A 121896-nucleotide genomic window follows, 5' to 3' on the forward strand; every position below is an offset into this window, starting at 1 on the left:
AACATGTGTGTTCAAGGGAGGGGAGTGTCACACAACATGTGTGTTCAAGGGAGGGGAGTGTCACACAACATGTGTGTTCAAGGGAGGGGAGTGTCACACAACATGTGTGTTCAAGGGAGGGGAGTGTCACACAGCATGTGTGTTCAAGGGAAGTGAGTGTCACACAATATGTTTGTTCAAGGGAGGGGAGTGTCACACAACATGTGTGTTCAAGGGAGGGGAGTGTCACACAACATGTGTGTTCAAGGGAGGGGAGTGTCACACAACATGTGTGTTCAAGGGAGGGGAGTGTCACACAACATGTGTGTTCAAGGGAGGGGAGTGTCACACAACATGTGTGTTCAAGGGAGGGGAGTGTCACACAACATGTGTGTTCAAGGGAAGTGAGTGTCACACAACATGTGTGTTCAAGGGAGGGAAGTGTCACACAACATGTGTGTTCAAGGGAAGTGAGTGTCACACAATATGTTTGTTCAAGGGAGGGGAGTGTCACACAACATGTGTGTTCAAGGGAGGGGAGTGTCACACAACATGTGTGTTCAAGGGAAGGGAGTGTCACACAACATGTGTGTTCAAGGGAGGGGAGTGTCACACAACATGTGTGTTCAAGGGAAGTGAGTGTCACACAACATGTGTGTTCAAGGGAAGTGAGTGTCACACAACATGTGTGCTCAAGTGTGTTCGAGGGAAGGGAGTGTCACACAACATGTGTGTTCAAGGGAAGGGAGTGTCACACAACATGTGTGTTCAAGGGAGGGGAGTGTCACACAACATGTGTGTTCAAGGGAGGGGAGTGTCACACAACATGTGTGTTCAAGGGAGGGGAGTGTCACACAACATGTGTGCTCAAGGGAGGGGAGTGTCACACAACATGTGTGTTCACGGGAAGTGAGTGTCACACAACATGTGTGTTCAAGGGAGGGGAGTGTCACACAACATGTGTGTTCAAGGGAAGGGAGTGTCACACAACATGTGTGCTCAAGGGACGTGAGTGTCACACAACATGTGTGTTCAAGGGAGGGGAGTGTCACACAACATGTGTGTTCAAGGGAAGGGAGTGTCACACAACATGTGTGTTCAAGGGAGGGGGGTGTCACACAACATGTGTGTTCAAGGGAGGGGAGTGTCACACAACATGTGTGTTCAAGGGAAGGGAGTGTCACACAACATGTATGTTCAAGGGAGGGGAGTGTCACACAACATGTGTGTTCAAGGGAAGGGAGTGTCACACAACATCTGTGCTCAAGGGAGGGGAGTGTCACACAACATGTGTGTTCAAGAGAGGGGTGTGTCACACAACATGTGTGTTCAAGAGAAGTGAGTGTCACACAACATGTGTGTTCAAGGGAAGGGAGTGTCACACAACATGTGTGTCCAAGGGAAGTGAGTGTCACACAACATGTGTGCTCAAGGGAAGGGAGTGTCACACAACATGTGTGTTCAAGGGAAGGGAGTGTCACACAACATCTGTGCTCAAGGGAGGGGAGTGTCACACAACATGTGTGTTCAAGGGAGTGGCGTGTCACACAACATGTGTGTTCAAGAGAAGTGAGTGTCACACAACATGTGTGTTCAAGGGAGGGGAGTGTCACACAACATGTGTGTTCAAGGGAAGTGAGTGTCACACAACATGTGTGTTCAAGGGAAGGGAGTGTCACACAACATGTGTGTCCAAGGGAAGTGAGTGTCACACAACATGTGTGCTCAAGGGAAGGGAGTGTCACACAACATGTGTGTTCAAGGGAAGGGAGTGTCACACAACATCTGTGCTCAAGGGAGGGGAGTGTCACACAACATGTGTGTTCAAGGGAGTGGCGTGTCACACAACATGTGTGTTCAAGAGAAGTGAGTGTCACACAACATGTGTGTTCAAGGGAGGGGAGTGTCACACAACATGTGTGTTCAAGGGAAGTGAGTGTCACACAACATGTGTGTTCAAGGGAGGGGAGTGTCACACAACATGTGTGTTCAAGGGAAGTGAGTCTCACACAACATGTGTGTTCAAGGGAGGGGAGTGTCACACAACATGTGTGTTCAAGGGAAGTGAGTGCCACATCTTTGCGGTGACCCACCAACCCCTCGCTGCTGCTGCTGCTGCCCCCATCAGTGCTGGGCGTTTAGAGGCAGCCGCTAGTCGCGAGCCATCGCACGGGCGCGTGCCCTGCATCAACAACAGCGCGCACTGGTGGACGCAAGTGTTCACCACAGCTCCCGTTACTCGACACGTTCCTTAAGTTGGGGGGGGGGAGGGGGGAGGAGGCCCCCCTCCCCCAGGGCTGGTGGGGGGGGGGGCCCGTGAGCCTCAAGGCCTGCGGGCACGTGAGGCACACGGCGTGCTTATCGGGCCCGCGACACGGGACGCATCAGTCGCTGTGAGCATCTCAAGCGCGCACGAATCGGGTGCTCGAGGGCGGGGGGGGGGTATTGACCGCGTAGTGATTTTGAGCAGAAAACACCCAAATAGTTGTGATGTTTACACCTTTGGAACCTCATTTGCCAGTAAAAAAATATGATAATTGTTTTTTTACCCTTCTATCTGGCAACAAAACTGACACCTTTTTTACAAGGAGTCATGTTTGCATAGACCACAATACCTGTAGTCATAATGCAAACAAAAAACATAACTCTGATAATGTATGCAAAACTGACACCTTATAAAAAAAGGTGTCAGTTTTGTTGCCAGATAGAAGGGTAAAAAAGCAATTATCAGTTGTGATGTTATTTATTTATTTCCGTCTTTCTGCTTTCATGACCTGAGATTCGCTTGACGCGGCTTCAAGCGAAGCGTCACGTGTCTTTGAGCGTGAGATGCGCTCACCCAGTGAGTGTTTGACGATGTCGGGTGGCTGGAGGGTCACACGGCAGCAAACAACAAAAAAACAATCTGGCTCGATCATTACGTGGCCTTGCCAAACAACAAAAAAAGCCCCAATCATCTTCAATGACAAAACAAATGGGCAAAAAACACTTTCCCGAGTCTCAAGACACCGTTCAGCGATTGTATTGCTTGGATTTTTGTTGTTTAAATTCTATTCGCGTCATTTCAGTTTCGAGTGGGCAGAAAACCCAAGGGCTCGCCTAAACCCTCAAAGGCAAATATCCCTCGTATAACCTCAACAGGCTGTTGTGGTGGCCAGCACCACGCCCGGCCGCCTTTGTCTCCCCAGTGGCGATGTTTACACACCACATCGTATTCTCTGTAGTATATGACAGTGTTTTTTTATGGAAGACTTTGCTGTTTTTTCCTGTATTTTTCTGTTGCGTGTAGTCACTTTAAGATTTTTTTCGATTTAAAGCTTTCGTGACTGCAGGGATTCATCTTCTTGTTTTTTTCGGTAAAGTCACGTAGAAGGGAAGTAATAAAATAATGAAAATAAAACATAATAAAATAATTATTTTATTATGTTTCATTTTTAATAATAATAAAACATAATAAAATAATAAATTATTATGTTTCTTTAAATAAAAATAAAACATAATAAAATAATTATTTTTTATGTTTATTTTTATTATTTTATTACTTCCCTTCTACGTGACTACCGAAAAAAACCAACAAGATCACTTTAAGATGTTTCATGTTTTTGTTTGTTGCAGTTGCACCCGAGTCAAGAGCCGCATGGCTCACAGGGCTATACCTAATACATGAAACTGAAATATCCCACACGGGAGGCGCAGACGTCATCCATGCGCTACACATTTTGGCTGTACCGCATTTCTCCTGGCGAGCCAGGGACGCGCGCGGGTGAGTTTGACGCAACATCTGTGAGCGACCCACCTACCCCCGCGGTCTCCACACGGTGCTGGATCAGACGCCGACCACGTGGCATAACCACCACTGCCCGACAATGAGAGAGACTCCCCCACGCCATGCGGACCGCGAATCATATTTTGACCATACTTCACCGCGCTGGTCACTCGGGCTTTGCGATGGCGAGAGGGGCACAGATGGATTTGATGCGTTTTTCTACACTGCCCTCTAGTGCCCGCGGCACTCACGAATTATAATGAGCCCGGTAGCAACGGAGGAAGGGAACGTGTCTGAACGTGTCCACCACTCCTCCGTGGAGATGGAACAATGAAACGAGAGCGTGTGCGGGTGCCCAGTGGATTGGTACATCGCAGGATCGCGGGCGTTTGATTTGTTCCGGCAGTGTTTTGACCATAGCCGATGATGATGAGGATGTCAACTAAACTATCAACTATTTTTATTCTATCGAGTAAGGAGGCTCACCGCGGTGTACAGCTCTTGTTCGGTAGCAGCCCTGGCCACAGATGAGAGCCCGATTAAGTGGCTTATCGTGTGGAAATGCACAGCCGTCAAATACTTTAGATGCATGACCCCGAGGAAAATCCACGCGACCACGGAGAGAGAGAGACACGCAAACTACAAATATACAGCAGGCGTCAGGGTCGGGATCGAAACGACGACCTCCTGCGTACCAGGCGAGGTTGTTAACATCTCGCCACCGCGGCTCCCATTTGCATGGTGGTGGCCCATCCCAGGACAATCCAGGCTCAAAACCTGCTGAGCTGTCAACATCATACCACGAACCCAGCCTCGCATACAGACACACATACACAATACAAACATACACGCGTACACAATGCGCTTGCCCCTCCCCCCTCCCCCAAGTTCGCACCACTGAGTTCGACTCCGGAATAAACATCCTGGGATGACATCCACAAGTCAACCGGACGTCTAACTGCTGGTAACGCCACTGGAACCCGTTGCCGTGGGAGGAATTATTGGTAAAAAAACACGTGTTTGGTCTCCACACATATATAAAAACATGTTATACTGGTAGGAACCTCCTGGTTACACCAGCCCACAGGAGATTATTGTGTCCGTCCGTCGTGCAGGGAGGGGCTGGGTGGGGAGGGAGGGGCTGGGTGGGGAGGGGAGAGTGGGGAGGGGCTGGGTGGGGAGGGGAGGGTGGGGAGGGGCTGGGTGGGGAGGGTGGGGAGGGGCTGAGTGGGGAGGGTGGGGAGGAGCTGGGTGGGGAGGGTGGGGCTGGGTGGGGAGGGTGGGGAGGAGCTGGGTGGGGAGGGTGGGGCTGGGTGGGAGGTGGGAGGGGTGGGGCTGGGTGGAGAGGGGCTGGTCACCCCGTGGTGCCCTTATATAACTCAACGTTTAACCTACTCACACCGGCTTGTGTCCGCCCTCACAGTCGGGCATATTTGCGGAATACACCACGCCACCGTTGACCCTGGCCAATGACCGAGTAACCCAACGTTCCTACCAGCTCCCTCCGCAGGACAATGTGTTTGCCAGCACCTACGCTGAATTGTGGTTCCACGCAGCAGCGGCCATCGCCCCCTACTGGAAGAAGAATCACACGCTCGCACGCCGACGCCAATTCAGCCACTGGGGGATACCCTTCGATGTCTGAGATGAGTGAGATGCGATGTGACGCCAGGCGCTTTGAGTTGCTCAGATATTTGAGCAACGCCATATGAATACAGATATAAGTATTGTTATTATCGAGTTGCAGTCCATCAAACTATTGGCTTACCAGATCAATGTTATCATGCAGAAAGATGCCCTTCCCAATAACATCTCATAATCCAGCAGCATTTTATTAACAAGCCTGATTCTGATGATGAGACCCAGAAGTTTGAAACCGGTCCAGAGTTGGTCCAAGCGCAGATCGTTGAGATGGCACTGCTGAGCTCCTGGGCTCGAATCCAGGCAGCTGCCAGGTGATGAAACGGGGCCCCCAAGTGTCGTGAGTTGATGGTCTCTGTCCGGTCACCAAGAACTCACACAAACAAACAAACCCCCATCACATTCAACTTGGTTCTGCTGGCTAAAGTCCGTCTCTTAGAAGGACAATTTCAGTTTCACTGTCATGCGACGAACGTCACGCTCACGTGGGAAGTGCTACCCCGTGCTGTGTGCGTGGAATCGAGTTCACTCTGTGGGATCTCGGTGACAGCTCTGTGATATCCGCTTCTGCGGGACGTTCTCGGGCGCGAAGGGCTTTGCACTGCTCCGGCTTCCCCGGCTCGTGATACGATTCCGAGAGCGCGTGCGCACACACACACGGGTAAACACAAGGGCAAATATTACCAAATATATTTATAGTATCTGGAAACTCAGCAGACCGATGGACTCAAGCGCGTCTAAACATTTACGCGCGCGTGGGAGACACGGCGGAGACCTGTGATGTGTGCTCCTAGGGCAAGAGATCTTTTACTTTTTCTTTCGGTGTGAACTCGAAACCGAATTCTCCTCGGGGGGTCCCCGCGCGCGCGCGCGTGGCGCAGAGCCGCCGACGTTGATCGATGGACACGAGGCGGCAGCGACCCGCGCCTTGCCTCGGGACGAGCGCCGGTTAGCGAGCGCCTATTGAGTCCGGCACGGCGTGCCGACATCGAGCATCCGACCGTCTCCCTCCCCCCGCCGCCCCGGATAGCTGCGGCTGAAATGATTATTTTTTCATCATCAGCAGCAGTATCACATTTCGATTTAAAGCTTTCGTGACTGCAGGGATTCATCTTCTTGGTTCTTTCGGCAAAGTCACGTAGAAGGGAAATAATAAAATAATAAAAATAAAACATCATAAAATAATTCTCATATCGGAAAGACATCGTCTGGAATTCAGACGTTGTCTTTCCGACAAACCTGGTCTTCACCTGAGGACGGCTGCTTGCGTTGTGGCCGAAACGTCGTGAGAATTATTTTATTGTGTTTTATTTTTATTATGTTATTATTTCCCTTCTACGTGACTTTACCAAAAGAACCAAGAAGATCATCAGCATCATTACGATGATCTCTTCATCATCATCATCACGACGATATTTTCATCATCGTCTTTGCTTTTCATCGTCGTATTTCTCGTCGTCGTCCCCCCCCCGCACCTACGTACGGTGCCAAAGAAGATCAACGCGCATACAGTGAACACGTTACACACCTACGACTGCCATCCACCTCCACCTCCTCCTCCTCGTCATCGTCCACTCATCGAGGAACGTCGTTCATATCATCATGGCCACAGCAGTTCCACCATCACCATCATCACCGTCCTCGCGTGCACTCACCACCACGCAGCTCCACACACGACAAATCAACGTGGACCTGGATCGGATCATTTCACAGAAACGTGGGCGTCATCTCCCCCCCCCCCCCCATCTGTTGTGCTCTTCCTTTTCGTGCCCCCCCCCCCCAATCTCCCATCAAAGTTCCTCTGGAGGGGGTGGGTTAAGAGGAGGTTCTTAGGGGATGAGATGAGGGGTAGGGTTAAGGTCACAGCGGTAGCAGTAGGAACGGAGACGCCCTGATTGGGGATGGGCTGGGGGACAGGGAGAGTCACATTCGTCGGCGTAGAGGGGAGCGAGATTCCCGGCAGGGGATGGATTCGGGGCTTGATTGTGGGGTAGGGCATGAGTTAAAGGGAATGGGGTTCAGGGTTGGGTTTGGGGGTGCGATGCCGGGTAAGGGATAGGTTGAGGGATGGGTGAAGGAGTGGGGTTATAGGGAGTGGGTAGGCGCGTGTGACAATGCCTTTCCCGTAACCCCGCGGGGCGAAGTCAAACCTGGGTGTTTGCCTCCACCGGCTGGCAACGCTCCGAGTTTCATAGCACAAGCGGCAAAATAACAGCGGCATTGTAACAACGCCCTGGATTGAACACGAACAGACCCTTGGCAATCCGCTGCCGGATGGATGCCTCCCCGCCACCGCGTCTGTCCATGGGGATATTTGAGCATACTTCACCACGCTGGTCAGTACGGGAGTGATAAAGAAAGCGGGACCCCCCCACCCAATCAGAATACTTATTTATATTTGAGAACTTCAATGAGATGTGAAGTTCTTTATCACAGATGCTCAGTAGAGCGCTGGTCAGCGAGCTGCATCAGCAAACAACACGCGCCCAGCTGATGGTGCTGATGCTATAACAAGTCCTGCCCATCACCTCCCGTACAGCGGCACACGTGATTCGTTAAATAATCGAACCAATGTTCGGTGGAGTAATCGATTACTTAAATAATGGGAGGTCTCAACTCTCATCCTAAGTTGTAATGGAACTCTAAACACCGCTCCTCCTATACAAAAAAACAAAGATACCCCGTGTTGCCTTAACATACTTTGGGGCAAGTGCTGTTAGCGAGCATCGGTTAAGGGCGATACGGCACACAAGGGGGTGGGTGGCCAGCACCACGCCCGGCCGCCTTTGTCTCCCAACTGGCGATGTTTACACACCGCACCGGGTACTCATTTGAGGCTGAGTCGACCTCGGGTAGGCCTAGGACCGGTTCCGATAATCGTCACTGGTGGTGTTGGCCGTGAGCAGGAGTCGAAGTCGGGTCGTCGGGTTCGTAGCGCAGCGTAGCGCTAACCACTGCGCCACCGCTCCCCTCCACACTCAGACACGCACACACAACTGCCGTGTCCCACTCAGTGGCGGTGACGTCACCACGGCGCTTGTGCTAGGCTAGGTGCACATGCAAACACAATCACGTTCACACACACACACTCGACATGTTTTATGAAAATAATATATGGTGAGGCGACGTTTCGGGCAATGGCCCTTCATAGGACAACAATGTCCTTTTTGTGTTATGAAAGAGGGCCGTTGCTTGAAACGTCACCAATTTTATATAATGTTTTAAGTCACGGTGCTTTTCATTTAGTTTGTTGATACGTAGGCTTAAGCAACCAATATGATTTAAAATAAATACATTTGGGTCAGAGCGAGCAGGTGTAATGTAATTTTTTTGTTTGCGATAAGCCTCCACCACCCGACAGAACCACTCAAGTCAGGCTGTCACGTGATGGGCAAATATGCAAAAAAGATTGTTTGTTTAGCAGAAGTGAAAATTAAAACTGGAGGAATGTTGAAAAGCCAGCGACTGTTGCCAATTTTCCGTAACACTTTGCGCTGGATATTTGCATTCAGCATCATTAGTTGCGGAACAAAAAAAAACTAAGCTCAGCTAAAAGAGTTCGTCGTTGACAGTGTGCGTATGTTGAACTTCTTTTGCACCGTACGCAGCCAAAGGTGACATTACGGTGCCATACCTGCACGTACGACCCCCCCCCCCAAAAAAAAAACGAACTAAAATCGTGTTGAGTTTATTTTCTGTTCGTTAGCCGTGTTTGTGCATCACTGCCAACGAAAGCTACATCAGCACATCATTCATAGATCATGGCACCTACTTTTTTGTTGTTGCTGCTGCCTGTATGAATGTATGACAAACAATAATAGGTGGTGTACCCTTGTCTGGAAAAAAAAAAAACTGGCGCTGAGATGCTCAAACACACAAATAAGATTCATTTTGCAAGAAATCCAGTGATGCATGCACCACAAACAATTTAATTCCCCACTCCCCGAACTGTCCAAAGAAAAGGGGGATTACTCACAACTCTTCCCACTTGAAGATGGGTGCAGGAGGGCCTTGAATTTAAGAGAAATATATTTAAATAAACAACAACTACATTTCGTGGAGAGCGCCAGAACGCAACGAGAGGGGGGGGGGGAGTGGTCGGTTTGCAGGCGAGTGACGGAGCCGGGGCTAGTTGCGAGGGAGTTGTGAAAGTCGCCTCCCTCCGCTGTAGTTGCTCCTCGAGGGCGTGGGTGCGCGGGGGCGAACAGAGTTCGAGTACATGTGTACCCCCCCCCCCACTCCGCCCCCGCCGCACCTGCGGTAGGAACCGCCGCGAGGCGTCGAATCGGAAGTGCTTTCCCGATTTCCAAAATGTTTTTTTTGGGTTGTTACTCGATTTCGGTTTCGGTGAAAGACGAAGACTGCGGCCGTGGGTCGCCAGAGAGTTCCTTTAAAAAGGGAGGCACCGGCTGATGCAGACAGTCATTCACCTGCAGCTCTCACCTGCCTGCCTGCACACCTGAGCTCTCACCTGCAGCTCCAGACAGCTTCACCTGAGGATCTCACCTGCAGATCCAGCCGGCTTCACCTGCAGCACTCACCTGCCTGCACACCTGAGCTCTCACCTGCCTGCACACCTGAGCTCTCACCTGCAGGTCCAGACAGCTTCACCTGCAGCTCTCACCTGCCTGCACACCTGAGCTCTCACCTGCAGCTCCAGACAGCTTCACCTGAGGATCTCACCTGCAGATCTAGCCGGCTTCACCTGCAGCACTCACCTGCCTGCACACCTGAGCTCTCACCTGCAGATCCAGACAGCTTCACCTGCAGCTCTCGCCTGCCTGCACACCTGAGCTCTCACCTGCAGATCCAGCCGGCTTCACCTGCAGCTCTCACCTGCCTGCACACCTGAGCTCTCACCTGCAGCTCCAGACAGCTTCACCTGCAGATCTCACCTGCAGATCCAGCCGGCTTCACCTGAGCTCTCACCTGCCTACACACCTGAGCTCTCACCTGCAGCTCCAGACATCTGCACCTGAGCTCTTACCTGAGCTCTCTTCTCAAGAAGTCCAACCGTTCTCCTCTCACCCCAAGTGCAACGAGAACGGTGAGCGTGCACGTGCGTGTCTTTGTGTGTGTGTTTGTGTGTGCACGCGTGTGTCTGTGCGTGTGTCTTTGTGTGTGCACGTGTGTGTCTGTGCGTGTGTCTGTGCGTGTGTCTTTGACTGTGAACATGTGTGTCTGTGCACATGTGTCTGTGCGTGTGTCTTTGTGTGTGTGTGTTTGTGGTGAGCGCGAGTGTGGTGTTAGGGCACACCGCACTACGCACACAAAAGGCCCCGAGTTCGATTTCCAGCCACGGTCAATATCGGTGGCGAAGTGATAACCCATCATTTGTCACGGGCTTCCTCTAAGCTCGACTCGGCCTTAAAGTTGCTTCGGGCAGCGGAGACACATCAGCAACCGGACGTGGTGTTGGCCACACCACCCCTTCGTGCGCGATTCCTGTCATAATAGGTGCTCACTAAAAGCTATTGGCCCATCAGTCCATTCATTGCAAGCTATACGGGTGATATTTGAACGCGTTCATGCCTTAGCTGAGCAGCCAGCTCGCCCGTAACAACCGTGTCTGTCCTGTGCACTCCACGTGGCCTCGGAACGCACCTAGCCTGGCACCGGCGCTCTGTGGGCACGCCACCGCCACCTGGGTGGCACAGGGAGGCCTGTCGGCTGTTGTCGCTGTGACCGCGTTCCGCACACGCGCGCCGTGCTCGAAAATCGGACTACAGTGCATTGATACGAAACGTCTAATTTTGTTGTTGCTGCTGTTGTCGTTGCGAAGTTGGTTCGCAAGACTCATGTCGATTACGTCATTTGTCCAGAGTTTCACGACTCGTTTTTCAAGAGGGACCATGCCTCGATTCCATTGCCTGTATCGGCCAATATGAGCAGTCGACACATTTGCCCACCACGTGACGAGCACGAGGGTTCTGATGAAACTCGCAAAGTGTCGCACGGCTCAATCTCATCTCATGTTCGCGCTCGCTCTGCCCGCGACAGATGCGCGCCCTGCGTCTGCTGCTGGCTGTGGCCGTGAGCTGCTGCTGCTGCTGCTGGCTCCTGCCGAGCCCCGTGGCGTCGGCTCGCGTCCCAGCGGAGGTGGAGACGCGACGAGGAGGAGGAGGAGACGAGTGTGGTCGCGTCTGTCCAACTTACAGCAACTTTCGCGTCATTGACATCATCAGACTCCTCAATCACTGCGCAAAAGTACGTGCCACCCCTCCCCCCAACGCGACACCCCCCACACCCCCCACCCCACCTATCTCGCGGTGGCTCGGAGATGTTAACTACCTCGCCTGGTATACAGGAGGTCGTGGATTCAATCCCGACGTGTGTATATTTTGGAGTTCGCGTGTCTCTCTCCCTGTGCTGGCGTGGATTTCTCTCCGGGTCCTCCGGTTTTCCCCTCCACATTTAGAATTGTTTCGAGGATTTGGCTGCAATACATTTCCACGCGATAAGCCACTTCGTTGAACTATCATTTGTGGCCAGGTCGCTTATGGTAAAGAACTCAATGGGCCTTACCCAGAATCATAACATGTATATTTATACTGGAGGAATCTGATAAGCTATAAAGCTTTTTTATTCCAGATGTCCACCCCGTATTTAAAAAAGCTGAAAATTTCTGGACTCTCCGCCTTTCGTCGTGGGAAGTTCCTAGCTCCATCTCTGTATCACTCCGGCGTCGTTGTGGATACACTCGCACCATCGCCCGCCATAGGAATGTGGAATTTGCACTTACCGGGGTCAGAGTTGTGAGTAAGCAGGAGATGATTACCGATGCCCCAATGCTCGATTGAGCTTGGTCTCGCCCTCGACTTATCGAGATACTTCGCTTTGTCCACCACGCAACCATTCTGGCTCACGAATCGATGCCAAGGACTCTGCGAGATGCCAATGGCTGGGACGAGGGGGTGTGTCGGGTTCGTACAGCAGTGGACAGATCATGGCTGATGACGATTGACGTTGATGATGCCAACGACGACGACGATGATGGTGATATTAAGATGAAGCGGTGTCTGTGTGTGTGTGTGCGTGTGAAGGAGGTGCAACAAAAGCACGGGAGATCTGCTCGCTCGGACGTGTCGCTCGTCGCTGCTCGCAAACTCGACTCGGTAAGCCTCCACGTGTGCGACACCTGAGCTCAGCAGCAGCAGCATCTGCACCTCCGATTAGCGCGGCTGCCTAAGCACGGTGCGAAGGGAGCTCAACGTGCACGAATAATCACGCAGCGGCAGAAGCAGAGGCAGGGAAGGTCGTTATCAGAAACGCTTCGTGAAACATCATTAGCGTCTTTCGCTTTAAAGCGTTCGTGACTGCAGGGAGTCATATTCTTGGTTCTTTCGGTAAGCAGTCGTCTGCTTGCGTTGTGGCCGAAACGTCGTGAGAATTTTATGTTTTATTATTATTTTATTATTTCCCTTCTACGTGACTTTACCGAAAGAGCCAAGAATATCATTAGCATCATCGGCATCATCGTGATCAGTCGTAGCCCCACCATATCGTCGTCATCATCTGTAGCACCATCAATATTTTTTTATCAGTACCATAATCATCAGGAGTATCGCCTCCATCATTGGTACCATCATCAGTATCATCATTATCATCCTTCGTCAAATCGACACGACGGATACTCAGTGCTCATCCCCTGAGGCTTTCCCGTGTTAACATCTGTGTTGTCGTCTACCCCTCGCTCTGCCTGCCTGCCACCTGCTGCTGTAGAACGAGGAGCTGCTGAGTGACATCCTGCGGGAGCTGGCCAAGTTCTGGAAGCTGCTGTCGTGTGTTGGAGAGGGCGAAGAGAAGCCCTGCAGCTTTGAGTTGTGCGGGCTCCTCAAGCCGATGCGAGACAACGCGTGCACCCACCTCGCCTGCATCGGAGTCGCCTCGGTGAGTGAGCTCACACACACTCACCTGGCATTCACTCACCTGGCACACACTCACCTATCACTCACTCACCTGGCACTCACTCACCTAGCACTCACCTGGCACTCACTCACCTGGCACACAATCACCTATCACTCACTCACCTGGCACTCACCTGGCACACACTCACCTGGCACACACTCACCTATCACTCACTCACCTAGCACTCACCTGGCACTCACTCACCTGGAACTCACTCACCTATCACTCACTCACCTGGCACTCACCTGGCACTCACTCACCTGGCACACACTCACCTATCACTCACTCACCTAGCACTCACCTGGCACTCACTCACCTGGCACTCACTCACCTGGCACTCACTCACCTGGCACACACTCACCTATCACTCACTCACCTAGCACTCACCTAGCACTCACCTGGAACTCACTCACCTGGCTACTACTGACCACGATGGTGGGTGAACAGTGTGGTGGTTGTGGTTGTGGTGGTTGAACACAGTGTGGTGGTGGTGGAGCACAGTGTGGTGGTTGTGGTGGTGGTTGAACACAGTGTGGTGGTGGTGGTGGTTGAACACAGTAGTGGTGGTGGTTGTGGTGGTGGTGGTTGAACACAGTGTGGTGGTGGTGGTTGTGGTGGTGGTGGTTGAACACAGTGTAGTGGTGGTGGTGGTTGAACACAGTGTGGTGGTGGTTTAACACAATGTGGTGGATGAGACGACACAGTCGGCGTCTGGTCAACAGGCGTGGAGGAATCAACGAGTGAACTCAGCAGGAGCAGCGAGCATGCCAACAGTGACAGAGGAGTGACAATTTGTCAAATACTTTCAGGAAGACAAACAACGCATGGTTTTTTTTGTTCGCTGACCTTTCAAAAAAAATGTTTTAACTCACAGCCGTTCTGCGGAGACCATGCCGAAAGTGACCATGCGGAGCTCCACAATAATCACCGTCATCATCGTCACCACCACCACCACGTAAGAATACATCACAGCTGCAACAACAACAACAACCACCGCAATTCGCCACTAAGTGGCGGTGACGTCACCACGACGCTTGTGCCAGGCCATGTGCACCTTGAGGCCACGAGAAGTGTCGAACGCCCGCTGGCAGGAGGTCACGGGGCAGACCCAGGTGCCACGGGTCGACTGACTGAGATGATTGGCTGATGCACCACCTGTGCCCCCTACTGTGCCAACTTTCTGCACACACGCAACCACACACACAACTACAACAACAACCGCCATTCGCCACTCAGTGGCGGTGACGTCACCACGACGCTTGTGCCAGGCCATGTGCACCTTGAGGCCACGTGAAGTGTCGAACGCCCGCTGGCAGGAGGTCACGGGGCAGACCCAGGTGCCACGGGTCGACTGACTGAGATGACCGAGATGACTGGCTGATGCACCACCTGTGCACCCTACTGTGCCAACTTGCTGCACACACACAACCACACACACAAGCCACTGGGAGCTATGCTCCTTTGAATCATCGTCGAGATTGACAAACTCATTTCTTTAGAACTGCGTTTTGTGTTTAGTTTGTTGGCTTCGTACAGTGCGAAAGAGGTTCAACATACATACCGCATGCACAGTGTGTATTAAGGATATTTCCTATTTTCAGATTTTTCTAAAATAAAACCCTGCGAATTGGGCACAGAAACTGCATTCTTCGTGATCCGCAATCACATGAATTTCGGATGTGTATCCGAAGAGGTGACAGCACAGGAAGTGATGTCACTTTCCACCACCCTGTCTCACCGGTGATGCCCGTGTGCGCGATTGTTCCACAGGGAGAGCTGAGTTGGAACATGCAGAGCATGGATGCCCTTCGCAAGCTCGCCAAGCGCTACGATGCTCTCAAGAAGACCTGCCCCTTGCCCTGAACACCCTCACCATCCCTCTCTTCATCCTTCTCTTCATTCACCATTCTCTCTCCATTCATCCCTCTCTCTCCATTCATCCATCTCTCCATTCACCATTCTCTCTCCATTCATCCATCTCTCCATTCATCCCTCTCTCCATGCATTCCTCTCTCCATCCATCTCCCCCATTGCTCATCGCTCTCCCCATCCACCCGAGCCATCCGCTCCAACATTTGGACAGATGGGTTCAAGCCACGTGCTGTGCACCCTCCCCCTCCCCCCCCCAATTGACAATCGACAAGACATGGGTCCCCATTATTCTTGTGCCCCTCTACCAAATCTCAACATCGGTAGCGTGTGCCTGAGTCGTACTTGAGTCTAGTGCGGTGCGGTTGGAGGCGGGGGGGTAGAGGCGGCTTTGTGATGGGGGGGGGGGGGCTCTGGGAAATATTCCTCGAGCAATGAAACTCGCGACTCCTTTTTTCGGAGGATCTTCGTGGTGATCGTGGGTCACTGTTGTGCACCAGCGTCCTGTTGTTATTGGGACATTCGGTCAATTTCGTGACGTTGCATGTTGGATAAGACAATGGGGTTGTTTATAGTTTGTAATATGTTGGCAAGTAAGGTCAGTAGTATCGCTTTGGTAGATGCTGCAGTTTTATTTATATGTTGCTAACAAAAAAATGATCACACGTTTACGATATTTATTACGCTTGCCAATTTTTGTATATGAACACTACATTTTAATGGGCTACATTTTACGAACACAGACGGTCAGAGATGTGATGCTGTATAGGCGGGTGAACCGGTGATATCGTGGCTAACGCTCTGCCCTAGGAAGCCAGCGCGCTTTTAGTTCAATTCCTGGCCATAGCTGTCCCACACTGGTGAAGTATGGTTAAAAAATAAATCCTCCATAACCAAACACTGCATGGGCAGCCTTCATCCAGAAGTGGATTGATAAAATGGTTCTAAGTTATGACTAATTATATTTTATTACTGTAAATACACGTCTGATTATGATATGGATTTTGTTTAAATGGGACTGGCATTACGCTGGACAGAGCACATTTAACTTATTTATTTATAATTTGTTGCACACCAAGAAGATGTTTAAGTTATGATTTAGAGCCAGCGTACGTGACACGTGGGCTCTAGTTTACACGTGGTGTGTTTCAATTTTACACCAGCAGTAAGCTATTGCTCAGCTCATCCTAACTGACTTTAAGCTTCCGTGGGTTATGCTATGCATTGTATGTCCATGATTTCTGCAGCAATAAAAAAATTCTGTTGATTTAAATTCCATTTTTCTTGATTTTTTTTAAGGGAGCCCATACTGTATGCGCCGTATTAATGTGTTCGGGAATGTCTGTCCATCCGTCGAAAAACATGCCGCAATTTGGCAATGTTTGTTTCACGGAAACCCCTGACCCCCCCTCACACACAACTCCTCGAACAAATCTCTACAAATCTCGCCAGACACAACTCACACCAACACCGGTGCCAACATCTGGGCAGTGTTGAAGGGCAATTCATGTCTTTACAAACGTTGGTTTATTTGGGGGGAAAGGTGACACGGCGATTAGCGCGCGACAAAAAGAACCGTTCAACTTGAATTCCCGGCCACAGCTAACATCAGCGTCGTACTAAACTAAACAAAAATTGTTTTATTTCATCAGGTAAAGTCCACTCAGCTGTAAAGCTGTTTTTCAGAAACGACCTGGCCACAAATGATAACCCAACGAAGTGACTTATCACGTGCAAATGTATAGCAACCAAATACTCTAAACGCATGCTTCTAAGTGTGGAGGGAAAAAATGAAAAAATCAAAGCACCCAGAGAAAATTCCACGCGACCACAGGGAGAACATGCAAAGACCAAATATACACATGATACTTCCCAGGAAAACCTGAACAGGTGGCAACTGGGCCGATATGATGTAGTGAGTTCCTAATCCAGCAGTGGATTGAATCCGGCATAATCGTCAGGATGGCCTTCAAATATTTTTGTAATTCATGCTGCCAATGTATTGTCCCTTTAAAGTCACGTAGAAGGGAAGTAATAAAATACTAAAAATAAAACATAATTAAATAATATAATATAATAATATCATATACTAATACATTTCTTGTTATTATTTTATTACTCCCTTCTACGTGACTTTACCGAAAGAACCAAGAAGATGAATCCCTGCAGTCACGAAAGCTTTAAATCGAAATATAAGATATTTGTTTTAAATGCGGTACAACTCCCAAACACATCAACTACAACGTGAGTGCAGTGCACATCAATTTGTGGGATACTCAATAGACACAGTGGACCAAAGCGTGAAGACATCGTTCCGGCACAGTAAAGACAAAGATCCCCCGTATAGCCTTAACAGACTGTAGGGGCAAGTGCTGTTAGCGAGCACCTATGAAGGCCGGAACGGTACACGAACGAGAGGGTGGGTGGCCAGCACCACACCCGACCGCCTTTATCTTCCCAGTGAGCGATGTTTACACACCGCACCAGGTACTCGTTTAAGGCTGAGTCGACCTAGGAGAGGCCCAGGACCGGTTCAGATAATCGTCACTGGTGTTAGCCGTGAGCGGGAATCGAACCCGGATCGCCAGGTTCATAGCGCAGCACGCTAACCGCTACACTACCACTCCCCACTAAAGAACACCCCCCCCCCCCACACAAACACACAAACACATGGGAGAGCTGAACAGCAGCACAACCGCGAACAACCACGGAGTAGTATCCACAAATTGACTCGACGTGCGGGCAGGATTGGATGTGACGTGTGGGATTGCTGCTAATTCGTGTTATAAACTTGCCCTCGTATCAATCACCCATACTGCCTGGTGGAGGGATTGAACGGTGGTTGAAGCCGTGAAGCGTCAATTAAGGCAAGCAACTCAGCACTAAAGCCACGGGACCTCACTTTAATCTTGGTGAAAGGCTTTCATTTTCTTCCTTGATGTTTAGATAGAAAGGCCGCTCATTTCTCTTTCAAAAAGCTCCAGGCAATTTTTTTTTACCTTAAAAAAATCACGTTCCGCTATATATTTTTTAATCCGGTGTTTTTTTTTATTCTAGCAATGCCTAGATGAAGTTACGAAATAGAAGCTAACCAATGACATTCACGTGGCTCAGCGGTAGATAGCGAGCGGCTTTGCAATCGGAAAGGTTGAGAGTTCAAATCCTGGTCGAGGAGTTGATTCAGCCCATCATCCGTCCGAAGACGAAAAAAATAGGTTCCACTTTGTAGGGATATCAACAATGGGTGTCCTATGGACAAATTCGCCCCGGCAATAGGAACGTAGAATTTCTACCGCTGGCTGAGGGGCTGTTAACGGGAGATGGGCACCACTTCGATGCTCATTTGAGCAAGACGTCCTTTGGCCTTCGCTTTGACCACCTCATTCACGTGGGCACAGAAACCGGGGGAGGGGAGGGAGAAGCTGAGAGCAAACCCACAGTCTCTGGGATTTTTTTTGTACCTCGCACTCAAAAGGCATTTTAAAAAAAACTCACTGTGATTGCCATTTCTCCGATTGAAAAATACAGTGTCACCGAATGGAATTCGCCTTGCCGCTGTTTTGCACGTTTTTTTGTATGCTGCGATGTTTCGGTTTGGTTGCATCGATGCAAACGAGATGCTCTTGTTGACGCTTTTGGTTCTGTTTTGCTCCTTTGGTTATTGGTTGTCGCCCGAGGGCTTTTCTGTACACAGATCTGCGCTGCGGCCCTCTTCAGCAATGCGGTAACAGGTGACGCTTAGAGGACACACCCTGACATTGAGCGCCGAAACGAGCCGTCACTTCCTAAAAAGGTGACACTCCGCGCGATGTACGTAAGCACGTTCGAGCCAGGAGTGGGGAACCTATAGACGGTGACATCACTTCATAGAGCCCTCGGCCACGTGAGGCCTACCACTACAGTATAAATATAGTTTGACTATTTTATTTTTTTATTTTTACCAGGTAAGGCCCACTGAGCGATATACCCTAGCTCTTTTTCAGAAGTGACCTGGCCACAAATGATAGCGCAACAAAGCGGCTTATGTGGAAATGCATAGGAGTTAAATACTCTAAACGCATGTCCATGTGGAGGGAAAAACCGGAGGACCCGGAGGAAAATCCATTAGAACACGGGGAGAGCACGCACACTCCAACTATCCATGCGTTAGGATCGAGATCGAACCAACGACCTCCTGCATACCAGCCGAGGGAGTTAGTATCTCGCTCCCCATATTTATCCTTTACTTTAAGGATCTTAGCCACACGAATTGGGTACTAGAGTGGGGTTACTAAAATATGTTTTAGCGTTACTGATAGCGTGAAAAAAACGGTCAAAACCGGGTTACCGGTTTTCTGCAATGTATAGAAACGTCTAGATCAATAATTGTAAGTTTTACCATTTTGAAGTGATCAATTAAGGTAGTGACTAATGCCACCATGATGCGTGTTCGTTCACGCGTGCCAATCAGTGCATGCATGACCACAATTCCACTGTAAACAATTGCCGGTTCCTGACTTTTGGAGCCAATAACATGAGTTTTATTTCCACCTGGAAACAGCACTGTGTTGTAGCTGTAGCGAGCTCAGTCACTACTGCCACTGCAAGGGCCCTCTTGCACTGAATCAGAGTCTTCATGAAGGCTGGATGAATCCGATGAGCCATGAAGCTCTTTTTCACAGAGGTCCAGTATGGGCGGGTCAGCAAGTTACAAGAGCGCTGACAGAAGTGACTGCAGATCACACTCATGTGTGAGCCACACAAGTTGTTTGGAAGTTCTATTGGGCCCTCAGCAAGCCAGGTAGGTCCCCACGCCTGGTGTATAGGCGGTGAGAGTCACTATTCAGCAATTATGATAGGCGACCGCCATGCATAACAGGCGTTTCGATTTAAAGCTTTCGTGACTGCAGGGATTCATCTTCTTGGTTCTTTCGGTAAAGTCACGTAGAATGGAAATAATAAAATAATGAAAATAAAACATAATAAAATAATTCTCACGACGTTTTAGACTCTGCCTCCTCGACATACCTGTTCTCCACCTGAGGACGGCTGCTTGCGCTGTGGCCGAAACGTCGTGAGAATTATTTTATTATGTTTTATTTTTATTATTTTATTATTTCCATTCTACGTGACTTTACCGAAAGAACAATAAGATAACAGGCGTTTTCGGCGGCGGGAGCTATTTTTTGGGTAACAGAGGACAGTACAGAAAACGACATTATTGTGCTGTAATTCTATGGTCCCGCGTCTATGCTCGCTGCCTTCACCACCAACCCGCATTGACTGGCGTGGTATAATTTGATCAAATAACCCGTGTGACCTGTACAGTCACGGGAGACCTTCATCCAGCAGTGGATTAACAAAGCGTTGTGCCACTCCTACTAAACACCATGGCATGAAGGCCGCGTGTCCGTAATCTGTCTTCCTGTCCAATCAATTCCACCAGACTACTATATATTTGCTCGCGGGCATTTATTTTCATCGCTTTCATTTTTTTTGAGTTGTGACAGCAACCCACTCACTAATCTCTTGCTCATCCATATTGGACATACTGAGCCAGTGGTGGAAATGACACATTCCTATGCAGGCAGCGGACCGTAGGGCAATTGCCACTACATTTTTTTGTGGTATTTATGACACCTTCGATAGTGCTGTTTGTTACTGGCCACTTAGCGTTTTGGGCCTGAGCTCAGGAACTATGATAAAAAATACAAGTGTTTGCAACCCAGGGCGATCCATTTATAGACAACCCACCGATTCCTAATGCTCCGTTTCTGTCTTCTGCATAGCTTATTGGATTTTATAATAGCCATGGCTCCATAGCTGACAGACCAGAGTGCTAAAATATTTCGCGAGTATATTGAGCTTGGCGGGAGACGCACATAGGCTTCGAAAGCCAATGTTTTCTCGATAATTTCCTCCCCCAATTATTTTTTCGGGGTACGTGAGCGTCGCTCTGAAAAAAGTGGAAATTCTCTCATGTCTACTTCTGGGCAATCGTTAATATGTCAGTTCAAACCGTTGATTGTCGGAGTTTTCACCTGTCCTGGTGGTCACAGGACCATTCGTCGAGGAAGGTGTCCTGGGAATTATGTAAATCTTCCTAGCACAGGAATAGTCCCAATTCTTGCATGGTTGCTATGACTCAAGCCCCACTGAGTCTCAATAATTTTCAGGAGGGTCCTGCCAAAGCTTTATTTGCATTAAGGGGCAATAATTTACTGTATTTCCCAGTTAAGTAATTTGCGAGTAATGTTCTTGATTGGTTGTGGTTGTTGTTGTTTAAATTTTGGGATCATAACGCCAGCACATAGCAGCCGAGTCTTCTTCAAATCATGTCACGGGATGTCTCACATCCACCGCGTGGTTAATACACCCACAGTGTCAATCAGGGCCTCCTGCCAGTGTTTGAACCGCAAACCTCCACAGTCGGTACGGTAATATTAAACCACCAACTCAAGACGATGCATTTACATGTAGATCGCTCAAGATGTCTCCCGATTTTATTGTCAGAGGTGGCAACCAGAAGTTAATTCATCAACTGCCTTAACATTTCCAGTTATATCGTGGTGCCCCGCCGTGTAAAAGTGAAAGTGACCAAGTCAAACCCTCTGACCTTTGTCATCCTCTTCATGGCTTTCTGTTCCGTTGTAAAACAGATGCGTGCTTAACAACAAATGTGGTGGTTTTCTAATTTGTGCTTGGTGGTATAGCGACCTCTAGTGGCTGCAGGGGTCTCACGTCATTTGCGTTACATAAACTTGTTTAGCCAGGAAAGCTTTGCCGGGTCTCAAGACTCATGGCACCTGAGTCTGTCCCGTGACCTCCTGCACCTAGCCTGGCACAGAAATCAACTCATGGCACCTGAGTCTGTCCCGTGACCTCCTCCTGCATCTAGCCTGACACAGCAGTCAACCCATGGCACCTGGGTCTGCATACCTGTCAACCCCTTATCAGTGCCCTACCGTATTACAGACCAATTCAGACCTTATTGGTCACCATGTACCCTTATAAATATCAACATTCATCCTACAAAGTCCCATCACAAGGGAGAAACACAAACAAAAAGACACGTTTTTAAATCATTTATATTAAGTTCGCTTGCTTGCTTACGACCGTACAAATCTTTCGGTCGTTTTTTAACCCACTTCCCGTGATCCAATCGAGCTGACATTTTCCACACAGACTCGTTGTGCGTGACAATTAATGTTCGTGAAAACAAATTCCAAAATTTGACACTTTTTAGGACAAAAATATTATATTTAATTACCAATTGCTTAATGGTGCAATGCAATCATCTGACCTCGGGATAGACAAATAAATAAATAATCAGAGAGAGAGGGGGGGGCGGTAATCTCCGAGCATCGGAACCGGTTCCTCAAGCGAACTCCGCTACCCGGGATCCGGTTCCCATTGAATGTAACGGTGGAACCGGTTCCACGGCATCCTCAGCTGCACAGCGCGGTTGGGAATTTCTATTTAAAAAATCGTCTTTTTTTGTCGCTAAGCGTCGTTTCACGAACGAATCCCGCGTGTCGAAACCGTCTTTGTGTGTTTTAAGTTGCAGAGTGCTCGTTTTTATTCCTGTTAAAAAAATTTTTTTTTAATATCTGCCAAGACCTGGAGGCTGGAACCGTCGCGGTCAAGCGAAGCCGGCGGGGTCACCTCGCCTCTCTCCCGGTAGGGCTTCTAGGAAAGACGGGAGGCTTCGGCCGAGTGTGCGTACTCGAACTCCAGACGACTTCAGACACGCGCCAAGCGCATTAAACCGCATTCGCTGCCTACTCTTGTGGGCAGTGCAGAAGCATCATCATACTTCACCAGCCCGCACTAACCAGCGTGGTGAAGTATGGTCATATAACCCCTACGACCTGCACCGCATGTGGGAGATTTTCATCCAGCAGCGCCTTGACAAACGCTGTGCGGTGGTTTGTGTGCGCGCGTGTTGCAGATGTCATGGGCAGCTGTTCGCAATATAGAGACAGTGCTGGAGTGTGGCCACGAGGTGGAGTGAGGTGGAGTGAGGTGGAGTGTGGTGGAGTGAGGTGGAGTGTGGTGGAGTGAGGTGGAGTGTGGTGGAGTGTGGTTGACTCGTGGTGGAGTGAGGTGGAGTGTGGTGGAGGGAGGTTGACTCGTGGTGGAGTGAGGTGGAGTGTGGTGGAGTGAGGTGGAGTGTGGTGGAGGGAGGTTGATTCGAGGTGGAGTGTGGTGGAGTGTGGTTGACTCGTGGTGGAGTGTGGTGGAGTGAGGTGGAGTGTGGTGGAGGGAGGTTGATTCGAGGTGGAGTGTGGTTGACTCGTGGTGGAGTGTGGTGGAGTGAGGTTGATTCGTGGTGGAGTGCGGTGGAGTGTGGTGGAATAAGGTGGAGTGTGGTGGAGGGAGGTTGATTAGAGGTGGAGTGAGGTGGAGTGTGGTTGACTCGTGGTGGAGTGAGGTGGACTCGTGGTGGAGTGAGGTTGACTCGTGGTGGACTCGAGGTGGAGTGAGGAGGAGGGAGGTGGACTCGTGGTGGAGTGAGGTGGAGGGAGGTTGACTCGTGGTGGAGTGAGGTTGATTCGTGGTGGAGTCGAGGTGGAGGGAGGTTGACTCGTAGTGAGGTTGACTCGTGGTGGAGTGAGGTGGAGTGAGGTGGAGTGTGGTGGAGTGAGGTGGAGTGTGGTGGAGTGTGGTTGACTCGTGGTGGAGTGAGGTGGAGTGTGGTGGAGGGAGGTTGACTCGTGGTGGAGTGAGGTGGAGTGTGGTGGAGTGAGGTGGAGTGTGGTGGAGGGAGGTTGATTCGAGGTGGAGTGTGGTGGAGTGTGGTTGACTCGTGGTGGAGTGTGGTGGAGTGAGGTGGAGTGTGGTGGAGGGAGGTTGATTCGAGGTGGAGTGTGGTTGACTCGTGGTGGAGTGTGGTGGAGTGAGGTTGATTCGTGGTGGAGTGCGGTGGAGTGTGGTGGAATAAGGTGGAGTGTGGTGGAGGGAGGTTGATTAGAGGTGGAGTGAGGTGGAGTGTGGTTGACTCGTGGTGGAGTGAGGTGGAGGGAGGTTGACTCGTGGTGGAGTGAGGTGGACTCGTGGTGGAGTGAGGTTGACTCGTGGTGGAGTGAGGTTGACTCGTGGTGGACTCGAGGTGGAGTGAGGAGGAGGGAGGTGGACTCGTGGTGGAGTGAGGTGGAGGGAGGTTGACTCGTGGTGGAGTGAGGTTGATTCGTGGTGGAGTCGAGGTGGAGGGAGGTTGACTCGTAGTGAGGTTGACTCGTGGTGGAGTGAGGTGGAGTGAGGTGGAGTGTGGTGGAGTGAGGTGGAGTGTGGTGGAGTGTGGTTGACTCGTGGTGGAGTGAGGTGGAGTGTGGTGGAGGGAGGTTGACTCGTGGTGGAGTGAGGTGGAGTGTGGTGGAGTGAGGTGGAGTGTGGTGGAGGGAGGTTGATTCGAGGTGGAGTGTGGTGGAGTGTGGTTGACTCGTGGTGGAGTGTGGTGGAGTGAGGTGGAGTGTGGTGGAGGGAGGTTGATTCGAGGTGGAGTGTGGTTGACTCGTGGTGGAGTGTGGTGGAGTGAGGTTGATTCGTGGTGGAGTGCGGTGGAGTGTGGTGGAATAAGGTGGAGTGTGGTGGAGGGAGGTTGATTAGAGGTGGAGTGAGGTGGAGTGTGGTTGACTCGTGGTGGAGTGAGGTGGACTCGTGGTGGAGTGAGGTTGACTCGTGGTGGACTCGAGGTGGAGTGAGGAGGAGGGAGGTGGACTCGTGGTGGAGTGAGGTGGAGGGAGGTTGACTCGTGGTGGAGTGAGGTTGATTCGTGGTGGAGTCGAGGTGGAGGGAGGTTGACTCGTAGTGAGGTTGACTCGTGGTGGAGTGAGGTGGAGTGAGGTGGAGTGTGGTGGAGTGAGGTGGAGTGTGGTGGAGTGTGGTTGACTCGTGGTGGAGTGAGGTGGAGTGTGGTGGAGGGAGGTTGACTCGTGGTGGAGTGAGGTGGAGTGTGGTGGAGTGAGGTGGAGTGTGGTGGAGGGAGGTTGATTCGAGGTGGAGTGTGGTGGAGTGTGGTTGACTCGTGGTGGAGTGTGGTGGAGTGAGGTGGAGTGTGGTGGAGGGAGGTTGATTCGAGGTGGAGTGTGGTTGACTCGTGGTGGAGTGTGGTGGAGTGAGGTTGATTCGTGGTGGAGTGCGGTGGAGTGTGGTGGAATAAGGTGGAGTGTGGTGGAGGGAGGTTGATTAGAGGTGGAGTGAGGTGGAGTGTGGTTGACTCGTGGTGGAGTGAGGTGGACTCGTGGTGGAGTGAGGTTGACTCGTGGTGGACTCGAGGTGGAGTGAGGAGGGAGGTGGACTCGTGGTGGAGTGAGGTGGAGGGAGGTTGACTCGTGGTGGAGTGAGGTTGATTCGTGGTGGAGTCGAGGTGGAGGGAGGTTGACTCGTAGTGAGGTTGACTCGTGGTGGAGTGAGAACTGCGGAGTTCGTCGTGGCAATTAACCACTTCGCATTTGCATCTCTCATACATCTGGCTCCAGTGCACCAGCTTGCTATACATCACAGGACCGTGCTGGACATGGCGATGCCTTGCAGAGGCCTTCATCCAGCAGTGGATTGATCATGGCTGACAATGATGTCTTCCGATATAAGGAAGCTGCTAAGGGCTATGCCATTTTTTTAAAATCTACATTGAAAACTCATTTCATTAGAACCGCTTTTTGTGTTAATTTTGTCGTCCTTCCCCAGAACCTCCGATTAGCACGGTCGTCTGCGTACGGTATGAAAAAGAAGTTCAACATGGATATACATAACACGCCACTTCTCCCTCTGCGTGTTCCCACAGTTCAACTTCTCTCGGCGGGCTGCTGCTGGAAAAACACACGACGTACGTGCAGCTAGACCTACGACGTATAACAACAACAACCGCCATTCACCACTAAGTGGCGGTGACGTCACCACGACGCTTGTGCCAGGCCATGTGCACCTTGAGGCCACGTGAAGTGTCGAACGCCCGCCGGCAGGAGGTCACGGGGCAGACCCAGGTGCCACGGGTCGACTGACCGACGTACGTACACATACACACACACACACCAGCAAGTCGGCGGGCATGAGCTGGTCCCCGCGTCTAGCCGGCAAGCGGCAGCGGCGCGCCGTGCGCCTCTGCCTGGCGTTGGCGCTGCTGGTCGTGGCGCTGCTGGCCCTCGCCCCGGCGCTGCTGCCTCCGTCGCTGGCTCTGCCGCTGCTGCTGGGCAACCCCTTGAAGGAGCGGCGCTTCGTGGGCGCCGACGCGTGCCCTGCATGCTTCGGCGTCAGCTGGTGCCGCAAGTTCTCGGCCGGGCAGCTCGTGCTCGACTCGTGGCACCGTCTGCGCTTCTTGGATTTTGTCAACGTCAAGCAGGTCGGTTTGTGTGGAGCGTGCCCCGTGCCGGTGGTTTTAGGTAGAATTTTTAGGACCAGGGGTGAGGACCCTGTGATGTATACTCTTAGGTTTTTTCGGTACGTGACTTTACCGAAAAAACCTAAGAGTATGAATCCTTGCAGTCACGAAAGCTTCAAATCTAGAATTAGGACCCTGTATTGGCTCGCGACTTCATTTCGTCGTCATGTGGTGGAAAAAGAAAAAATGTAGTTGGCAGTATAACCCTTTTCACCCTTTTATCGCCACTGACATGGTAAATTTTTTTCGTGACTTCTCTCATCGATTCCTCTGCCCGTGTTGTGCGTATTCCCTCCCGTCGTCTGTTTCCCCAAGCTCTTACAATAACCTTGCTCAATTCAAGAAAGGAGTTCATTATAATCGCATTACAAGCTTAGGAATGCAGTTCATTACCGGTCGCTTTATGTTTTGGGACTCTGGGCCTGTGCTCAACATCCGTGTTATATATTGTAAAGGATTGGCAATGAATGAAGCCGTGAAATTGGAAGACGACTGACCGCCATGGAGGGACTTTCTTCATCATCGCTTCTGAGTAGACAGACGGTACCTAAAGAGGAAGACATTGTAAAGTTAAAATTTTGAAAAGATATATGGTACACTCGTGTTGAGCAAGCTGCATTTAAGAACTTGTAAGTAATGTTCATTTTTACCGGAAGTACAGAAAAGCACAACCACAATACACTAACAATGTCAAGTACAATTACTAAATTACACAATACTTACATTGTAATAATCTTGATACCGTGAAATTTGATATCGTAGGGTATTGTATTGTGAAACTTATATCGCGACAACACGTGCTCCTGGATAACATTGATCCAGCTCAAGTAGAGGATCTTGACGGATTGTTGTCTAGTGAGACCGTGAAGGAGGCCTTAATCCAGCAGTGGACAGTTCGTGGTTGATGACGATGCTCATGACGACCAAGCAAAGCCGTCAGATGGTAACCACGTGATCGTTGCCCCCAATCCCCAGGTGTACTTTGGCCACTATGACGACCCGCGAGAAGGCCGCAAGGCTGTGGTACTGAAACGCTTGGGCAGCGCCTCGGAGCTGGCGGCCTTGGACCACGACATCTGTCGGGATGCTGCGATGGGCAGCGGCGGCAGTGACGCAGTGACACCTTGCCACCCAGCTTTGGCCATGCTGCACTGGGAGCCTTTCCACCAGGCCATGCTGGGGGGCGACAGCCACTCGGGTCCACGGCAGGTGCAGCACTCGAGCCCCAACGATCAACACCGGCCGGGGCAGAATCTAATTGACAACCCGGTACAGAATAAAATAGAGCAGCTGACGCAACTTGAACAGCAGCAGCTGCTGAATCAGAACTTAATACAAGTTCAACAGGCAGGTCCACCTCTCCAACAGCAGCAGCAGCAGGCGGTGGTGCCGCGACTGCTGACGCCGGCGATGGTGGCGGGCTGGTCGGACATGGTGCGCTGCCCGTCCCAGCGCCTGCTGGACCGCGTGGTGCGTCGCTACGCGGAGGCTCGCGACTCGGGCAGCGTGCTGCTGAGCCACCTGCACGAGGGCGAGCAGGCGCAGCTGCTGCTGACGCTGCGCTTCAACCCCGAGCCGCTCGTGCTGCAGGCGAGTGGCGTCACATGCCGGCAATCCCTCCCCTCCAGTGCAGCAAAATATATTGAACTGGTTATTCTCTAGATTTGAAGCTTTCGTGACTGCAAGGATTCATATTCTTAGGTTTTTTCGGTAAAGTCACGTAGGTAAAAAATTAAAATTAATAAAAGTAAAATAAAAAAAATAAAAAAATAAAGCAAAATAATAATAATATTTTTATTTAATTTTTCTTTTTTCTTTTACTTTTATTAATTTTTCTTTTTTATCTACGTGACTTTACCGAAAAAACCTAAGAATATGGTTATTCTCTCGTGTCTGTGAGCCATGCCTTCAGCAACTCGCACTGAGCATGGGAAGTCCTTCATCCCTGCATATACACATGCCATGTGTCATGTCGTGAGATGAAGAATCCATTCAAATCTCTCGGAGAAAATGTATAACCCTCGGAATAAGGTAGAATGACTGTGATCCCTTCAAGTGATCTGTAATCTCTTTTCCTATCATTTAATAAATATTATTTTGTATCTTGCTTGTTTTTATGTTATCGGGGTCATCCATGTCCCCTCCCCATCACCCTAGACATTTGATTTTGATTGTATTTGCATATTTAAATACCCTTCCCGACTTTGTTTTACACTCGCCAACTAAGGCTGGTTACGATAGCTCACAATGATGATCCAGTATAAATTAAACTTGCGTATAAATCTGTTTTGCTATTAGGGACTTATTCTGCAGAAAACTGGTAAAAATGTTTCAAATGGTTGCTCGCGGCTTACTGACAGGGCCACTGTCCGATCCCCGTTGTCTCATTGTGGACTACGGACAAAGTGCATCCTGTGCGCCTGATGGAAGCGCTCTCGTTTTTATCTCCAACTGAAGCATTTCCAAGGAACGAACGCATTTTGGAAAGCGATACAGAATCCACTCGTATCCATGATTTTCCTCGTTTTTTTATTCTCTCTCTCAGAGCTTCCCGGCGGACGAGGGCTGGCCCTTCCCCAAATACCACGGCGCATGCGGCCGTCTCGTGGTCGAGGCCCTGGTGGGGCCCACGCTCTGGGAGCTGTGGGACGCGCCGTGGCGACGCCGTGCCGATCTGGCCGCGCAGCTCCTGGACCTCGCCTCGCAGCTCAGCGACAACGACCTGGACTACGCGCTCTACCCCCTCGACGTCACGCCCGACAACTTCGCAGTGGGCGAGCGCGACGGCCGCGTCGTGCTGGTGGACGCCGAGAACGTGCTCGTGGTGGACAAGCGAGCCTTGCGGCAGGGTGAGCACCGTCTGCCGGGGGTGCAGGGTCAGGGCGTGGGCCCTGGTTGTTGAGATCTGACGGGGGCTCGGATGCAGCAAGATTTCTAGAGGTGGCTAAATGGTGGGAGATGTCTAGCAGGTGGAGGGCAGGGCTTGTATACATTACTAAGTTTGTGCATGCGATGTAACTCTAGGGGCGACATGGTGGCGACCTCGCCTTGTATACAGGATGTCAGAGGTTCGATCCCAACCCTGACGCCTGTATATTATTATGGATGTATTTGGATGTATATTTAGAGTTTGCATGTTTTCCTCGTGGTCGCGTGGATTTTTCCCTCCACATTTATAAACATGCGCTTAGAGTATTTGGCTGCTATGCATTTCCACATCACCCGCTTTGTTGAGCTATCATGTGTGGCCGGTCACTTTTGACCAAGCGCCAGATAGCTAAAATAATATAGTAACTCAAAGTTCAAAAACAAAGATCTCCCGTATAGCCTTAACAGACTGTAGGGGCAAGTGCTGTTAGCGAGCACCTATGAAGGCCGGAACGGTACACGAGGGGGTGGGTGTCCAGCACCACGCTCGACCGCCTTTGTTTCCCTAGCGGCGATGTTTACACACCGCACCAGGTACTCATTTGAGGCTGAGTCGACCTAGGGGAGTCCCAGGACCAGTTCAGATAATCGTCACTGGTGTTTGCCGTGAGTGGGAATCGAACCCGGGTCGCCAGGTTCGTAGTGCAGCGCGCTGACCGCTACACCACCGCTCCCCATATAGTAACTCATACACACACACACGTATCCACGGTGTGCAGAAAAACCCGACGGCTGGGACAAGTGGTACGAGAGCGGCAGCGAGGACAGCGACGACGGCGAAGTCGGCGGCGCCGGCGGCGGCCCCAACCTTGTCGCCATGGACTCGTCCCCGCCGGACGGCGCCTGCGAGGGCTGCCTGTCGTTCTCGCGCGACGCGCTATGCACGCGCGCGCACCACGACCACAACTTCTACGCCGTGTGCCGCAGCCTGCTGTCGCCACGCTCGCTCTGGCGTGGCCGCCGCGGCGGGCTCCTCCACTCGGCCCCGCGCGCCGTCGCCTCCAACGGCCGCCTGGTCCGGCTCGTGGAACGCTGCGCTGACCCGAGGGGCCGTCCCGGCCTCAGGGCCGCAGAGAGGCCCGGCGAGAGGAGGGTGCAGGCGGCCCGGGAGCTCCGCGCGTACCTGGCGGAGCTGCTGGCTGGGAATAACGACGGCGACGGTAAATGGGAGGAGCCGGTGGTGCCTTTTGGCTGAGCCTGGCACGGCTGTCTCCTCGGTGAATTTGGCTAAAGGCTTTTGTGGGAAACCAGAGGCCCCAAGGGCCAGAACCGACCCATGACAGCCCCGCGACCACTTGAGGCCTACAAACGATACTTATTCTCGTGGCAGATCATCATGGGCTAAAACTACAGGGACTCATCATGCGAGCAAATATGAAGGTCGTTTCTGCGACACGGTGGTAGCTGTCCTTTCAGACATTTTGCGAGCTGCATTTTAAAACACTTAAAGCATCCAGTGTGTTGAGAGGCCAACCAAAATAGGTGGCCAGGTGTGAAGAGGATGTTGCTGTAGGTGGTGATAACGTGAAGATTTGATCACCTGCCTCGACTCCAGCGGATTGATGTTCATCGATGGTGTCACAACACAGTCTGAATGTGAACAAATTTTACAAAACGGACGACCTAAAGTTGCAGTGTTATATTTACATTTTTGTGTGAAGCTCAGAACAATGAACTATTAAAAAAAATAACTTTCATCTTCTGTCAATTTTCCTACGACTACAGTTTACAATTTACGTTTTAACTATTCATTTTTGATAGTGGATCAGGGTGAATGGCTGAACATTTGCAATATGGAAAAACCTAGCAATATGTATATATATTTACATCAAGCAATGCCCAGCCATTGTAAGTGCACTCCTTGTGAAAACCATGGTTTAGACCACTGGTCACATTGCAATGCAGTACAAATAACTCATGGATGAAAAAATTAACAAGGGATATTGTTTTATAGCTAGAATATAATAACATCTAAGACCTGTCAGACCAACATTTTCCAGTACTGGTTTTGACTTGCTCTTGATATCACCAGCAGGATGTGTGGCCCCATAAAACACTCTCACGGATGAAGACTTTCCTTGAAATACTGGCCATGTCAGTTAAATTTTGATTTAAAGCTTTCGTGACTGCAGGGATTCATGTTCTTGGTTCTTTCGGTAAAGTCACGTAGAATGGAAATAATAAAATAATAATAATAAAACATAATAAAATTCTCACGACGTTTCAGCCACAACGCAAGCAGCCGACCTGTTCTCCACCTGAGGACGGCTGCTTGCGTTGTGACTGAAACGTCGTGAGAATTATTTTATTATGTTTTATTTTTATTATTTTATTATTTCCATTCTACGTGACTTTACCGAAAGAACCAAGAAGATGACTGGCCCATGTCCTTAACCATAATTCACGTGTTTCCATGCAGCTTCACAACACCAGGTTGCAGTGTCCACTTGTGATGAAAGACATATGTATCCCTGCCGCAAGTCCATGATCCCAGCCGGTGGGGCATCTCACCTGTCGGTACTACCTGAGGTGGCATCACTTTCGCGGTTACAATTTCTGTATGTGGCCAAAAGCAGTGGATTACACTGGTCAACACACTTTTTCTGGCATAAGGTATTCCAACGGTTTTAAGGTAATTTTGGGGTGCCGATTCAAAATCTGGCATCAGTATTTGTTTATCACTAGATTTGAAGCTTTCGTGACTGCAAGGATTCATATTCTTAGGTTTTTTCGGTAAAGTCACGTAGGTAAAACATCAAAATTAATAAAAATAAAATAAAGATCACGACGTTTCGGAGGCAACACAAGTCTCCGTCATCAGGTGGGACCGTCACAGCCAGATTAGCTGCATCAAGATCAGCTAATCTGGCTGTGACGGTCCCACCTGATGACGGAGACTTGTGTTGCCTCCGAAACGTGATCTTTATTTTATTTAATTTTTATTAATTTTGATGTTTTACCTACGTGACTTTACCGAAAAAACCTAAGAATATTTGTTTATCACGTTTTTTGAGATATCAAATATTGCATTTTCAATAAAAACTGCAAAAGAAAAATATTAAATAAATGTGGATATCTACATAAAATGATATTATAGACACACTAACCTAAAAATACAGCACCATATTTTAACACTAAAGCAGTCACTGACTCGCAACAACTTGCAATCATAAGTGACAGTTAATTTCGGGTAAAATCAATGAAAATAGGGTATGCCGATAGCATAAAAATGAGATGTGATGGAGCAAATCTGAGATCACATTTGGAATCAGCACCCTGAAATTAGTCTAAAACAGCTGCAAAAGTCCAGGCCAGAATTTTTTTTTTCTTTTGTTGACCAGCGTTATACATGATCACCATTTGAAATGAGTGGGGGTTATCAAATAATTCACTCTTATTAGCCATGTAACTACACCGGTGCTACTCAGATTGCGCTACCTTCGGTGGTACCAATTTCAGCTGTGGCCCATGGACGATGCGGGGCAAGCCAGCAAAAGCAGCGAAGTGCAGAAACGCAAAGGTGGCTGGGTAACTCAGGGGGCCCAACACCACTCAGAGTGCTGGACCGGTAGCGCCGCAATTCTGGGTTCAACTGCGTTCTCAAGTGAATTGAGTTGATGGTCTTAGTCTTGTCAGCAGACTGCACGAAAGAAAAAACATGATTACATTTGGTTTGGTCACGTTGCCTTATACCAGCACCAAGGCCTAAAAACTAATTTTCCGTGTGATTAACACCTATAGCAGAAGCATGTGAGGTGCATTGCCTCTGAATGTATTGTGGTGTCATCTTCCAGAAGCTGTTCTCGTGCAGGGAGGTGCACTGCTGTCTGTGGAATTGTGAATGTAAGTTTTGTCATCTCGTGACGTGTCCCCGTTGACTTACGCCCTGAGTGGGCACAGCCAGCATTGCCGCTGGTGCATACGCAATAAGTACGTAACGATTCTTCAGTTAAGGTTGATTATGGATCGATTGTGCGCGTAAGAACCTGCGAAGAAATGAATGCGCGATGTGGAACAATCGCGACAGAATAACAAGGAACTCGAGACAAAATACAAATGAGAAGATACAAATTGGGGCAACAAAAAAAATTGTTCCTTGAATCAAATCGTGACCCTGAATTGTGACAGTACCTGAATTTGGGGAAAGGAGTGAACAATGAATATGCATCGTATATATGAACAGGATGACAGTGATAATGCATAGTGTCAAACAGCAAGGACCTAGGTTCGATTTCTGGCTCAGCTGCCTTTCGATATGGAGTATGTTCTTCCCCTGTTCTGCATGAATTTTCACCGGTCTCTCCGGTTTCCTCTCGTACATAAACACAATCCTGCTGCGGAGGGAGCTGGTAGGAACGTTGGGTTGCTCGGTCAATGGCCAGGGTCAACGGCGGCGTGGTGTATTCCGCAAATATGCCCGACTGTGAGGGTGGGCACAAGCCGGCGTGAGTAGGTTAAACGTTGATATAAGGGCACCACGGGGTGACCAGCCCCTCCCCACCCAGCCCCACCCCCCACCCCTCCCACCCCTCCCACCCCCCACCCAGCCCCACCCTCCACTCCCCAGCCCCTCCCCACCCAGCCCCACCCAGCCCCTCCCCACCCTCCCCTCTCCACCCAGCCTCACCCCTCCCATTTTTGGATGCATGACGGACGGACACAATAGTCCCCTGTGGGCTGGTGGAACCAGGAGGTTCCTACCAGTAAAAAGGGCGTACACTATAACTTGAATTGGCCAAAAATCCCAAAGCTGGAAAATCACCTGCAAATTACTCAATTTGAATTGTATATAGCAACTTGGCTCCAACAGCAAATACTTGGTCGGACTGTTGAAAGAGTTTTGAGACTCAAAGGGTCCTGGGTAAACGTGCGTAATAAAAAATACTGCATAATTCATGCAACACACGTGTTATGGGGTGTCTTTATTTGAGTTCTATGTTTCATTGCAAGTTGTTACAATTTGTGAAAAAAATTGGCAGCCCATCTTTAAAGAGTATCAGTGGTTAGGATACAATCACGTATAAAATGTACGGCGTTACAGATATTTCTTATTCAGTTTTAATGTTGTAACTGCTTACATGGCCAAAGAGTAATGTTACATACTCATACTGCGTGTGAATTTGTATAATTTACATGATTTGATATGGAACTTTTCAAGTCAATAGCAATCCCTACGTTGCAATGCCCTGCTACTTCGAAGAATTTGAATATTTACAGTGAATGTAAATTAGGTGGAAATTCTTAATAAAAATACAATAAAAGGCAATGTAAACGGAACAGTTCAAATACTTCGAGACCTGCATGTCGGTATTGCGTATTGTAGTTTTGAACACACAGGCAGCTAATGTAACTTTAAACAAGGTCCTCTATGATAAAATAACGACTGATAAATCAAGGCTAAGTTTCACAACGACAACAAAAATACACAAATACAAGCGATTGTAAACTTAACAAGACATTGAGTTGCAGAGTCAACTGCATTGTTTCAAAACGCCACACACGATCACACTCGCGTCAGACTCCGTGCGGGCGTGCAAGGCAAGAGATAAAAAAAAAAAAAACATTTTTAATACACTGCGTTCACATTCACCAAAACCGCACTGACCAGTGTGGTAAAGTATGGTCAAACACGACAGGATCAAACACACGGCATTGGGAGGACTTCATCCAGCAGTGGCTTGGCAAAGGTGCTGTACATTATTATAGCACACACAGCATGTTCTGTCACTCAGGGAGATGCGTAGTCTGTGACAACTTCACACTTTGAAGGAAAGTTTGTACATTTTTTTTCTCCCGTGCATTCTCGCGGCGTCGGCGGCAGAGTGGCAGGGTAAACCAACTGTGGCACGTCGGGCGTCGGAGGTCTCCGTTTAAAAAAGAAAGAAAAGAAAATCCACGCCCCAGTGGCAGGCGGCAGCGCACGGGCTGCGGTCGTTTTGCTCCCTGCACATGGCGCATGCGGGGGGAGGACTCACGCGGGATGGGGCGGACTGCTCGCCCCGTTCTCCGGACAACCGTTGAGCAACACGGAGGACTCGCGAGGCCTCTTCCTCCTCCTCGTCGCCGCGATGGCGTTTCTGGAGCCACGGCTCGAGACAGGTCCCCCCCGAGTGCAGACCCTCACTGCCGCAGGACGCGCCGAAAGCCCTCTAATGCAGCTTCCGTGGGTGTCGGGACAAGAGAGGTTTAGATTTGTGTTTTTAACTTAACGTTGGCAGATATGTATACAAGGTATTATGCACTTTTTTTTCCGTCCATGAAATATTTTTTTTACACCGTTTATGCACTGTGTTTGTAGCATGGTGGTTACATGGAAATGCTAGCTGAATCAAAATTGTAGTTTTTGCTGTTGTTGTACATCCTGGTTAATGCCTTTTATTCGATTTGGCCCAGAGTTATTGCCCCGAAGGCATATGGTATCCTAAAAAGCATGCATTGAGGAGCCTTGCATCAACTTTTTAAATAGGAAGATGGTTACGTGATAATTATATACATATTTATATTGTTTCCCTTCAATGACTTGACGCGGCAATGCCCTTAAGGATTTACTTTCGCGAAAAGAGCCCTGGTAAAAGTGATGTGCATGTGGACGGCTGTGGTCTGTTAGCGTTTACACATCACACACACAAACAACAGCAGCGCCAGTGCGATATGCAGCGCTTGTGCTTCGTGTCGACGACGACGCTGCTGCTGCGTCCCACAGAGCTTGGTGGGGGGTCAGCAGCAGGCGGGGAGAAACGTGAACTTGAGTGCTCGCGAAGGAGTTCAGTGAAAGCGGCCCAAGTGCTTGACCACGAGGGAGAAACTTGGCGTCCTCGCTCCACGTAAACACCGCGCCACGGGACGGCGAAAGCGAACGGCGGACTTCACCGGCGCTCGGTCCCCCGAGCAACGCACGTGCGGCACTGGTGGTCGGTACGATTGTGTGTTTTTTTGTTATCTGCTAAGCGACGAACGCACGCTGCGCTAAGGCCACCGGCTCGGCTCGCCGAGCCCCACGAGTCAACCTGTGAGCTTGGCGATGGGTGCTCGGGAAGGTTGATCGGAGGGCTGCGTACGCGCTGGCGTGCGTGGGTGCGTGTGCGCGCGTGCGTGGGTGCGCTCCGCCTCCATTTGCAGCGAAGTTGAAATGTGGTTGAGACGAGCAGTCCAGGGTCGTGCACGGCCGAGGTCGTTGGCGGCGCCGATTTAGGCCTGCAGAATGAGCATCGTCACGAGCCCTGCCGGCACAAATGACAAGCGTCGCTTGAAATCGCTGCTCGTTAGAATTGGGTTGTGTTTAGTTTGTTGTCCTTCCCCCGCACCTCCGAATCGCACGGTTGGCTACGTACAGTGCAAAAGAAGTTCGACATACATGCGCTGCCCGTCACTTTTCACACGATCTGCAAATGCAGTTTCAACGGTTGAAAATGGACAACATCCAGATGGCTATCATGACTGTAGATCCAAGCCATGCGTTCAAAACGCAAGAATGCAGTATCTATTCATTTAGCTATCAAACGCAATGCGGTTATTAACACGTCACGTTATTAAAATAAAGAACGCACTCCAAAGTACGAAATAGTTACGTAAAATCAAAGGGAGGCGATCAAAGACACATTTGGAAACTTTACGTTCACGTGTGCTGTCGCGATTTAAAATGACGCGCTCCTCCAGGGATAATCCCAGTCACCCACAGGAGCACATTTTAATTGACCTTGGATTTCTTTAATTACAGCGAGTAAGCCTAAGGGTGAGGAAGGATTTTAAGAAACTTTAAAATTATGGTGAAAAGCGGTGTAGCATATTCCGTGCTTCACAGCCCACTTTGCCAAATTTCGTGTTGACGTGCACCAGGGGGTTTAAAAATCAGGTCACGAGTCATCCACTCCGTGTGGTCCATGGGTCACAATGTTAATTGGAACAGCTTTGGTATTCCCAATTTCTTGATATTTTTATTTATTTAACTTCATCCAACAGCCCTTTGTCGGTCCACAGCTGTACCCCACCACACGCAACCTGCCCATTGACGTGCCTGCGGTAGTACTTATTTATGCTGCTGTGTGTAGAACGGCGGTGGGGGTGGATTTAAAAAAAGCTTTACCACCATTATTTTGACCGCCGTTTTAACCGTGACAGCAGTGGCCGCTGGCCTTTGTTTTTCAGTTAAAAAGGTAAACGTGCAAAATTAAATGCTGAACATTTCTATACGTGCGGTAAACCGGACACCAATTCAGATTTGTTTTCTTTTCCAATTATTAATGCGCTTAACGCGAATTAACCCTTTCCCATGTCCGAGACGTCTGAAATTCGCAGGGTGGGTGTCCCATTCACCTCTGAATCTCAGAACACGCAAGCGGCTCAGTGTTATTTTAGAGAGGCATAGCGCTGTTGTTTTTAAAGACATTGCACTCACTGCAGAGGACCGTAGCGACACGACTGATAGCTTGCGCCAAACTGCCACACACCATCCTTGTGGGAGCCTCGGTACCGATAACATTTCATTTTTTTCTTCCGGTTTCATTTCGAACCCAAAGAATACTATTAACAACCCTAAATCCGTACCCAGCACATAGGCAGCGACCAGCTTCTGGTGGGCGGTGAGATGCAGGTAGTGGGGCAGCAGGGAGCCCGTGTCACCCAGCGTGGGTAGCATCAGCGCCACCACGCACACCACTCCCGTCAGGATCACCAGGTAGCTGGCGCCGCTACCCGCGCGCACACCTGCTTCGGTCGTCGCGCGGGGTGCAGGAGAGAGAGAAGGACGGCGCAACAGCCAGCGTCAGCGAGGGTAACGGTGGCGTTGTGGTGGTTGGACATGGGCCATGGTGCGAGGAATGAAATGGGACACCCCCACCCCCTCTCCGGGTTTCTCTTTAAGTAGCTCGGCGCCTGGGGGGCCCTTCCCCCTACCCCCTTAACAGCATGTGGGCCCCGGTGCAGGTGCACGGCCTGCACTCTGTTGACAACGTAGCCACCAATTGCGTGTGGTGGTCAACCATCCAAGAACCATCTTAATGCAGGCTCAAGTCTGCTTTAGCTTTCGAGATCTGGCAAGATTGACCGCATATCAATTTGGTTACAGCTGTGTTTCAATGTGTCCGTGTCAAAGGTACAAAACCCTGCAAATCCTTGCTCATGCTACTGCTGGCGAAAAGGTCTCCACTCAACGGCATTTCGGCCTACACTTCCATGCTCGGCAGATGTGTTGTAGGTGGAAGAATACCCACACTTGACCCCACCAAAAGCTACCTCCCAATCGACTGAGGTATACCCATTTGCCTTGCTGTGGCGGGCGGGCCGGGGATGGTGGTATTTGAATAAACCTGCTCGCTGCCAAGAGAAGCACATGTGAATCGAATGCGATGCGGTGTTTTGCGGTGTGCAGTGGCGGTACCGCGTGTGTAGTGAGCGCGCTCAAATATGGAGTCGGCTTCCCGCACTGCAGCTGCCGCCCTCTCTCCGGCCTTCTGTCGCCCCGCGTCTCTCTGCGCTGAAGCTCCTCCCCTCTGCCAACACACGCACCTCCGATTAGCACGGTTGGCTAGTAGTTGTGCATACATACACACCTGCGCGCGCGTGTGGAACGCCACCCTGTTAATCGGTGGACTAGAAACGTTCTGGGGTCACCAGATACCATTTGAACCTCCTGTATTGCACGATGGGCGGTGACGTGAGCAATGGGGAGTGACACTTCACCAGTCACTATTACACTTACATACAGACCCACAGACTTACACAGAGACCACAGTCGACCCATACTTTACGATGCAATGTGAGCGATAATTACCCGCACCTCCCATGTGTTGTTGTAACACGATGGTTAAGCATAGTGTAGCTATGTATTGGCAATAAAAGAGCTAGCACTGGTTTTATTAGTACAATTTATTGGCTATTACTGTGAATGTACGGACCATAAGTACGCACGGTCTGCTTTACAGGGGACGCAAAACATGTCTTTCGAAACAAGCTGGGCGTCACGGTCCAAATTTGTCAAATTCGAAAAGAATTACGCCGCGAATGAATGACTCAATTGGGATTACAACACATGACGATCATTGCCCCTTGCTGGCATGTGTAGGCCCGGTGCCGAGTCGCCTTGTGACGCACAGGAACGGCTGCCACTGGGCCACGCCCTTGAAACGTTTGAGATGACCCGTGACGCAGAGGCGACTTTCAGTTGCCGAGGCGTTTGTCGCGACGCCGTATCAACGCAACGATTATGACCATGACCGTCATTATTATGATTGTTGGTAGCAACGTTTAAGAACGACGAAGACCTTCTTGGTTCTTTCGGTAAAGTCACGTAGAAGGGAAATAATAAAATAATAATAAAACATAATAAAATACAATTGTCATGACGTTTCGGCCACAACGCAAGCAGCCGTCCTCAGGTGAAGAACGGCTGTCGGAAAGACAGCGTCTGAATGAACACCACCAAGCTTGGCAGCGTATATTTAATACATACACACCCCAAGCTTGGTGGTGTTCATTCGGACGCTGTCTATCCGACAGACCTGTTCTTCACCTGAGGACGGCTGCTTGTGTTGTGGCCGAAACGTCGTGAGAATTGTATTTTATTATGTTTTATTTTATTATTTCCCTGCTACGTGACTTTAACGAAAGAACCAAGAAGATGAATCCCTGCAGTCACGAAAGCTTTAAATCGAAACGACGAAGACGATGGCGACATGGGCGGGCGACCCACACCTCGAGGCGCGCGGGCAGCGACATGGCTCCGTCGTCCACGCCGCGCGCCGCCTGCGTGGCAGTCGCGTGCAGCGTCGCGACGATCTCCCTCCGCCCCTCGGCGCCGCCACTGGTGCCGTACACCACCAGGCGGAACTTGTCCGTCTCCCCCACGTGCTCGGCGAGGCTGGCCGCGTGGTGCCGGATGGTGCTGCGTGTGCGTGCGTGCGTGCGTGCAGGGAGCGGGAGTGTAGTGGTTAGCGTGCTGCGCTACGAACTTGAAAAGCCAAGTTCGTTTTACGCTCGCCGCCAACACCAGCGACGATTATCTGAACCGGCCCTGGGCCTCCCCTAGGTCGATTAGGCCTCAAATGAGTACCTTGTGCGGCGTGTCAACATCGCCACTAGGGAGACAAAGGCGGCCGGGTTTGGTGTGTGCCACCCATCCCCTGGTGTGCCATGCCGGCCTTCATAGGTGCTTACTAACAGTCCCAACAGTCTGTTAGGGCTGTGTGGGGGATCTTCGTAGTTGTGTGCGTGTGCGAACGAGCGGTAGTTTATTGATTACCACGCTGCACTACGAAACCCGGTCACCCAAGTTCGATTCCCGCTCGTGTCCAATAACAGTGGTGTATACTCGAACCTGATGTCGTTTGAAACGATTCTCTGCTGAGGGTGTGTAAACATCAACACTAGGGCGTAGTGCTGATCACACCACCCTCTCATGCCCCATTCCAGCCTTCAAAGATGCTCGCTCACAACAATAGCGGCGTAATTCGTGAGCACACAAAATAAATTCCCCTTTTCAAACATCAACTTCGGCCGTTTCATAATCGATTTTTGGACGAGGCGACGTCGTCATCTGGCCAAATTTCTGTTGCAAAACCCTCCACCACCCGACATGAATACAAATTAGTTTTTCGAGAGGGCGGGACCTGGCCCGGTGAGTGAACAACAACGCTTCATGGAACGGACTGGCTGCTTGCGATTACCACACGCAGACTTAAAACATCAGACTTATTTCTGTGCTTCCATCGTCTGGCAATCAAACACGCGAACGTCCGTCTCGGCAGCGTTCGTCTCCCCCAGTGCGAGTGGCAGATCGTCCGGGCGTGGGCGACTCACATGTCCACGCAGCACTGCTCCTTCACCGTCCCCTCTGCGTCCACCACGGTGTAGCGTGTGGGGGCCGTGCATAGGACTGCGGACACACAAGACAGCGAAACTTCATTCGCTCGCCCGTCCGATTGCTCTCCGACTTGTCTGCCCCGCTACCCACTCGCTCGGTTACCCTCTCACTCACTTGCCCACTTGACCACTCGTTCTCTTATTCTGTCGCTCGCTCACTCACTCGCCCACGCCACTGGACATCACGCCGAGACCCACCCGACCACCGCCCCCGCTTGGCTCCTGCGCTCGCAGTTTGATCCGAGTCACTGAAGCATTAAATGGCATCTTCAATCACGATGTTTAGGCATGCAACTAACCACTGACACACATCCAAATCGATTCTTGTGCCTGCAATAAATGTATCTATGTTGAACTTCCTATGGAGCCAACTGTGATAATTGGAGGTGCGGGGGAAGGACAACAAGCTAAAATCTTAATACATCCAATAGCAAGTGCAAGTATTATTTTGGATTTGTATTGTTTTAACTTTCCACTTGAAGGGGTGTCGTGCCAGTGTCGTGCCGATGTCGTGCCAGTGTCGTGCCAGTGGCGGATCCAACGTAGGGCCGCGGATCTAAAAACCCTTGGAAGTTTTTCGATCCGCGGCCGCATCACGCCAAACAAACACAGGTGCCACTTGACTGCGACGCCGCACCCTTGAAGTGCAGGGGGAACTCGTAGGGGTTGTAGATGGTGAGGAGCTGCTTGTGTGAGCGCTGGTCATCCGCAAAGAAGCTGAGCTCCGTGGGGAAGACGAACACAGGCAGCACGAGACCCCCCGGCACGGAGGCACCCCCCTCGCCAGCCGCCTGCTCGTCGCAAACAAACCCGGGCAAAAAAAAACATATGCAAACATTTGTAAATTAGACTGTATGACTCTTTGGTTCTTTCGGTAAAGTCACGTATAAAGAGAAAAAATAATAAATGAAATACTAGCATGCAAATATTTAATTTATTATTTTTCTAGCATGCTAGTACTTAATTTATTTATTTTTTCGGCTAGCCACTGGAAGAGGGAAAATAATAAATTAAATACTAGCATGCTTGTATTAATTTTTTATTTTCCTAGCATGCTGGTATTTACTTAATTATTTTCCCTCTTTATATGTGACTTTACCGAAGGAACCAAAGAGTAATTCCTGCAGTCACGAAAGCTCCAAATTAAGTATAGACTGTATGAATGTGTTTACTGAAAAGGCCGGATGTTTTGTCAAATAATGGACCGTTTATTTTTGTACCGTACTTCCTTTCATTGCTCCAAAGTCTCCCCAATTGCTCCCTGCCTTCATAACGTAGAATTATTGTTTAAATCCTGGGTGCAAATGGGAACCGCCTAGTAAACATTTCTCCCAAAAGAGGGCGTATAGAACGCACTCTGTCCTCCGCCAGAGCCGTTTCACCAGCGGAATGATGTTGACCTTGCCGCGAGTGTACGATTGCTTTCAAAGAGCACTGTAGAAAAAAAATATAAATAATATCGCATGCAGACACAATGCCCAGAGTGTTCGAAAGGCACTCCAGAGTGTCAGCGTTTCACGAGCCAACCTGCAAACAGAACCCAGTAAACAGTCCCTGCCAAGTGCGGAGACATTCATGTGGTCCCACAACGCTGCAAAAGTGAAAAGGTGAATTAGCCGAAAGGTGCGCAAAGGAGTATGAAGACGTGCATACTTGGAATTGCTACGAGAAACAGGGAGAGTTCACGCGCGTAGGCTTTCGCGACCAATATTATTCATAGTTAAGGTTTTTGGGTTAGATCGCGTGAGTACAAATGTGTCGTAACCCTCCACCACCTGACACAGCCAATTAGTAAGGGATTTATCACATAAACAAAACGCCAATTACACTATGAGACCTCATTTACCAGTGGCAAAATATAGTAATAGGTTTTAACCCTTTCAACTGGTACAAAACTGACATCTTTATACAAGGAATCATGTTTGCAATAACGCCTTTTGGCGTCATCTGGTCCAACACCAATGGAGACTAGGCTCTAAAAAAAGTTGTCTCGGGTGTGGACCAATCAACTTCAAGGGCAGTGCATATCATTATCATCATCAGAGTTGTTTCTTTTTGTTTGCATTTTGACTGCTTGTGTTGTGGTTATTGCAAACATGATGCCTTGTGTAAAGGTGTCAGTTTTGTACCAGTTGAAAGGCTAAAAACCTATTACTATAAAACGCCAATCAATTACTACTCCAGCCCTCCGGTGTGTTGAAGAGTAAATCCACAACATTCACAATTTGAGTACCATGATGTTTCGCTGGTGATTAGATCCAGCATCATCGGGCGATTTGACGACGTCATCAACCTGAACCCAATCAGGTGCAGAGATCGGAGGCGGAGGAGGAGGGGGGGCTATTATAACCTTGAAGTGTCGTGTAAAACTAATTATTACTGGCCAAGACTAATTCGAGAATCCGTTGAAATTGAGAGAAATACAAATAATTTTAAACGCTCTGACAGCTACACGCTTAGTGCAGCCTGGAAGCGTATTATTAAGTAATACATCTTACACTTTAAATTTCTTACAGATAAAACACATACTAATTAACTAATTACGAACCTATTATATAATTATAATTTTGCCCCTCCTCCACCTCTGATCTCTGTAATTACCAGCGAAACGTCGTACTACTCAAATTGTAAATGTTGTGGATTTACTCTCCAACACACCGGTGGGCTGAAGAAGTAACTATTTGACGTTTTGTTGACGTGACAAATCCTTTTATCATTGGCTGTGTCGGGCAGTGGAGGGTTACGACACATTTATACTTAGGCGATCTAACCCAAAAACCTTTATTATGAATTATGATCATTAACACGTATAGCAAAGAACACAAGCATTGTTCGAGACATCGTATCGACCGCTAAGAAAAACACATGGGCTTGAGGAGAACACGTCGTGAGTGGTCGAGAATAACGACAAAGCGGCAGCCAAAGTAGGGGAACACGCCGGAGAGAACACGTCGGAGGGAACATGCCCGAGAGGACGTCCGCTGTGCGTTTGGAGCGATGGAATCAGCTCGCGCGCAGGAGCTCGGCGAAATGTCGCATCGCAGGGCCGAAAGAGATGGCGACGGCTTTGGGAGGGGCCTTCACCCAGCAGTGGATTGATCGTGGCTGACGACGACGACAAAAGCTGCGGGCGAAACGGTGTGGGGGCAAGCGTGGCGATGCGCTGGTGCCGGTATAATTGCAGGGAGGCGCCGTGCCACGGCTCGGGTTACGTACAGTGACAGCGCGCTTGTCCTCAAGAGCACGCGGCCTTCCCAAAACAGGCGGAGCGTAGATTTCGTCTCGCGTGCGCCCTGTGCATGAACGCCACCTGTCCCACTGTGATTCCGCCACGAAGCACTGCTTAAACTATGGCTGAAAGCAGTCATAATACCTTACAACAACAGTAAAAAAGTTTGTTTTTGGCGAATTATCATCACCAGCTGTGGTCAATCCGCTGCTGGATGAAGGCCTCTCCAAGTCGCAACAATCTCACCAGCACCTGCCTGTGACGCAGCATTCCTCCATCCCTGTGGCGGATGCAGCGACATCACTGGACTTTGGTGACAGAGCAGCTGACTGCGGTTCAAAGTCTGAGTTTCAGTGACTTTAAGATTTGCTTCTCATTAATTTAGCTTTGGACTCACCAAGGGGAGACCCAGGACACACAAATCAAGAGCCGTTTGTTTTTTGGGTTGCCACATCTTCAGTAGTCTACACTGGAGGTGGCCAGGTGGTCTCAGCTGGAACAGCCGAGACCCTGGGTTAAATTAGAGTTTAAACCGCCCATGGTTAAACCTTGCTCACAAGTGTAGTGGGGTGATGGCTTCAACACATTCACCGATGACTGAACAAAAAAGACAATCGGATATTATTTTTTTCCCACTTTAATTCGGCAAAAATTCCAGCTGTGGCAAGTTTAAATATTGGTTGGACTGCCATGCTGGTTCTGTTAAGAGATCTGGCTGGACACTTATTCTCGTGACATAACACCAATGTCATGATTAAACAACAAAAAACTAAGTTGGAACTTGTAGTGACTCTCGTAGAGTTTAAGCGACATTAGACTTGTGACGGTGACAAAACATCGCTCGCCCTGCGAGTACGTTTCCTGTACGGAAGGCTACCTCGGTAAAGAAGGCGATCCTGAGAACAAAACAGCGGGATAGGTGGCAACTTGAGATGCCCTGGTCACTTGAGGCACCAACATGGCTGTGGTATTTCCGGACTGGCTCTGTGGGGCTGGGGGTGCCAGGTCACACGGTGTGCCCGTGCGCGATTGGCTGTTGTGGAAGTCGCAGCCCACCACTGCCAGTTACACGCATTAGTTAATGTGTCTGCAATAGCAACAACAACAACTCACAAACAAAACACCTTGTGAAAGACTCAACGCGGAAGATCCCTGGATTTGATCTTCCAGGAAAACTCATGGTCCACCCCAAACCGCATCCACTGCGCAAACCATGGCAGCAGATGCGTATACCTGATGCACGAATGAAAACTTAAAAACTCTCCAGCGTGCGACTGTGACCATCCAGAACAGACCATAGCACGTATAATGACGCAATGCCCGAGATCCACAAATACGAAGGGAGACATCACAGTGGCACACTGCCTCTACTCCTGACGCGATTAACTCGCTTGACCACCGAATGTGGAATTGTACTTATTGCTCTGCATCTACGTCAGCCATACGGAAGAAGAATAACACCAGCAGCAGCAGCAGCTGTGGTGACACTGTGCCGTGCCGGGCCTCACCAGGGACGTGCGCTCTTCGGGAGAGGCCGAGCGGAGCACGCGGCCCCCCGCCCCCCGCGTCGCTCCGCCGCCCCCCAGACTTTCGATGCGTCCCTGCAGGCTGCGGCGCCGCATTCTCGCCGGCCTCCAACCTGCCGACCTCCGCCGGCCCCAGGCCCCCACCACCGCCGCCACCACCACCACGCCTAGAGCTCCATCGTGGCAGCCATCAACAGCCCAGTGTGCTCGCCATCGTGTCTGTACGGAAGGAGGAGACACGAGGCGGGATTAAAGAGACAGCTTGGGGGAGCTAGGGGGCCCAGGTGAGAGTTGGGTCAAGTGGGGGGGGGAAAGGGGTGGGTAGGGAGGGGGGAGTACCACCCAAACGTTCAATTGGCATGATTCAATTCAATAATAGATACATTTTCGCTTCTATGATTTAGATCTGCCGCAGGAATGTAGAATCGCAAGTAGGTTTGCACAGCGAGCCACTGGGATAACCGAGGAAAGGCTGCGTCTTCATCTGCTCCTCCTCATCTCGTAGGCTGGTGAGTGAGCCAGTGGATGGCTTCAGGAGAACCCTTCTCGATATCCAGGTGAGAACTCAGGAGACCAGGACAGTCTCATTTGCAAGATGACCCCGACTCACCAGAATACCAAACAGAAAAGAAAATAAATCAACAAAGTACTGTACAGCAATGAAGTAGAAAGACCAACAATAACCGCCATTCGCCACTAAGTGCCGGTGACGTCACCACGGGGCTTGTGCCAGGCTATGTGCACATTAAGGCCACGTGAAGTGTCGAACGTCCGCTTGCAGGAGGTCACGGGGCAGACCCAGGTACCATGGGTCGACTGACTGAGTTGACTGGCCGATGCACTACCCGTGCCACCTACTGTGCGACAATAAGGCCAACACACAATAACAAACACACTATCACGTGAGGAATTGAAAATATTGAACACACACAGAGCAATGCTCAATCAAAGCTAAATATTAAATTCCCTGCAAGCGCAAATTGGAAGAGGGCAATTGCGGTACTCCGTTCAAATGGTTTTAGACTGGTGACCACCGTCTGACCGTAGGCTCTTAATGATATAAACCTGTTAATTAAAATACCAGAAAGCATCCGGATAATCTAGGTTATCTACGAAAGCATCTTGCTAAAATCCACAAACCGAGAATGTGAGCCCCTCTCTATAATAGGAGGCGCACTGTCAAATATAAATAGAAGGAAACGCTTCATTGGTTAAAATAGATTATTCCACTCGTGATAGAATTTTGCTTGTAATATTTACGATTTACCATCATCATCATCACTTATTTATACCATGCCTCCGACGCAGTCTTCTTTCGTACGGCTGTCGATGTAGATGTAACAACTACAATTTCACATTCAGGTGGTCAAGCCAGACACGCGTGCCAGGAGCAGTGGAGTTGTATATCGCTGTGGTGATGTCTCCTTCGTAGTGGCACACTGACTAAAAATGTAGAAAAATAAACATTTTGTCATGCCTCCAAATCCTGTTCATGTTATTCCGGCTGTAAAATAGCTTTCTCGAACAATGTTTACCATCAGCATTTGTTTAATCAGGATAAATAAAGATTCCGATTCTTATTTGCGGATCGGGCCATTTCGTGGTGAAACGTTGTACGGTCTCTTCTGGATGAGCACAGTCGGACACTGGGGAGTTTTGCATTTTCCATTTGTCCATCAGGTATCCGCATCTGCCGTGCTCTGTGCGGTGGATGCGATTTGGCGTGGACCATGAGTTCGTGGGCTTCCCATGCGGTAGTACAATCTCGAGGTGCCAGACAAAAGGGGTATTTGAGCTATAAGCAAAGGATGACTGAGAAGAGAAGTGTTTGCAGATGAAAACGTGAGTAAACAACATTGAAAAGCTAAATGGTCAGAAATAATGATCAACTAAAACAACAAACAAAAATAGTATCCACAATACAAACGAGATCGAATGCAAGGTACAATACATGAGATAGTACCAACAGCAAGTACACAGGAGACAATAGATGGTACCGATTAGGCAGTACCGACAAAATACCAGACTGCACAGATGGGACGGTACACGTATGTTACGGTATGTTGAACTTCTTTTGCACCGTACGCAGCCAACCGTGCCGATCGGGAGGTGCGGGTGGGAAGAACAACAACACGCTGTGGTTGTGTGCAGGCAGCATGGTCCACATTGACCAAACTAGAAAATTGCTCGCAAAATTACTCACAAATGACTCACAAATTACTCAATTGTGATTACAGACAGCAGCAATCACCGCCCCTTTAATCTCCGACTCTCGTGTCTGCATTCGGGCCAGGTTGCCGCGTCACCCCTTTGCCGCACAGGGACAGCTGCCACTGGGGGTGCCCTTTCAAATGTGTTCAGTTGAGGTGCACGTCGCTTGTCGTCGCGTGTGAGGCACTCCGAGACGTCGCAAGTGTAACAGATGGAACTTTATCATAAATAAATCATTCTTATTCTTGGTTCTTTCGGTAAAGTCACGTAGAAGGGAAATAACAACATAAAAAATATATTGTTTTATATTTTTATTATTTTATTATTTCCCTTCTATGTGACTTTACCGAAAGAACCAAGAATATGAATCCCTGCAGTCACGAAAGCTTTAAATAAAAATGTAAATCATTCTTCTTGTGGTATGATTATTATAAACGAGACGGTACAAACAAGGCAATGCAAATTAGCCGGCGAGTACAAAACAGAACGTGGAAATGAGACAATGACCAATCTTTATATTTGATCATCACAAAATTCGTGGAAATTAATAGAAATTTGGAAGGTAGGGGGACTATTAAGTAGAGCTAACATGATGCGTAGCCCACACATATTACTCTCTCCAAGAATGATTTCGATTGTAAACTATTTTGTACCTCAGTTTCTTACCGAGCACAGAATGCATCACCTTGTAAATTGCTTTTCTGACAACCCCCACGACTGCTTTGCGGTATTGGAAGGCCTTCATTCAGCTGTGGATTTACAAAGACTTGTCAACTGATTGAACGCTACACAGCCATGTGCCCGATGACGATCTCCCCACACAATGTAAGTCATGGCCGTTGTTTGACCATACTTCACCATGCTGGTCGGTGCGGACTGGGGAAGCGGAGGGAGGAGACGGGGTTCGCAGGACCGGTGTGGCAGAGGTCGCAACCGGGTACCCGATACCCGTACCCTATCCGATACCCAGCTACCCGGCCGGGTACGGGTACCCGTTTGCGACCCTGGTGCGGCCGGGTACGGGTAAGGAATCAAAACCCGTTTGCGACCTCTGCGGTGTGGACATGACTTGCCGCTGGTGTGAGCCGTGACCGGGAATTGAACTCAGGACTTCACGTCCAGAGTACAACAGGATGGTCCAGATGTTTTGTGACACCCATTTAATTATTTAAAGCTTAATATTTTTGCATACCAATGGGTGTGAAAACAGAAATGAATTAGCAGAGGAAGAAAAACAATAGGGGTTAATAAATTGGGGGGAGGGGGGTCACAAGACATCTGGACCACCCAGCCCAGTGCATTTGCACCGCCGCTCCGCCCTGTAACATTTGAACCGCTTGTATTTTACTCCAGCGCCAAACAACACTGGCCCTTGCTGCTTTATACTGAACGTCAGGGTCTCCCCAAAGCCTCGTGTCTCACGTGGGGAAAGCTCCGACAAAGGGTGAGCTGCCCTTAGCCTTGTTGACATCAAAGCTGCCCGGTCAACAGCGTCACGGAACTCATGCAGACGGAAACATTTGACTCGGGTAAACACTTTCGGCACTATAAACAAACGCCGTACACGCTCCGATGTCACCTCGGTGTTGAACCCTCCGATCGATCAATTGTTAAGTATGTACTCATCTCCAGTGTTAATGAGGTATAGGTCTCAAGTGTAAACTGCAGTAATTTTAATAAACTAATGCGAAACAATAACTAAGTATTAATTTAACACGAATTTTACCTGTTGTATTGATTACTTTTGAGTGTTATAAACTGCTTAACAACAGCAAAATACACATGATTATGAATCTCAAGTGCTGATGGCGAGTGATAGCTAATATCCTAAAACGCTGATGGTTTAACAACTTCTAGTGCTCACGGAAGCATAACCCCAAATGTAAATCTTTTTTTTACAAACACACACACGTGAACTAATAAGCGTTTATAATAAAGGTTTTTGGGTTAGATCGCGTAAGTATAAATGTGTCGTAACCCTCCACCACCCGACACAGCCAATTAGTAAGGGATTTGTCACGTTTCATCACAAGTGTGGACTATCTTCTTGGTTCTTTCGGTAAATCACGTAGAAGAGAAATAATAAAATAATAATAAAACATAATAAAATACAATTCTCACGACGTTTCGGCCACAACGCAAGCAGCCGTCCTCAGGTGAAGAACAGGTTTGTCGGAAAGACAGCGTCTGAAATTCTGTCGGAATTTCAGACGCTGAAAGACCTGTTCTTCACCTGAGGACGGCTGCTTGCGTTGTGGCCGAAACGTCGTGAGAATTGTATTTTAATGTTTTATTATTATTTTATTATTTCCCTTCTACGTAACCTTACCGAAAGAACCAAGAAGATGAATCCCCGCAGTCACGAAGCTTTACATCGAAATTTAAGTGTAGACTAACAATCACGAATGTTAACAATCTGAGCACAACCCCAACGCGTTTAACCGGACAGGGTCGTTGACCGCCGAACAGCCTTGGGGTTGTTTTTTTAGCTTCTGAGAAAAAAAAAACCCATCCAAGTTTCATGGTCGGTGTGTTGATGTTTTTAAGTGAAAATCTCACCAGTGACGTCGTCAGTGGAATGTGTGGGGTGGAAGCCGTCAGCGTCCACGTGCTCGTGTTTACCCCTCGAATCCTCCCAAACGACCCTCCCCTTCACCCCCCCACCGCCCCCCACCTTCTCCAAAAACAGCTGTTTATGACTGTCATTACATAATCCCTTGGGCCGAATGGCTCAACATATGCGCGTCTTCGTCACTTATTTTTTTAATACTACTACTACCACCATTATACAAGTAGGAACAACAGGTTCCACACTGCCCACCGGGGAGTATTTGTCTGTCTGTCGTGCACGAATGCGCTGTCCAACCAAGTTCCTACCTGCCCACTCCGAAGGAACGTGTTTTTTAATCAGCTTGTACGTGTAATGTTACGCAGTGTAAATATCCATGATGAAAAGAAGGTGGCAGTGTCGATGTTAAATTGCAGGATTTGTGTGAGAGACGGGGAAGGCCTGCTTCGTCTGTCTAGCCGTGGATTGAGCATGGTGACGGTACAGTTTTGAATGTTCGCTCTTGAGAAAAAAAAGTTACACTGATCACTTGGCACGGATATCTTGGACAGAGGTCTCACTGGCAGTGATGACGATGTTAAGATTCATCATCTTGGTTCTTTCGGTAAAGTCACGTAGAAGGGAAATAATAAAATAATAAAAATAAAACATTATAAAATAATTCTCACGACGTTTCGGCCACAACGCAAGCAGCCGTCCTCAGAGTCTGTCTTCCCGACAGACCTGTTTCTTCACCTGAGGACGGCTGCTTGCGTTGTGGCCGAAACGTCGTGAGAATTATTTTATTATGTTTTATTTTTATTATTTTATTATTTCCCTTCTACGTGACTTTACCGAAAGAACCAAGAAGATGAATCCCTGCAGTCACGAAAGCTTTAAATCGAGATGTTAAGATTGTTACTACAGTATTCACTGTCAATCCACTGCTGGATTTAGGGCCCCCTCCCCGCACTGTGTAGGTTATGAGGAACTGTTTGACCAAACCTAAGCACGCTGGTGAGTGTGGGTTGGTGAAAGGAGATGGTGGCAATTCTAGATTTGAAACTTTCGTGACTGCAAGGATTCATACAATAATAAATGAAAATAACTCAATTAAACGTCGTGATTTAATTGAGTTATTTTCATTTATTATTATTGTTTATTATTATATTTTTTACCTACGTGACTTTACCGAAAAAACCTAAGAGTATGAGAGATGGTGGCAGCAACAGTTTTCTGATACGACTTGCCACTGATGTTAGCCATGGCCTGGAATCAAACTCATCATGCCCAACTCACCGTGAGGTGCGCCAACCACTAACACCGCCACTGTTATAGTAAGACACCTCGCCTCAATAGTACGAACATGGGATTGTTTAGCCTCTTAAATTACCATTTGTTTAACACCGAGTAAACTCCGGCTGCCAGCAATGTTCATTTTTCCATGCCAACACGGCACTCTAAAATGTACACAACAGAATTGTGTCAACATCAGCTGCACTTGCGCTCATTCCACGTTCAGTACAATGTTACACACATTCCCTTACACGCGGATAAGTTCGTATGCTCTATACTGAGATATATTTTTGTTAATTGAATCCCGTTGACTTTATTTAACGAGGCGCACATCCACTGATTTTCACTATCTCTTGGAAAGTGACACCATTTCCAAACCAGAGCTGCCACATGCCCCAAACACTGTACTGTGTGTACCCCAGTGGCAGCCCAGTAGCAAACACTTCTTCGCAGGCTACATCTTTGATGATGCCACTCAAAGAGAGGTCGGAAAAAAACAACTTCCAGATTTCACTTGATTAAAGAAATGCTGGTACGAAAGATATCTCGACTGATGGATTAAACATTAAATGTTTTTTTTTTTACATGGACAGATACACGTGTGTCTGTTACATACAATACGCAGTTTTCCAAACGCACACACATATGCCCAGCGGTAGTGCGTTAGCCGCTTTGCAGAGGTTCAACGTTCGAATCCAGTGGCCACCCTGATTAATACTGCGGTAGTGTATGACCCCAAAAAAACATACACGCCGTATGCTTCACGTTAAAGATCATCCCATGGAATAATTCGCAAGAGTTAGGCCATTGAGTGCCGGTGTTATGGTCCAACATTCACCACATTTTTTAAATCACTCGCAAATTACTCAATTGGGATTGCAGTAACGCATAGCAACCATTGTCCCCTACTGCAAAGACTTGGCAGGGCCCTCCTGAAAAAAAGAGTCAAAAGACCCTCAGTGAGGCTTTGCTGGGTAAACAAGTGTAACGACAACATGTATGGCACATAGCGTTCGTCATGTCAAATTGTAAATAACGTCACTGACACTTTACAGCGGTGGCACGCCCAGCCTAAACATTTTCGAGAGTGGCAAATTGTTTTCCTACCAAGAGTGCCGAGCCTGAAATAGGTTTTCCTGAATTGTTGCACCTCCGATTAGCACGGTTGGCTACGTACGGTGCGAATGAAGTTCAACATACCGTACATTACGTACCGTCTCATCTGTAGAGTCTGGTGTTGTCTGTACTGCCTTATCAGTACTGCCCATTGTCTCCTGTGTACTTGCTATTGGTACTGTCTCATATCTATTGTACCTTGTTTTCTCCTCCGATTAACACGGTTGGCTACGTACGGTGCAAAAGAAGTTCAACATGCATACATCCAAACTCTAAAGTTCAATATACACCAATGATCATTATTTATTTACTTGCAATTTCACTATTATGAAGGGAGAAAACAAATCTTCATTCCACACTTATTAACAAATGTACTGTACTGTATATAGAAAAAATGAACATATGTCTCAACATCTTCTTGGTTATTTCGGTAAAGTCACGTAGAAGGGAAATAATAAAATAATAAAAATAAAACATAATAAAATAATTCTCACGACGTTTCGGCCACAACGCAAGCAGCCGTCCTCAACATTTCAGGGGGAGGAGTGGGGTGATATATCTATTATTGCACATCTGAGTGTGCCTGTGCTTTACATTATCACCACCACCACCATCATCATCATCTTCCATGGTCAACCCAAGCCTTCCCCCCCCCCCCATCTCTCACGGTCCTGCCTGTGACCCCAGACCTGAGCCTGGCCCTCGGATTTAGTGAAACTCCGCGTGACCACCACCACCACCACTTACTTCACCCATGCCGGTCAGCTGTGCTGGTTGGTGAAGCTGATCGCCGGAATGCACCACCACGTTACACTCAGATGACCCCCTCCCCACCCCAGCAACTCGGGAGCTATCCAGTCACACGGTGGGCACACGATTGATGTGCCTGCACCGATTACATTACCGCATTGCAATGTCAATGTTCACTATTTTTGTTAACCGTTACAACATGCAGCTGTCAATATGCAAAGGCGGTGTGTTACGTATTGCTCGTGTGCTATTACACTGGGGTCGGTGAAGCGGTGAGCTTGGCTATCCATGAACCAGGCTGACCTATCCCTTCACTGCACTCACAGCTGTCTAACCAAAAGGTCCCACCCCGTGTTCTTCTACGTGGAAATTGAGTTTTAAGGTCCATACGGCGTACAGCCGTTTCAATAGGTGCACACAAACAATGTGTTTTTGTCCATTTGTTTGTGTTTCTACCTTGTGAACGTTGAGATGTATAACGGCACGGGGTGACCAATAAGGTCTGAATTGGTCTGTAATAAGTTAGGGGGTTGTTGACAAGTACGTGTGGTGACCAGCGTGGTGAAGTATGGTCAAACAACCCCCGTGATCAACACGGTGTGGGGGGGAAGCCTTTTAAGCCAGCAGCGGTAAACATTATCGCCCTTTACAGAGTGGCTTAATCTTATGCCAATTGGAAATTGTGACCAACCACAAACCTTTATCAGAGGGCGACACTCGTAGGGGTACTGTGAATAGTAAAACGAGACGTATTCAAGCTCTTTGTCAACCCACCACCGTCAGTCACGGAGTTTGATTGACCATACTTCACCCAAGTGATGGGTGAGTGGGTGAATGAGTGGGTGGGTGAGTGGGTGGGTGAGTGGGTGAGTGGGTGAGTGAGTGGGCGGGTGAGTGAGCGGGTGAGTGGGTGGGTGAGTGGGCGGGTGAGTGGGTGGGTGAGTGGGTGGGTGGGTGAGTGAGTGAGTGGGTGGGTGAGTGGGTGGGTGAGTGGGTGGGTGAGTGGGTGAGTGGGTGGGGGGTGAGTGGGTGGGTGAGTGAGTGGGTGGGTGAGTGATGGATGAGTTGGGTGGTGGGTGGGTGGGTGGTTGATGGGTGGGTGGTGGGTGGTTGGTGGGTGGGTGAGTGAGTGTGGGTGTTTGGGGGTGGGTGGGTGGTTGGTGAGTGAGTGGGTGGGTGAGTGAGTGGGTGGGTAGTGGGTGGTGGGTGGGTGGGTGAGTTGGGTGGTGGGTGGGTGAGTGGGTGGGTGATGGGTGGGGGGTGAGTGGGTGGTTGAGTGGGTGGAAGTGTGGGTGGGTGGTGGGTGGGTGAGTGGTGGGGGGGGGGGGGGGGGGTGAGTGGTGGTGAGTGTGGGTGAGTGGGTGGGTGGTGTTGGGTGGGTGGGTGGGTGGGTGAGTGGGTGAGTGGGTGGGTGGGTGAGTGGGTGGTGGGTGAGTGGGTGGGTGGGTGAGTGGGTGATGGATGGTGAGTGGGTGGGTGAGTGAGTGGATGGTTGGGGGTAAGTACGGGTGAGTGGGTGGGTGGGTAAGGTGGGTGGGTGGGTGAGTGGTGGATGGGTGGGTGAGTGGGTGAGTGGGTGGGGGGTGAGTGGGTGGGTGGGTGAGTGGGTGGGTGGGTGGGTGAGTGAGTGAGTGGGTGGGTGAGTGAGTGGGTGGGTGGGTGGGTGAGTGGGTGGGTGGGTGAGTGAGTGGGTGGGTGGGGTGAGTGGGTGGGTGAGTGGGTGGGTGAGTGAGTGGGTGAGTGAGTGGGTGAGTGAGTGGGTGAGTGGGTGGGTGAGTGGGTGAGTGGGTGGGTGAGTGGGGTGGGTGGGTGAGTGGGTGGGTGAGTGGGTGGGTGAGTGAGTGAGTGGGTGGGTGAGTGAGTGAGTGGGTGAGTGGTTGGGTGAGTGGGTGAGTGAGTGAGTGGGTGGGTGGGTGAGTGAGTGAGTGGGTGGGTGGGTGGGTGGGTGAGTGAGTGGGTGGGTGAGTGGTGGTGGGTGGGTGGGTGGGTGGGTGGGTGAGTGGGTGGGTGGGTGGGTGGGTGGGTGAGTGGGTGGGTGAGTGGGTGGGTGAGTGGTGGGTGGGTGGATGAGTGGGTGGGGGTGGGTGGGTGGGTGGGTGGGTGGGTGGGTGGGTGAGTGGTGGTGGGTGGGTGGGAGTGGTGGGTGGGTGAGTGGGTGGGTGAGTGGGTGGGTGAGTGGGTGGGTGGGTGGATGAGTGGGTGGGTGGGTGAGTGGGTGGGTGGGTGAGTGGGTGGGTGGGGGGGTGAGTGTGTGGGTGAGTGGGGGGGTGGGTGGGTGAGTGGGTGGGTGGGTGAGTGGGTGGGTGGGTGGGTGGGTGAGTGGGTGGGTGGGTGGGTGAGTGGGTGGGTGGGTGGGTGGGTGGGTGGGTGGGTGAGTGGGTGGGTGAGTGGGTGGGTGAGGTGAGTAGGTGGGGTGGGTGGGGTGAGTGGGTGGGTGGGTGGGTGAGTGGGTGGGTGGGCGAGTGGGTGGGTGGGTGGGTGGGTGGGTGAGTGAGTGGGGTGGGTGGGTGAGTGGGTGGGTGAGTGAGTGGGTGAGTGAGTGGGTGAGTGAGTGGGTGAGTGGGTGGGTGAGTGGGGTGAGTGGGTGGGTGAGTGGGTGGGTGGGTGAGTGGGTGGGTGAGTGGGTGGGTGAGTGAGTGGGTGGGTGAGTGAGTGAGTGGGAGTGGTTGGGTGGGTGGGTAGTGAGTGAGTTGGGGGGTGAGTGAGTGAGTGGGTGGTGGGTGGGTGGTGGTGATGATGGGTGGGTGAGAGTGAGTGGGTGGGTGGGTGAGTGGTGGGTGGGTGAGTGGGGGGGTGGTGGGTGGGTGGGTTGAGTGGGTGGGTGGTGGGTGTGGGTGAGTGGGTGGTGGTGAGTGGGGGGGGTTTGTGGGGTGGGTTAGTGGTGGGGTGGGTGGTGGGTGGGTGGGTGGATGAGTGGGTGGGTGGTGGGTGGTGGGTGGGTGGGTGAGTGGTGTGTGTGGGTGAGGGGTGGGTGGGTGGGTGAGTGGGTGGGTTGGGTGGGTGGGTGATGGGTTGGTGGGTGAGTGGTTGGTGGTTGGGTGATTGGGTGGGTGGTGGGTGGAGATGGGTGGTGGGTGGAATGAGTGGTGGGTGAGTGGGTGGTGGGTGGGTGAGTGGGTGGTGAGTGAGGTGGTTGGGTGGTGTGGGGGGTGAGTGGGTGGGTGGTGGTGGGTGAGTGGGTGGGTGGGTGGGTGAGTGGTGGGTGAGTGGGAGGTGGGTGGGTGGGTGGGTGGTGAGTGGGTGGGGTGGGTGGGTGAGTGGGTGGGTGGGTGGGTGAGTGGGTGGGTGGGTGAGTGGGTGAGTGGGTGGGTGAGTGGGTGGGTGGTGGTGGGTGCGGGGTGGGTGGGTGGGTGAGTGGGTGGGTGAGTGGTGGGTGGGTGGGTGAGTGGGTGGGTGGGTGAGGGTGGGTGGGTGGGTGAGTGGGTGGGTGGGTGGGTGAGTGGGCTGGCGTGGGTGGGTGAGTGGTGGGTGGTGGGTGAGTGGGTGGGTGGAGTGGTGGGTGGGTGGTGGGTGGGTGGTGAGTGGGTGGGTGGGTGAGTGGTGGTGAGTGGGTGGGTGGTGGGTGAGGGGGTGGTGGGTGGGGGGTGGGTGAGTGGGTGGGTGGGTGGGTGATGGTGGGTGGGTGAGTGGGTGGGTGGGTGAGGGGTGGGTGGGGTGGGTGGGTGAGTGGGTGGGTGAGGGTGGGTGGTGGGTGGGGTGGGTGGGGTGAGTGGGTGGGTGGGTGGCGTGGGTGGTGTGGGTGAGTGGGTGGGGTGGGTGGGTGAGTGGGTGGGTGAGGTGAGTGGGTGAGGTGGGTGGGTGGAGTGGTGGTGAGTGGGTGGGTGAGTGAGTGGGTGAGTGGGTGGGTGGGTGGGTGAGTGGGTGGGTGGGTGGGTGGGTGGGTGGGTGAGTGAGTGGGTGGGTGGGTGGGTGAGTGGGTGGGTGGGTGGGTGAGTGAGTGAGTGGGTGGGTGGGTGGGTGAGTGAGTGAGTGGGTGAGTGGGTGGGTGAGTGAGTGGGTGAGTGAGTGGGTGGGTGGGTGGGTGAGTGGGTGGGTGCGCGCTAACCACGCTCCCCCACCCCCCACAACACAACACACAAGTCCGTGCAACTCTCGCCTGACAACAAAACAAGGTAAGGCGACAACACAGACTGAACGCAGCACACACTTAGTGAGCCCTCGAATAATTCGTAACCAAGTCAAGAGCTCATGGTCCGACTCGTCTGCCACAGCCTAACAACCCACCGTGTTCTGTTTACGTGACAAACCTTACGAATTGGCTGCGCCGGGTGGTGGCGGGTCTGACGACACATTTATATACTGTATTCTTACGCGATGTGATCGATTAAAAAGTCCTGTATTATGGATATTGGTCGCTGACCCCCAGCCTGCCCTAGACACGTGGGATACGTGGCAAGGGTCACACACGGGACCTCCACGACACAGCCAAGTGACCCCTTCAAACAATGGGTCAGGCAGGTCAACGACCTCAACCACATCTCCTATAGCCCCAGAACATCGTATCACAAACCCGGTGACCTCTTGAAGCACGGACTGCAAGGGCCAGGGTCACGATCAGAGATTGACCACTGATCCTGAGACCTGCCGAGCCCCCGGGGGTAGACGCGACATCAGAGGCATGGCGATTGTTACCGTCATCCCGGCAAGGCGAAGGGGTCACTCACCTCCTTGAGCTCTCGCCCCCCTGTCTCTCTTGCTCTCTCGCTCGAGGCGCCCTTCAGTGTCGCCCCTCTTGCTCGTTGCCGCCTCTTAGCACCGCCGTCGACGATGTGGCGACATCGAGGAGAAAGGCGACTCGCAAACAACTACACGGAGACAAAGGAGCCGCGATTTGAAATCCCACACCAGATTGGGGGCACTCCGCTTTCTCCTACGGCCACGTAACCCTCCCCCCCAACCCCGCGGCGGCCATCTTACTCAAGGAGACGCTTCCTATTGGTTTACAATAGAAGGGGTGGCGGGGGGGGGGGTCTTCCAACTCCCCTACGTAACATGGTCGCGCGATTGACGTTCGCGTGACGTCACCTGACGCTTGGACCAATCGGCGCGTGAGGTTCCCCAAGGCGTCGACGTTGCCCGGATGTGCGCCCGGCGGTCGCGCGAGCGCGCGGTGCCGATGTGTGCTGGGAAATATAATAAAGGGGCGGGGACAATCGCTATGTGGGGGGGTATCAGGGAAGGGGCGGGGTCTAAATAAAGGGGCGGGGCTTGTGGGCGGGGCGGAGGCTTGTGGGCGGGGCAAGGCGAGGCTTGTGGGCGGGGCGGAGGCTTGTGGGCGGGGCGGAGGCTTTGTGGGCGGGGCGGAGGCTTGTGGGCGGGGCGAAGGCTTTGTGGGCGGGGCGAAGGCTTTGTGGGCGGGGCGAAGGCTTTGTGGGCGGGGCGAAGGCTTGGGGGCCGGGCGGAGGCTTTGTGGGCGGGGCGAAGGCTTGGGGGCGGGGCGTAGCAGGGCCACGTGACGCGGACAGCATCAATGGCGGCTGACACGGGAAAAGTCGAGGCGGTTGTTGGCCGCTTAAGGTAAATTCTTCTGGGATGAGCTCGAAAATTCGCTACTTTTAAATGTTCGCCACGCAATCATTGCAACGCCGCGCGGATCTAAATGCACCGATTGAGAATGTTCTTGTCAAGCGCGAGAGGCGCGCGGGAGCTGTCGGCAACGGCGGCGGTGGCCTGCGAAAAAGGCCTTTCATCCAGCAGTGGATCGAACACTGCTGGTCTCGCTGATTATAACAACAACAATAATTACTACATTTACCTCGCGCTATTCATCAAGGATCTCAAAGCGATGTGCAGGATATAGCAGCAACATACACTCGACATGAATCTAAAATAAATGCTCATTGGGTCTATCGGTAAAGTCACCTGAAGATGATCGATTGCCTGCGTTGTGATCGAAACGTCGTGATCTAGCATGTTTATATTCTTAGGTTTTTTCCGGTAAAGTCACGTAGGTAAAACATTAAAATTAATAAAAGTAAAATAAAATAAAAATATTAATTTAAATATTTAAATATTATTTTATGTTTAACCTACGTGACTTTACCGGAAAAAACCTAAGAATATGAATCCTTGCAGTCACGAAAGCTTCAAATCTATTATTTTTATATCGACGTGACTTTACCGAAAGACCCAAGGAGTATGAATTCGTGCAGTCACGAAAGCTTTAAATCAAAATATAAACACATAAAAAAAATTACTACATGAACTAAAATTGTTAATAAGCGGAAGCGTAAATGGATAATAGAGGGTTTTTTTGGGGTGTTAGATTGCGTAAATATAAATGTGTCGTTAAACCCGCCACCACTTGATAGCCAATTAGTAAGGTTTGTCACGTAAACACAACACGCCGATTCGTTTACGAGTGCAGCACACGTGTTGTGTGTTGGAGAGCAAAGCCGACACATTTACAACCCCTATATGATGAATAGGTTTTAAGGCGCATTTACAAAATATTCACAAACTCCGAGAGATTCATCTGAATTCTCGCGGAAGAGCCGTTCCCTGGCCTGGGGGCTACACGGGAAAAATCTCGGTCACCCATAGACCGAAACCTCAGCCTACGGGAATGCTTAGAAGATCTGCATCATGCCCACATCTTAGGGACCTTATGGTGACATGGGTGCAGTATTGTCAATGATTAATTGGGATGCATCAGCGGTTTTGGTTATGGTCGCGTGAATTATTTATAGTGCCGTAGTTACATATCGGCTGTACAGGACTCCCCTCCGCTGTTCTGCAACGTGTACTGCACGTGCGCCTTAGGGAGAGTGTTAAATGTGGTCAGGCCCAGGTTAACCCAGCATGGGGCACCTCTTATAAAAACGATGTGGGTTTGTCGCCTGAATTATGTATCCACACGTAACATTCTCAGGATTGACCGAAGCCACCGTTCACAGTTTCAGTGGGCCTTACCTGGTAAGATAATCATAATTTTCGATTTAAAGCTTTCGTGACTGCAGGGATTCATATTCTTGGTTCTTTCGGTAAAGTCACATAGAAGGGAAATAAAAGAATAAAAATAAAACAATAAAATCCTCAGAACGTTTCAAATTTTCTTGCTGTGGTTTTCACACCTGATGATTGCTTGTGTTGCAATAGAAACTTTGTGAGAATTTTATTGTTTTATGTTTATTATTTTGTTATTTCCCTTCTACGTGACTTTACCGAAAGAACCAAGAATGTAAGATAAACATAGTTTTTTTTTAATATATTTTAAGTGATTTGTTTACCTTTGCGATACAGTCTTTGTATTGTTGTTGTTACGTTCTAACCAGCCCCTTCTGGATGGACCTCTATGAAAAAGAGCTTGAATAATAATTAATAATTATTATTCTTAATAATAATGTATACTTATAAAGCGCGTTTCACCCAGAGGTCGTAAGGCGCTGCACAGAGCTGAAAGTAAGTAAGTAAATAACTCGCGCAATTCTAAAACCTAATTTAAGCCACGCAGGCTCATGATTTAACCACAGGTACAAATACCCCCCCCCCCACCTCCCAAAACACAACCAAATTAATCAGGAGAAAAGGCCTTTAAGTAAAAACTACTTTACGAAACATTTTTTTAATAAACCGAGTGACTGAGCCGATCAAATATTTGATGGAAGTGAATTTCACAGCTTGGAGCCAGCACTGGAAAAGCCCCCCAGATCACCCATTGAATTGAGGTTTGACCTCGGCACACATCAGATTCCTCCAGTATAAATACATATTCTGATATTTAATAAGTTGGAATCCTGTCTCCTCGGATGGAGAACCTGTTCCTACCTCGCTGCACTTGATGTGAGGTCAACTTGAAGCATTCGGGTCGATTGGTGATGGTGCGGTACTCACCGATTCACTCCAGGCACTCGCTTACCAGCGAGCGGTCCTTTCACTCGTCTGTCGCTGCTGCCACGGCCTAGTGGCTTTCAAGACTTGGTAAATAGAGGCGAATGGACAAAAACGTATTTTATACGTAGAGACAGAACGGAGGAGTGTAATTCACCACGAGACAAAACGAGAGTGTTTTTTTTGTATTTTCAGTCACAAATGCTACCGGGCCTTGCTGAGGAAGGAAAAGCGGCGGAGGAAGCGGCAGGATCTCGCCAGGCAGCGCAATGAGGGTGAGCTGTCATGTGGGGTGGCCAGGTCACGTTTGAAAAATAAGTTAATATCACCGTGGGCTTTGGCTGGTAGAACGGGGATGGTTTGGTGTTGTATTTGTATGTGTTTGGGTAATTTGTTTACTTTTCTTGTACTTTGCACTACGATCGTGTTTTTGTATTGTTGTTGTTGTAACGTTCTTACCCGCCCCGACTGGACATCTATAAAAAAAAAAGTTTTATAGCTCATCAGATTCCTCGAGTATAAATAAATATTCTGATTCCGATTGCGGTGGGGCTGAAGTTTGGTGTCTCACTCGCCAACAACTGATGCCATCGAATGAATTACCATAATGTTTAATCGCTTACTTAAATAATAAACAACTCATTCGAAACAGACCCAAACATCGTACGTCCTGGCTTTGACATTCCTCAAAGACACTGGTGTACCATTAGCTACGTTAGAACAACAGGCTGATAGGGCACCACAGATAATTGGTTTTTTACCCTTCTATCTGGCAACAAAACTGACACCTTTTTGCAAGGAGTCATGTTTGCATAGACCGCAATACCTGCAGTCATAATACAAACAAAAGAACGGTCTATGCAAACATGACTCCTTGCAAAAAGGTGTCAGTTTTGTTGCCAGATAGAAGGGTAAAAAACCAATTATCATATTTTTACTGGCAAATGAGGTCCCCATAGGGCACCACAGCTTTATGAATGAAAATGTAAAAACAAGCCACATTACTTGAGTGCGATTGTGACCATGTAACCCAAACTGTGGCCTATATAGTTCAACCACTGTAGCCTGTGCTCCTTCAACAGAAGAATGGCAGCATTACACCAACTCTCTCATGAAGTCATCTGGTCGCCAGCAGACCTCGACAATGACATTTAGCTCAACTTATCGCCATACGCTCGAATAGAATGAATTGTTTTACAAGTACCATATGAAAGAAGGCTCGCCAGTAATGTCGAAGTGTCTCCTTGGTTATAGTAGTAATATTTAGCAGTTATATATCATAGAAAAGCCTCATTAAGGCTCAATAATCCATTCAGGAAGGTCCTGCCTTGGGCTGTTTGGCCAATTACATTTTCAAGGATGTTTATTATGTGGTAGGAAACTAAAGTATCTGGAGAAAACCCACACATTTGATAGTGCTTATCACCCAGAGCTACTGATGTAATAGTCGTAACCTGTAATGGTAATTAGATGTTTTGATCATAAAGTCACATTTTTGTATTTTGGTGTCTGTATTAAAGTTCATAGTTTATTCTATTTATGATTTATAAAACGCCTTTCACCAAGGCGCTTGCCAATGCGTATTAAGTACGGTACAAAATAGCAAAATAATGGATGGGGATAGTGGTGGCATTCATACGTTTTACGGAAACCCACATGTACCCAGCCTAACTCTAAAAAGGCGGGTTATTCAGGGTGGTCAAAAAGTATATGGCTCACATTCTGTCAGCCGATAGCTCAGCCGCTAAGATGACACATTAATCAATTTCGCCTTGTTCTCAATGATCCGAAGCACTTTACCGCATTTACCCTGCCCTGTCCGTCAGTGTCAACTCAACTATAGATGATTCCCACAGCACGAGACAGAAGTTGCAGTCGCGTGTGAGGGCCCATAGTAGATGTACATTGTGCATTGAATTTACCCTTTCCGACAATAACACAGGTGTTAAGATGTTCAAACACCAAATAGACATCTATTGCAAGGCATCAAGGTCCTATAGATAATATGAATTATCATTATTAATTTACCCAGGAAAGCCACGCTTAGTTCAAATATTACATGGGAAGTTTACCAATGTTTGTATGTGTTTAGTTATGGGAGGAAACCCATTTAGAATAAGAGAACATGTAAGCTATGAAAATATAAGAATAGGTTTTACCCTTTCTGGCAATAAAGCACGTGTTAAGCTGTTCAAACACCAAATCGAAACCTTTTGCAAAGAATCACGTGTGCATTAACCACACGTACTTGTGGTGAACATGCAAACAAACATGCTCTGATGATAAAACATTTCAGCTCCACTTGAGTGCCCATGTCAGGAATCGAACCCAGGTCCTTGTTGCTGCGAGGCTGTGCCACCCTGACATCCCCTCTCTGATCAGGGGAGGAAGAGGAGGAAGAGGAGTTGGACGAAGTGCAAAAGGCGAGGGAGGAGCGGCGAATAGAGGCTGAAGTGTGAGTAATATCGTGTGTCTTTCTGACAATGACAGCACATTGTATAAGCAGCTACTTGTACAGCCCTTGTCAATACACTGCCAGATGAGGGCTTCCCCCACACCGGGGGAGTTGTGAGGGTTACTTCACCCCACTGGTCAATGTGGGTTGGTGAGCGCAGAAGTGGGAGCGTCGCAGTACAGTTTGGAATTTTGCGCACTGCCCTCTGCCACGCACATCGTAGCACCTTAGCCTATAACACCTGTTGGATGCGTTGTGGTCACCGATGTTGACACTATCCAGGCTGAAACGCCTGTTTTGTTTCCGACATCCGACAAGATCGGGCACATTCTGAGTGATTTGGTCATCGGCATTGTTTAAACGTACACTCTCAAATAGCCCTGTGGTTCGTTAAGCCTACGTATTAAACAGCCCTGTGGTTCGTTTACACTCGGATGCAGTTTTTAGCTTTTAGTTTTTTAGCTTTATTTTATTGTTGTTCCCACACATTTGTTTTATTTCCTGGCTTTTGATTCATTCGTTGCAGCCCTGCAATGCATTTTAATCGTGATTGTTGTTGTTGTTTGTTTGTTAACCTGTCAACTGTGGACACCATAGAATGCGTGCACACTTGGAGTGGCAGAAACGTGAGAGGCAAGCTCAGGAAGAGTTCCAGCAGCAGCAGGCGCGCGCAGAGGAGGAGCGGCGACGTCGCGAAGAGGAGGAGGTTTGGACGAGCGCTACCATCGTCGTCGTCATTTTAATCCTGTCTTGACCCGGAGCGGTGGTGACAAACAAGGCAGAAAAATAACCGAGAAGACAAATAATTGATTCCGTATTGAATTGGAATCGTGATGCCGAATTGTGACAGTATATCATATGGGGGGCGAGGATGGGAAGGGGGGAGTGTGAGTCTAATAGTTTACTCTCTATTATCTAGGGTCGTAGGGTGAGGAGTGGCCCAAATAAAAATAATGTGGATAATGGAAAGCATGTAAATTAGGCTCTAAAACACATGTTTAGTATACCTACGTAAAAGTAGAATGCAGGATTTGGTGAAGTTGCATTGGCCGTGGTTCCACAAGCAAGAAGAGCAATACAACTCATCACCTTAATCAATCAACGCTGTGGCCTTAAAAAGAACAAGCATATACTGTAATAGGCAATGTTTCAGGCAATGGCCTTTTTTCACAGTGCATAGAGGCCAGAGAGGTTTGTTGTTGACAATGCGTGGAGTTTATTTGTTAGGAGAAGAAGAACACGTCACTTATTATTGCGTCTTAAAGTAATCCGGTTACCGACATTTTGTGGTCGCATGGGCACAGCCGTTGAGCGGCTAACATTTAAACCGGCGCGCACGTAAAGACACGCCGTTACATTTCTTTCTGTTCACAAACACGCTTAATCCAGCCACGGCAAATCGAGAGGGTGGTAACCGTACGCTTGTGCTTGATTTCTGAACAGCGCAAGATTAAAGAGGAGTGGGAGAATCAGCAGGCGAAGGAAAAGGAGGAGAAGGAGAGGAAGGAGGCCGAGCGAAGGACGAGAGAGGTGACGCGCTTACGGAGAGGATAACAAACAAACAAAACTTTGATATCCTCTCTACAGAAAAAGCAAGCATCGATTCATCGTTTATTTGCCGAACAGGTTGCCGAAGGTGTGAATAACCAGAACCAGGAGTGTTGTGTGTACAACTAGAATTGATTCAGTCATATGGCTTCATCTGGGGCTCCCGTATGAGATTTTAACTAATGCCTTTTCAAATAATTTGTGTTTGGTGTGTGGGAGGAAACTGATGTTCGTGTACAGCTCTCTTGTCGACCCGCTGTTACTTGTGGTCCTCCCCATGCCGTGCGGGTCGTGGGGGTTGTTTGACCGCACTTTAACCCGCTGGTCAGTGAGGGTTGGTGAAGGTGGTGAGCATAGAAGTACAGCGAACATCTTTGCTCCTCTGCCATGTGCTGCCCATCACTTCTGATTGCAGCATCGCATCTAATCTCAGACCCCCAGTGGCAGTTATCCCCTGTGTTGCCCAAGGTGACTCGGCACCTCGCCTGCAAATGGGCATCGGTCATCCAGCCAGGGACAATGATTGGCACGTGCAATCCAATTGAGTAATTTGCGGGTATTTTTTTTCGTTCTTCAAATTTGGAACCGTAACGCCGGCACACGGTGTCCTACCTATTTCAAATGACGCCGGGGCATCGTGAATGTTCGCTCGGAAGCCGGCGGCACGTAGTTACGCGCTGCTGCTGGGCCGTGCGACCGTGATGGGGACGCGACGCGTCATCGTTGCAGCTTGCAAAGTCATATTCCTTAACCCCAGGCTACGTGAAGGCTATGGCTGCACACCCCCACAAGCGAGACTGCTTTTCCAACGAGTATCTTTTAAGCACGCGGCACGGTTTGTTTCCGAACGCAGTTGCCTTCGATAGATTTGTTTGTGTGTTTTGGGCAAGAGTGTGTTATCTGTTGCAGAGGGTTTGGCATTTAAAGGGTTGGAGGTTTGAATTAAGACGTAACCCGAAAAACACCTCTTATTCTGCAGATATGCACCGAGGCTGTGTGTCTTTCGTTCCTGTGTGATATCAATTTGAAACTGTTAATGAGAATAAAAGGCTTTAATGTTACCGTCAGGGTTACTGTTATGGCGTTATAGCTACGCCATCCATTGACGCCATTTTAAAACGTTAGTAAAATCACTAGCGTGCTATAACATTCTATACAAGGAAGATTCAAACCCATGCGCACACATCCTGCACCACAGCTTTTGTGCGTGACTCCTGGACAAGGGGAATGTGTGTGTTTTTGAGTTGGGCGTTGAAGCGTGGTGTCAGTTGAGTTGTCTTAAACGAGCTGGAAGGTGGTCGTGGTGGTCGTGGTGATAGTCCCTCTTAAGTAAAAGTGTCGCGGCCGCGTGACATCACTGCCCTGCACTTAACCTCAGCCTGCAGACAACGCTGTGTTCCCGGCAGACGGAGCGGCATCGCCCGCCCGCAAGACGCGCGCCGCCACGCTTCACCTCGCACCGCACTCCCCCTGCACTGCGTGCGTGTGCGCGTGCGTGTGTGTGCGTGTGTGTGCGTGTGTGTGCGTGTGTGTGCATGTGTGTGCGTGTGTGTGTGCATGTGTGTGCGTGTGTGTTTGTGTGCGTGTGTGCGCGTGTGTGTGCGTGTGTGCGCATGTGTGCGCGTGTGTGCATGTGTGTGCATGTGTGTGCATGTGTGTGCGCGTGTGTGCGCGCGTGCGTACTTGCGTTTACTACCTCCTCGCCCCGCAGGAGGCCATACACAAACTGCTGGAGGACTCGGACAAACAGGTGGGTTTTCAGTCCAATGACATTCCACTTGTGTTCTTCCTTTGCTGGAATTATTCCCCCCAAATTATCCTGTGGTCTGCCTTCCTCGACAGACACCCCCAATTATGGACCCCGCCAATTATGTGGGGTGTTCATCTTGAGATGCGGTTGTATTTAGATCCTGTATAAATGCACATTCGGTTTTATTACACAGGTCTCTTCGCAATATGTATACGGGTTCTGCTTTAGTGGATAAACCGCAGGTTACTGCAGGAAACTAATATGAGGAGGGGAGCTCAGTCGGCGGCTTTGCCTGGAGGAACCTCTAGGAAGGGGACTCGCTTTGGGGGCTTGTGTGGGAGCTTGGAGAAAGGAAGGAACGTAGGGGGTTGGCGCCGGGGGGGGTGAATGCTGCTTTGTGCCGTCTTGGTGCCCGCCACCACAATTGCCGTTGTTGTTGACGTTGTTGTTGACGATGTTTACATTGTTGACGTGCAGGCGAAGGGGCGGAGTGCGGGCGAGGACTGGCGCAACCCGGACGCTCCCAGGGACTACGGCACGGAGAGGGACCGTGCACACTGCCCCTTCTTCCTCAAGACCGGTGCCTGCCGCTTCGGAGACAGGTCTCCCACGCCCGCCCCACTCTTCGGGCAACACAATGAATCCACATTGCGTTGCGCTTGTTTGCGCAGGAAAGTCTCCCTAAGTCTCATGACTCATCTTCAGGAGGGGCCCTCTCCAGTTTTCGCAGTAGTGGGGTGCGATGGTCGTTTTATATAATTATGGTCGAGTAATTTTGCGGCACAGTTGTAAGCCTCCCGTTGTATCTAATTCCTACATTTGGTTGTGAGAATCACTTGTGGCAATGATCTATTGTTTTGGATGAATGCTAATCCTGTAGCCGCATGCCACGCACACAGCGAGGGCAAAAAAACATCAAGTCGTAAATCAAAATCGAGAGCCACAGTTTTGTGACACTTTGTCCACCTTGTTCTTGATTCCTACCTCAGTGCAGGACCACCCCCATCAACGAATCCTGAGCCCGTTGAGGCTTTTCCTGAGTAAAGGGGACTGCTCGCCGCTAGCAATGCAACCCCCACAGCAGCGTACAGTTCGTGTTTTGTGCCGGGTGGTCGCCCATCCACAGCGCTGGAAGCTTAGCGCCTGACAGTTGACGACGCGGGACGGCATTGCGGGCCACTTGGCCACAGGCATCTATAGCAGAACATGGTAAAGGCGCAGCCCTGCAATTGCTTGCTCACACGACTGCAGGCAAAAGAGCTTCCACTAAAAGGGGAGCTCTAGAGAGCCCCTGCAGAGGATATTTGGCCTACTCTTCCATGCTGGCTTGGAAAAAATATGGGTGTACCCATACTTTACCCCACCACTACACACATGACCTGCTGATCAACTGTCTGAGCTGTACAGATTTACACTGCTGAGTGAACAAGTCGGGGGGGGGGGGGGTGGAGAGGCCCAGCAATGATTCTGATATTCACCAATGATGTTAGCCACGGCCAAGAATTTTACTCTGGGAATTTAAGAAACAATTACTTACAGGAACGGATCCACTTGTATACACCACCAATGACGTCCTTCTAATCTCCTTCGTCTTAGTATTCTAAGGTCAAGGCTCCGTTCCTCGGGTGATCGGACTTTTGCCAGTGCAGCCCCAAGACTATGAAACGCGTTGCCTCTGATAATAAGACAGAATCTTTAGTGCTATTTAAATCTGCCCTAAAAACTCACCTCTTTAAAAAGGCCTTTCCCCCATAGTTTTGGCCGTTTACGCTGGCTGTCTTATTTCCTGCTTTCCATCCACGGCGTCTTGGGATCCTTGGATGAAATGCGCCTTAGAAATGTAAATGATTATTGTAATTGTTTCAACTGCTGCGCCCCGGCGATGGATCGTATCACGCCAGTAACCTCCGGATCGCGAGTCCAGTCTGCTAACCGTTACAGCGCGGCAGTTGCCTGTATCGATATCCGTAACCGAGCTCCTCCCGTTAACCCGCCCGACGGCCCGCCACCCCCCGCAGGTGCTCGCGCCTGCACGTGCGCCCGTCGCGCAGCGCAACGCTGCTGCTCCGCTCGATGTTCGCGCCGTTCGGCCTGGATCAGGCTCGCTGCGACGACTACGACTCGGACGCCGGCCTGGAGCTTGGCGACGACGACCTCCGCCGCCAGTTCCGCGACTTCTACCGCGACGCGCTGCCCGAGCTGCGCCTCCCGGGCCGCGTGCGCCAGTTCAAGGTGTGAGCGGGCGGCGCCGGTGGGTTTGAAGTTCCGTCCCGCGGGCTCGCGGTTGCGCGCTCTTGTGTGTGCGCTTGCGTGTGCGCTTGCGTGTGCGCTTGCGTGTGCGCTTGCGTGTGGTGTGCACGGTCGGTGATAGCCACCCCACCTCCTCGTGTGCCGTTGCCGGCCTTCAGAGGTGCACGCTAACCGCACTTGCCCCAACAGTCTTTTTGAGGCTATACGGGGGACCATTATCTTTGGTGTCTTAGTCAACCCATGGTACCTAGGTTTGTTCCGTGACCTCCTGCCAGCGGGCCTTGGACACTTCACGTGGCCTCAGAGTGCACCTAGCATGGCACAAGCGCTGTGGTGACGTCACCGCCACTTAGTGGTGAATAACTTTTGGTGTTGGTGTATGGGGAAACGGGAGCGATAGTGTATTGGTTAGCGCGCTGCACTACAAACCCAGCCACCAACACCTGTGACGATTATCTGAACCGGTCCTTGGCCTCCCCTAGGTCGACTCACCCTCAAATGAGTACCTGGTGCGGTGTGTAACCATTTTCACACGGGAGACAAAGACGGCCGGGCGTGGTGCTGGCCAACCTCCCACTCGTGTGCCGTGCCGGCCTTCATAGGTGCTCGCTAACAGCACTTGCCCCAAACAGTCTGTTACAGGCTATATGGGGGGGGAGGGGTGTCTTTGTGCATGTCATGTCATCGACAAAGATCCCCCCTATAGCCTTTGACAGGCTGAAGGGGCAAGTGCTATGAACGAGCAGCTGTGAAGATCAGCACAACGCACAAAGGGGTGTTGTGTCCAGCATCATGCCTGGCCACTCTTGTAGCCCCAGTGCTAACGCTTACACGACAAGCACTTATTTAAGGCTGAGATGACCTCAGAGAGGCCCAGCAATGATTCTGATATCCACCACTGATGTTAGCCGTGGCCAAGAATTAAACTCTGGTTGTTGGATTCGTTATGCAATGTGGGGAACGGTAGTGCAGTCATCAGCGCACTGCGCTACTAACCTGGTTATCCGAGTTCATTTCCGTGGCGATTATCTGAACGGGTCCTTGGGTCTCTCTTGAGATCACCTAAGCCTTGGCGGTGGAACTGATATTTTACTATTTTTTATTCTTTCGAGCTGAAATGTTGCCAACATGTGTTGTTGGTGACCATGCAGAGACCATACGCTCATGAGAACCCAGTTTAATCGCTCGCAGCTGCCTCGATTGAAACCCCAGACTCTTAGCGTTGCCAGCTCAGCCCTCTGACCTCTGGGCTACCTGACCAATCGATGAGCCGAGTGACCGTTTCCTCGACGCTGCTGTTCGACTGGGTTCGCGCTTCTTCTGCCGTGCGCAGGTCAGCTGCAACTTCGAGCCGCACCTCCGAGGGAACGTCTACGTCCAGTACGAGACGTGAGTGCTCCACCACTGGTCGTCACCCGGCTTCCCGCCGGAGAGAGTCCTCGTAAAGCAGGGCGCAACGCAAAACAAGTTGCCTTGTCAGAGAAACCGTGCACACGCCTTTTGTTTGTTGTCCTTCCCCCGCACCTCCGATTAGCACGGCTGGCTACGTACGGTGCGAAAGAAGTTCATCGTATAAACATGAAACGTTCACATATCTGAAACGTTCATATATCTGCAAACAGTCCTGAAACTTGCTCTGATTTGTTGTCTCCAGATTTTTGGAAACACTTTGATCAATTTGGCCAGTTTTCGCTCGAGTTAATCCATAATAGTAACGCAAGTTTATTCTCCGTGTTGGCACATTGGATAGTATTTTTACGAGAGTTACAGTGCATGAGATGCCGTCGACCACAACGATGAAGATCTGACATCGGCTTTGTGTGCGCGAGCGAGATTGTTTAATCGCAGTATCTGGATGGATTGCGACGGCTTGGAAAGGTCTTCACTCAGCAATGGATAGCTCCTTCGTGGCTCTGTACCATCCCGAGAGAGCTTAATTCTCTACATTTGCGCTTCCCATGGCAGGGAGGAGGAGGCCATTCAGGCCTTCCAGATGTTCAACGGCCGCTGGTATGCAGGCCGCCAAATCAACTGCGAGTTCTGCCCGGTCTCACGCTGGAAATCGGCCATCTGTGGTAGGAGAACGCACGACTTTGAGGCACCAGACACCTCCACTGATGTAATAGTCGGACTGGTGAACCGCAGAACAGGTTAAGAGCTGTTCGGAGTCAGTGTTTTTCAAGGGAGACTTGAATTTTAAAGATTGGCAAAGATGCGATGACACATGAATCAGACACGTGGCCCCTTTGACGAAAAAATTGGAACAAAAGAAGAATTGCAAAGGAGATTTGAGATGCATGCTGGATATTATACTGAGACAAGCACGGGGCATTCACGTCGTACTGACTGTTAATTGGGCCTGCACAGAACACCACGAGAAGGAATATGATGCCTGACGAACACGCCTGCTTGTGGAATGACGGTGATCAATGCAAACCAAAGTTAAACGTTAAACGCAGCAAATCTCGTTCCTTCCTCAGGGCTCTACGACCGCCGCCGCTGCCCCAAGGGGAAGAGCTGCAACTTCCTGCACGTGTTCCAGAACCCAGGCAACGAGTTCTGGGAGGCGGACCACGATCTCGAGCCGCGATCTCCCGAATCCCACAGAGGAGGCACCGGCAGCAGCCGCCGCGACCGCACGCCGCCTTCCGATCGGCACGACCGGCAACGACGCCACCGCTCCCGCAGCGCGGAGAGGGGCTCCGCCGCCGCCGCTGCTTCGTCGTCGTCGTCCTCGCTGCGGAGGGGCGGCCGGACGTTGCCCAGCGCGGAGCGACCGACGAGGAGGGACGACGGGAGGTCGCGCTGGAGCGAGCGCAGGAGCGAGCGGTCGCCCGCGGAGCGACGCGCGAGGTCGAGGAGCTGGGGGCGGTCTGAGAGGTCTGAGAGGTCTGAGAGGTCGGAGAGGATGGAGAGGTCTGAGAGGTCGGAGAGGATGGAGAGGTCGGAGAGGATGGAGAGGTCGGATAGGTCACCCAGTGGTAGCAGCAGGAGGAGGTCGCCGGGGACGCGCCGGGACCATGGCGAGAAGAGGGACGGGCGACGCTCGGGGAGCAGGGAGTCCCGGAAGGACGACAAAACGAAGAAGACAAAGAAGAATAAGAAAGAGAAGAATAAGAAGGCAAAGGAGGAGGAAGATCGGCGGGAAGGAAGTCGGCACCAGCGCAGGAGTGAGGAGCCGAGCGGAGTTGAAGAGGCGTCGATCGGCACGGAGACGCCGCGGGAGCCGGCGAAGGTCGACCCGCCAGGGACCGTCTCGGATGACGGGCTGGTTCCGGGCGGTAGCGCACCCACCACCAACGGTTGCGGTGGAAACGGTGACCGTGGCAGCGGTAACCACGGTGATGAGGAACATGCGGAGGAGGGGGAGGAGGCACCACTGCATCTGAACGGCAGGTGAGTGGGAAAATATAAATATGGGGAGGTGAACGTGAAGGCAGTGGGGACTGATTCACTTTGCAGTGGAGAGAGGATTGCTTGTGGATTTAATTAATGTAAAATGTTTTACTTTTGAGTGAAAGAATTGCTTTAAATGGTTAGTTACTTCAGTATTTGCATAATTGTTAGCCTTTGTTTAAGATGGTGGCATTACATGGAGAGGCAGCAAACGCAACACATAAGCAAGTCAAAGACATCACACTCTCAGAAGAGGCAATGTTCGAGACTAACAACAGACTGGCAGCCAAATGAAGGACCCTCCCAGGAGAGTGTCCACCCCGGAGACGAAACATCTGTGAAAAAGACTTTGATATTTTGACTTAAAGCTTCATAGCATCATCAGATTCCTCCTGGAAAAAAATTCTGATTCTGAAACGATGTAATCGGCTTGTGCACTGAGACACTTCTTCTTGGTTCTTTCGGTAAAGTCACGTAGAAGGGAAATAATAAAATAATAAAAATAAAACAATAAAATAATTCTCACGACGTTTCGGCCACAACGCAAGCAGCCATCCTCAGGTGAAGAACAGGTCTGTCGGAAAGACTGTGTCTGAATTCGGACGCTGTCTTTCCGACAGACCTGTTATTCACCTGAGGACGGCTGCTTGCGTTGTGTCTGAAACGTCGTGAGAATTATTTTATTTTTATTATTTCCCTTCTACGTGACTTTACCGAAAGAACCAAGAAGATGAATCCCTGCAGTCACGAAAGCTTTAAATCACTGAGACACTGTTGCATCGCGAGTCTGGCTTTGAAAGGCCTTCGCCCAGCTGTGGATGGACCGTGGCTGTGACAGGTTCACCCCCACACCCCACCTCCCTCCAAACTTGACCACACGATCTCTTGTGCCGGCTGTTGTTCGCGCAGCGATGGCGTCTCGGGGGAGCGCGGAGCGGCCGATGTGGGAGTGTTCGCGACGTCGCCAGAAGACGCCGCGGGATGCGGGAGATCGCAGGTCGCCGAGAAGGCGCGGCAGGAAGAGGATGTGAGCCGGGAAGTGGATGACACCGTGCAGTGGATCCTTGAGAGTTGACGTCAATCGTTGTTGATCAGCCACTTGGCGGCAGTCAAGGCCCCACCACCCACCTTCCTCCTCACGATTCGATAACTCTACAAGATTCAAATCAAGAAGCGGTCCTTAATTAGTTTTGCCACTTGATGGCATTCTCATTCTTTGGTTCTTTCGGTAAAGTCACGTAGATAGAAAATAAAGTGAATAAAAATACGACGTTTCGATCGCAATACAAGCGGTCGTCATCAGGACAAGGGGTTATCCTCTAAAGGTAAACTGTTTATCAAGGTTTGGAGATGGGCGTAGCCCAAGTGTGTCAGCAGTACCAGCAGCATGGGCAGGGCACCAATGCCAACGCAGCAGCAATGCCAATGCAGCAGCAATGCCAATGCAGCAGCAATGCCAATGCAGCAAAGGGCCGCCAAGAAATCGCTGCACCCCGCTCCACACACCACACTGCTGACGGTGGAGGTTGATTGACAAGAAAACACAAGTCATGACCCAAAGTGGTTGATGACATCTTTCCAATGATTGCTGAGTCTATAACCATCCTCTCACGTTTTAAGTCAAAATTCATTCTCATTGTTTCGTTCATCAAATTCTCCCGTTTCCCATTCGTGCCAGGAACCCAATGTAACGTCAACTTATCATACGCGTACAGTCTTCCACAGTTTATTATCCCCATTGCGCTGCCGGTGTTGCGTCACGAGATGGCGGCATCCGTGTGAATCCTTCGAAGCAGAAGCAGTGCCGCCACACTTGTTCGGGGAGCTGGATCTAGCCCTCAGATCTCCTCTCGTGATCTCTGGTCCACACACCCCGGGGGGGCAGCACTTTACCATCCACCTTTGCCGCACAGAATGTAAAATGTTGATCGCATGACCAGTCAAACTGATGTATTTTTTTTCTTACAAATTACATTTTTGCCAAATAAAGTGCAGAATCACACGTCACGTGATTTTTTTTGTGCGGTCATCGGTGACGGAGCTGAGACTCTCTCAACCCGCTACTCTGGAGAAATCCGGTTTAATCACGACTGTACGTCGCCAACTGTGCTAATTGACGGCCTCGATTCCAACTTGGTCTCAGCGGTGTCAACTCTGCACTCTGACCTGTAAACCAATCATATATTCATACACGGACAATTGAATCCATACATTGCGAACCCCTTGGTATCATTTTTTTATCGATTAATTGCTACATCGTTACCGAGATTGTGATTCGCAAATTATGCCAGGTATGTAAGTCCCACACTGCATAGAATTTGTGGTGCATTAAGCAGCAAGAGTGGTTTGCTGTGTTTCTGGATCCCATTAAGGTTGATGTAAAGTTTGACATCGCGATGGAATTCGTTTTTCATCCACTTCTGTAGATAAATGCTCTGTGTGTGTGTGCATGATAACATTGTAATATTATTCTCGGTCAATAACTGAATGTGGCTGTTGTAATTTAAAGGTTGTACAAATTGCGTATTAAGTTTTTTTATTTGTGTATTTTTTGTGAATGCCATGAATGTTTTTTTTTATAAATGGTAAAGTTTACAATGAGAAAAAAACTCTTCCACTGGATTTGTTTATTTCCATCGTGTTCAGAAAGAATGTCCGACTCGTTTGCTGTGAAATCCTCTCGACATTACACGCTCTCAATTTCACCACCACGCACATCGCCTGACTCGCCGACTTGAAACAAGATCACGGGAAGTTACCATAAAGAGGTGGCCACTGTTGTGTCCTTGCACAAAGCCAGAGTTCAGCATAAGTTGAACTTCATTGAATTGCATTTTGATTTTGCGAATATTTCAATCGGTTTAATGTTCAGCCCTTTGTCATCCCGCTGCCAAATGATCGCCCCACAGTGGCATGTCGAATTGGAACTTTGCTACATCGGCCAGTTTGACTTCGCGAGTGTGGAACCCAAGACCTGTTCAGGTGGAGCTTGCCACTGATGTTCGTCATGGCCGGGAATGCCAACTCGGGTGTATGGGTTATGTACAAATAATGGATTTAGATGCACAAATCAAGTTTTTGTTGGGAATTACTCAAGAGACTGGGATAGTCGCATTTGCAAAAGTGACCTGGGTTCGGCAAAATTACAAAATAAAACGAATAAAATGAAAAGAATGTACGTCAATGAAGCAAATAGAAGTCAGACGAGCATCCGTAGGCTGCTCTCTGCTGCCCATTTCGTAGCCCCGCAGTTTATGTAACACTTGGAATGCACGGGTTGGTGCCCATCCCAAGACTTGCAGGGTCAAAGTCCTCATGAGCTTCTGGGATCGGGTGCGTTTATTGCGGGGAATGTTATTGCAGCCTGACCGAGGTTCGTTTTCCAGCAAAACAAAAAACAGCATGAAAAGCACAGGTCGTGTCTTCGCCCATAGCTGGCGAACAGTTGTTAGTGTGGTGGTGTTTGTGTGTGGTGGAGCGGTGGTGTAGCGGTTAGCGCGCTGCACTACGAACCCTGAGACCTTAGTTCGATTCGCACTCACGGCCAACACTTTAGTGGCGATTATCTGAACCCGTCCTGGCCCTCCCCTAGGTCGACTCAGCCTCAAATGAGTACCTGGTGCAGTGTGTTAACATCGCCACTAGGCAGAGGTGGCCGGGCGTGGTGTTAGCAAACCACCCCGTGGTGCGCCGCGCCAGGCTTTCATAGGTGCTCGCTAACAGCACTTGCCCCAACAGTGTTACAGGCTACACGGGGAATCTTTGCTTTGTGTTGTAAAGTGGCATTCTTTTTGTGTCCACAACATCACGCTGACATTAAACCTCTGCGTAACATTTGCAATTATGCCACGATTTACATCGCTCCCCAATGTGACGGGGTTGTTTTTTTTCTCCACACCATCAAATGTTACATTTGGCCGCTCAACTGAAAACCCGTGGACGTTTCGCTGTCCTCTTGATGACCTGCTGCTCACACACTTGCAGCACAATTGTCAAACATTCCCGTCTCGTAATTATAATCTGGCGAGGTGTTGTGGTTCATTTGTGGCAAGATATAGTCGTGTTATATATCCGTGACGCCAGGGTTTGCACAAACTCCAGTCCTCGTGACCCACCCATTTACTCCTGTGCAAATGAACTCCACGCTACACGCGTCCGATGATTGGTAAACCAGTGCCACGTGGCGCTCTAAGAAACTAACGCTGCCTTGATACTGGTAGGAACCTCCTGGTTACACCAGCCCACAGGGGATTATCGTGTCCGTCCGTCGTGCATCATGATTATGCACATATGTGTCTGTATCCACGACGTCCCCACTTGTGTCCCACACGTGCCCCTGAGTGTGTCCCACACGTGCCCCTGAGTGTGTCCCACACGTGCCCCTGAGTGTGTCACACACGTGTCACTGAGTGTGTCACACACGTGCCCCTGAGTGTGTCCCACACGTGCCCCTGAGTGTCTCCCACACGTGCCCCTGAGTGTGTCCCACACGTGCCCCTGAGTGTGTCACACACGTGTCACTGAGTGTGTCCCACACGTGCCCCTGAGTGTGTCCCACACGTGCCCCTGAGTGTGTCCCACACGTGTCACTGAGTGTGTCACACACGTGCCCCTGAGTGTGTCACACACGTGCCCCTGAGTGTGTCACACACGTGCCCCTGAGTGTCTCCCACACGTGCCCCTGAGTGTGTCACACACGTGCCCCTGAGTGTGTCACACACGTGCCCCTGAGTGTGTCCCACACGTGCCCCTGAGTGTCACACACGTGCCCCTGAGTGTCTCCCACACGTGCCCCTGAGTGTGTCACACACGTGCCCCTGAGTGTGTCACACACGTGCCCCTGAGTGTCTCCCACACGTGCCCCTGAGTGTGTCACACACGTGCCCCTGAGTGTGTCCCACACGTGCCCCTGAGTGTGTCCCACACGTGCCCCTGAGTGTGTCACACACGTGTCACTGAGTGTGTCACACACGTGCCCCTGAGTGTGTCCCACACGTGCCCCTGAGTGTCTCCCACACGTGCCCCTGAGTGTGTCCCACACGTGCCCCTGAGTGTGTCCCACACGTGCCCCTGAGTGTGTCGCACACGTGTCACTGAGTGTGTCCCACACGTGCCCCTGAGTGTGTCCCACACGTGCCCCTGAGTGTGTCCCACACGTGTCACTGAGTGTGTCACACACGTGCCCCTGAGTGTGTCACACACGTGCCCCTGAGTGTCTCCCACACGTGCCCCTGAGTGTGTCACACACGTGCCCCTGAGTGTCACACACGTGTCACTGAGTGTGTCCCACACGTGCCCCTGAGTGTCACACACGTGCCCCTGAGTGTGTCCCACACGTGCCCCTGAGTGTGTCACACACGTGCCCCTGAGTGTCACACACGTGCCCCTGAGTGTCTCCCACACGTGCCCCTGAGTGTGTCACACACGTGCCCCTGAGTGTGTCACACACGTGCCCCTGAGTGTCTCCCACACGTGCCCCTGAGTGTGTCACACACGTGTCACTGAGTGTGTCACACACGTGCCCCTGAGTGTGTCCCACACGTGCCCCTGAGTGTGTCCCACACGTGCCCCTGAGTGTGTCACACACGTGTCACTGAGTGTGTCACACACGTGCCCCTGAGTGTCTCCCACACGTGCCCCTGAGTGTGTCCCACACGTGCCCCTGAGTGTGTCACACACGTGTCACTGAGTGTGTCCCACACGTGCCCCTGAGTGTGTCCCACACGTGCCCCTGAGTGTGTCCCACACGTGTCACTGAGTGTGTCACACACGTGCCCCTGAGTGTGTCACACACGTGCCCCTGAGTGTGTCACACACGTGCCCCTGAGTGTGTCACACACGTGCCCCTGAGTGTCTCCCACACGTGCCCCTGAGTGTGTCACACACGTGCCCCTGAGTGTGTCCCACACGTGCCCCTGAGTGTGTCCCACACGTGCCCCTGAGTGTCACACACGTGCCCCTGAGTGTCTCCCACACGTGCCCCTGAGTGTCACACACGTGCCCCTGAGTGTGTCACACACGTGCCCCTGAGTGTCTCCCACACGTGCCCCTGAGTGTGTCACACACGTGCCCCTGAGTGTGTCCCACACGTGCCCCTGAGTGTGTCACACACGTGCCCCTGAGTGTGTCACACACGTGTCACTGAGTGTGTCACACACGTGCCCCTGAGTGTGTCCCACACGTGCCCCTGAGTGTGTCCCACACGTGTCACTGAGTGTGTCACACACGTGCCCCTGAGTGTGTCCCACACGTGCCCCTGAGTGTCACACACGTGCCCCTGAGTGTCTCCCACACGTGCCCCTGAGTGTGTCACACACGTGCCCCTGAGTGTCTCCCACACGTGCCCCTGAGTGTGTCCCACACGTGCCCCTGAGTGTGTCCCACACGTGCCCCTGAGTGTGTCACACACGTGCCACTGAGTGTCTCCCACACGTGCCCCTGAGTGTGTCACACGCGTGCCCCTGAGTGTGTCCCACACGTGCCCCTGAGTGTGTCCCACACGTGCCACTGAGTGTCTCCCACACGTGTCACTGAGTGTGTCCCACACGTGCCCCTGAGTGTCTCCCACACGTGCCCATGAGTGTGTCCCACACGTGCCCATGAGTGTGTCACACACGTGTCACTGAGTGTGTCCCACACGTGTCACTGAGTGTGTCCCACACGTGCCCCTGAGTGTGTCACACGCGTGCCCCTGAGTGTCTCCCACACGCGTGCCCCTGAGTGTCTCCCACACGTGTCACTGAGTGTGTCACACGCGTGCCCCTGAGTGTGTCACACACGTGCCCCTGAGTGTGTCACACACGTGCCCCTGAGTGTGTCACACACGTGCCCCTGAGTGTGTCACACACGTGCCCCTGAGTGTCTTCTACACGTGCCCCTGAGTGTGTCACACACGTGCCCCTGAGTGTGTCCCACACGTGCCCCTGAGTGTGTCACACCCGCTCAATGGGGCTCGTGTTGTGTGCACGGGCTGGGGGTGCGGCACTGAGCGAGTTTGGCTGTCGGGAGCCGGCCACGCGAATCGGCCTCCCAGGCATTTTGCATTGCGACAGCTGCGGCCACGTGTCTGGGGTGGGGGAGGGCTGGCTTGTGTAACAACAACAGCAGCAGCAACAGCAGCAGCAACAACACGCGTGTTTTGCTGCTGGGGTGGGGTGAGTGAGCTGTGTGTCTGTCTGTGTGTGGGGAGCGGTGGTGCAGTAGTTAGCGCGACGCTACGCTACGAACCTGGCCACCCGGGTTCGATTCCCGCTCGTGGCCAACACCGGTGACGATTATCTGAACCGGTCCTGGGCCTCTCATAGGTCGGCTCGGCCTCAAATTAGTACCCGGTGCGGTGTGTAAACATCGCCACCCACCCCGTTGTGTGCGGTTCCGGTCTTCAGAGCTACTTTGCTCACAGCACTTGCCCAAACAGTCTGTTCACGGCTATACGGGGGATCTTGTGTCTTTGATGTGTCCTTGATGTGACGGTGATAGTGGTGGTGATGATGATGGTGCACCTAACCTGGCACAAGCGCCGTGGGGGTTGATGGTGGTGGCGGTAATGTTGTTGATGGCGATTCTAATCGATGGGAGTGATGTCAATGATGGTGAATTATTTCCACAGCATCCGCACGCAGCTTCAGCGAAGACGAGTTTCACATCACAATCACTTTATTCCCGATTTTACTTCGCGAGGTTACTAAGTGCTCGCTCACGAAAGCTCGCCTGCGTGAAGCCGACAACTCACTCGGGTTTAACAGCAGTGGGCCAGTGGCATCGAATTCACGAAAAAAGTTTCTCTCGCTCTGAATTCGCACTGATTTACATTGCAACCTCAGAAGAACGATGTTAGCCAATCGGAATTCCCCTCTTACACGCTTTTATTTAACTCATTCTGTCTGTTGTCGTATCCTCAAATCTTGTAACTCAATTTTAACCCACTTCCCAATGTGGCATCGACTGCAAACTTGGCATACTTATGTCATACTGATGACAATGCCATATTCTATCATTAAAACTAAAATTAAAAAATGTTTCGGCTTGGGTCTAATTGTCCACGCTCAACTCACGTTGGCTGTAAACCACCACGGTCCATTATGGAAGCTTCAGGGCCACTTCCTGGAGTCGTGGAGTTCTGCCATTACTAGTACGGTACATTTCATTAAAGCGTGTTTTAAAAAAGTATTTTGAGATATTTATGTTGAAGTCGATTAGCAAATCGTTTGCCAGTGCTGGTCTATGGCCAATTCGTTTCTCATTGTCAGCCGATGGGCATTCTTTTTAAATCCTTTATATTAAGTTCACTTGCTTGCTTGCTTGCGCGCTTACGACCGTGCAAATCTTTCGGTCGTTTTTAACCCACTTCCCGTGATCCAATCGAGCTGACATTTTGCACACAGACTCGTTGTGCGTGACAATACATTTTCGTTAAAAAAATTCCAAATTTTTACACTTTTTAGGAAAAAAAAAATTATATTTAATTACCAATTGCTTAATGGTGGCAGGCAATCATCTGATCCATAGGTGGCAGCCATCTCAAGCCAGAGGACGAGAGGACTCTAGCCGCCACGCATATAAAGGATTTATAGTGAAAAACTTTGTTTTTACGGGTTAATTTTTTTCAGTTGTAGTCTGTCCCGAGTATAGTCGCTGACGTTATTTGAGTTCACTGACCACCGACTGATGCCACGTGTGTTTGTTTTGTCTGCCAGATACAACGCGCAGCTTTGCCATGTCTCTCTACCGGAACTCTATCTGGTTCGTGAAAGGTCTGCAGGAGTACACAACGTGAGTGTCGTCACTCGATTGGGTTATTCGGATTCTTCTTTTTGTTAAATTGTCAGATTTCGTTTCACGCGATGTGTTTTCTTGTCATGTACAGGTTTAAATTATTTACTTCGTGGGCCATTCCCCGAAACGTTGCCCATTGTATACTTTTCATTTTAAGGCCGCAGTGTTATTAGGTTTTAAAAAAAATCATAATTTACGTGCAGAGTTTGATTCCCGAAATGTTATCATTAATTCCGTAGTGGATAAAATCCTTACCGCTTTGCGGGAAAGTGCAGAAACCGATGACGTGAATAGACTGAAACATCGTCATAGAAATGTGGAATTACCATGAACGCCGGGTGGCCCACGCCTCGCGCGGCCGCTTTTGTCTCCCCATTTGCAGTGTTTACACATCGCAGCAGGTACTTATTTAGGGCTCAGTCGACCTAGGGGGAGGTCCAGGACTGGTTCAGCAAATCGCCACTGGTGTCGGCTGCGAGCGAGAATTGAACTCGGGCCGCCGGGTTCGTAGCGTAGCGCTGACCACGACACTACTGCTGCCCACGCACGGTGACACATGGAGATACACAGAGAGGGACATACTGTAATATAGAGACACGGAGAGAGATGCTGAGGACACAGACAGAACGAGACTGATACAATTAAAAATACATAAAGAGAGAGAGATGGAGAGAGACAAAGACAGAGACACGCAGAGACGGCCGCACGGAAAGAGACACAGAAACAGAGGGAGAGAATTAGGTATCCTTCCAATTGCTGATCTAACATATATGTAATGATCGATGGCTTTTTTGAATATAGATGCCACTATTTATCTTGCTTAGTTGTGCTGTACCTCTATGCCCCCCCCCCCAACATCTGATCTGCCCCCTCCGCCTTCACCGATCCGTGCCGATCGGCGTCGCGGATTTACGATCATGGCCCCCCGCGACCCCCCGCGACCCCCCATGGACCCCCCACAACCCCCCGCGACCCCCCACTACCCCCGCGACACGTGCGGCGTGGGCACGCCCTCATCCAGCAGAGGATCGGCAAACTGGAGGCTGCCGCACGTCGGCGCGTTGGGGCCCACGCTGACCACGGTCTGTGACCCCCCCCTCCCGCCCTGCCAGGGGCGGCTACGAAGCGGCCGCCAAGAACTTCCGGGCCCAGGATTTGGAGGTGGACGCGAGCGGCCGCTCCTTCATGGTGACGGGGGCCAACAGCGGCATCGGCAAGGCGGCCGCCCTCCACATGGCCAAGAGAGGTCGGCGGGAGGTCACGGGGGGGCAGGGTGGGGGGCCGGTCACGAGGAGGGGGGGGGGGGTGCACGGGGAGATCATGGGGAAGTCACGTGTGTGCATGAGCGGGTGAGTGGATGATTGAGTGACAGCGTGAATGGGTAGGTGAGTGAATATATGATGAGTGGGTGATATGATGGGCGAGTGAGTCAGTGAGTGGGTGGGCGAGTGAATGTGTGAGTTGGTGGGTGAGTTGCTCCCTGCCTTTCTTCCCATGTGACTCCGCGCTCTAGAGACATCACTAATGCACGTTGTTGTTGTTGTTGTTGCACTAGTGCGTGCCAGTTGGGAGCGGTAGTTAGTGTGCTGCACTATGAACCTGGCGGCCCGAGTTTGATTCTCGCTCACGGCCAACACCAGTGATGATTATTGTAACCGGTCCTGGGTCTCTCCTAGGTCGACTCAGCCTTCAACGAGTACCTGGCGCGGTGTGTAAAACATCGCCACTCGGGAGACAAAAGGTGGCCGGGCGCGGTGATGGCCACCCTCCCGTTCATGTACCGTGCCTGCCTTCATTCTACTCGCTAACAGCACTTGCCTCAAAAGCCTGCTAAGGCTATATGGGGGATCTTTGCCTTTGTGTGCGGAGCAGGCGGAGCCGTGCACCTCGTGTGTCGCAACCGCGAGCGAGCCGAGCAGGCGCGCGAAGACATCGTCAAGGAGAGCGGCAACCAGGTGCCCACCTTTGACCTCTGAACTGCGTGACCCCCGATGCCTTGTCCACCAGAAGTCTTGTATCGGAGCAGTGGCTCTCAACCTTTTTGTGATGGGTTTCTCCCCCCCCCCTCCCCCGCAATCAAGAGCGCTGGTCCATTACCTTGCAATTCCCTCCCCATCCCTGTCTTTCCCCAAGTTCTCACACCTTTGCTCAGTTCAAGAAACGTATCGACCCTTTGTCTGCTGTACGTTTCTGGCACGCCTGGGCGCCGTGAGCCTCCGGGCTTGCTCTCAGCAACCGTGATGAAACAAAATAATATCCGTGCTTCTTGTGTACATTGCAAGCGGCATCATTTGTCCGCCTGTCAATTCGGTCCGTCGGTGTCCGTCGGTCACAGCGTCTGCTTAGCTCATTTTCATTACAGTCGAGTCGGAGGTACATTCTAACCAGACTAAAAACAGGGCCATGTGCCGTTGATAATTATGAGCTATTCACCTGCCCTGACCATTGACCCGTGTAAAATATATATTTACGATGAGCGAAAACGTGCAGCATGGTAATCGCCGTGGCGTTTTAGAGACTTTCCGCCAAATCGTCTAATCCTCCCGTCTCGCGACAGAGCGTGTTCGTGCACCTGCTGGACATGTCCCACCCGAGCAAGGTCTGGGAGTTTGCGGAAAACTTCAAGAAGGAGAACGAGACGCTCAACGTCCTGGTGAGGAGGGGGAGGAGGGGCGAGTCATTGACATATACGCCACGGTGACGAGATGTTAACTACCTCGCCTGGTATACACGAGATCGTGGGTTCGGCCCCGACCCTGACACCTGTATATTTGCTGTTTGCATGTCTCTCTCTCTCTCTCCCCGTGGTCACGATTTGTCTACGGTTCCTCCGGTTCTCCCCGCCACGTTTAGAATCGACGTGCGGTTTAGAGGATTTGGCTGCTGTAAATTTCCACGCCACGGTGATGGCGATCGCGATGATGATGATGATGGCGATGATGGCGATGATGATGATGACGATGACAATGATGACGACGATGACTATGACGATGATGATGATGACGATGATGACGATGACGATGACGACGATGATGATAACGATGATGATGATAACGACGATGATGATGATGATAATCCCACTTGTTGGGCTACCATTCGTGATGGCCAAGTCGCTTCTGAACAAGAGCTCTGATAGCTCAGTGGGGGTCTTGCCTGGTCCAACATTTTTTCTCATAAAAACTGAAAGATCCACGAACAACTACGGTGATGGCATTGACGTCGTCTTGGGGCGGCCGCTCGCTAGCGGGGTGGCGGGTCGTGTAGCTTCCACGAGTGAGTTTGGGTTCGCTAAATGGATTTTCACGTCTGTATCATTGTTTTTACTAAGCAACGCTTGCCTGTGCAGTCCATTTCCCAAATTCGGCACCTTGCTAACGAGTGCAGCCAAAGATGATCGCACTCCGGGTGGTGTTTTAACAATAAAACTCTTTATCAATAATAACAACAACAACAATGAAAAACGCGAATTGCCACAAAGCAGCGGCCTCACCCTGACCCCGCTCTCGCTGTCCCAAAACGGCGAAAGAAAGAGGACTGCTCCGGCACCCTCTATTTGAACACGACGACCAAACAGACGTAAGTTGTCTCCACCGGCGTGAGGCCACGCAACGCTGCGGCCGAAAGGCCCCCCGCCCCCGCCCGGCGTGGCCGAGCCGGTCGAGCCACCGACGCGCCGAGAGGTTTGGCCTTCCGGCAAACCGCTCGCGGCGGCGGTGGCAAGAGCGAGCGACGTGGTGCTTCGGTCGCGCCGCGACCGTCCAGCTTCGCCCGGGTGTTGGCCAAGTGCCGGGACCACGCAGAGCGGAACGGGGGAAGTGTTGCCACCTGCAGGTTGCGGTGGTTGCACGCGGTGTGGATAGGATGAAACGGTCGTGCCGGGGAGGAAACCTGGACTATCCAGAGAAAATACACTGCCATCACCGCCACCGCCATCACCGCCACCATCGCCACCATCAACACTACCACCATCGCCGCCACCATCACTATCACCACCGCCACCACCACCATCAACACCACCATCACTGTCACCATCGCCACCACCACAGTGCACAAGAGGGAGGGAGCTCCAGGGAGTGTGTCTCTCTCTCCGCTAATGAGCACACGCACTCTCCGCCCGTAGGTGAACAACGCTGGCTGCATGGTGAACCAGAGGGAGCTCACCGCGGACGGACTTGAGAAAAACTTTGCCACAAACACGCTGGGTAAGCCTCGGCGCTTTTGTCAAAGCCTCTGTGGCCTTGAGAGGAAAAGTATACACAGTCGGTGACGTTTTGGGAAATTACCCTTCTGCTTTCTCACAGATGTTGACTCCCTCGCCTGGTATACAGGAGGTCGTAAGTTCGATCCCAACCCTGACGCCTGCTGCTGTATATTTGGAGATTGCGGTGTCTCTCCTCCGTGGTCGCGTGGCTTTTACTCCGGGTCCTCCGGTTCTTCCTTCCACATTTAGAATCAACATCACGCGTTCCGAGCATTTGGCTGCGATAGACGTCCACACGATAGGCCACTTCGTTGAGCTGTATAGCTCAGTGAGGCCTTACCTGGTGAAATAAAAAACATTTAGTTTACATACCCGCTCCTTTTGAAGGCGAGGCGACGTCACTTCGTTGATGTTGCCGTCATAATAATCGTCGACTTGTGACACGCCGTGCCACCACCAAAGCGCCGCATTACAAGTTGACGATTATTATGACGACGTCGTCATAACTTGACTTGTAACGCCCCGCGCCGCTGCCACCGCGTTCGCTCCTCGCTCTCGTCGAGAGAGACGGGGGATGTCTCAAGAGCTGCGAGGAGGAACCACAGATAAGGTGGAAGGCAGCAGCAGCAGCAGCCAGGTAGCGAGGAGACAGCGCCAAATTCCTCCCCAAGCTCTGCGGCCCTCTACGTATTAAGGTGTTACCGGGGAATTAACATGCACGTGGGAGGAGAAAACCCATGCGTGCGTGGGGACAACGACCTACCCCATACAGATGGATCAGGTGGGCTCCACAGCAAGTGTACGGGCTCCTCGACGCCCACGGGAGGACAGTTTCGTGCGACATCTGCGCGCGGTGATTCACCAACCCTCGCTGCTGCCTCCGCACAGCGCTGGACTACAGGCAGCAGCCGCCCCAATATGATCCCACGTTACACGCGACGTCACCTCGTGGTGCACCTTGACGCTTGGCGACGTCGCGTTGGGGAAAAGTCGTTACCGGAGCCCCGTCCGTGTGCGTGATTTGATTGGATGTATTTATGCTTTTCCCCCCACCCCTTGCCGTCGGTTTCATCAGGCACCTACATCCTGACCACGGCCTTCTTGCCCCTGCTGGAGAAGAGCGGCGACGACGCTCGAGTGGTACGAACCGTGAGACGGGGGTGGGGGGGGTAAAAGGTCATCGCGCAGGGACCGCCGCGGTGCATTGTGGGCCCAGGGCCAGTTCTGGATGTGCCCTCAAATGAGTACCTGGGCAGTATGTCAACATCGCGAACAATATTTCAAGTCTATGTAGACTATGTATTTGTTTTTTTTACTTCTTTTGCACTGTACGTAGCCAACCGTGCTCATCAGAGGTGTGGGGAAAGACAACAAACTAAACATGAAAAGCAGTTCTAAAGAACTGAGTTTTCAAATCTAGATTTAAAAGTAGATAGCTCCAGTGGCTTCCTAATATCGGAAGGAAGAGCGTTCCAGACGGCCGCAGAAGCGCATCTGAAAGCGCCGCGCGATGATGCGGTGACCAGCATCTTTGTTTGATGGCCCAGCAGTCAAAAGCTGCTGCTGCTGCGAGGATGATGACCGGAGTTCGCGTGATGATGGTTTATGCTCCTTGACGAGATCAGCGAGGCATTGTGGTTCATTTGTGGCAAGCACTTTGTGTGTAACGAGCGCGACCTTATCGTAACGTATCCGTCCGGCGATCGGAAGCCAACGCAGCTTTGCGAGCACGGGACGGCCACGGTCGGATCTTGCATTACCCGTCACGACACACGTGTGTGCGCACGTGTGCAGGTGACGGTGTCGTCAGGCGGGATGCTGGTGCAGAAGCTTGACCCCGATGACCTCCAGGTGGAGCGAGGTCCGTTTGACGGCACCATGGTCTACTCCCAGAACAAGGTGGGCGCGATGGCCGCTCTACAGTTCTCTTCTCGCGTGTCCCATCCGCTCTCGGTTTCGTAGATAGACTTCGCCACGCTGTCCAGCGCGGGATGGTGAAAAATAATAAACATCATGTCGTTGTCTCGGCCCACCGGTAAGTCAAAGAGCCATTTTCGTAACCAAATTTGAGCGATTGGATAATTCGTCTTACTCGAAATTATGCCTCACATCTTCAGAAGATCCAGAAAAGTCCAGAGTAAAATCCAGGAAGTGTTCGACGCTTGTTGTACACGTGACAAATTTGTCTGTGTCCCGGTGGTGGTAGTGTCTTGACGATACAAACTTGACCCTGGGTCATTGCGTGGCCTAAACCCAACAATCTCTTTGTTTGCTGTTTGGAACGCGATCGCGAGCAGCGGCAGCAAGTGGCGATGACCGAGCAGTGGGCAGCGCGGCACAGAGGCGTTCACTTCTCCAGCATGCACCCGGGATGGGCAGACACACCCGGTAACACAAGAGACACACGCACAACCCACCCGTTATACTGGACTTAGGTACCACCAGTAACACGCACAACCCACACTTCACCTGCTGCTATGCAAATCCTCATTTGGCTCCCGCCTTGACCGGAGCAGTACAAGGGCGATTCCAGGATACTGGCCTCAATAGGCACTCGCTAACAATGCCCCGCCGGCGACGGTGCCGGTGGCGTTGTCTCTGTGCAGCGGTGCGCACGGCCATGCCGGAATTCCACCGGCGCATGAACGGGCGGCTGCGCACGGAGGAGCAGGGCGCCGACACGGTGGTGTGGCTGGCGCTGTCCCCCGCCGCTCGCGCCCACCCCAGCGGCCTCTTCTTCCAGGGTAAGGGCCGAGAGGCAGGAGGGCCAGAGTTGCGACGTCACGGGTAACTCGTCCTTTCCCTCTGCACGATGTTGGCAAACGTAGGTTTTGGCAGCCGTCGCGATTGTCGTTCGCTTGTGAAAACTTCATTGCGGGTGCCACTGCGCTCAGGCTTGCGCGTGTGCACGTCGAACTTCTTTTGCACCGTACGTAGACCGACCGCGCTGCTCGGAGTCGTCGCTCGAGGTCGCCCGCTTCCCTCCCGGTGTCTCCGTAGCCCGCGAAGGCGAACGGCGACACTTGGGGAGTGGAATGTAACGCGACGGTGGGACCGTCGCGATGGCGAAGCGGCTGTTCCTGCCAGCGACTGTGCATTGAGTCGGTGTGGCGTCGCCCCCAGATCGCAAGGCCGTGGCGACGCATCTCCCGCTTGCCTGGACTCGCTCCTCTGACGCCGAAGCGCAGAGGCTCATGGGGAAACTGGAAGAAATCGCCGCGCGGTTCAAGGCCCCCGCTTGAGACGTCCGAAGAATTTGGACGGTCGTCGCCGATTCCGCCAGATTCATGACTTGGGACGTATCCTTGATTGGAGCGAAAAACATTGATTTTGGTAAATTACGATGTTGGGGATGATTTGATGCCGACTGACGTGTACAGCTTTTTCTTGTTTTTTGTAAGCAAACAGTGCCGTCATTTGCGTTGTTGAGAACAGTTCTGTAGCCGTTGAAATGCAAGCGAGGCGGTGTGGGTATTGTACAGCATTCCTATGCAGAGGCAGCAAACTATTTGGAACTTGTCACGACCTGTCATTTCAAACGTTACACCTATTTAAAAGCAGAATGTGTTTGTAAAACATACGAAACGACTTTGCTCATTCTGTCATTTACCGGCACTGATGTAACACAAATGTGTGAACTCTATGAAGTGACTTTCAATGGTATTAAATTTCGATTTAAAGCTTTCGTGACTGCAGGTATTCATCTTCTTGGTTCTTTCGGTAAAGTCACGTAGAAGGGAAGTAATAAAATAATAAAAATAAAACATAATAAAATAATTCTCACGACGTTTCGGCCACAACGCAAGCAGCCGTCCTCAGGTGAAGAACCTGTGTGGGGGACCACTTTATTACTTCCCTTCTACGTGACTTTACCGAAAGAACCAAGAAGTTAAATGGTATTGTTGCACATTTGACACTGGAACATTTTTTTCCTGAATGCAGTGAAAGGTGGAACCCTCACAGGTGGAGGGGGGGGGGGGGAGTTAAAACTCGGTTCACAATTCAGCAGAGCCCCGTTTATTTAAATTGCGTGCCCTGCCCGCACATCACGATTCACACTGAAGTACAGTTTCCACACAAAACCGCGGAGAAACGCACGCACGCACGAGAGAGAAAAAAAAATCAAAACTCAAAATAGTAACTAAACAATAAAACATAAATCTGGAACGCCGCGAAGTATATTTCTCAGATTGTAGGTCCGGGTCGAGGTACAAAGCACCGCCACGCAGGAGCATTCTGTGCTCGCTCGATCGATCAACCGGCGGACTGGAAGTTTTGTATTTACGCTCGGGCGATGTTTCGCAAAGAGCAGCCTGAGCAGGACCGCGGTTCCCTGCTCCCTGGCGAGACGGAGAGCCCCCCCCCCCTCGGGGAGAGGGCTGGTGGAGACAAATCCTGGAGAACACGGGCAGTTCGTTCCGTGGGGGGTCCTAAAAGCCACGCACGCAACCTCACATGTTGTGGTCGTGGGTTTGAACTCGTTGGTCAGCAGTGCTGGATTTAAGTTTAAAAAAAATCCGCGCTGTTGCAAACATATTGATAAAAGTAACAAGAATTTTCCAGTGGATTTGTCGACTCATAGAATGATCACATCGGTGTCCCGTAGGTGTCCCGTTGGTGTCCCGTAGGGGTCCCGTTGGTGTCCCATAGGGGTCCCGTTGGTGTCCCGTAGGGGTCCCGTAGGGGTCCCGTTGGGGTCCCGTTGGTGTGTCCCGTAGGGGTCCCGTTGGGGTCCCGTTGGTGTGTCCCGTAGGGGTCCCGTTGGGGTCCCGTTGGTGTGTCCCGTAGGGGTCCCGTTGGGGTCCCGTTGGTGTGTCCCGTAGGGGTCCCGTTGGGGTCCCGTTGGTGTGTCCCGTAGGGGTCCCGTTGGGGTCCCGTTGGTGTGTCCCGTAGGGGTCCCGTTGGGGTCCCGTTGGTGTGTCCCGTAGGGGTCCCGTTGGGGTCCCGTTGGTGTGTCCCGTAGGTGTCCCGTTGGGGTCCCGTTGGTGTGTCCCGTAGGGGTCCCGTTGGGGTCCCGTTGGTGTGTCCCGTAGGGGTCCCGTTGGGGTCCCGTTGGTGTGTCCCGTAGGGGTCCCGTTGGGGTCCCGTTGGTGTGTCCCGTAGGGGTCCCGTAGGTGTCCCGTGCAGTGGTTCCCCGACCTGTGTGGGGGACCCACGACTAAAACGGACGGACCGTCAACCCTAAAAAAAAAACTTTTTGACGCACCACCAATCGAGAAAAACTTTTTGAAAATATAAAAACCGACGAAATATTCGTTATCTGCTAAGACTTCCACGGAGCACACCCCACGGCCTTGCAGGTCGCTGTGGGACCGTCGGGTGAAAATGATTTGCGTGTTTTGTCTTATCCAGTTGTGTCCCCAAAGTGTGGATTTTCCTCAAAACGCGTGGTGTTTATACAGTGTAATGTATTTAGGTACTAGCGATGCACCGAGTAAGGACCTCCACGCGAGGCGGCATTGGTAATTTTACATGTGTAGAGGTCACACGTCGTAGATGTGACCCCTTGCAGCCACTAGAGGCTCTACATTCAACACTTAAAACAAATCTTTAAATCGCAACCCTGCATCGTGATGATTAACAATTCGCGGAGGGCGGAAATCGTCACACGCCTAAAGTATACAGGCAAAGCATCAGTGTAAGGAATATTGAGCGCTTTAACTTTGAGCGTCAATTTAAAGAGATTGTATTTAACACAAGTGCTAATGGCAACCCATGGAGAATGATTGTACCGCAGAATTCTTTTCAGTTTTGTTAACTTTGTTTTGTCGGGAGTTGTAAGGGTTGCAACAGTGAAACGCGTTGGACCTAAATAAAAAAAAAATCGATTCAGGAAAATGTAACCAAAGTTTTCCAGCGGGCAAATAACCGTAACATTGATGATAAACACAACTATGCATCAATGAACCGATTAACACGACTCTAAAACTCGCGATACACGCATCAACTCGCATGTGTAAGAATCGATGCTCTTCCACCAGCGCGTGTTTTTCATGCAATGGGTTCACGTCATCCCTGCAGCCACTCGTGGGTGCTGCATTCACCATTAAAACAAAAAACACAATGGAACGGTGACACCTAATCGCAAAAATCAAATCATGGGGGGGCCAGGAGGTTCACTTTGAAACATCTCAAACATACACAAAGTAGGGATTCATCTTCTTGGTTCTTTCGGTAAAGTCACGTAGAAGGGAAATAATAAAATAATAATAAATCATAATAAGATACAATTCTCACGACGTTTCGGCCACAACGCAAGCAGCCGTCCCCCTTCACCGGAGGACGGCTGCTTGCGTTGTGGCCGAAACGTCGTGAGAATTGTATTTTATTATGTTTTATTTTTTTATTTCATTATTTCCCTTCTACGTGACTTTACCGAAAGAACCAAGAAGATACACAAAGTAACCGGTATTGGCCAAATATCCGAATGCTGAAAAGCTACTCAGTTGGATTTCCACAACGCAACATCGCCCCCTACTGCGTGACCCCTGGCAAGACCGCTCCTGAAAAAATAATTCTGGAGACTCGGCGAGGCTTTCTCCGGTAAACAAGGGTCATTGTGCACCCGATTCATCAGCACAAAGTACGCTCTACAGCAGAAATTCGTAGACCTCGCCCGCAGTGTAAACAGCACGAGCAAACCAGCCTCCCGTAACGAGCCGTCCTGCCCCATCCCAGGCTAAGCCATCGACCCACGTTCACGAAACCTTTCAATCGTGGAGGTCAGAACCCAGGGAGAGACTGGGCGCACCCCTGCAGTCTTGCCGACACCGAGCAGATGACGTTTTACCACTCCCGGTGGCGACTTTGTTTTGGTGAAGTCAATTTTGTTTGTGTTTGTACCGTCGCGTTTGTATTGGCGGTCTGTTCCAGATATTTATTTTTTGGCGAACCATCGAACAAAGACAGTCACCGCATCGCGCGCCTTCAGGTGCGCTTCTGCGGCCGTCTGGAACGCTCTTCCTTCCGATATTATGAAGCCACCGGAGCAATGCGCTTTTAAATCTTAGATTGAAAAATGTATTCCTTTCGAACTGCGTTTTGTATGTAGTTCGTCATCTATCCCTCGAACTTCAAATTAGCACGGTTGGCTGTGTACGGTGCGAAAGAAGTTCAACATGTACATGCAGCTGGCCAAGGCTTGTCCAGCAACGAATAAAAATCGCGAGTGGTGGGGTGGAAGAATGGTCGGCGTGGAAGTGGGTGGTGTTGGTGGGGGGGTGGAAGAATGATCGGCGTGGAAGTGGGTGGTGGTGGTGGGGGGGTGGAAGTGGGTGGTGGTGGTGGGGGGGTGGAAGAATGATCGGCGTGGAAGTGGGTGGTGGTGGTGGGGGGGTTGAAGTGGGTGGTGGTGGTGGTGGGGGGGTGGAAGTGGGTGGTGGTGGGGGGGTGGAAGTGGGTGGTGGTGGTGGGGGGGTGGAAGAATGATCGGCGTGGAAGTGGGTGGTGGTGGTGGGGGGGTGGAAGTGGGTGGTGTTGGTGGGGGGGTGGAAGAATGATCGGCGTGGAAGTGGGTGGTGGTGGTGGGGGGGGTTGAATTGGGTGGTGGTGGTGGTGGGGGGGTGGAAGTGGGTGGTGGTGGGGGGGTGGAAGTGGGTGGTGGTGGGGGGGGGTGGAAGTCGCCCATCCCAGATTTGATCTAAAGTGAGCAGGGCAACAACGAGCTGTGCCCTTTCAAAAGCAGCACGCGTTGCCCCTCGCCATCGCGTTAGGGGGGTGGGGGGGAACCGCTTCCTGAGAGCCCAGGAGGACTTTAAAACACCTTGGGTGGACAACCACCGCGCGTGGAAAGCGCCGGTCGCTTCTTGTGTCACTGCAAGAGGGCCCCCCCCTTGTCGTGAAGGCAGTGACTGGATGCGCCGTAGTAATTTCCTGGTCAAATGCCCCCCCCCCACCCTCCTCGGGCACCCGTTGACTGCAGCCCAAGATGCTCGCAAGTGTCTATCGTTTGCAGACCGTTGCCGTACGGAATTAGACAAGAGACATCAGTGGGAACCCTGTCTGAGAGCGAGAGAGAGGGTCCATTGCCATCTCACAGTTCACCAGCACAGACTCAAGCGACGAGACACTGTACATCAAAACCAGTTAGTTTGCTTGTACTGAATCAATGCTGCTGAAATCATGCACTCCCCAGAGAGGCCGTTAGGGATCATGGGCTGTGTAAGATTTTATATATATTTTTTTTCTTTACGGAGAGAAAGAGATGACTGCATTTTGTTCTTGGCCATGCCGTGGCAGCATTTTATGACGCCACCCATCCACTGACAAACTCGGGGAAGTTAAATCCCGTCCACATTTGCCGCTTACACGAATCCGATCGGACACATTTTGGCAATCCGCAATCAACCACAAGGGTGCGCGGATACTTTTGCACAACGCTCACGGCCGTTGCGTGAATGTTGTCCATTTGACTGGCGCGTATACAGTCCGCAAAAGTCGTGGCACGGATGGATCGTCATGAAGGGATCGCTGCCCCGTCATTACCCCCAATTCACAAGGCAATTTCAACACAAGAAATCCTTTGTCATCAAAGCCGACTGGCTGGCATGAAAACTTGACGTGGATTCCCAGATCAGGACTGGACTGTCACGTTCTGCTGCAATTTGAAGTCCACAATCCACACTCAAAACAACCCAAAGCCAGATTTTATTTCGTTCACCATGTAATTACCGTATTTTTAACTCTGAATGAGTGCACGATTTCCATGGAATCAGCATTAAATATTTTGGTATGGTAACGGCCAACAGATGAAGTGGGCAACCTGGGATGGATATTTGTCCCCTACAAGTCTGCGTTGCTAAAATGGATCTCGAATTATAAAAAAAAACTTTCTTCAATGAGACTGCGTGCCTATCATTCATGGTGATGTTACGGGAGATAAATACTGCACCTTCATATCCCTTCTTGGCTCATTGTGTCAAGAGGGGGGGGGGGTTTGCTTAGTTACACAATTACACCACGAACTGCAGGTGGCAATGGAGGTATCGGGGTTCCATTGAGGGGGGTAGGGGGGGGAGAAAATCGGATCGCGTGTTGAGCAATGGCACAACACCTGCCAGGATGGCTCTGCCAGAGGAGTTCACCCAGGGCAGGGCTTGCGATAGTTGTACCAAAAAGTACGCGTCCGTGACGCTGTATTTCGCGAGACCGATTCTGTGCAAAGTAAAGTGGGGTCAGGTTGGATCAGGTGGGGTCAGGTGGGGGGTCAGGCGGGGTCAGATCAGGGGTTCAGGGGGCACCAAGCCGGCTCCGCTGAAATCCTGGGTTTGAGTGCGGGGTGTCGGCTGCTGCCCGCGATTAAGCCCAGGATCTCGAACGCAGCGGGCCGATGGCCTCTCTCTGGCCTCGTCGTCAATGACCGCACGGACAAACGAACGAGAAAATAAACTTGGTTTCGCACTCAATTTGGATGCATTCCAGCGGCGAACATTAAAAGCACGTTGTTTGACCGTCACGCGATGAACATTTCTCTGCAGCGGCGGCGGCTCGGGTGGCAAAAAAGTGCACGCGTCATTTAAGTGCGTGAACCAACAAAAAATGGGTCCGACACGTGAAGGGGATTTCAGAAGCAGTCCTGCGGCCGTTCTTCAAACGCACGGGCAACGGGCCCCGCTACCGTGCGAGCGTTCTTGTGCCGAATGTTGCGACTCGTTCGGCGATCGCCGACAGCACGAACGGGTCTCAGAGCCTGCGGAAGACGCTGGCAAAGAGTGACGGCGCCAACAGCGGAAGTGGCTTTTTTTGTTCGGGAACGTGCGCGCTCGGAACGTGCCGGGGGAGCGGCGTCGCAAGCGGTTCCCCCGCACCACGTTACGATCTCGCTGACCTGGGTTCAATTCCCGGCCGTGGCTAACATCGGTGGCGAGCGATATCCGAACCTCCAATAGGTGAACTTGGCCCTAAATGAGTACCGAGTGTTGGTGTGTGAACACCAGCCAGCTTGTACCACTGGCGGCACCAGCCTCGTGTGCGCCATTTTGACCTCAATAGGTGCTCGCTAACAGCATGTGCCTCTATCAAGTCTATAAGGCTGCAGAGAGTCGCTGTTTGTGTGCACACGTGACTATATGTGTGTGTGTGTGTATGTGCGTGTCCACAGATGTGTGTAGCTGTGTTCAAGCACATGTGTGTGTACGTATAGTCGTGCGCATTCATACACGTGTATGTGAGTGCACGTGTTAGTGTGTGTGCGTATCGGTGTTCACGCATTCATTTGTGTCTGTGGCAAACGTATACGCGTGCGTATGCATGCGCATGTATATGCTTGTGTTGCTGCACATGTGTGCATATACATGCATCCCTGTACGTGTGTGCGCACACGCGAGTACTATTATGCATATTTGCACGTGTGTGCATGCGCACGTGTGTGTACAAATATCTGGACACATGTGGGCATGTGTATACGTGTCTGCAAACACATGCCTGTACGCGTCTGCACACGTGCGCGTCTTAAGTGTCTGCGCACAAGTATGAGTGTGCGTGTGTGCGTGTGTGCGTGTGTGCGTGTGTGCGCGTGCCGTGCAGTAAAGATATCGCAGATTGGATGAGCGCCCCCGCGCGGAACGTAGCCACGTTCCCCACGCGGGAGCAGGAGGACCCTGGCGATCGATCGGTGGAGTCCGGGACGGCGGCAGATCTGAGTGTAGCAGGCAGCAGCGGTGGTGGCGGTGGTTCATATTCTTCATTGTCATCGTCACGGTCGTCACCTTCACTTTCTCCCACCTCCACGTCGACCGCGCCAGGCCCGGTGACCCGGCGTGACCCGGCGTGACCCCCCTCACGAGATGACGGACGCGACGTCCCAAAGCTGCGGACGCAGAGCAGGCGGACCGAGGGTCAATGGGTCAATGGGTCAGACGGCCGAGCGGTCGCGCCGCGAGGTCGCCCGGAAAGTCGTTGCTTCCTCGTCGCGTCTCAGTGCCGCGCTGGAGTTCGAGCGAGTGCACTCGATGGGCTGGGGACCGCCGCATCTGACGAGATGTTCAACTACCTCGCCTGCCTGGCATGCAGGAGGTCGTGGGTTCAATCCCAAAGTTCTGTGTTTTTGGATTGCGCGTGTCCCGCGCGTGTCCCGCAATTTGGTTGCTTTAAATTTACAAGGCAAAATCCACTTCGTTGAGCGACCATTTGTGGCCAGGTCGCTTATGAAATAGAGCTACATAGCTCAGCGGGCCTTACCTGGTATAATAAAAATAGGATGTGAAGCTGATGGAGAATTCGCAGTAGGGAAAGTTTTATCTTGAGGTTCAACAGCCCGTTGATTTGTGTCACAATTTTAAATTGTGTAACCTCCAAAACGCCTAAATGTACTGCACTTGCCTTTCTCTTTTTAAACACAATTGCCGAGCACAGACCCGCGCGCCCAAACGTGAAGTGGCCAGCAACAAACAGCGCTTGCACAGTTGCTGAAGAGGTCAGAGTGTAACACGTTTCTGGAATTGAGCAAGGTTATTAGTTATTTTCCTAAGAGCTCGCGAAAGAGAAGGCGATGGGGCATGGGAATCCTTTTGCATATCCACTGCCGGACGACGGGGCCTCCCCAAACCGAGGGGGCCTCCCCAAGCCGCGCGGGTCACCGAGGGTATTTCACCATACTTCACCACGCCGACGACGGCGGCACGCGCGCGTGGGAGCACGAGGCGCAAAACTGGACTGCGTGCGTTCACGAGAGACGTCCCCGACGGCCGTTACCTTCATGACCTTGTCGGTGCCGGAGGTCAGCAGCCAGCTTCGCGTCAGGTCCAGCTGCATGTGCACCACGTTGTGTTTGCTGTCGTGGAACGTGGCCATGGGGGCGCGGCTGCAGGGCACGCACGGAGACGCGCGGGTGAACGTGCAGAGTACGTGCGTCATCACCGCCATCGTCATTATTACCAAGCTTAAATTTCGATTTAAAGCTTTCGTGACTGCAGGGATTCATCTTCTTGGTTCTTTCGGTAAAGTCACGTAGAAGGAAAATAATAAAATAATAAAAATAAAACATTCAGACTCTGCCTTCTCGACAGACCTGTTCTCCACCTGAAGACGGCTGCTTGCGTTGTGGCCGAAACGTCGTGAGAATTATTTTATTATGTTTTATTTTTATTATTTTATTATTTTCCTTCTACGTGACTTTACCGAAAGAAGCAAGAAGATTACCAAGCTTGTTTACACAGCAAAGTCTCAAAATGTCTTGTCAAGCTTTCGCAGTCGGGGGCGACGATTGCCGCGTAGATTCCGATTGGGTAATTTGCGGCTTGCGGGTAATTTTTGTCAAACGTGGACCATTGACGCCGGCACACGAATGCCTACTCCTGACGTGTGAAGCAGACGGCTAATAACACGCAACCTTAGCATTAATCAGGGCGGCCGCTGGATTCGAACCGCGAACCTCAGAATCAAAATCTCGGGATCTTCATTGAGACTGCAGGAATCCGATGAGCCGCGAAGCTCTTCACACACGTTCAATCGGATGTCCGCAACGAGCGGCGAACGCGCCGCCGCTGGGACGCGCCACGAATCAAGTTCCTGCCACCCCGAACGCAAGACGCCAATTCCAGGACCGTCCCCATATCAACAACTCTTATCGCGACGAGTGCTGTGCGTGTGGCGTGGCAGGGGCAAGGGGAACTCACTCCTGGTCGGTTATGGACTCGTAGCAGGGGTCGCACACTCGCACCTCCATCTCGAAGCCCAGCATGGGGATGGTGGAGCGCTGGGCGGTGCACTTGGCGCACAGCGCCATGCCGCACTTACGGCAGTGGTGCTGCGCACGCGCAGGAGGAGGAGGAGGGGAGGAAGACGAGGGGATGAGCACGGTGACACAGTGACACGCAAAGCCGGGGGGGAAGCCAGCCCATGTTCGGCAAGCGACGGGCCGGTCGGTCAGTCGATTCGAAGTGCTCAGGGTTTGGGGTCCTCCCCGTTGCATTGAGCTTTTGAAATAAGCGAATGGCGATGACCCGTGGCGTAGGGGCCCCTTCCAGGGTGCGACACAGAGCGACGCGAGAGACGTTGCTTCGGGCAATGCGAACGAATGATTGAGCCGTGCACAGCTGTGGGGGACAAGCGCTGTCGGCGAGCACCTATTAAGGCCGAATGGTGCAACTGGAATCGTGCGATGACACCGATACAATTTCCATTCGGCACTCGAGCGGATAGCAGTGCAACCCCAATATAGACAACGGCGTCCAGAAGGAGACTTCACAGAACTACTTCCGAGGTACCTACGATCGTCTCCTCTGCACACAACGGGTGCCGCTGCACCTTCTCAATGCCCTGTTGTCGAAGTCCCTGCGGCTACATTGGCCACACACCGCGGTGGGTACTCATTTTTGGTTGGGTCAACCTAGAGGAGGTCCAGGCCAGGTTGGTAAACGAGTTGGCTTGGTGAAAATCACACAAGCGTAATTATCGATGTGCAGCTCGTGTCCACTGTATAATTTTTACATGTCAAATTGAAGCTTAACACCTAAGATTTTCACAGCCAATGCTGTGATTTGTAATTGATATTGGGGTTAGTCTGTAGGATGAACAGATTATTTTGCTCGCCATTACGTAGCCTAACCCAAATATCAATTACGAATTAAAAAAATGTCAAGTCGTACGTAATTTATATTTTTTTAAACACGTAAAACACTCGATGCGCATTCTACCTGGAGCTCTACAAATCGCACGCGCACACACACACATCCGCACGCTCACACACACATCCGCACGCTCACACATCCGCACGCGCACACACACATCCGCACGCGCGCACACCCCCCACGTGTCTCCCGCACGCCTTGCCTGTCTCAGGCCGATGGTCTTGCTGTCCCACATCTGCTTGAAGTTCCAGAAGAAGGGCTGCGCGCACTTCTGGCACGAGTCGCTCTCCAGCCACTGTGGGGTCTGACGCGGTGCAAAGAGGGCGGTCAGGGGGGGAGGGGGGGGGCAGGGTGAGTGGGGTGGGGGGCGCTCGGGGGTGGAGGGGGGGTGGCGTCTGGTAACCCAGGAGGTGCGCGAGCGAGGTCAGGTTCGTGCCGAGTCTACGGACACACGCCCGGGGTGCGGCTCACTTCCCGGAGCGCCTGGACAGTCCGGAGCACGCCCCTCGTTTCACGTTAACATTCTACAGCGTCGCTCGCTTTCGGAGGCATCGTCTTTTTATCACGGAGCCCCCCCTCCCTCGCTCCCCCGCCCCCCTTTCGCGCACCTCCTTGCCGCCGCACGTCCATGTTCCACACGACGATGGATCCGTCCGAGCCGCACGACAGTAGCTGCCGCGTCGGCTGAGCGTAGCACAGGCCCTGCACTTTGTTCCTGAGCCGGCACGTTGGGGGGGGGGGGGGTGAGGGGGTGGGGGCCGGGCAGCACACGCGGAAGAGATAATGACTCCAGGGGTCACACACGGCAGCACACTTAATCCTCGATTCGTACGGTTGGCTACGTACGGTGCGAAAGAAGTTCAACGTACACACACACACACAGACATCGAAATGACGATGTGGCCGGCGATGTGGCCAGGCGCCGCGGTGCCCACCTGTGTCCCTGCAGCTCGATGGCTGTGCCCTTGCGGCCGCCGATGTCCCACATGATGATGGCGTTGTCGGACGAGCCGGAGAACAGCAGCTTCTGCACGGGGTCCCAGCACAGAGAGCCGATGCTCCCTGCAAACACGCGCGCACACACACACACGACAAATATCCTCTGTGCTGTTAGCGAGTAGGACCTGTGAAGCCCGGCATGGCACAGGAAGGAGGTGGGTGGCCAGCACCTACGCCAGGTACTCATTCGAGGCCGAGTCGACAGAGGGGAAGGCCCAGGACCGGTCAGATAATCGTTACTAGTGTTGGTGGCCGTGAGCGGGAATCGAACTCGGGTTGCCGGGTTCGTAGCGCAGCGCGCTAACAGCTGGGCCACACATGCACGGAGTGACAGTTTCCCCCTCGCCCCCCATCCAGCCTGCATAGGCCGCTTGGTAATCTGTGACGCTTTGTAATCTGTGACGCTTTGTAATCTGTGACGCTTTGTAATCTGTGACGCTTTGTAATCTGTGCCGCTTTGTAATCTGTGCCGCTTTGCTGTCGCCTGTTGGCCGAGTCGCCCCTTGAGAAGGACGTGGAAGCTCAATGGGCTTCACTCGCCAAGTTCACTTCTTTTGAACTTCTGGGTTCTGTGAAGTAAAACAGCGGCAGCTCGATTGCAAGCCTGCCCCTTGGGGCGGGAGTCTAGCTGTGCTTATATCCAGAGTAGTGTGCCTGTATCAGAAGTTTATCTTTGCCTTCCACCCCCTTCGCCCACCCCCACAGCCCACCAGTGTAAAGTCAGCATGCGTTGCTTAATTCAGAAGTGTACGTATGTTGAACTTCTTTCGCGCCGTAGGTAGCCAGCCGTGCGACGGTTATGCCAAGCGCTTGGGATCAGACCCTTCCATCCGGGCCTCCGTGGCGCCGAGATGTTAACTACCTCGCCTGGTATACAGGAGGGCGTGGGTTCGATCCTGACCCTGACGCCCGCTATATATTTGGAGTAAGCATGTTCTCTGTCCCTGTGGTCGCATGGATTTTCCTCGGGGTCTTACCGGTTTTTCCAAACGCATTTAGAATCCACGTGCGGTTAGAGTTTTTGGGTGCTAAAATCTCCACATGATAAGCCCACTTCGTTGCGCTATCTATTGTGTTTGCCAGGTCGCTTTTGAGAAAGAGCTACATAGCTCAGTGGGGGCCATACGTGGTCAAACACAACACAATTTATAGTTTAAGAGCAGGGTCACCCCAGTGCAGGTGCACCGCCTGCGCACTCGGCAGGAGGCGCGGTGCCACGGCCCAGGCGTTACCCGTGTGCCCCTTGAGCGTGGTGATGATGCTGCAGCTGCCCGCGTCCAGCTTCAGTACGGTCACCTGGCCCGCGAAGTCGCCCACGAACGCGTAGTGCGACTCCACGTCGTACCTGGCGGGCGCCGCTCGTCAAGGAGGCATCGCCCTGGAGGCTGGCGCCACCGCGAAGGATTTGCCAACCTCTTCTTGGTTCTTTCGGTAAAGTCACGTAGAATGGAAATAATAAAAATAAAACATAATAAAATAATTCTCACGACGTTTCGGCCACAACGCAAGCAGCCGTCCTCAGGTGAAGACCAGGTCTGTCGAGAAGACTGTCTTCTCTGTCTTCGCGACAGACCTGTTTCTCCACCTGAGGACGGCTGCTTGCGTTGTGGCCGAAACGTCGTGAGAATTATTTTATTATGTTTAATTTTTATTAGGTCATTATTTCCATTCTACGTGACTTTACCGAAAGAACCAAGAAGATGAATCCCTGCAGTCACGAAAGCTTTAAATCGAAATTTGCCAACCTGTTCCCGGCTGCGAATCTATTAAGCCGCTTTTTACCGTTTCCGAGACGCCCGAAAGTTGCAGGGTGGGCTCCCGTTCACCGCTGAAGCTCGGGGCGGTTCAGCGTTGTTGTTTTTATTTGAGGCATAGCGCCACCATGTTTAAAGGCATTGTAATCATCGCAGGGAACCGTAGCGACACGACCGCCACTCTATGACAGCTGGTGCCAAACTGTGCCACACGTCCTCCCGCATGGCCTTGTGGGAGCCTCGGTACGTCTTCTGACCTGAAGACGTTCCGATAAAGTTATTTTATTAAAGTTTTTCTTCAAGTTCTGTTCGGATGACGTACACACACACGTACATCATCGGAACGAAATCAGAAGAAAAACTGAAATAAAATAACTTCAGGTCGAAAGACGTACCGAGGCTGATGACGTACTACCCCGTACGTCGTCGGAATGGGAAAAACGACACGTCGCATCTGCTACAATTGCTTGCGAGGATTGTTCTTCAACTGACAATGACACATTAAGCGCTTTTACACGCGACAACACAAGTTGTTTGACTGTATCGGGCAGTGGAGGGTCTTACGACACAGATTTGGTCACGTGGTTGCATTGCCTTACTCAAAAGCCAACTAAGAATAAAAATCCATGCCCCGTAAACGCACAATATATTTCTGTTAACCGGCTTGTTTTTGTTTTTCGCAACAATGACGATGAGGAGGGGGGCAGCGGGAGGAAGTGGAGGAGGACGAGGTCGGACGAGGAGGGAGGAGGTCGGACGAGGAGGGAGGAGGTCGGACGAGGAGGGAGGAGGAGGATACTGCAGGCAGGAGGCCCAGGCGGCCGTGCGGTGCGAGCCCAAGCGGGTGCCGTTCTCCGAGCAGTGCCACGTGAACTGCTTGTCCTGACCCGTGCTCAGCACCCACTCGGACTCGAGCACAAAGTGCACGCCGGTCACGCGCTGCTGGTGGGCTGCACACACGCGCGCACACACACAAAGACAAAGATCCCCCAGATAGCCTTTAACAGACTGTTGGGGCAAGCGATGTTTAGCTAAATACAGTTATTCGGCGCAGGTTTTACCATATATGAATTCCTGCAGTCACGAAAGCTTTAAGTCAAGATTTTACTATAGGCTGGATCGATGGCCTACTCCAACATGCTCACAGTTAATTCATGTAAACCAAAAAAATAGTTTTCGTTGTTGCTTCCTTTGTATGAATGTTGAACTTGTTTTGCACCGTTCGTTGCCAACCGTGCTAATCGAAAGTGCAGGGGAAGGACAACAATCTAAGGACAAAAATCAGTTGTCAGGAAATTAGTTTTAAATTTATATTCAAAAGTGCATAGCTCCAGTGACTTCCTAATATCGGAAGAGCGTTCCAGACGGCCGCCGAAGCTCCAATGTCTACCCTCAGACTCTCCACAGCCAAAAACTAATTAAAATGTCACGCGGTGCACAAGCATTTAACGCCGCGCCAATTACTATTTCAGCTCGCTGGTAAGTTCAAGACACTTTATTCATAACTAATTGAGAAACTTGGTTCATGAGAATTGTTATTGCCACAGAAATTTTGGCGGATCATTACGTGACCGAACCAAAAACTCACATTGGCTCAAAAAATCTGCACGCTAAATTTAATTAACGTTTTATTTTTTCCCCCCTTCCAAAAGGCAGAGATGGTGACACTAAGCGTGGGCCTCGGAGGCTGGGTGTCATCCGTACAGCGACTGCACGATCTGGCGGAAGGAAGCGACTGCGAAGCGTGGTCACACAGACGGCAGTGGCCGCGGTGACCTCTGAACCTCGACCTCTCCCCCCTATTCCACAGCAGCGTGACGTACCAGCGTATGTCCTGGTGCTCGTCATTTTATTGAAGTCTTCAGACATCGAGAACTCCTGTAAGAGAGGCAATGTCGGATCACATTGGGAAATCCCTCCGGCCGCGTGGCTCGTAGCGTACAGGCACGGCACAAACCGTGTTCGTGAAACGCACAAATGCGACCAGATGCTGTGCAATCGAGGTGGTTCGCGACTGTCCACGGCCAGTGGCGGCTCCTGCAAAATCTCTCAGGGGGGGCAAATGTCTGGATGATTGATAAGGATAAGGTCCACCCATGCAATGAATAAATTAACAGCTTAAGCATGTAAAGGCAACTTCACTTCTTTAATATTAATGAAAAATAAAGTGACTCTTACAATACATCTTGTTTGTTTATATACTCACTATTAAAACAAACCACTCAAGTTTATTTTATTAAAGATTCCACTAGGTAGCGATAAATTATATTGTTGGATGAAACGTGCTTACGTATGATGACGTAAGCACGTATGATGACGTAAGCACGCTAGGGCTAGCCCTCCCGGAGCCATAGAGAATGCATTGGAGCGCCCCCGTTCGAAAAAAAACATCTTTCAATGTAAGTCTATGGGGCCACTCGGGGCGATTCTCAGCCGGAGTGAAATCGCCCAAAAAGAGGCGGTACTCCACAGAACGTGACATGACGCTGATTGGACTATATCCAGAGGCTGCAGTGACGGCTAGCGTGACTCTGTGGTTGAATGACATTGGTGGTGCGTCGCCCAATCGCCCTAATGAAGAAACCGCCCCTGTCCACGGCGACGTTCAGAGGGGGAGTCTGGGGGCCGAGGAGTCAGGGGGCTGAGGAGTCAGGGCGGGCGCGAGTCGGGGCGAGTCGGCGCGAGCGTCTCGCTCTGCTGCGGTCCACGCACCGCCACGGCTCCGTTGTCGAGGCCCACGAAAAGTCGCCGTGTCTCAGGGTTGTAGGACATGGTACTGCAGGCCACTGTGCCGGGACACGCAGCACACACGCACAAAAGACAAAGATGAAGACCCCCCCCCGTATAGCCTTTACCAGACTGTTGGGGCAAGTGCTGTTCGCGAGTAGCACCTATGAAGGCCGGTACGGCACTCGAGGGCGTGGGTGGCCAGCACCACGCCCGGCCGCCTTTGTCTCCCCAGTGGCGATGTTTACACACCGCGCCAGGTACTCATTTGAGGCTGTGTCGACCTTGGGGAGGCCCAGGAATGGTTCAGATAATCGCCACTGATGTTGGCTGCGAGCAGGAATCGAACTCGGGTCGCTGGGTTCGAAGTGCAGCGTAGCGCTAACCACCACACTACCGCTCCCCACACGGCACGCACACAGCACGTACACAAGTACACACAGCACACAAAACGCAAATGCAAACATCCACGCAATACACACCGCCTACGCACGGCACGTGTGCACAGCGCATGTGCACAGCACGCGCACAGCACGCGCACAGCACGCGCACAGCACGCGCACAGCACGCGCACAGCCAATTGCACACACACGCACACGTGCACACACGCGGCTTCAAACACCGCACTCGGCAAAACGGCGCAACCCAACAATGGTGGTACAACAGCCAGTAAAAGCATAAGTGGCGGCGATGGATAATTGGGTAAATATATATTTTTAATGTAAAACGAAAGTAAAAAAAGTAAAAATGACCGGGAGGTTAATTTAAGAATTCTTAGATTCAGACTTGGGCTGTAGAGTGTACCCTCGAAATAGCGGAGAAACTCAGGGGTGGGGAGGCTGCCCCGGGGATATCTGCTTTCTCAACTTTTATATGTCATGCAAAGTTAAAGAGCAAAAAGAAAGGGTGAAACAAAAAACAGAACACCGAAACCACAGAACATCTATAGTGGACTACACAGTGAAGTACTGCTGTGGTTACTGTAGAGTTCGGAGCAAATGAACTGGGACTGCCTGGCGCGTGATGCTTGCGGGCAGCGTGGAGACGCGGTCCGTGTTTCTTTGCGCGCCATTCATTTCATTTTTATTTACTTTCTAACAGTACGACCTTTCTGTCGGGAGCTGTGGATTTACAACATTGAGTACTAGAACTTTCGATTTAAAGCTTTCGTGACTGCAGGGATTCAATCTTCTTGGTTCTTTCGGTAAAGTCACGTAGAAGGGAAATAATAAAATAATAATAATAAAACATAATAAAATATTCTCACGACGTTTCGGCCACAACGCAAGCAGCCGTCCTCAGGTGAAGAAACAGGTCTGTCGTGCGACAACTTTCCCTCGCCTAAAACCCTCGAAACCGGTTGGCACGACAGCAAAAATACAGTGACGAAGCTTATTCAGACCGGACACGCGTGCATATTTCTGTGGAAATTATTCCCCGAGTTAGAGAAAGGGAGTATTATTTGCATAAACAAACGGGTTATTGTCAAAATAAAAAAAACGTTGCCCGGCCTCCTCCTCTCGTGCGAGAATGCCGACTGACCGGGCTGGCTGCACTCTACGGCTACTCGCGAGGAATTCTGTGTCGAGACACGGACCTGCCTTATTTCAATAAGCCCCATGGTTACTTGGGGGAACACCCTCAGACAGACTCCCACCAAAGCGCCCCCCCCCCCACCCCCAGCCACTACACGTGGGACGGGATCTATATCTGCCTGCATTATTCCGACGGCGCGCTGTACGATCTTGCGTCAGCAGCACAACGCTGTGCGGTGGAGGTTGCGGTGGAGGTTACGGCGGCGGCAGCAGCAAAAGTAAACACGACACACTCAATAAGCGAGCGGCAGCGGCCAAGTGAAGGGAGTCAAATAATGAAAAGGTGACGACGGTGCGGAGGAGCGCCGTGGCAGGGCACCGAGAGATTACGTGGCGGACGACTCGTGTGCCCCCCCTCTCTCTCCCACTCGCGACCACTTGAATCATTTAAATCCGTGGATCAGAAAAAGCGCGGCAGGTAGAAAAAGGGGGCGAAGCGAGAGCCGGACGGTGGAAGGAGGCTGCGGCAGCACAAACGCTCCGCGCGAGGTGCAGGAGGCGTACAACGGATTTTTATATTCACTTGCTTTATACAGCGTGTCCTCACCACGCCAGGCCGATTTCACCGGTGCGGTGCGGCCCGGTGGATTAATTTTCTTTAACAAGACCACGGTATTTTCCAATGGAGACCACATTTAGCCCATTTAAAGCTTGTCGTGCTATTTTTTTAAAGAGCTTTTTACGTGAATAAAACACGTTCCTTCGTGGTGGTGCCGAGCCCGCCCCAAGCGCTCTATGAAATACAAATCGAGGGCGTGGCTATGCACGACAGTCAGACAAATAATCCCTGGTGGGCAGTGTGGAACTGTTGTTCCTACTTGTAAAACATAATATATATAGAAAGCGATATGAAAAGATCAATACAAATAAATACGACTGAAACTACCAAATATTGACATCTGATTCTAGAAGGCGCAATCCAACGCTACAGCCGGTTGACCGTCCGGTTACTAAACTTGGGCTGCACCGGCGCGCCACGTTTCCACGGAGCACGGCGACACAGACAGCGACGAGCCGCTATTTCTCTCCACGCTGTTCAACGTTCGAGCTTCGCGAGTCCAATTTAATTTTTCGAACAATTGTTTTCCTCCTCACTTTTTAGGGGTCCCAACTTCAGCCCCGTTATACGCAGCGCGTGGCACATCCACCACACTTCTACGGGGGGTGCCACTGTGGCGAGATGTGAACTCCCCCGCCTGGTATGCAGGAGGTCGTGGGTTCACTCCCGACCCCGACGCCTGTATATTTGGAGTTTGCGTGTTCTCCCCGTGGTCGTGTGGATTTTACTTCGGGTCCTCCAGTTTCTCCCACCACATTTAGAAACACGTGTTTAGAGGATTTGGCTGCTATAAATTTCACGTGATAAGCCACTTTCGTTGAGCTAACATTTGTGGCCAGGTTGCTTCTGTGGGTCTTACCTGGTAAAATAAAAATATTTTTTTCTGTTAAATTTCGAGGACCCACGACACTGGCTTTATTTTGGTAGGAAGACCCAGCGTGTTCAGAGTGTGTGTGCGTGCGTGCGTGCGTTCGTACCTGGCATCGAATGAAACACGCTGGGCCAGAACTGGCCACTGTCCCTCTTGATCCACACGCGTATGGTTCTATCAAGACATGGGATGGAGAGGGAAGGGCGGTTGAGATGCGTGTATGCGTGCGCGGGTGGGTGGGTGGGAGAGAGTATGGGGTCACGGGGAAAGCACGCGCAGTTTATACTCCACTGAACAGCGACCGCACACAACACAAATAAAATCGCTAAAAATGACTTGGCATTCAGTCTTACTCGGCTTTGAGTTACAAGTGTTCGCCACGTATAGGTTCATTTATTTCTAGATTTGAAGCTTTCGTGACTGCACGTAGGTAAAAAATTAAATTTAAATTTTTATTAATTTTTAATTTTATTTTTTACCTACGTGACTTTACCGGAAAAAAACCTAAGAGTAGGTTCATTTACATGTAACATTCTTAACATTGCGTGACGGAGAGACGACCGACGTCTCGTGCTGCTGGATCACGACAAGAACTAATTGTGGAACTTGTATCGTGCACAGTTTTTGCCAACGGACTACAGCTGGCGGGCGACTCGGAGGAGCTGGAACTTTGCCCTCCGTTCACCGAGCAAAGGGGGCAAAGGGTACCGCTACATTGGGATGCTTGGACATTTCCATTCAGGCACGCCATCAGAATAATACAGGCAGATATAGACCCCATCACACGTGTGGTGGCTGGGGGTGGGGCGCTTTGGTGAAAATTAAAGACGGTGAACCCGGATAAATCCAGCTCACGCGAGGAAATAACACTCGGATCGATATATAATTGGCACCATCTCGATACCATCGCCGTATCAGCAGTTGTCGTCCGGTTGCCACGCAATAGATAGAGGATGAATGACCTGCAATCCCTACTCACTTTCTTTTTAACGTTGTCCAAACACGGACTGTTGCATACTCTCGATCGAAGGTCGATCGCTTCGCTACTCGCGGATCGCAGTGAGCAATGCTGCACGAGCTTTGGAAGAGGTAATGACTGAGTTAACCCTGAAGCGGAGCGGCGCTTTGCGACCTGCAGAGTGGCGAGTGGGTGAACACTGCGAGGATGAGATGAGACGAAACGGTCTGCTGGACCGAGTCTTCAACACAGATGGAGGAATCAACGAGTTAAGTTCACGGCAGCGGTAACCACGGTAGTAGCGATATTAGAACGGCAAGCAGGTAACTGACCGCCTCCATAATGGTAACCATACTGACTGTGTGATAACAATGAATGAGCTTTTGCTCAACATCTTTATGAAAAAAAACTCTACTTTTTATTTTACCGGGGAAGACCCACTGAGCTGTATAGCTCTTTTCCAGAAGCAACCTGGCCACAAATCATAGCTCAACAAAAGTGGCTCTTCATGTAGCAATGTATAGCTGCCAAATACTCCAAATGCACGTGGAGGGAAAAACCGAAAGAACCGGAGATGAATCCGAGCGTCCACGAAAAGAGAACACGCAAACTCCACATATGCAATAGGCGTCAGTCGGGATCGAACCCACGACCTCCTGTACACCAGGCGAGGTGATTAACATCTCCTGGCCACCGTGGCAATGTCTCCCGGGAAACTCTGCCAGGATTGCGGAATCGACCCGCCCCATCGCCCGCGTTGACCCCCACGGCGCTGGCGCCACTGCTTGTCCCTCCTCTCCGTGTGCCGTCAGCTGCCCCCCCCACCGCGCACGCGCGCCAGGCTAAGTGCCCACGCCCTCGTAGTACCGCGTTAATGGCCTTTGAGCACCCAAAATCCCGCGTGCTTGGGGTTCAACACACACTCGTAACCATGGCAATGGGCTTGAGAAAATTCTGTACACCATACTTGTGTGAACGTGTGTGCGTTTATGGGTATGGGGGCAGAGGTGGTGCATTGGCCAGTCATCTCAGTCAGTCAACCCATTGCACCTGGGTCTGTCCCATGACCTCCTGCCAGAGGGCGTTCGACACTTCTCGTGGCCCTTAAAGTGCACATAGCCTGGCACAAGCGCCGTGGTGATGTCACCGCCACTTAGCGGCGAATGGCGGTTGCTGTTGCTTGGGTATGGGGAGCGGTGGTGCAGCACTCGGCACAATGCGGTACGAACCTGGCGACTTGAATTTGATTCTTAACCATGGCTAACATTCAGTGTCGAGTGATATCGGAACTGGTTGTGGGCCCGTCCTGCGTCACCTTGACCTTAAATGCGTACCCTGGTGCAGTGTGACATCAGCAATGGGGAGACAAAGGCGGTCAGGCATTGTACTAATCACACCTCTCACTTGTGCGCCACACGGCCCTAAATAGGTTCTTGCTGAACAGCACTTTTTCGTACAGTCTACAAAGTAAATGGGCGGTTCGACCAGGTTGTTCCGTGTAGAGCAAGTGGCTCGCAATCAGAACTTTGCGAGTTCAAATCCTGGTTGGGGTGGGGGGGGCTGTTATCTTATCTCATCATCCCTCTAGGGTCGATAAAATAAGTACCACTTCGTGAGGTCAACAGTGGTTACCCTATTGATTTAGGAATTGAGAAATTCCACCACTTGCTCAGAGCTGCGAGCAGGAGATGCGCACCGACGCCCCGAATGCTCGCTCAGCAGAAAATAATTTTGACTTTGGATTCAGTGCAGCAAGCAGCAGCCCACCAAAGGTCACTGCAGTGCTCAACCGATTTTAGGCAGAACAAGAAAACAAATGCAATGGAGGGTACTCAATCTGATTCACTTCACAAGTGCGTACAATCCGAGAAATGTGCAAAATGCGTTATGTAAGTATATAAACAAATAAGAAAACGTAGCACTCACTTCCACAAAGCCTCCGTGTGGTGATTAATCACAGGCTTCCTGCCGAGCAAATTTTTTACGGAAAAAAAATATACATAACGGTTAAGCTCAGTGCTGAGCTGGGTATAGGGGACCCTATTGGCAGTGTTGCTACAGGGAAATTAGGTGTCAAAGAATGCAAGTCCGCAAAAAAGCAGAGTGGTGCATGCTGGGATTGTGCTGAGAGACAAGAAATGTAATAATTCTAGATTTGAAGCTTTTGTGACAGCAAGATTCATACTCTTAGGTGTTATCGGAAAAGTCACGTAGGTAAGAATAAAAATATAAAAAATATTAATAGAAATAAAGCAATAAATCATTATATTATTTTATTTCTATTATTATTTATATTCTTTTTATTATTTATTTTTGCCTACGTGACTTTACCCAAAAAACCTAAGAGTAAGAAATGGAATACACAGATTTCAGATTTATTTATTTTTACAAAAGTTTACGATTTTTATTTTACCAGGTAACCTGGCCACAAATCATAGCTCAACGAAGTGGCTCTTCATGTGGACATTTATAGCAGCCAAATACTCTAAACGTGCTTTGATTCTAGATGTGGAAGGGAAAAAACGGAGGACCCAGAGAAAAACCCACACGACCATGGGGAGAGACACGCAAGCTCCAAATATGCAGCAGGTGTCACGGTCAGGATCAAACCCACGATTTCCTGTATACCAGGCGAGCTATTGAATATCGAGTCACCGTGGGGCCACGTGTACAGCTTGTACACGTGGCCCCACAGCTTGACACCATCAGATAGACAGCTGAGGATAGTCGGTGAGCGTGGGCAGGATGCCTCGCTGGAACGGACGACGGGCACGGGCATCAAGACGAACGATGGAGTGGCAGCCAAAGAAGGGAACTCAGCCGCGCCCCACTGCGGAGACGGAGCAACGAAATCAGCTCATGTGCAGGAGGGAGCGAGGGTTTCCCGATTCACCAAGGATTTTTTGCGTAAACAAATAAGTTGCACGTAAATGCCGTATTTATAATCCGAATGAGCGATGTAAATTCTAATCGTGTGCGATGAGGTTGAGGAAGCCGACATTTGTGACAGTTATGGTCAGGGCTATGATTATAACTCGGCAAATCCTATTAGCAAAAAACGACACTTTAAAAAATTATAATTGGGCCCCCAGAAGATGATGGCCAGGAGGTTAACCCTTTCCCGTTCGCTTTCCCGTTTCCGATGATGTGCGTGTGTACGTCATCGGTTTTTCTTCCCGGCAAAAATCTAAATTAAAAGGCCATGCAGGGAGGGAGTGTGGCGCAGTTTGGCGGCAGCTATCGTAGAGTGTGGTCGTGTTGCTACGGTTCTGTGCAGCGAGTACAATACGTCTTTAAAAACAACGGCCGCTACGCCTCTCGAAATAAAATTAACGCCGAACCGCTCACGCGTTCCTGAGATTCAGCGGAGAACGGGACCCCACTCTGCTACTTGCAGTCGTCCTGTAACGGGAGAGGGTTAATTGGCTTTCCTTAGACACCAGGGGCTCAGTGGTATGGGGGTCCACGATCGTGGATCCTATTACCCTCGGGGATATCCATCACATTTACTTCTCTTAGCAGCGGGGTTGATAATCGTGGATAACTCCGTGGTTAATGTGTAATTTTCACCGCGACTCTCCAGTGAAAAAAGCACAGATAATACATTTCCATTCAGCAAACCACTTACGGCAAAAATCGTGGAGAATCTTGGATAAGAGGAAGACATGATCCAGTGGATAAAGGGAGTATGTGCCGAGCCTACAGCTGGTACAGATAATAGGAGTCGTGAGGATAATAGGGCCACGGATAAGAGGAGGAATCCTCCTTATAAAAGTTATTCAATGCGTGCCGACTGATCGTGGTGAATCCGGGATGGGGCGGGAGGGGAAGGCGATGGGGGCATCCGCCTCCCCTTTGAAACCCCGAGAATTGTTTATTTGTATTGATTTACCAGAATATATATAAAAAATAAAATGACATCGGGGCCCCTAATTAAAGGCTTGACATATCGGCACGGCCCCACCGCCCCCCCCACCCCCACTCGGGAAAATTGCTTCAGCTGCCTCTGCCGACGGACAACACATTTTCTGTATTATTATGACGAGGATGAATGAATGTCAAGCCCTGCGGTTTTGAGCACTTGTTATTTATTTGATTTTAGCGACACTCGGAGCTGTTTGGACAGAGGGCACGATTCATGGAGCCATCGCTCGACACGCGGCTGTAAAATTCTACTGCCATCACGCGACAGCACCGCCACCACCACCACCACCACCTCATCGTCGTCGTCCCGACGGCTCTCGTGCCGTGTGCTAGCCAAGTCACGTATTCTATTTATTCACGAAGTCGCCAAGCGCAGGCCCCAAAAAACGTGAAGCCGCCAGCAACAGACAGCACTCTCAGAGCTGCAATTGGTCAAAGTTGACACGTCTCTTGACTTGATCAAGGTTGTTGTTATTATAGGCGCTTGGGAAAATAAGGCGATGGGAGGGAATTCCAAAGTGGAGCAACGCAAAGGAAGAAGCAGACAGATCGTTGTGGTGACCCGCAGTGTGGCGAGTGGACGAGTGGGAGATAGGTTGAGCGAGTGGGCGAGTGTGTTTTGGGCGAGGAATCCACAAGTGATTTTCAAACGAACAGTAAGCCAATGTAGTATCCATAAAGGAGTGATAAGTAGGCGGCTCGACTGCTGGTGAGAGAGTGCTGGATTATCGATCAGCCTGACTGCTTTAGGTTGAAATGAAGGTATGAACGTTTAACTTCTTTCCAACCGTACGTACCCAACCATGCCAATCGGAGGTGCGGGGGAAGGACAAGAAACTAAACACAAAAAGCAGTTCTAAAGGAAATTAGTTTTCAATCTAGATTTTAAAATGCATAGCTCCAGTAGCTTCCTAATGTCGGAAAGAAATCTATCCAGTTGCAGCGAGGTAGGAACTGGGCGCTCCTCCCCAAGATTTGACAACAGGGATTGCAACAAAGCCGTCGTCATCCTGAACGCTCACAACAATGCGACGATAACTCTCGCGAGATAGAGAGATCGCACCAAGTACCAAAATGCACTACGACGTTGGTATCTACACTGGAATGTGTAACTTACAAAAAACGGATGGGGAAAACTTATGGAATTAGATCGGTCCAGTGCTGCTCTCAGGAGGAGGCCGCTGTGACCTTTGACTCTGTGTGTTGTGCAGTGCGTGCTTAGTTTACATTCTGATGCCAAATCCTGTAAACGCCATAGGTGGAGGCAGGATAGGGTGTTAACGGAGTCATGTAGGAGAGTGTGTATACCTGGGCATGTACTTTCACTATCACTTTGTCAAAAGCCTCCCACGCCCCCCCCCCCCCATGTGGGTATACTAATATGTGTATGGGCGTGTGCGTGTGCGTGGTGTTGGCCACCCACCCCCTCGTGTGCCGTGTCGGCCTTGAAAGGTGCTACTCGCTAACAGCACTTGCCCCAACAGTCTGTTAAGGCTATACGGGGGACCTTTGTAGGAACACAAAGATTGGATTAACCGTCACCATTCTGGCCCACGACTCTATTCCAGAATACATAATTTTTCTATTTTGTTTGTCATCTAAAGGTCCCATGTTCTTTCTGTATTGTTCTCATTCATTTAAAGAGCCAATTTTTTTTTGCATTTTCACATGCATTGTTAGCAATTTATTAAATTCCTCTTAGACTTGTATTGTTACATCACGGGGCGATGAGAGATGGCGATGTCTTGGGAAAGCCTTCATCCAACAGCAGATTGATCATGGCTGATGAGGCGTGGAAGGATTTATCGATAAAAAAATTTTGCTTCTTACGGCCGTGACAGAAGCATAGAATTGTTCGTGTGGAAATTTGATCATTTATGCAAATGGTATCAAATTCAGTGCTCATTTAGCATTTGCAACGTACAATTCAGACACTTTTGAAGATGTCGGTAATCATCAGCCGAATCGTGAAATGGCTTTACACTTAGGCATAGTATGGTTAGCTACTTACAGTTGGCATGGTTGATGAAAGAAGTTCAACATACATACAATTAACTTTTTTCGCACCGTACGTAGCCAACCGTGATAATTGTCAGTACCGAGAGAGAAAACGAAATGCATTCATCCATTTCATGCTTACGGACACGCATTGAACTCCAAACCAACATTTTCATCGGTGCTAGGATGATGATGATGATGGTGCATTCAATTTCATGTATGTGTCAAACCACAAACTTATGTCGTAAAAATACACATTTCTAAAATGTTAACTACCATAAAAAAAAATCACACCACACATGCATTATTCCGCTGTGCGGTTACTTCATTTGTGAACAGCGCACATGTTTTTGAGTATTACCCATCACGGCTATAGCAAGCGACTAATGCAATCCACGTGCGTTCACATTGAAATCCACGTTTACAGCCACAGTTTCAGTGGGCCCTCTGCTCAAATGTGCCACAGAAACCCTAAAGTGGCACGAGCTTGCCGTATTCGCACCCAACACCAATATGGCGCATGACGGACGTTGCCACTTCACGCGCCATTCATCACGTCTGATGGGCAGTCAACGACAGTGTCAGGAAATGCTGATGAGCTTTTGCATGTATGTTGAACTGTATGTTGAACTTATTTCGCAACGTACGTAGCCAACCATGCTAATACATTTTTGCGTGTTGTTGGAAACATTATTCCGTGATGGATATTTATCATCATTTACAGATTTGAAAAACAGCGTCACGTGATTCACGGCTATTCCATTACACTCTTTCCTCAAGATAGTGTGGTCAGACAAACAATGTCTCATGTATTATGGGGTATTTTTGGACAACTACATTCTTTTTACATTTAATATCGCACTCTCAAAGCTAAAAAAAAAAACTGAACGGATGGGGCAAAGCTAAGTTGTTGTTCAAAAAAATGATTTTTGTGATGTAACGTCTAGTGGTGAACAAACAAAAAAAACTCAATACATTTGTCATTAATACTGTGACCCTAAAAGGAAAAAATTATATACTCAACTATATTATTTTTATACAATTTTATTGATGAATGTGTTGAGATTTTTTTTTTACTCGGTTTGTTAGATGCTCTCCATTCTGCGCAGAAACGTCGTGTGTCAGGAAAACCCAGCGTAGTACTGTACCATTCAGCAATGACTACGAAACTGCATTTTTCGTTCCATAATTGGATTGCGATTTTTTTTGGTGGTGTCAGCGTTGATTCATTGACGTAGCTCTTCATATTTCTATAGTATAAAAATGAATTGCATTATACGTGCTGTAAATGGGGCCACTGGTCTTCAGGGAAATAATAGGGCAATTGTTGATATAAAAAAACACATTCCACGGCACCCAATCCATGAATTCGCCCAGTATTTTGAGGACACACTGTTGGTCCAGCACATCAGTCGTCTCATTCCATCATTCTTGAAGACTGCTATAGACTATTGGATAAGTGTGTTCATGTCAAAGCTATGTTCAAAAAAAAATATCCGAGAGCTTACAGCTGTGCTGATTGATTTCTGTTTGCCACCTCGATTGAAATGGCAGTGATTCACATTCCACATTCTATGGCAGAGACGAGTATACGCTTAGGTTTTTTCGGTAAAGTCACGTAGGTAAAAAATAAAATTAAACATTTATTTTATTTTATTTTTTACCTACGTGACTTTACTCTTAGGTTTTTTCGGTAAAGTCACGTAGGTAAAAAATAAAAATAAACATTTTTAATTTTATATGAATCCTTGCAGTCACGAAAGCTTCAAATCTAGAATAGAGACGAGTATGTCCGCAGAGCGAGCATTGTTGATTTGAATGCCACAAGAATCATGTGGTACCCAACTTAGAGACCCTGAAGGGATGATGATGACGATGATGAAAGCAATAATGCTTGTGATGCCACTGCTGCTGATAATTGGAATTACGATAGTGATGATTGTGATGACCCCTGCTCCCAATTATGGTGATTGTCATGATGCCGATGTCATTACTGTTGCTGATGATGATAGCAGTGATGATTAAAGCTACAACATTGTATGCTGAACTTATTTCGCACCGTACGTAGCCAAACGTGCTAATCGGAGGTGCCAAACAATAACGGTGGGGATGCTGCTGCTTACAATGATGTTAGAGCGACTCAATTTAATTATCTCACAACTGCATGTTACCCTGCAATACTTACGGAGCTACATTCCTACCAGCTGTGTTCAAGGAAAGCATTACATCACTGCAAAATAATATCGTGCACTGGCATAAGTGGGGCTTTCAGCACCATGTCATCCTCACAATCATACTGGTGTACACAGGGACTCATCCATGAGCTTCTTTCGAGGTTCTGGGGTTAAAATCGGATTTTCTTGACAAACACGCCTTAATACATGAATAGAAGCATCATGATGATTGTGGTGATAACAACATCCTTCAATAGATCAATAGTATTGTAGCATGATTATGGATTTAAAAAATGGATTAGTTTAATTCCACCATTAGTTAATAGATGTCTCTCAAAGTGTTTGACCACTCTCCCGGTCAGGTTACGCACGTTTCTATAAAAAGGGTATAATTTGCTGATGTTTGGTGAAATATTCATCCTTATACAGGGTGTTTTAAAAAGATGGACCCGATTTCAAAGCAGTACTGGATGGACCCGATTTCAAAACAGTACTGCTTTGAAATTGGGTTCATCTTTTGAAAACAACCTGTACTTCTTGATTCGTGTATCACAAGCATAAAAATTGTCACAATATTTTAATAAATCAACAGTAATATGATGATAATGAAAATAACATTTAAATACACTAAAATAATGACCACAAAAGCGTTTTCAACTAACATCAATACGATGATTATTATTATAAAAAATACTGTAATTGAGCCATCCGTCACAGCTGGTACCTCTTTGCAAGCAATCGGAACCATTCCCTGCATTGTGTTTTTGCCCGCTGTGCAGATCCGGTAACGACTTCTCAAAAGACAACATGCATTTAGTAAAATGGGAAATTCTTTTGCTGATTTTTGCTTTTTTTGCCCGTGGAATTGCTCATTATCACTCTTGCACCTCCGGTTACAGGAAGGTGACAGTCATTATGTAAATGAATCGTCTGTGCTCTAGTTATAGTCTTGTACCTCGGGAGTGAGTGAGTATAGGCTGCCCTGCTTGTGTAGGCCCCACAGGTGGATTGTGAAACACAAGCCAGGTAGGATTATTACTTTACAGCTTTAGCCGCACGAGGCAGTCACGTGCAGTCAGATCTAATTTTGTTCGGGTTCAACTTCATCACACGAGCATGCCGCTCACAATGGCACGCTCGTAATTCCGTCCGGTACTACACGGCATACGTGTGATCTACACGTAAGGCAATTGTTATCGATCCACTACTGGATGAGGGCCTCCCGCCATGCTGGTGTTGGTGATGAGGGCTGTATTTGTTTAAGGCCACCAGCACCTTTTCCACCACAGACCAAACCTGGACACACATGTGGCAGTCAGTAGCTATAGGAACACAATACTATCACCACCAGATCTAGGTACAAATCAACTTGCTGCTGCCACCCGCCCATAGGTACCAATTCCCGGACGATGCCGGGTCAAACCCAGCCAAGTGTAAACCCTTGGGGGTATTAATTCTAGATTTGAAGCTTCCGTGACTGCACGGATTCATACTCTTAGGTTTTTTTCTGTAAAGTCACGTAAGTAAAAATAATAATAAAATAATAGTAAATTAAAATAACTATTAAATCACGACGTTTCGGAGGCAACACAAGTCTCCGTCTTCAGGTGGGACCGTCACAGCTAAATTATGGGCATAGCCCCTTGAGGGCATGCCCATGCTTCACCATGCTAATCACTACACAGGGTTGAATGAAGGCAAGGGGAGCGTAGAGGCATGGTACAATCGATGTTTTTTTTCTGCACGACCCTCTGTTGACCACCACAGCCTCGAAGTCGCCTTATGGACAACGTGTTTGTGCTTTGTGGTTGCCCATCCGAGTACTAGCCAGGCTCACCCCTGCTCAGCATTCTTGCCGAAAGTACAGTGCCGCAGTCGGAACTATGTTGCATCGGGATTAAAGAATTAACCAGCACGCTGATAAACAGGGCGATTAGGAATGTGCCTATCGCACGAGCACATATTTCATGCTCCCGATATATTAACTGAACAGGCACGCGTGCTGGTGTTTTGGGAGCATCTATTAAGTGCAACGTGATATTACAATGCGTGGTCGGACGAGAATATCTACATTACAAACGCACACAGACACTGTAAAATACAGGAATATAAATAACACCAATGACCAAGTGATCTGCAGTGTACTCACACGCGCCAGATATCGCGATATATCTGGATGAAGAAGCCTGGACCGTGCTTGTGTTGGGCGACCAAATAGCAATGCCCAACACATTCCTGCGGAGGGAACTGGTAGGAACGTTGGGTTACTCGGTCAATGGCCAGGGTCAACGGCGGCGTGGTGTATTCCGCAAATATGCCCCACTGTGAGGGCGGGCACAAGCCGGCGTGAGGTTAAACATTGAGTTTTATAAGGGCACAACGGAGTGACCAGCCCCTCCCCACCCAGCCCCACCCTCCCCACCCAGCCCCGCCCCACCCAGCCCCACCCCTCCCATTTTAGGATGCACGACGGACGGACACAATAATCCCCTGTGGGCTGGTGTAACCAGGAGGTTCCTACCAGTATAACAGGCTGCTGCTATCGGTTGCGGTGGTGCTACGGGGCCACGTGGTGAACAGCAGTGGGGCAGCGCAGCAAATTCAACGGTTGTTGTACTATACTTCTATGCGCCCACGTCCACGCTCTCCGTATTCACAAACCAGCACTGACCGGCGTGCTGAGGTAGGCTCGAATGAACCCCCACGCACTTGACAACAGCGTGGCGGAGGCATGCATCTAGCAGTGGACTGACAGATAACTTTACGATGATGATGATGCTGCTGCCCGGATGCATCTCAGCGTATCCGAGTGAGTGGCACGTCAACAAGCCCATGGGGTGGAGGTGGGGGGGGGGGTGGTGTGTTCCGGGTGGTGACGACTTCGATTTAAAGTCAACAATCGTTGCCCTTTGCCATACACACTCAGCACCCACCCCAGCCCCGTCGGAGGACTGTGGAATTTCCACCACCGGCTTAGGGCTGTAGTCAGGAGATGCAATAGCACCAAGCAATGCCTCGATGCTGATTTGAGCTGAAATCTGTGGTTGTTGTGATGTTCTGGGGGGTGGTGGTGGTGGCGTAGTGGTCGGCACTGCTTAGTAGCCCCCTACACCCCCCCCCCACTCACGTAGCTCACGTCCGCAGTCAGTGGCGAATATTTGAACCCGTCCTGGGATTCCCCTAGGTCGGCTCGGCCTTAAAAGGCGGCCGCTGCGCGCCCTGTCCGTGCGCCGTGACGCACTCGCTGTTACAACAACGTGGTGACGATGATGATGATGTGGTGGTGGTCATGATAATGTGATGGTAGTGATGATGTGGTGGCGGTGGTGATGATGATGTGATGGTGATGATGATGATGTGGTGGTGGTGGTGATGGTGATGATGGTGATTATGTGGTGGTGGCGATGATGATGATGTGATGGCGGTCAGGAGTTGTGAAGGTATTCACCGAAGACTCGCTTGCCCTCGCTGTTGTTACAACAACGTGGTGATGATGATGATGGCAATGACTGTAAGAGGGCTGTGAATGCAACGACTGACAGCGGCTCGCCTCGCCGAAGACTCACTTATCCTCGCTGACGCTGATGATCCCATCCTCCTTGGGGATGATGGTTGCCATGTTCACCACATCCTGGGAGCCTTCGATCTTCGCCAAAAGCAGTGGACGTCGCACCCTCGCCTCCGTGTGAATCTCGGCCGCCATGGCACAAGGGGCCGAGGTGACTGTGTTGTTGATCTCACGGGCTAGAACAGCAACAACAACAACAGCAGCAGCTGACACACACACCCGCACACAGATAAAGATCCCCCGCGTAGCCCCCTACGCACTGGTTGGTGCGAGGCAAGGGTAGTTAGCGAGCATCTATTGAAACGCGCAACACGCAAAACATGTCTGCGTGTGTGTCAAACGTATATGATGTCTGCCTCCCCCCGCGCACCCCGTAACGTTGTGGTCTTCTTTCCCCTGGGCGAGTTTATCGTGAGCCTTACCTTCTACGCGCGTATCCCACAGGTTGTTGTTGTTGTTGTTGTCCGCGCGTGCACCACGGAGGAGACACCCACCCACACACAACAACACTCACACACAACAACAACACTCACACACACACACAACAACACCGACTCGCACAACGACACCGCCACCGCCACCACCGACACACACGGGGGGAGCCGCCGCCGCCGTCGCCTATGACGTCATTCCTTCCGCGTCTCGTGCGCTTTTTAAAGCGTCAACGTCGCAACTTCTTCAGCTCCCTCCGAATCCAAAGACAAAGGTTCCCCCCCCCCCACTCCACCCACACACCCGCCCCTCCACCCCTCCACCCGCCCCTCCACCCACACACCCGCCCCTCCACCCACACACCCGCCCCTCCACCCCTCCACCCGCCCCTCCATCCGCACACCCGCCCCTCCATCCGCACACCCGCCCCTCCGCCCGCCCCTCCACCCCTCCACCCGCCCCCCACCTGCCCCCCAACCCACTTGCCCCCCACCCCCGCCCGCCCGCACACCCGCCCCTCCACCCACCTGCCCCCACCCGCCCCCACCCACCTGCCCCCCAACCCACTTGCCCCCCACCCCG

General features: G+C 50.7%; 5 protein-coding genes across 12 annotated transcripts; 3 read left to right on the plus strand and 2 right to left on the minus strand.

Moving 5' to 3' along the window:
- The first annotated feature begins 22573 nt into the window (after positions 1-22573).
- Positions 22574-31621, plus strand: LOC133353926 (divergent protein kinase domain 2A-like). Of its 2 annotated transcripts, XM_061570438.1 has the most exons (6): positions 22574-22822; positions 25929-26483; positions 27498-27731; positions 27894-28112; positions 29068-29371; positions 30170-31621. In XM_061570438.1, exons 2-6 carry the CDS (start codon positions 26193-26195, stop codon positions 30643-30645), a joined length of 1524 nt encoding a protein of 507 aa, XP_061426422.1. In that variant the 5' UTR covers positions 22574-22822; positions 25929-26192; the 3' UTR covers positions 30646-31621. The 2 variants fall into 2 exon arrangements, with proteins under 2 accessions (XP_061426422.1, XP_061426421.1); XM_061570437.1 differs by having other exon boundaries at positions 27498-28112.
- Positions 31622-34353: 2732 nt separating this feature from the next.
- LOC133353805 (motile sperm domain-containing protein 1-like) lies at positions 34354-58894 on the minus strand. 2 transcript variants are annotated; one of them, XM_061570225.1, is made up of 8 exons: positions 58647-58894; positions 46044-46280; positions 41944-42097; positions 41244-41319; positions 40140-40329; positions 38827-38938; positions 37995-38156; positions 34354-36670 (listed from the first exon to the last, which is right to left on the minus strand). In XM_061570225.1, exons 2-8 carry the CDS (start codon positions 46155-46157, stop codon positions 36639-36641), a joined length of 840 nt encoding a protein of 279 aa, XP_061426209.1. In that variant the 5' UTR covers positions 46158-46280; positions 58647-58894; the 3' UTR covers positions 34354-36638. The 2 variants fall into 2 exon arrangements, with proteins under 2 accessions (XP_061426209.1, XP_061426210.1); XM_061570226.1 differs by having other exon boundaries at positions 37995-38153; positions 58647-58891.
- A 516-nt stretch (positions 58895-59410) lies between these two features.
- On the plus strand, positions 59411-75812 carry ZRSR2 (zinc finger CCCH-type, RNA binding motif and serine/arginine rich 2). 2 transcript variants are annotated; one of them, XM_061570245.1, is made up of 12 exons: positions 59411-59499; positions 62008-62087; positions 64195-64267; positions 64865-64973; positions 65711-65797; positions 67527-67565; positions 68043-68167; positions 69584-69797; positions 71149-71204; positions 71781-71890; positions 72296-73211; positions 74121-75812. In XM_061570245.1, exons 1-12 carry the CDS (start codon positions 59453-59455, stop codon positions 74284-74286), a joined length of 2022 nt encoding a protein of 673 aa, XP_061426229.1. In that variant the 5' UTR covers positions 59411-59452; the 3' UTR covers positions 74287-75812. The 2 variants fall into 2 exon arrangements, with proteins under 2 accessions (XP_061426229.1, XP_061426230.1); XM_061570246.1 differs by lacking the exons at positions 59411-59499; positions 62008-62087; positions 64195-64267 and adding exons at positions 66578-66627; positions 67201-67294 and having other exon boundaries at positions 64878-64973; positions 65711-65839.
- Positions 75813-80241: 4429 nt separating this feature from the next.
- Positions 80242-92445, plus strand: DHRS12 (dehydrogenase/reductase 12). 4 transcript variants are annotated; one of them, XR_009756478.1, is made up of 12 exons: positions 80242-80365; positions 81908-81983; positions 83099-83232; positions 83859-83941; positions 84544-84639; positions 86107-86188; positions 87263-87327; positions 87982-88086; positions 88485-88575; positions 88794-88931; positions 89311-90927; positions 91302-92445. XR_009756478.1 is itself a non-coding variant. In XM_061570303.1 (11 exons), the coding sequence occupies exons 2-11, from the start codon at positions 81928-81930 to the stop codon at positions 89427-89429; spliced, it is 969 nt and encodes a 322-aa protein (XP_061426287.1). In that variant the 5' UTR covers positions 80242-80365; positions 81908-81927; the 3' UTR covers positions 89430-91046. The 4 variants fall into 4 exon arrangements, 2 of the variants coding, with proteins under 2 accessions (XP_061426287.1, XP_061426288.1); XR_009756479.1 differs by lacking the exon at positions 91302-92445 and having other exon boundaries at positions 89311-90826; positions 90860-91046; XM_061570303.1 differs by lacking the exon at positions 91302-92445 and having other exon boundaries at positions 89311-91046.
- A 3516-nt stretch (positions 92446-95961) lies between these two features.
- WDFY2 (WD repeat and FYVE domain containing 2) lies at positions 95962-121512 on the minus strand. 2 transcript variants are annotated; one of them, XM_061570208.1, is made up of 13 exons: positions 121305-121512; positions 120881-121058; positions 108367-108434; positions 105221-105294; positions 104332-104386; positions 103308-103458; positions 101987-102099; positions 100691-100817; positions 100367-100470; positions 99958-100061; positions 98802-98932; positions 97879-97987; positions 95962-96994 (listed from the first exon to the last, which is right to left on the minus strand). In XM_061570208.1, exons 2-13 carry the CDS (start codon positions 121015-121017, stop codon positions 96965-96967), a joined length of 1203 nt encoding a protein of 400 aa, XP_061426192.1. In that variant the 5' UTR covers positions 121018-121058; positions 121305-121512; the 3' UTR covers positions 95962-96964. The 2 variants fall into 2 exon arrangements, with proteins under 2 accessions (XP_061426192.1, XP_061426193.1); XM_061570209.1 differs by having other exon boundaries at positions 120881-121088.
- Between the last annotated feature and the right edge of the window lie 384 nt (positions 121513-121896).

Source organism: Lethenteron reissneri, chromosome 45 (assembly GCF_015708825.2).
Source record: "Lethenteron reissneri isolate LAM-NWPU_2019-01 chromosome 45, ASM1570882v1, whole genome shotgun sequence".
Taxonomy (NCBI): Eukaryota; Metazoa; Chordata; class Hyperoartia; order Petromyzontiformes; family Petromyzontidae; genus Lethenteron; species Lethenteron reissneri.

What these genes read in the sequence shown, in the direction of transcription:
- LOC133353926 (XM_061570437.1), top strand. Translation starts at nt 26,193, where the DNA reads ATGAGCTGGTCCCCGCGTCTAGCCGGCAAGCGGCAGCGGCGCGCCGTG. An exon ending in ATTTTGTCAACGTCAAGCAG is followed by an intron (nt 26,484 to 27,497) that starts GTCGGTTTGTGT and finishes CCCAATCCCCAG; the next exon opens with GTGTACTTTGGCCACTATGA. An exon ending in CAAGCGAGCCTTGCGGCAGG is followed by an intron (nt 29,372 to 30,169) that starts GTGAGCACCGTC and finishes CACGGTGTGCAG; the next exon opens with AAAAACCCGACGGCTGGGAC.
- WDFY2 (XM_061570208.1), bottom strand. Translation starts at nt 121,017, where the DNA reads ATGGCGGCCGAGATTCACACGGAGGCGAGGGTGCGACGTCCACTGCTT. An exon ending in TCGACAACGGAGCCGTGGCG is followed by an intron (nt 104,387 to 105,220) that starts GTGCGTGGACCG and finishes CCTCTCTTACAG; the next exon opens with GAGTTCTCGATGTCTGAAGA. An exon ending in GAGCACCAGGACATACGCTG is followed by an intron (nt 103,459 to 104,331) that starts GTACGTCACGCT and finishes GCGTGTGTGCAG; the next exon opens with CCCACCAGCAGCGCGTGACC.
- ZRSR2 (XM_061570245.1), top strand. Translation starts at nt 59,453, where the DNA reads ATGGCGGCTGACACGGGAAAAGTCGAGGCGGTTGTTGGCCGCTTAAG. An exon ending in CGGCGAATAGAGGCTGAAGT is followed by an intron (nt 64,268 to 64,864) that starts GTGAGTAATATC and finishes TGGACACCATAG; the next exon opens with AATGCGTGCACACTTGGAGT. An exon ending in CCACTGCATCTGAACGGCAG is followed by an intron (nt 73,212 to 74,120) that starts GTGAGTGGGAAA and finishes TTGTTCGCGCAG; the next exon opens with CGATGGCGTCTCGGGGGAGC.
- LOC133353805 (XM_061570225.1), bottom strand. Translation starts at nt 46,157, where the DNA reads ATGCGGCGCCGCAGCCTGCAGGGACGCATCGAAAGTCTGGGGGGCGGC. An exon ending in GAGCAGTGCTGCGTGGACAT is followed by an intron (nt 40,330 to 41,243) that starts GTGAGTCGCCCA and finishes ACGCACACGCAG; the next exon opens with CACCATCCGGCACCACGCGG. An exon ending in GGTCGCTGCCTATGTGCTGG is followed by an intron (nt 36,671 to 37,994) that starts GTACGGATTTAG and finishes TTGTGCCGGCAG; the next exon opens with GGCTCGTGACGATGCTCATT.
- DHRS12 (XM_061570303.1), top strand. Translation starts at nt 81,928, where the DNA reads ATGTCTCTCTACCGGAACTCTATCTGGTTCGTGAAAGGTCTGCAGGAG. An exon ending in GGTCTGCAGGAGTACACAAC is followed by an intron (nt 81,984 to 83,098) that starts GTGAGTGTCGTC and finishes CCGCCCTGCCAG; the next exon opens with GGGCGGCTACGAAGCGGCCG. An exon ending in ACGAGACGCTCAACGTCCTG is followed by an intron (nt 84,640 to 86,106) that starts GTGAGGAGGGGG and finishes CTCCGCCCGTAG; the next exon opens with GTGAACAACGCTGGCTGCAT.